The following is a 120,963-nucleotide window of genomic DNA, read 5'->3' as shown; positions in this document are numbered from 1 at the left end:
AAGTCCCCCCCCCCCCCCCATTATGTGTTTCCTAGAACTGGAGGTCTGATAAAAATCATTAACATTATGAAGTACATCTTTGTGATGTCATGTCACTGAGATGTACTTCATAATGTTAATGATTTTTTCCAGACCTCCAGTTCTAGGCAACACAGAATGGGGGGACTTTTTATTATTTCCACACAACAACTTTAAGGTATATTAATGACATTGAACAATGTTTAAAATTAGTGGAATTTCCCCTTAAGACCTGAAGCAGATACCAGTGGTTTCGTCGACTAAATCTAAGACGAAAAATGTCTGTCGACTACCTTTTTCACTGACGAAAACTAAATGGAAACTAAATGAAAACTAAGCTACATGTATGATGACTAAAACTAAGACTAAATATATTGACAATTTCGTCAACAAATAAAAAACTAAAGATCAAATATAAGTCATTTTACACTTGGTTGCATACTGAAAATAGCAGATCTACAACTTGTAGATCTGCTGAATTGCCAAAGAACCGGGGTTACCTTCCGTAAAATAAAAATAAAATTGCGGTGATGCATGACATGATCAAACTGTAATCATGTCTTTTACCATTCATGTAGCTCTACAACAAAGTTACGGCCATGACAGCAATGGTACAAAAACTGGTAAAAAAAAACTATATATAATATTATTCATATTCGGGTATTCGGTTTTCGGCAAAGAATGTCCCATTCGGTGCATGCCTAATCAGAGTCACGCTGAACTGGAACAGAGGAAAGCTGTCACTCTGTGATCCTGATACTAACACACACACACACACACACACACACACACACACACACACACACACACACACACACACACACACACACACACACACACACACACACACACACACACACACACACACACACACACACACACACACACACACACACACACACACACACACACACACACACACACATATAGTTAGACATGATGATGATGAAACTATCAGCAGTATAAAATGTAATATTAATCAATTGATGGCTATTATTAGGCCTACTATAAATTAAAACTAGAAATAATGTTGCGGGGTACTTATGTACGATATATGATACTTTTACTGTTCACTGTACTTTTTCGTTATTGTTTTATTTAGTGTGTAGAGAGGCATATGTACCTTCTCTGTTGAAATTACAGATCTGAATGAAAGACATAATGTATAAGAATGATTTGTAAAATCAAATAAACATGATCTACCACACAACGTCGTTCAGTTGCATCAACATTGACTCCCACGTTTAAAAAAACGTTTAAAAGTTATGACATTTTATATGACGCTGATCACAGGTCAGTATGTTAAATATTACACCCGTTTTATGGAGTGTATTTCTGCCTGAGGTTTCTTCCAGTTAAAGCTGCACTACTATACAGTATGTAACTGTCCTTTTCTACCACAGATTTATTATACTATACAGTATGTAACTGTCCTTTATACCACAGATGTATTATACTATACAGTATGTAACTGTCCTTTATACCACAGATTTATTATACTATACAGTATGTAACTGTCCTTTTCTACCACAGATGTATTATACTATACAGTATGTAACTGTCCTTTTCTACCACAGATTTATTATACTATACAGTATGTAACTGTCCTTTTCTACCACAGATTTATTATACTATACAGTATGTAACTGTCCTTTTACACCACAGATTTATTATACTATACAGTATGTAACTGTATTCAACTGTTTTTATGTTCAATTTATTAATTCATTATTATAACATTATATTATTAGCCACCTAAATGGGTGAGTACATTTACTAAAGTAGGCTACTATAAGTCAAAATGTTATAATGAATCATGAATCAACTTTACTTGAGTGTATAAGTGCAGCCTATACTTTGTACTACGTTGTACTCCTCTACATCTCAGAAGCAGATATTGTACTTTTTACTCCACTTCAGTTATTGACCACTTAAGCCCTATTTTCTTCACCTATTTTGCAGATCAGCGCAATGTGAGCTTGTAGATTAACTGTTCCTTTAAAAAAATATATATATGTTGATTTGTTTTTGTTGTTGAATACTTGGTACTGTAAGACTGTTTCGATGACTGACTGGCTGGCTGGCTGACTGACTGGCTGGCTGGCTGACTGACTGACTGACTGACTGACTGACTGACTGACTGACGGACGGACGGACGGACGGACTGGCTGACTGACTGGCTGGCTGACTGACTGGCTGGCTGACTGACTGGCTGGCTGGCTGGCTGACTGACTGACTGACTGACGGACGGACTGGCTCGCTGGCTGACTGACTGGCTGGCTGACTGACTGGCTCGCTGGCTGACTGGCTGGCTGGCTGGCTGACTGACTGACTGACTGGCTGGCTGGCTGACTGACTGACTGACTGACTGACTGACTGACTGACTGACTGACTGACTGACTGTATAAAACTAAACTAGAAATAATATTGCATTGCAGTTTATTCAAGGTATTGTGGCGCCCCCTGCTGCTTGATGCTGGCAACAACTCCTATCTCATAACTCTAAATAATGTTTGTTTGATTGATTGATTGAATAATTTAATAACAGAGAATAACAGTAGCCTACAGTAAATTACAAGCACAACTCAATACAAAACCGTGTACGGATATATTGATGATCCGGTCCCTTACAAGACACTCACAGACAAGTGTAATACTGTAAATGAATGCTTTACATGGTGTCGTCCACATGCAGTTAACAGTTTTGCATTGAGTTGTGCTTGAAATGTGCTGTAATTCTCCAAACTGTTAATAAATACTTCAATCAATCAATCAATCAATCAATCAATCAATCAATCAATCAATCAATCAATCAATCAATCAATCAATCAATCAATCAATCAATCAATCAAACTCTCTCTCTCTCTCTCTCTCTCTCTCTCTCTCTCTCTATTTAAGTCCTTGAACTGTCGCACCCGCCCCCTAGCCAGTCACACACACACACACACACACACACACACACACACAACAAACAAACAAAAGCTCCGTTTGTTTAGCACTGCAGTAAAATAACACCAAGTCGTAATGTAACATTTCTTGACATGTAGACCTACGTCGAGTAGAGTCGTCAGCAGGCTGGTGAAAAAAGCTTCTAAACAGAAGTTTCATCCTACCACCGAACTCAGGTGAATTTCTTCTGAGCTTAGCTAATTAGCTGCTTAGCAAAAAGGAATTGATGTGGAATTTCACTTTGGTGTTCCTTGGTAAAAGCAGCAACAAGTTGGTCAGGATGAAGCAATATTGTTGTTTTGTGTGATGTGATATATAGTTAACAGTGGTGGAAAATAAATAACTATAAGTGTCTATAAGTATAATTACTCAAGTAGGCTACTATGGTGTATTTGTGCTTTACTTGAGTATTTCCAATTTCCAATACTTTTACTTCTACACAATGCATGATCTCTGAGCCAAAATATTTACTTTTACGCCACTAATTATTTTAAAACTTTAGTTACTAGTTACCTTGAATATTTTAATTTAAATTAGGAAAATATATGTTAACAACTTTAACCCTATACATTTCATCTATTTTCAAAAGATTTTGTACACATTTTGAACTTGTGAAATGGGGCATTCTGAGTACTTTTACTTCCTACATTGAATATGGGACTTGTACTTGTAATGGAGTACATCTACACTGCAGTATTTATACTTTTACTTAAGTTCTATTGGAGTGCTTTTCCCCACCACCCCTGGTTCATTTGATTCATCCCATTTTAACAATGGGATGAATCTAGAGTTAAATCTTCATATGACCACCGCGCTCTGACTATAGGTGCGCCGCCCGTTCAAAACATATCAAAATAAAGGGTAGTAGGGCGCACAGCCGCACACACCAAGACTGACACTGATGAAGGCTGGATAGCCGAAACGTTTGTCCATGTGTTTCAAATATGAAATAAACTATATTTGAACTGCAGTCTTGGTGTGTGTGACCCACTACCCTTTATTATGAATCTAGAGTTGCAATACCCTCTATTGACTCCCCACTCATCCAATTTGCTTTTGTGATCTGCTTGTCTTAAACAACGTTAAACTCACCAACATTGCAGCTCTAGGCCAAGCTTGAATTATCCTCTTTCAATCTGCCAAACCTTTGTTTCATAAAAATCCACCGTAGACATGTATTGAGCTACTTTCTGTCAAGAAATTCTCTGTTCTAAGTGTTTGAGTTTGGAAGCACTCGTTTTTTAACTTTTTATCAACGGGTCGCGCTGCTGCCTCCTGCATTATGTGGGGGACCCCCTCTAAAACGAGATGATACATCTCAAGGGGCTATCCTCTAAAAGGAAATACATTTTCAATATATATTACGTGTAAAAAGCAAGGCTTTTGCACACCTACAGGCGACAGGTGCGTATAGGAGAGGGTACGGTGCCCCAAAAATGAAAAAGGAACAAACACCCGCACTGTGGGCTGTATTTTGAGTGTCTTAAGTACCAGGTCTTATTCCCTAACTTGAGTAAACTAAAGACGTGGAGGCGTGATCAATGCTCTTTGGCCACTCAGAATAGCCAAATGGCATTGATCACGCCTCCAGGTCTTTAATTTACTCAAGTTAGGGAATAAGACCTGGTACATAAGACACGCAAAATACAGCCCACTGTCTTCAAATGCAGCGACCAACTTTTATTTCAGGGATACAGCAACGTTTGGGCCTATGCGGCCTTCGTCAGGCTATGGTCACTGCATTTGAAGACAGTGTGCAGGTCTTTGTTCCTTTTTCAATATGTGAAAATGCGAAACAGGGCCGTTCAGTGACTTATACGACGAGTGCTTCAACACTCGAGCGACCATGCAGGTCTCCGTGAACAGACGCTGGGTAAAGCTGCGTCCTGTGGAGAGTGGAATAACTGGGAGTTGTGTTTATGATCGGTGTGCCTGCAGTTTGTCCAGTGGGAAAAGGTTCTGTGGTGCAAAACCTATATGCGCCGTTAAAACGAGTCAATTATTTTCATTACGTTGTTGTTTCTGTAATTAATCGAAATCAATCACTTAAAGTGATCCATTTTCAAAAGATGTGTATTTGAAAACTTGAAATGGGGCATTCTGCATAATAATAATAATAATAATTAATAAGGTACTTCATACTAAAATTGGTACTTTAGCACATTTTGATACCAATACTCTTGTGCTTTTACTCACATTTTGAATTCTGGAGTTTTACTTGTTTAAAGTATTTCTACATTGCAGTATTGATAATTTATTTATTTCTTTATTTCTCTCTCTCTCTCTCTGTCTCTCTCTCTCTCTCTCTCTCTCTCTCTCTCTCTCTCTCTCTCTCTCTCTCTCTCTCTCTCTCTCTCTGTCTCTCTCTGTCTCTCTCTTTCTCTCTCTCTCTGCTACAGACGGTGAAGCTAGCCAGTTGTCCTCAGGATGGAGTCGATGACGGGAGGCGGGAGCTCAACCCGAGCCGACGCCCCTTAGAGATGGACATCTGGAGGTGAATCCATTCATCTGTGTAGTTAGTTAGTTAGTTACTTCCTTTATTGACACAAATGTATAAAACATTGGGTCCAAACAATAATAAAAAACCCATGAATCAAAAACTTAAAAAAGGTACAATACATTAAAATATACAATACAGAATCCCTTTACAACAGGAGCTTTCTATTGCTCCACAAGTGACAGGCAGGCATGTAGCATTATGCAAAGTCTCTCTGTTAGTGCCCACAAAGAGTGAGCTCAAATCAATACCCTCATGTCCATATTTCACTCTGATATCTTGTGTGAGGGGACAAACGAGTATGTGCTGTTCGTTTTGTATACCAGTCTCACATTGGCAAAACCGCTGTTCAGCTGGTATGCGGCTCCATCTTCCCATTTCCACACGCAGTCTATGAGCGGACAACCGAAACCGTGTAAAGGTTATCCTCAAATAGTCCTCAATGTAAGGTGTACTGCTGGTACTGGTACAGTACTGTCATTGTGGATTTAACTTTTCATGTTACTGTATATAAAAGCAGGGAATCATAGCAAAAACTAGAGGAAGTGCTCTTTGGAGCACAGGTCTCCACCAGGTCAGGTAGGTTATCGTGGCCTCCTGGTGGCGCTATAATAGCTATAATGTGAAAAGTGTGCCATTTCTTCTTATACCTTTGATGGCAATTCGATATTCAAAGTCATGATTTGTGGCATTTTGTTCCAAAAATGTGTTTAGCAAAAGTCCACCTGCTGGTGGCACTAACAGGCCAATGTGAAAAGGTTGGCATTTATTCCTATAGTATAGGAATGTGCGTGCAACATTTCCCTTCCATTGCACTCTGTTTATTATTTGAGGCCTTTTGTTAAAAACGGGCCACTCCTGCTTTGGAAGCCAATGTTGGCCACTTAGGTCTGAAAACACTTGTTTTGCTTATTTCTTTAATACTTGTTTTGTTTATTTTTTAAAGGAAAATGATGCCTGGTGTCCATGTCCATGGAATCCCCCTTTTAGAACCTTTTCAGGGGTAGGGGTGTCCCGCCCAGACGGGATAGTGGGTGTACAGGGTGACCCTGCCTGGGGGAGATGGGCTAGTTGGGCTAACCCTACACCACACTCCCTCAGGCACGCCCGGAGGTCCCCTTCGTGCGTGCGATGCTCGGACTTGGTCGTCCGGTTGTCCACGCGGCCCTTACACCCGCCACCTCGTCTGGAATCCTCCTGGTAGTGCACCGTCCGCCTGCTGTCTCGTCTGGAAGGAAGGAATCCTCAGCGATTTGACTTGTTCCGGTTGCCTGCCGCCCATCTGAAGACGAGGTACCCCTTTTTTATACCCCCTACACTACAGGTTGTGCAATTGACTCGGCCGACGTTGGATCTGCGTGCTGGTGTAGTGTAGTAGACTGCTCCCTGGGATATTGGTTGAATCTCTTGTAGTGATGTGAATTAGTGACACTGTGTGTGTGTGTGTGTGTGTGTGTGTGTGTGTGTGTGTGTGTGTGTGTGTGTGTGTGTGTGTGTGTGTGTGTGTGTGTGTGTGTGTGTGTGTGTGTGTGTGTGTGTGTGTGTGTGTGTGTGGTGTGTGTGTGTGTGTGGTGTCATTTGAAAGGTCCATAAGACCATGGTTACTTGACGCTAATCACATGATGCTGCTAGATTTCAATCGAGACATTATACGAATTTAATTTCTTCAATACAATCTACAAATTTCATTTCTTCAAGACAATCTACGAATTTAATTTCTTCAAGACAATTTACGAATTTAATTTAATTTCTTCGAGACAATCTCCGATTTTCATTTAATTTCTTCGAGACAATCTCCGATTTTCATTTCTTCAAGACAATCTTTCATTTCTTTGAATCATCAATTTCTAACCAATAGAGCAACTATTTTAGATTTCTCGCCCACTTTTGGAATTATGTCATGGCAAGGTAAATGACAACCCTTTATGTGTGTGTGTGTGTGTGTGTGGGGGGGTGTGTGGGGGTGTCATTTGAAAGGTCCATAAGACCATGGTCACTTGACGCTAATCACATGACGCTGCTACATTTCAATCGAGACATTATACGAATTTAATTTCTTCAAGACAATCTACAAATTTCATTTCTTCAAGACAATTTACGAATTTCATTTCTTCAAGACAATTTACGAATTTCATTTAATTTCTTCGAGACAATCTCTTTTTTTCATTTCTTCAAAACAATCTTTCATTTCTTTGAATCATCAATTTCTAACCAATAGAGCAACTATTTTAGATTTCTCGCCCACTTTTGGCATTATGTCATGGCAAGGTAAATGACAACCCTTTATGTGTGTGTGTGTGTGTGTGTGTGTGTGTGTGTGTGTGTGTGTGTGTGTGTGTGTGTGTGTGTGTGTGTGTGTGTGTGTGTGTGTGTGTGTGTGTGTGTGTGTGTGTGTGTGTGTGTGTGTGTGTGTGTGTGTGTGTGTGTGTGTGTGTGCATGTATAGATATTTTTAGGGCTGTCAAACGATAAAAAAATGTAATCGGCTTAAAACATAATGAATCATGATTAATCGGTAATCACCATTCGAACTTTGTCCAAAATATGATATGTTTTATTGTTGTGGAAATGAAAAGATAAGTAACAGAAGGCGATAATTAACATACATATGTATATTCTAACACATCCAGTGTGGTAGGATGGATGGTGTCTCTCACCCCGTTGTCGTGCTATGTGATTTGAGCTGCTGCCTATGTAAATTGTGCAAAAAAAAACAAAAAACAGCTTAACCAGATTACACTATAACCTGAAAATAGTTACATATTACTATAGGCAAACGCATTTGGAATGGGAAATAGAGGGGGGAAATGGAATTGGTATATATATATATTTTTTAACTTTTTAATTTTGATGTTTGATTGATCACGATTGATCACGATTGATCACGATCTACCTTTTGGGCACCCCTGATTCTAGATAGTGCAGCTTTGTCCGTCCCTGGCTGTGTCCCTATGTATGTTTAGGTTACCAACAGGGGGGCGCTGTTGCACCACTCACTTCAGACAGGTCAGATTTTTTTCCAACAAATTAACTCGTAGTTATGTTTGACAGCCCTAATTATTTTAGGAACAATTAATAATGAGCATTTTCTGGTATCTATTTATCTATCTGTGGATCAATCTATCGTTCAGATGAGGAGAAGCCATTCCCCGTACACTTTGGTGAAGAAGAAGAGAAGGCATATCCTCGGATATATTCGTGATGGGGACAGTGGAAGCCAACAGGTGGCCCGACCCCGGATGACGCCGATCTTTAACAGCAAGGCCAACACCAAAGTAGGCACCTCATGTGATCAGTGATGTCAGGTGAGGTGAACTTTGTCCCGTTGGTATTCAGGACAACTTCATGAGAACCTGGACAGGCGCTGTTGTTCTGCCGTGATGTGGGTCATCTTCTCAACAAAAACCTCTCCTTCCTTTGTGCCGCTTTTATTGACTAAAACATGTGCTGCTCCTTTTTGTGGTTGTTGGGGGTGTAATTCAGAATCAACTAGAAAAAGTGCCCTTCTGGGCACAGGTCTCCACCAGGATTCTTCCTCAGCCTAGTGGGAATATGCGTGCACAGTTTCATCGCAATGGGACGCTGCGTTGAGGAGTTGTGGCGATTTGTACAAAGCGGGCTACTCCTGAAAACTGTAGGAGCCAATCGTGGCCAATCAGGATGGAATATGAGAAATCAAACAAACCTGTCTTGATCACATGACTATGGAGATCATGTGTACCGATTTGCGTGAAATTTGGATAGAATCTGAAGGAGTAATAATAGATAATGTGTTTTACATATGTCGGCCTCCTGGTGGCGCTATAAAGAGCAGATGTGAAAAATTCCAGACAAAGGTTTTTCCCTGGCCTCTAGGGAGTTGGCATACAAAGTTATCCACAGATCCGTGCAGTTAGAGGTAAAACACTTTTCGGCCAGTTATAGCGCCACCTTGAGGCTGAGTTGAAATTGTTCATGTGGCATTTCGTCCTCGGCCTAGTGGGAATGTGGGTGCACAATTTCACGGAAATCACGCGATGTGTTCATGATTTGCAGCATTTTGTTTGAAACTGAGCACTCCTGTGAACTTTGGAAGCCAATCTTAACCAATCAGGATGGAGTGTGAGAAATCTGAAAGACCGGTTTCGTTGAATGGCTCTAGAGAGACTGTGTACCAATTTGCGTGATGTTTGGACAAAATCTGTAGGTGTACTGTGCAAAAACTTGTTTTGCACAAAGCGGCCTCCTGGTGGCGCTATAACAGGCCGTTCTGGAAAGTTTGGGGCAGAGGTTCATCGTTGGCATCCAGCGAGTGTGTGTGCAAAATTTGGCATCGACCGGGTTAACGGTGGCCGAGATTAGCTGCTCACGGACACACGGACGGACACAGACAATGTTGGATGGAGACAAACATACTCTCCCCCCTGGACCCCCATGCCTTCGGCCTGGTGGAAACAATAATAAGCAGACTCGGCAACCTGACTGTAGAAAGTAACGGTACAGTAAAGAACTTGGGGGTCATTATTGATTCTGAATTTAAATTTAATTCACATATTAATCAAGTTAATTAATCATATTAATCATGTTTTTTCACCTTAGAAATATTGCACGAATCGGAGCCTATTTGTCATTGGATACAATGTGTATAGGAATATAGATTACCTGATCATATAATTTATAGTCTGTTGATGGATTACCTGATCATAAGAACACAGTTTGAAATGGATTGCATGATTAGATTATTAATTCCGAGATGATTGGCCTCCTGGATTAACATGAAATAATGTATTAACTCCAAATTTCTGACAATGTTGTTGTGTCTGTCTGTCTGTCTGTCTGTCTGTCTGTCTGTCTGTCTGTCTGTCTGTCTGTCTGTCTGTCTGTCTGTCTGTCTGTCTGTCTGTCTGTCTGTCTTCACACACACACACACACACACACACACACACACACACACACACACACACACACACACACACACACACACACACACACACACACACACACACACACACACACCTCAGTGTGTTTCCAGTACACACAGGTATTCAGTGTGGTTAATAGAAAACAGAAGGAGTTCCTATCAGCTCCATTCAAGGTCACACGCACACACACACACACGCAAGCACGCACACACGCACGCACGCACACATACACACACAGACACACACACACACACACACACACACACACACACACACACACACACACACACACAGAAACAAACACGCACACACACAGACACACACAGACACACACACACACACACACACACACACACACACACACACACACACATACACAGACACAGACACACACACGCACAGACACAGACAGACACAGCCAGACACAGCAATGACATTACTCGACACATTGTGAGTTTGTAGATCTACTAATTAACGTTTTTTTCTCTCGAAAATGTCACACAAAATAAGATGATTCATTTTATTTCTCAAAATATTTTGAAAATATTTATAAAAAATTACAAATAAACAGCAGGAAAGATGGAAAAAAACGACAATAATAAAAAATTATTTCCTCATGACCCATACAAACATTGGGAAATGTCCTTCAGAACATGACTGTCCTGCCTGCGGAAGCAAGATGGTAAATGAGGGTGTGTGCGTGTGTGTGTGTGTGTGTGCATGTATACACCCCCAACAACCACAAAAAGGAACAACACAGCACATGTTTTAGTCAATAAAAGCGGCACAAAGGAAGGAGAGGTGTAGTTTTTGTTGTGAAGATGGAATCAAAGTTGGCCCACATCGAGGCAGAACAACAGCACCTGTCCAGGTTCTCATGAAGTTGTCCTGAATACCAACGGGACAAAGTTCACACCTCTCTCTCTCTCTCTCTCTCTCTCTCTCTCTCTCCCCTGTGCATGCAGTGGGACAATAGCAGAGAGAGCAGACATTGTGTGGAGCTGGGTGCTAGGGGTGCTATTAAGACGTTTCATCTTACACACACGCTCGCTCTGTGCCGGACACACACCAACACACACACCTGACTACATTCTAATTTCTACCGTCTGACGGCACGCACCGGGTGAGTTACACGATCCACCAGTGTTGGCGTTGACAGTATAGATTTTGATTTGATTTAGTTTTAGTCTGGTTTTAGCTGACTGAGATTTTATAGTCGACTACATCTACTGTTGAGGCCTTGCTGGCGTCGTAATGTCCGATTCATACTTAGCTGTGTGCCTGAAAATAGTACAACCATAAGCATAACATTACTTGTCTTAGATCTATACTGAATCTCGCCTCCATTTATGTCTAGTTCTCGTGTTGATGAAATTGTCAATATATTTTATAGTCATAGTTTGAGTCACCATAGCTTATAGTTTCTATGTCGGGCGTAAAAAGGTAGCCGACGAACATCTTTCGTCGTGGTTTTAGTACATTTTAGTTATTCAACTCTATTTCGTTTGAAGTTAACTTATTAATTTGCACAAGAAATACACCTGTAAATGTGTTACTAGTGGTGGTGGAAGAAGTACTCAGATTTGGGTTTTGTTATTTAACCACTTAAACCCTGTACTCGGTTGACTGGAGTCCCTCAGGGACCTATACTATACTATAGTGACTTTTCTGTTTTCGCTCTAGAATAGATAACTTGGCTGAAAATAGCCAATCTTCAAGCTCACTTGTAGATCGGCTATTTTCTGTAAACGTTGCCCCTCAGTATACGGATGGTGGGGGGTCTAAATGGTTAACTTAAATGACTGGCATCCAAATGTACCAAACGTAATTGTGCAAAATGTTCCATTCTACAAGTTTTCAAAATGTGTCAATTTTTCGAAGATTGACACAAGCTCGCAGCACATAGTGAGCTTGTTTTGTAGTAATTTTTCAAAGTTTTCAAATAACTTTAGTGGAGTAAAAATGGTTCAACCCCACTTTGATTTAATTGAAAGTTAACACAAGAAATGCACTCGCAGATGCATTACTGTAAAAGAGTGGTTTTCAACTAGTGGTCTGGGGACCACCAGTGGTCCTTGAGCGGGTTCCAGGTGGTCCCCAGCTAAATGACGGAGAGTCGGTAACCAAATGGACCCTTAATATATCTTTAACTCTTGAGAGTTAAATGTTTGTTAAACATCTGCATTACTTAATTTACAAGAAGTCTACACAATAGATTGTATAGAATAATTGTTATTTTGATCAACACAGCACAGAATTGTGGACAAAATCAAACAAAATAACAAAATACTATTTAGTTTTGTGTCTGAGAGGCTATTATTGTCATCGAATGGTGGTCAAAAGCAGAAGAGATAATGGGCCTTGACATGAAAAGGGTTGTGAAAAAACGCTGATCCATTGACAAATATGAGTTTAATGCACTTGAACACAGACGACAACCTTTTGTTGACACAAAACGATAGCAACCCGGTTGCACGCCTGTGAAATGGCACGGATTGGCATTTCCGTAACATACACGCCTAGAAAACCCCCCAATCGGTACATATTCCACTGAAATCCTCCCCATAGACCGTGACAGAGGGGGGTGCCGTCTCTACCCCCCCATAGACTGTGACAGAGGGGGGTGCCGTCTCTACCCCCCCATAGACCGTGACGGAGGGGGGTGCCGTCTCTACCTCCCCATAGACCGTGACAGAGGGGGGTCCGTCTCTACCTCCCCATAGACCGTGACAGAGGGGGGTCCGTCTCTACCTCCCCATAGACCGTGACAGAGGGGGGTTCCGTCTCTACCTCCCCATAGACCGTGACAGAGGGGGGTGCCGTCTCTACCCCCCCATAGACCGTGACGGAGGAGGGTCCGTCTCTACCTCCCCATAGACCGTGACAGAGGGGGGTCCGTCTCTACCTCCCCATAGACCGTGACAGAGGGGGGTGCCGTCTCTACCCCCCCATAGACCGTGACGGAGGAGGGTCCGTCTCTACCTCCCCATAGACCGTGACAGAGGGGGGTCCGTCTCTACCTCCCCATAGACCGTGACAGAGGGGGGTCCGTCTCTACCTCCCCATAGACCGTGACAGAGGGGGGTCCGTCTCTACCTCCCCGTAGACCGTGACAGAGGGGGGTCCGTCTCTACCTCCCCATAGACCGTGACAGAGGGGGGTGCCGTCTCTACCTCCCCATAGACCGTGACAGAGGGGGGTGCCGTCTCTACCTCCCCATAGACTGTGACAGAGGGGGGTGCCGTCTCTACCTCCCCATAGACCATGACGGAGGGGGGTGCCGTCTTTACCTCCCCATAGACCGTGACAGAGGGGGGTCCGTCTCTACCTCCCCATAGACCGTGACAGAGGGGGGTCCGTCTCTACCTCCCCATAGACCGTGACAGAGGGGGGTGCCGTCTCTACCTCCCCATAGACTGTGACAGAGGGGGGTCCGTCTCTACCTCCCCATAGACTGTGACAGAGGGGGGTGCCGTCTTTACCTCCCCATAGACCGTGACAGAGGGGGGTGCCGTCTCTACCCCCCCATAGACCGTGACAGAGGGGGGTCCGTCTCTATCTCCCCATAGACTGTGACAGAGGGGGGTCCGTCTCTCCCCATAGACCGTGACAGAGGGGGGTCCGTCTCCACCTCCCCATAGACCGTGACGGAGGGGGGTCCGCGGGGCTAATGAGTGTCAATGTGGGGGTCCTTGTGTGAGATAACCCACTGGGTTACAGCGTTCAACTCCATCTCCCAGGGTTCCCTGACGTCCGTCCCGAATCGACCATGAAAGGCATGATGGCCAAGAAGGCGGAGGTCCAGCGGCGCATCGTGTCCAAGGACGGCCACAACAACGTGCGCATCGACAACGTGGAGGGCATGGTGAAGCTGTACCTGCACGACATCTGGACCACGGTGGTGGACATGAAGTGGCGCTACAAGCTCACGCTCTTCGCCTCCACCTTCGTCATGACCTGGTTCATCTTCGGCGTCATCTTCTACTTCATCGGCATGGGCAACGGCGACTTCGAGGAGGTATTGTCGGTGGGCGGGCGGGCTCGTCGTCATCTGTGATGTGCGGTTTTTGGGGGCTTTTGGTTCTTGGGTTGTCTGGGGGGGTGCGGTGTGTCTGTAATTGTGAGGGTGCAAAAGTGAATTGAAGTTGATTTACTGATATGAATAAATATAGAAAAATAAATATACATTTTAAAAGTAGAGATGTCCCGAGGCGATATACTGTATCGGTATCGGATAGGCCCTTATTTGTTATATCGGGTCGAATATGCCAGTCTAACCACAGATCCGACACAGGGGTAATAGTTGACACTATGACAGGTAAATAAAATGTCGGGACATGTGAAGTTGCCCCAAACTGCAATGTGCACATTTGAGTGAGGAGTCTGCTATGAACACAACACGAGATATATAGCTATAGGCTATAAACACAACATGAGATCACGACACTGGTATCGGTATCGCCTAACACAGAAATTGAGGTATCGGGACATCCCTAATTCTAAGTAATGCACTCGTCCACTCTCGGGTGAATGTTTTTTGCGTGCCTATAACAGGCGCTGCCGTCCAACCACACGCGCTGCCTGGTCAACGTGGAGACGCTGACCGGCGCCTTCCTCTTCTCGCTGGAGTCGCAGACCACCATCGGCTACGGCTTCCGCTACATCTCCGAGGAGTGCCCGCTGGCCATCTTCACGCTGGTGGCGCAGCTGGTCATCACCGGCCTGGCGGAGATCTTCGTCACGGGGGCCTTCCTGGCCAAGCTGGCGCGGCCCAAGAAGCGCGCGGAGACCATCAAGTTCAGCCACTCGGCGGTGGTGTGCCGCAGCGGGGGAAAGCTGTGTCTGATGGTGCGCGTGGCCAACATGAGGAAGAGCCTGCTGATCCAGTGTCAGCTGGCCGGCAAGCTGCTGCACCCCAACGTGACGGAGGAAGGCAAGGATCCCGCTTTTTAACACTATAATCTATATATCAGATTAGAAAATTCTCGTATAGATCTCGTATATAAAACCATTTAGACCTGATGCCGATTCTGGAAGAAAAAAAATCTTCTAAATCCTAAAAGTTTTCTGAAAATTCCTATGTTTCTGTGTGTGGTTGGTGCTCAACCTTTTTCATGTCAAGTACCCCCAGAATTATATGTATTTTGCCGCGGACCCCCATTTTTCCAGGGACCCGCCCAGAAGCAAAGATTTGAGTTAAAAACATTCACTTTGAAAGAATATATATATAATCAAAGATTTGCACCACATTTTCACGATTGTTCAGAAAGCCATAGTCTGTCTGTCTGTCTGTAAGCCATACAGTCTGTCTGTCTGTCTGTAAGCCATACAGTCTGTCTGTCTGTCTGTCTGTAAGCCATACAGTCTGTCTGTCTTTCTGTAAGCCATACAGTCTGTCTGTCTGTAAGCCATACAGTCTGTCTGTCTGTCTGTCTGTAAGCCATACAGTCTGTCTGTCTTTCTGTAAGCCATACAGTCTGTCTGTCTGTAAGCCATACAGTCTGTCTGTCTTTCTGTAAGCCATACAGTCTGTCTGTCTGTCTGTAAGCCATACAGTCTGTCTGTCTGTCTGTAAGCCATACAGTCTGTCTGTCTGTAAGCCATACAGTCTGTCTGTCTTTCTGTAAGCCATACAGTCTGTCTGTCTGTAAGCCATACAGTCTGTCTGTCTGTCTGTAAGCCATACAGTCTGTCTGTCTGTCTGTCTGTCTGTAAGCCATACTGTCTGTCTGTCTGTCTGTCTGTCTGTAAGCCATACTGTCTGTCTGTCTGTCTGTAAGCCATACTGTCTGTCTGTCTGTCTGTAAGCCATACTGTCTGTCTGTCTGTCTGTCTGTCTGTCTGTAAGCCATACTGTCTGTCTGTCTGTCTGTAAGCCATACTGTCTGTCTGTCTGTAAGCCATACAGTCTGTCTGTCCCTCTAAAGGCGAGAAGACCAGCGTGCACCAGAGCCACGTGGACTTCTACATGGACTCGAGCGGCGAGTGTCCGTTCCTCATCCTGCCGCTCACCTTCTACCACGTGCTGGACGAGAGCAGCCCGCTGGCGGGCCTGACGGCCGACAACCTGCACACGCGTGACTTTGAGCTGCTGGTGACGCTCAACGCCACCATGGAGTCCACGGCCGCCACCTGCCAGGTACTAACTTTGACGATGGAGAGGGCCGTCTTTAGTTCCACACTCACTCCAGAGGGCCGTCTTTAGTTCCACACTCACTCCAGAGGGCCGTCTTTAGTTCCACACTCACTCCAGAGGGCCACTATAGTTCCACACTCACTCTAGAGGGCCACTATAGTTCCACACTCACTCCAGAGGGCCACTATAGTTCCACACTCACTCCAGAGGGCCGTCTTTAGTTCCACACTCACTCCAGAGGGCCGTCTTTAGTTCCACACTCACTCCAGAGGGCCGTCTTTAGTTCCACACTCACTCCAGAGGGATGTCTATAGTTCCACACTCACTCTAGAGGGCCACTATAGTTCCACACTCACTCCAGAGGGCCACTATAGTTCCACACTCACTCCAGAGGGCCACTATAGTTCCACACTCACTCCAGAGGGCCACTATAGTTCCACAAGTTCCACACTCACTCCAGAGGGCCACTATAGTTCCACACTCACTCCAGAGGGCCGTCTTTAGTTCCACACTCACTCCAGAGGGCCGTCTATAGTTCCACACTCACTCCAGAGGGCCACATTGCATATTACTGTCGTAGCAAAAATTGCCTATCTTGTAGATCGGCAATTCTTTGCTATATTTTTTTGTTTCTTGGAAAACAAATCAACGCGATGGTAACTATGCAACAAAAAAAAACTTTCACCTACCTTGTTTTTTTTAGCCTACGTGTAAAACGGTGATGTGTGACAATAAAGCGGCTTGTGATTGTGCCATGCAGAGCCGCACCTCCTACGTGCCACAGGAGATCCTGTGGGGACACGAGTTCCGGCCCGTGCTCTTCAGCACCACCGGGGGGCGCTATGTGGCCGACTTCAACTTCTTCGACAAGGTGCAGGTGTGCAACGACGCCGGCCTCCTCATGGGCAACAACGCCGAGAAGCTGAAGCTGGAGGAGGAGTACAAGAGAGAGTGAGCCCGTTCCGTGCCGTGTGTGTGTAGAGGCCTGATGCTCGGCAGCCATATTGGAAAGAAACTGGGAACTCTTAACCCATTTCGACCTGATCTTTCGATCCCAAAACTATGTTTATATGTCACTGGTGCTCAACCTTTTTCATGTCGTCAAGGAAGGACCCACAGAATTATCTGTGTATATGGTCGCCGACCCCCATCGGAAAATGTGTTGTTCCTGCAGGGAGCCCACCAGAAGCAAAGATTTTTTGTTGAAAATATATATATTCAGATAAGATTAGCGCCACATTTTCACGATTAAAAAAAAATAGCAGATCTACACAAGCTCGTGGCACGGCACTCGGTGCCGCGCTACGAGCTTGTAGATGACTTGTAGAGCTAAAGACTAGTATCGTACGTGCCATATCCCATTCTGAACGGGACCCCGTTTTGGTGTAGGCATCATGTTATGCTTTAGCTATTGAAAAATAGTTTCATTTCATTTCCTGGGCCACTCGTCGTTCTGAAAGGGGGAGGGACTGCGACGCTCTATAAGCTTGGAGCTTGATCGGCTTTTAATTTTCCAATATTCTTTGACACACATACTACATCAGAATACTATACTACGTAGTATGAATAAATAGAAGAATGCAATAAATTGTTTATTTATGTGTTTGTTATGGGGATATTATGTAATATCCGAGCCAAGAAGACTCTTCCTGTTGGTATAGTTGAAGTTGCAATCTTGAACTTATTTTATTGAACAAAATAATGTTTTAAAGTTGTTAGTGATATTGTTGTAAGAAAGTGACATTTTGTTATGTATTTAAAACAAAATGTTTCTTTAGTTTTTGTTAAGTTATTTTCTCTACATTGTGATAGTAATCATTGTTATATAGTGGGAGTGTTTGTTCAGTAACAGGCGTCACCATTTCTCTACAGCTCGTAAATAAACAAAACACACATTTCCAGCCTTCAGGTGGGATATAAATGTCATCCAAGTTGCTCTGACCTTCTAACCCAGACGGAGGACATAAAACCAGTGTTGATTTTGACAGCAAGTTTTCGTCATAGACTTTAGAGTAGTTTTAGTCACATTTTAGCCACCTGGAATGTTGTAGTGTTATAGTCTAGTTTTAGTCGACTAAATCTACAGTTGATTTAGTCGACAAACAATTTTTCGCAGGCCTTGATGCCGTCCTAATGGCTGATTTTACACTTGATGAAAATAGCAGATCTACAAGCTCACAACGCGTCGCAGCGTCACTCATTGTGAGCTTGTAGATATGCTATTTTCAGCATGCAACGAAGGGCTATATCTTCTATTTTAAAATAGTTCAAATAGCTGATCTACAAGCTCACAGCGTGAGCATACTAAATGTGGCCACTTTTTGTTTGCATTTTATTTAATGTTTTTATTCATTATTTTTTATACATAATATGTACGCAACATACTGTATGTCGGAGTACTTAATGTGTTCATGATATTTCTAATGTTTGCTGCTGTTCACTACAATAAAAGAGTTTGCCTGAACGGGAACCCATTTTGGTGTTAGCATCATGTTATGCTTTAGCTATTGAAAAATAGCAGATCTACAAGCTCATAGCGCGCCACCGAGTGGCGCGATACGAGCTTGTAGATCTGCTATTTTTGAAAAATCGAAGAGCGACTGACATTTCTAGAATCTGATCTCAGGTCAGAATGGGTTAATCAGACCAGTGTGTGTCCAGTGGAAACCTCGTATGAATCTGATCTCAGGTCAGAATGGGTTAAGGGAACGAACCAATACTTGAACAAAGAAATATAGATGGATACGGTCATAATGCCTCGCGCTCAGGGCCGTAGGAACCACGGGGGTCCCCGGGGACACGTCCCCGGTGGGCCGCGGAGCGGCCCACGGGGGGCCGCGAACCGTTTTGGGCCGCCGTCCACGGGGAATAAAAAAGCCTCAAATGGGGCCCGGAAATAACGACTTTATAACCGCAAATACCCGATTTTTTTCCCATGCAGTCATCTTTTTTTAGTATGGTAAACAATAAACATTGCAGGCAATGCATTTTGATTTAATTGTAAGAGGCAGCGTATCAACACACAGGTGTAACCACTACATGTTCTGATTGAGCATGGGGAAGCAGCGGACAACAAACACATGATTTCATTATAAACTGTAGGCCTACGTACCGGTAGATTTTCACCCAATGGAAATGTACACTTCACGGATTATAGGCCATTTGGAATTAGAACAATCGGTTGAAGAATGCCCGAGTACAGCACGATTTAAATATCAACTTTTTCGTTGCGCTGAGGACTTGTTGCGCCGAGGTGTTTTATAGTAGGCCTATACTATACTTGTGAGGACCTGGCTGGCGCACGGCGCGCACCGAAAAGGGTTCTTTTTTTTTTTCCTTCTAAGCAAGCAGGAAGTTGTTTATGTTATGCCCAGTGCTGGTTAAAGCCATGTATGTCTCGGGCAGGCTCATCAAAAAGGTAAGATTTGCACTAGGCTATTTCTGCTGTGCAGACCCGTTTTTACCCGAAAATAACGACTTTATAACCGCAAATACCCGATTTTTTCCGCACGGGCGCTTCGCGCCCGTGCATGTGGGCCGCTTCAGATTGGTCCCCCCCATCTGTGAAGTGCTGGATACGGCCATGCTCGCGCTCTCTCTGGCATTGTTGTGGTAACAATGCCTGTGTATCCAGTTACAACACGGCGCGGCAGCACTTTTATTTTGACAAAACACAGCAGAGCTACTTGGCTGCATGCAGCATGCGCTAACACAAACAGCCCTGATATAGGCTCTCTATCTACGCATAGCAGCCAACAGCCATATTGTAAAGACATTGGGCCTTCCTCTTTACTCGTTTCAAAGGCCTTACCAATGTAATGATCGCCATAGTAGTGTAACACTTGTTGCACAGTGTTTCTCAAACATTTAATGTTCGAGGACGCCCTCATAATTCCATACCATTTGTACACTCTCAGATCGATCGAGTTACACACCCACATGGGGCCATTTGGACGCCCTTCAGAGGGTCCCTGGACCACACTTTGAGACCCTCTGCTGTGTCAGTGTTCATTGTCCATCAAATTGCACAATATATCAGCACCCTGATTCTGTCTGACCAGAGAATAACAGAACATATCACTGGTAACACTAATACCAGTTAAGAAAGATAGAAGCCAAATTAATTTGAAATATGGCTGTTGTGCATTGAGCGTACTACAATAAATACAATGTTTAGTATACAGTGCAGTATACAGGCTTTAGGTCCTACTAAAGCAGTTAAAATGCATGTTTAATGCATGAAGACTAGAGCGTCTAGAGCAGCCCAGCCCCCTTCCATGACGACACCAGGCCCAGGAAATGATTCCCAATGCATTTTTTCCCATAGACATTTCAAAAAGTATTTATTTAAAGTTGTGACAACTCATGACAACAGACGCAATATTTTGGACCAAACAAATAATTACAAAGAAGATTTTTTTTTTTTTTTTAAGTTTAAGTCTATGAGAAAAATGAACGGGGGGTCATTTCCTGGGCCCTGGTAGGGGGCGGGACTGCGATGCTCTATAGCACGGAGTTTACAGTGCTGCACATTCATGCATCCATTTTATTTTGTATACAGTCATTCAAAACCTTGAAACTGTGCTTCGGTTGCAACCAGGGGTTACCAACATGTCTGTACACAGACAAATGTGCCTGTGGCCACTTTAACTCTATACATTGAACACATTTTCAATGTAAAAATTGTAAAAGAAAATATTTGCAATATTTTTAAAACATTAACACGAATCTTGTATGGGGGTCCCTGGCACAAAAGATTTTCAGGTGTGCGTCGAGTTTCTGAGTTTCTGATGAAGATTCGTCTGGCAGAAAGAAACGGACTATTCCAAAATTAAGGCTTCACATATTTCTGGAGCGAACATTTGGAGAAAATAGCAGAAACTCCTCTTAAAGTGAACGCTGATGGTGGCATAGCTTAATTTCATTTGTGCTAGCGGCAGAGGAAGAATTAATTAAACAAGATGTTTTGTAAAAAAAATATTTTAGATTTGTATTATCGTGAGAACGATGGCTTCCATTATCGCATCACAACTTTTCAGGAAGCCTGCAGTTTCTATTAGCTTGGATTCCCCATATCACTGGTGGACAGGTAACGGTTTCTTAATTGCCCACAGCCCTCCCATGAGACAGACCGAGTCTAAATAAATTGTGGCATTTTGTCATGAACATTAGTGAGCACCAATTATATGAAGATGGGTTGAAAAGTGGTGAAGAGGTCCTTTAAGATTTGTATTAAGAATGATTGGTTAGATGCATATTGTAGGTTTCTATGTTTATTGGTGGTAATCACTATGGAAAAATACCCTTGTGGTGAACTGTCCCTTTAGCAATATAATAAACTAATTACACACAATTAACTTGATTCCTCTTCTGTAATAGTAAGTAGGTGTTACCCTGTCTGTCCACCAGGTGTCGCCAGTGTGTTGATCAGTGTTCTTTGTATGATGAACCCTTATAACTCTATGGAAAAACCCCACATGCACTTCTATTTGACGCACGCACGCACGCACGCGCGCGCACACACACACACACACACACACACACACACACACACACACACACACACACACACACACACACACACATGTTTATAACTTAACTGAAAATGTACAGTATTGTGTGTCTTACCAAACATAACTAAAACAAAGGTTTTGTTTTGTGATTTTTCTTAACAGTCTTTTTTCTGCTCTACTTGTTGCTAAAAAGAAATAAATGGTTCATTTTACAATGAAGAACTTTTATTAATTCCCAGAGGGGACGTTGTCATTGTCACCGCTTCACAACATGACATCCAAATAGAGACGGAAGAAAGACATTTTTTAAACACATATAAATAATAATTCAAATATAGCAATACGATACAAAAGGCAGAGGAGTCCGCCACCAATACATAACTGTATATATATAGTATACAATATACAACCTCATACGAGGTTTCCACTGGACACACACTGGTCTGATTAACCCATTCTGACCTGAGATCAGATTCTAAAAATGTCAGTCGTTCTTCGATTTTTCAAAAATAGCAGACCTACAAGCTCTATTTTTCAATAGCTAAAGCATAACATGATGCTAACACCAAAATGGGTTAAGACCGTAGGGTATCTCAATGTCTGGCCTGTGTGTGGACCAAATTGGGTCTGTAACTCTGAGAGTGTTCCATTTGTACACTCTCAGAGTGATTGTACGGTGCAGATTAGTGGTCCCAAATATAAATGGGGTCCGTGGTCTCATGCATATTAAACTGGGGGGGTCCTTTAAATTAAAAAAAGGTTGAGAACCACTGAACCATACACAAAAGGTATAATGGTATACAACAGTGCAATATACAGGCTTTACAGTAGGTCCTACTATAGAGCAGTTAAAAGGCATGTTTAATGCATGAAGGCTATAGCAGTGAGTTTACAGTACATTGCATTCTTGCACTGTTTTGTTTTGTGTACACACTAAGTCATTCAAAAGCTTGTGCAAAAACTGTGCAAAAACAAACTGCAAAAAATTATGCACAGGGCGAGGGTGGAGCCGGAAAAGAGACATGAGGCTGTCCACCACCAAAGCTAAGGCTATCCTTGGATAGACCGACTCTGTGCAACTCAAAGAGAAAAGACTCTTTCACCCTTTTTGCAAAAACATATATGTTAATGACGTTTAGAAGCTTTAGAACACTTTCCTGGGGGTCTTTATGTGTGTAATATGTGGTTTTAGATATTTTAGATTGTAGCAGTGAGCCCAGTGTCTCTGATGTCATGGACACTGGGCTCACTTCCTTCCTGGACTACATGTTGTCTTAGTAAGACAGCCCTCCACCTATTCACAAGGAGGAGCAGTGCACCAAAGAATTATGGGAATTGTAGTCCAGGAAGGTAGTGAGACCAGTGTCCATGACATCAGAGACACTGTGCTCACTGCTACAATCTAAAATATCTAAAACCACATATTACACACATAAAGACCCCCAGGAAAGTGTTCTAAAGCTTCTAAACGTCATTAACATATATGTTTTTGCAAAAAGGGTGAAGTGTCCCTTTAACACCTCGACAACCTCCACCGTGGTCCCCGGTTCACAAACCTGCTTTATGTCTATAAACAAACCTTAGTAGGCTATGGTCAAAAGTATATACAGTATATATTATTAAAATAAAACAAAATACAAAAATATATATACATCATCCCAGCAAAAATCCCAGTAAATCAATCATTCTAAAATAGTATAGCGGCACAGCAGCTTACAGTAGGCACACCATCACGCCAGTAAAAATATTTAAAAAAAAGCAGCTTCCAGCATTTTCAATAAAACAACATATGAGAACTTTGAAACAGTAAAAAACTGCTAATAGCTTTGACTGTTTTTCTCCACCCTGACCAATTTCACGTTCCTTCCGAGCTCACGGATTACGACAGACACTCGGAATTAACCCATTCTGACCTGAGATCAGATTCTAAAAATGTCTTCTATGTCAGTCGCTCTTCGATTAAAAAAAAAAAATAGCAGACCTACAAGCTCGTACGCTATGAGCTTGTAGATCTGCTATTTTTAAATAGCTAAAGCATAACGTAATGCTAACACCAAAAGTGGTTCCCGCCCAGAATGGGTTAAAGACAACCATATAGCTGTCCATTCAACATGCTGTCGACATTATGTCACCATCGTGACATTAGCCTATAGTTGATGATTAATTGTCATTAATAATGATTTATTTTTAGCATTGGCATAAAATGTACATTTCTCTTTGCCTTTTAGGCTTGTAAACAGAAAATTGCACAGGGCAGATATATGACAAATAACTTACATTTACAAAGAGATGGCGCTACCAATCAAAATAAATAAATGTACTGTGACCAAAACAGGCCATATACATTGTTTCTTTTTTTGTTTTTGTAATAGTAGCGGACGCCTACAAGATCACGTGTTGCATCTCTGTTTTTGAACACTTATGACTTTAAAAATGAGATGGAAAGACCAATGGGAAAACAAGTCTGACGATCATGCGACATAATTGCGATTATCTTAAATAATTGCAATCAGCAATAACCGTGACAGACCTACTATCGGGTTGCACTGATCTCCGCTCAACGACTCTGCACTTTTTAATGAGTAGGATGCATATTAATGATGATGGGCATACCTATTTACACCCACCTCGACAGTGGGTGCAGGGCCAATAAGGCAATTATGGAAGGAGGTACAGGGCCCGCACTTTCTTTACCAAAAGAATGGTATGCGGGCCCTACCTCCTTCCATAGGATGCATATTAATCACAATGAATTAATAATCATCGTTAACCTCATTTAACAATCCATGGCACTAAACAATAGCTGCCTGCCATAGGACGTGATTGTTTTGTACTAAAAAAACGTATCCCACAAAGACTGCGTGCAAAAAAAGGTACAATGAACGAGAATGATACCCGCTGGGTATCAAAGTGCAGACATCTCTGTCCGTCCCTTATGTGTACGTCTTTAAATGTTCTGATGAATTGAAAATGGAGGACCCTGATGTAAACGAGTCTTTTCCCGGGCCATATATCCTCGCAGTATAGCAGTATTAGCATTGACCTGTACTTTTCCTTTGAACTGTACCCATTCTACCCAAACTGTGAATAAAAATGTTCAATCAATTAATCAATCAATCAATCAATCAATCAATCCCTATTATGGTCAGGGACTCACAGCATGGCCTCGCCTGCATGCCTGATCAGAAAGCGCACCATACAGTACGTCAGGTGGGCCCACTGTACGGCGTGTCATGGTAACGACTGTCGCTATATAGAGGGGTGTGAGGGGAATGAACGCCGCGCGGCTCCATGTCCGCGCCTGGCGGGACTCCATCGCCCGACACGCGACCCCCGTCCAGTCTGAACAGCACTCAGTCCTCTGTGTCCGGCCGCACGCCCAGCATCGTGTGCAGCTCCTGAGCCAACCGGAGAGAGAAACAGGGCTTTGTTGTTGTTGTACTTAGTTAAACAAAAAAACCCAGAAATAAAACCAATGGAATAAAAAAACAAAGTCAAAACAAAGACTAATGATAAAGATCCAAAGCTACAGTCACCTGCGCGGAGACGCCGAGCAGTTTCTGCAGGTCGCAGACGAAGCGGTAGACGTAGCGCTTGCCGGCGGTCTTGTGGATGATGTTCTTGTCGTAGTAGTAGCGAAGACCGCGGCTCAGCTTCTCATAGTTCATCTTCGGCTTGTTCTTCCTCAGGCCCCAGCGCCGAGCCACCTGCACGCACACACACACACACACACACACACACACACACACACACACACACACAGTACAACTTAGTTACTTCCTCAGGCCCCAGCACCGAGCCACCTGCGCACACACACACACACACACACACACACACACACACACAGGTTGCTCTTTATCCAGAGTGACTTCCAGTAAGGAAGATAAACACATACATACTGTACGTTGAAAGAAATCACACCCGTGTGAACTGAGTGTTGCAACTATACAAACTATAGGATGCCAGGTAAACAAAATGAATGTAGCATCTGTCTAAAATGCTATCTGAATTACATTTTAACCTCTGCATAAGACAGCATGGTCGTCGAAGCCTAGGACTTTTAGGTGCTACAACCTAAAACCAATGTACGGGCAGGGCTGACATGGTGATTGGTAGTACAAATCGATTGTCGCGATTGTTTCAAACTTTTGCCTCGATTACTACACTTAAGCACTTAAACCCTCTAGTCTCACTGTCTCAGTGAACCAGACTTGAGTTACTGAACTGAACTCTGACCGCTCTCTTCTGTCTGCAACAAATCCTTTAGCCAAAAATAGCACATCTAACCAGAGCTCAAAATGTGCGCGAATGCGACACGTTTTTGACCCTGTTCCCCCCAGAATATTCAGGCTGGGGTTCAGATGGTTAATGAACGATTGTAAAAAAGAAAAAAAGATTTTGTAAATTAAAACAATCTTTTTATTCTATTACAATGTTATCGTGGGGTGCAGTACTTAGTTCCAACACGCGTTTTGCATTAGACCGACAACCTATACCTCTATCCATAACCTAACTAACCACGAGCACGGGAGCAGCGCTAGTCCGACAGTTCCCACATTTCGAACTAATGCTCCATTCCGTGTCAACTTTTTGTTGATTCAATTAATCTACAATCTATACACGATCAAGTTAGGTTGGGTTATCGGTTCTAAATATCGGTTTCAATATATTTGGTTAATTGCCCAGCCCATAATGCAGATCATAAGAATACTATGACTTCTAATCTCACACACACACGCACACACACGCGCGCACACACACACACACACACACACACACACACACACACACACACACACACACACACACACACACACACACACACACACACACACACACACACACACACACACACACACAGCAATCAGTCAGCTTATATAGTGTAAGTAGGCTAATAATGAAGTATAACTACTTTGGCTTCTCCTAAAGTTCTAAGACATGTTCAAACAAGTTGGATTCCTCCGAAACAAACGTTGGTAAATGTTCATGCATACATGGTGGGGGGTGGGGGGGCACTGTACATGCTATCTGTACAGGCCATAGTTAATTTGTAGGAAAACAATTACACCCGTATGAAGTGAGGGGCGCTCTTGTCATCGTACATCACCAATGATGCAACTGAATTTATGTGATTGGTTAGCCGATTTGTTCGTCTACATCATGGCGTAGATTTCCCTTTCATTGTCAATGGCATTTAACCCATTTTGACCTGAGATCAGATTTAAAAAATGTCTTCTACATCCTGACAGTTTTCTGAAAAAGCTATGTTTCTATGTCAGTCGTTCTTCGAATTTTCAAAAATAGCAGACCTACAAGCTCTATGAGCTTGTAGGTCTGCTATTTTTCAATAGCTAAAGCATAACATAATGCTGGCACTAGGTGTCACATGGATGGACCACATCAGAAATGTGGACCTCTATGGGGACCTACCACGCGTCACGGACAAAGTCAGAGAGAGAAGGATGAGGCTGGCAGGGCACTGCGTCAGGCACCTTGAACTTGAGGCAAGTAAATTGACCCTATGGGAGCGAACCCAGGGCAAAGCCAGGAGGGGAAAGAAGCGTACCACCTAATGTAGACGGAAAGCTGTATGTAGGAGGGGCTGCAGGCGCCCCACAGAAAGAGAAAAACAAAGCTCCAGCATGGTACAGTAAGTACAGTAACGCACCTCGTCGGGGTCCGTGAGTTTGAACTCCCATCCGTCTCCCGTCCAGCTGATCACTGGGTCGCTGCTGTTGTCTGTCAGGAGCTCCAGCAGGAACTGCCACAGCTGGATGGGTCCGTTCCCTAACGACACGACGACACTTATTATAACAATACAATTATACAGCACAGCTGGACGGGTCCGTTCCCTAACGACACGACGACACTTATTATAACAATACAATTATACAGCACAGCTGGACGGGTCCGTTCCCTAACGACACGACGACACTTATTATAACAATACAATTATACAGCACAGCTGGACGGGTCCGTTCCCTAACGACATAACGACACTTATTATAACAATACAATTATACAGCACAGCTGGACGGGTCCGTTCCCTAACGACATAACGACACTTATTATAACAATACAATTATACAGCACAGCTGGACGGGTCCGTTCCCTAACGACATAACGACACTTATTATAACAATACAATTATACAGCACAGCTGGACGTGTCCGTTCCGTGCATGCACAACGACACTTATTATTCCATAGGATTCATTTAACAGCAGCACCACTGTTTCAGAACATCTGTCCTGTAGAGCAATGCCCATGTACTGTATGATGACTTTGGCTACTTAGAAAAGCGTTCGAGTTATTATTATTATATTAACACGGCTGGGTCAAAACCTCTGCCCTTGGCTTGAGCAGGCACTGACGGGAGAAACAAGACTGTCGTAAATGGTAAACGGTGCATTTATATAGTGCCTTTGTTGTCTTTTGTTTTTCGCTTTCAATGAAGTCGTTTCTTTTTTTCTGTGTTTTGTAAAACGACCGAGTACCGAGAAAAGTGGTATATAAACTGGATGTATCATTATTATAAAGCGCTTTACATTCACACACATGGGAGAGAAAACCATGCAAGGCACCAACCTGGCAACCAAGGCACCAAAACCATGCAAGGCACCAACCTGGCAACCAAGGCACCAAAACCATGCAAGGCACCAACCTTTCAACCAAGGCACCAAAACCATCCAAGGCACCAACCTGGCAACCAAGGCACCAAAACCATGCAAGGCACCAACCTGGCAACCAAGGCACCAAAACCATGCAAGGCACCAACCTGCTCAAAGGGAGCAGTTAGGCCTTCAGCGTCTAAACCATGCAAGGCACCAACCTGCTCAAAGGGAGCATTTACGCGTTCAGCGTCTTGCTCAAGGGCACTTTGACAGTGACACAGTAGGGAGGCTCTCTAATAGGGGATTCACACGGAGAGGGACTGAATCCGTTTCATTGGAACCGTTTCCGAATACGGTTGCCTGGTCCCCGATGGCCATGATTCACATTGCCCGAGGTTCAACAGCGCACCCGGGTACACTCGCATAACACACTTTAATCAGATGGCGCTGTGCTTGATGGCTGGCGCGCACGGACACTGACCATCAACTCTGCGACATTGTCTCCAATAAATCCAGACACACTGCATTGCATTACACTACTTCACTGTCAGCCTGCCTGCTATTCACTGTGTCAGTCAGTGTTTGATCAGTTTGCTATGGACGCCATAGTGTGAATGGCCCCTAAGGCAGTGCAACCAAATCCACCCGGTTCCATTAAATGGACCCGGTTCCATTTGTACGCTCTTGAGTTACAGACCCTGTGGACCCCCTGGAACTCCCTCAAGGACCCCTAGGGGCCCCCGGACTCCACTTTGGGAACCACTGCTCTAAGGGCTGCTTGGAAAAAAGCGGTCCAAGTACAGGCGCACCTCGTGTCCGTTTTAACCCATTAAAACCGGGAAAGCATTTCAGAGTTGCGAGCTTATACATCTACTATTTTTGAAAGTGTTTGGGAGTCCTCCTTGGCACCAATACGTTTGAGAACTATTGATTTAGAATTGGCCTCGGGTCTTAATCCATTTAGACCTGGAACACTATACGTTATTATTATATATACCTTTCAACCCGGGAACCCCCTGGAATGCCAAAAATGCTTGCCCCAAAACACATTCGCCCCGGGGAAAATCCGGCGGAATTCACCTGGTATTCCTAAACGTAACCACAGTAAAACTCTGCCTACACCTAAACGTATTCCTAACCTTATCCTCAGTAAAACAAGAATACAAGAACCACTGGTCTGTGTGTAAACAAATGGGGGCGAGTGTGTTTTGGGGAGGCTATCCCGCCTTATCTAACTATAAATGTGCCACGTCTCTGTCTGCGTGTGTGTGTGGGATGGACGTAACTCGAGAACCGTTTGACCCACCGACTTCACATTCCACACACGCATTCCACACCCCCCGCAGGGAGTGCAGTGCCTGGTATCGAGTCGGTCGGACCCACGGTTCTCCAGAACGACCACCAAAGGCTCTGGTCAGGCTCTGCCAGTGGGCCTAATGAGCCAAAGTCCCCTCAATTGTGCAATTTACAGCCAATTGATTGCCATGGCAACCCCATACCTGCAAATTGATTACTTAACCGGTGATTACTTAACCACTCCACCTTTCACAGTTTGCACTCTTCAGACACAGGCAGACTGGCAGATACAGAGATCTCCATGTGGGACACAGACAGATAGTTAAAACGGGTGCTATGACAAGTTGACAACGGGTATTATTAGGTTCCCAAGTTGCATCGCTCTCAAGTAGACCGGTGGCCGACGGGCACGTACAAGTCTAGTAAAAAACCAAGTCCCAGACTCCAGAGTATCTTTGCCTTACCGGTGAAGCCGGCCAGGACAGCAGCCGGTACCACAGGCATGCCCAGCTCCACCAGCTCGCTCCTCTCCAGGACGTAGTCCCTAAAAGTGCGCTTCAGCTTGCCGAGGCCAGGTGGCGCCGCTGTGCCGCTGCAGTCGTCGTCGAAGCCATCGACGGAAGGGACCGTCTGCATGTCCGCCAAGGACGACTGGCTGCCCCAGGAGCGCAGACCCTCAAAGTCCAGGCTTTCTATTGAACTTTGGTCTGGAAGTGAAACTGCAACAAATAAAGCAGTGTTTAGCTTTAAGTTGGTATCCTAAGCCTAGCCGGCTGGGTTACGAGGTTACATTTGAGAGCCAGCCATGTCATCGTTCAAAATGCTGTGTGCCCCCATGTTAATTGGATGGTTTTTCAACACAAAATATACCCATAGTAGAGTTCAGTAGAGCACGCAGCCTTTTTTAGACGATGTTTTTAAATAAATGTTAAAGTTCCTCATTTTATACTTTTATACTTATACTGCAAATAATTATGCCATTATCCTCTCTTAGCAAAACTAAATTGTAAAATGAATTGCTCTTGCCATGTTCACCTTCAATTTCAGAATTTTAATAGATCTGCTATTTCTGAACTCTGAAAAAAAAAAGATATATACACATACAAACAAGAATGTAAAAAACCCAAATGAAAACTAACCTTAAATTGAAAGCCAAAAGTCCATACAAAATTCAAATTAAAAACTGCTTAAAAAATGCAACCCAACAATAAGCTTGACTTACATGCTTTGGGCAGAGCCGTGGTGGTGGGGTAGTGGTGGGCGTCTGGGTTGTGGGCGTGGTCGGGCACTGGGTCTGGGTAGTGGTGGGTGTCTGGGTTGTGGGCGTGGTCGGGCACTGGGTCTGGGTAGTGGTGGGTGTCTGGGTTGTGGGCGTGGTCGGGCACTGGGTCTGGACTCTCAAAGAGCTGTCTGAGCAGACTGCTGCTAGTGTCTGCTACGGACACGTCAGGGATGCTGTCTGTGGACACATGGACGAGGGTTATAGTGTCTGTGCCAAAGATTTAAAATGTATTGAAAAAGGAAAGAGTATAGATAAAAGTGATCAATATATATATTATATATATATATATATATATATATATATATGTATATATATACAAATATACCGAAAAAAGAGAGGAAGGGGAGCATCTGTTTGGCTGGAGCAAACGTTTACATTTTAACCCATTTTGGGGCGGGAACCCCTTTTGGTGTTAGCATGATGGTATGCCTTAGCTATTGAAAAATAGCAGATCTACAAGCTCATATCGACAAGCTCTAAGAACGACTGACATAGAAACATAGCTTTTTCAGAAAACTGTCAGGATGTAGAAGACATTTTTAGAATCTGATCTCAGGTCAAAATGGGTTAAGCATAAGCACCCCCATAATTCTGGGATCTGCATATGGTTCTGTGTGTAGTATGAATGCATATGGTTCTGTGTGTAGTATGAATGCATATGGTTCTGTGTGCAGTATGAATGCATATGGTTCTGTGTGTAGTATGAATGCATATGGTTCTGTGTGCAGTATGAATGCATATGGTTCTGTGTGCAGTATGAATGCATATGGTTCTGTGTGCAGTATGAATGCATATGGTTCTGTGTTTAGTATGAATGCATATGGTTCTGTGTTTAGTATGAATGCTTATGGTTCTGTGTTTAGTATGAATGCATATGGTTCTGTGTTTAGTATGAATGCATATGGTTCTGTGTGCAGTATGAATGCATATGGTTCTGTGTTTAGTATGAATGCATATGGTTCTGTGTGCAGTATGAATGCATATGGTTCTGTGTTTAGTATGAATGCATATGGTTCTGTGTGCAGTATGAATGCATATGGTTCTGTGTGTAGTATGAATGCATATGGTTCTGTGTGCAGTATGAATGCATATGGTTCTGTGTGCAGTATGAATGCATATGGTTCTGTGTGTAGTATGAATGCATATGGTTCTGTGTGCAGTATGAATGCATATGGTTCTGTGTTTAGTATGAATGCTTATGGTTCTGTGTGCAGTATGAATGCATATGGTTCTGTGTGTAGTATGAATGCATATGGTTCTGTGTGCAGTATGAATGCATATGGTTCTGTGTTTAGTATGAATGCATATGGTTCTGTGTGCAGTATGAATGCATATGGTTCTGTGTTTAGTATGAATGCATAGGTTCTGTGTGTAGTATGAATGCATATGGTTCTGTGTGCAGTATGAATGCATATGGTTCTGTGTGCAGTATGAATGCATATGGTTCTGTGTGTAGTATGAATGCATATGGTTCTGTGTGTAGTATGAATGCATATGGTTCTGTGTGCAGTATGAATGCATATGGTTCTGTGTGCAGTATGAATGCATATGGTTCTGTGTTTAGTATGAATGCATATGGTTCTGTGTTTAGTATGAATGCATATGGTTCTGTGTGCAGTATGAATGCATATGGTTCTGTGTGCAGTATGAATGCATATGGTTCTGTGTGCAGTATGAATGCATATGGTTCTGTGTGCAGTATGAATGCATATGGTTCTGTGTGCAGTATGAATGCATATGGTTCTGTGTGCAGTATGAATGCATATGGTTCTGTGTTTAGTATGAATGCATATGGTTCTGTGTTTAGTATGAATGCATATGGTTCTGTGTGCAGTATGAATGCATATGGTTCTGTGTTTAGTATGAATGCATATGGTTCTGTGTGCAGTATGAATGCATATGGTTCTGTGTGCAGTATGAATGCATATGGTTCTGTGTGCAGTATGAATGCATATGGTTCTGTGTGCAGTATGAATGCATATGGTTCTGTGTTTAGTATGAATGCATATGGTTCTGTGTGCAGTATGAATGCATATGGTTCTGTGTTTAGTATGAATGCATAGGTTCTGTGTTTAGTATGAATGCATATGGTTCTGTGTTTAGTATGAATGCATATGGTTCTGTGTGCAGTATGAATGCATATGGTTCTGTGTGCAGTATGAATGCATAGGTTCTGTGTTTAGTATGAATGCATATGGTTCTGTGTGCAGTATGAATGCATATGGTTCTGTGTGTAGTATGAATGCATATGGTTCTGTGTGCAGTATGAATGCATATGGTTCTGTGTGTAGTATGAATGCATATGGTTCTGTGTGCAGTATGAATGCATATGGTTCTGTGTGCAGTATGAATGCATATGGTTCTGTGTGCAGTATGAATGCATATGGTTCTGTGTGCAGTATGAATGCATATGGTTCTGTGTGCAGTATGAATGCATATGGTTCTGTGTGCAGTATGAATGCATATGGTTCTGTGTGCAGTATGAATGCTTATGGTTCTGTGTGCAGTATGAATGCTTATGGTTCTGTGTGCAGTATGAATGCATATGGTTCTGTGTGCAGTATGAATGCATATGGTTCTGTGTGCAGTATGAATGCATATGGTTCTGTGTGCAGTATGAATGCATATGGTTCTGTGTGCAGTATGAATGCATATGGTTCTGTGTGCAGTATGAATGCATATGGTTCTGTGTGCAGTATGAATGCATATGGTTCTGTGTGCAGTATGAATGCATATGGTTCTGTGTGCAGTATGAATGCATATGGTTCTGTGTGCAGTATGAATGCATATGGTTCTGTGTGCAGTATGAATGCATATGGTTCTGTGTGCAGTATGAATGCATATGGTTCTGTGTGCAGTATGAATGCATATGGTTCTGTGTGCAGTATGAATGCATATGGTTCTGTGTGCAGTATGAATGCATATGGTTCTGTGTGCAGTATACATGCATATGGTTCTGTGTGCAGTATGAATGCATATGGTTCTGTGTACAGTATGAATGCATATGGTTCTGTGTGCAGTATGAATGCATATGGTTCTGTGTGCAGTATGAATGCATATGGTTCTGTGTGCAGTATGAATGCATATGGTTCTGTGTGCAGTATGAATGCATATGGTTCTGTGTGCAGTATGAATGCATATGGTTCTGTGTGTAGTATGAATGCATATGGTTCTGTGTGTAGTATGAATGCTTATGGTTCTGTGTGCAGTATGAATGCATATGGTTCTGTGTGCAGTATGAATGCATATGGTTCTGTGTGCAGTATGAATGCATATGGTTCTGTGTGCAGTATGAATGCATATGGTTATGTGTGCAGTATGAATGCATATGGTTCTGTGTGCAGTATGAATGCATATGGTTCTGTGTGCAGTATGAATGCATATGGTTCTGTGTGCAGTATGAATGCATATGGTTCTGTGTGCAGTATGAATGCATATGGTTCTGTGTGCAGTATGAATGCATATGGTTCTGTGTTTAGTATGAATGCATAGGTTCTGTGTGCAGTATGAATGCATAGGTTCTGTGTGCAGTATGAATGCAAATGGTTCTGTGTGCAGTATACATGCATATGGTTCTGTGTTTAGTATGAATGCATAGGTTCTGTGTGCAGTATGAATGCATATGGTTCTGTGTGCAGTATGAATGCATATGGTTCTGTGTGCAGTATGAATGCATATGGTTCTGTGTGCAGTATGAATGCATATGGTTCTGTGTGCAGTATGAATGCATATGGTTCTGTGTGCAGTATGAATGCATATGGTTCTGTGTGCAGTATGAATGCATATGGTTCTGTGTGCAGTATGAATGCATATGGTTCTGTGTGCAGTATGAATGCATATGGTTCTGTGTGCAGTATGAATGCATATGGTTCTGTGTGCAGTATGAATGCATATGGTTCTGTGTGCAGTATGAATGCATATGGTTCTGTGTGCAGTATGAATGCATATGGTTCTGTGTGCAGTATGAATGCATATGGTTCTGTGTGCAGTATGAATGCATATGGTTCTGTGTGCAGTATGAATGCATATGGTTCTGTGTGCAGTATGAATGCATATGGTTCTGTGTGCAGTATGAATGCATATGGTTCTGTGTGCAGTATACATGCATATGGTTCTGTGTGCAGTATACATGCATATGGTTCTGTGTGCAGTATGAATGCATATGGTTCTGTGTGCAGTATGAATGCATATGGTTCTGTGTGCAGTATACATGCATATGGTTCTGTGTGCAGTATGAATGCATATGGTTCTGTGTTTAGTATGAATGCATATGGTTCTGTGTGCAGTATGAATGCATATGGTTCTGTGTGCAGTATGAATGCATATGGTTCTGTGTGCAGTATGAATGCATATGGTTCTGTGTGCAGTATGAATGCATATGGTTCTGTGTGCAGTATGAATGCATATGGTTCTGTGTGCAGTATGAATGCATATGGTTCTGTGTGCAGTATGAATGCATATGGTTCTGTGTGCAGTATGAATGCATATGGTTCTGTGTGCAGTATGAATGCATATGGTTCTGTGTGCAGTATGAATGCATATGGTTCTGTGTGTAGTATGAATGCATATGGTTCTGTGTGTAGTATGAATGCTTATGGTTCTGTGTGTAGTATGAATGCTTATGGTTCTGTGTGCAGTATGAATGCATATGGTTCTGTGTGCAGTATGAATGCATATGGTTCTGTGTGCAGTATGAATGCATATGGTTCTGTGTGTAGTATGAATGCATATGGTTCTGTGTGCAGTATGAATGCATATGGTTCTGTGTGTAGTATGAATGCATATGGTTCTGTGTGTAGTATGAATGCATATGGTTCTGTGTGCAGTATACATGCATATGGTTCTGTGTGCAGTATGAATGCATATGGTTCTGTGTGCAGTATGAATGCATATGGTTCTGTGTGCAGTATGAATGCATATGGTTCTGTGTGCAGTATGAATGCATATGGTTCTGTGTGCAGTATGAATGCATATGGTTCTGTGTGCAGTATGAATGCATATGGTTCTGTGTGTAGTATGAATGCATATGGTTCTGTGTGTAGTATGAATGCATATGGTTCTGTGTGCAGTATACATGCATATGGTTCTGTGTGCAGTATGAATGCATATGGTTCTGTGTGCAGTATGAATGCATATGGTTCTGTGTGCAGTATGAATGCATATGGTTCTGTGTGCAGTATGAATGCATATGGTTCTGTGTGCAGTATGAATGCATATGGTTCTGTGTACAGTATGAATGCATATGGTTCTGTGTGCAGTATGAATGCATATGGTTCTGTGTGCAGTATACATGCATATGGTTCTGTGTGCAGTATGAATGCATATGGTTCTGTGTACAGTATGAATGCATATGGTTCTGTGTGCAGTATACATGCATATGGTTCTGTGTGCAGTATACATGCATATGGTTCTGTGTGCAGTATGAATGCATATGGTTCTGTGTGCAGTATGAATGCATATGGTTCTGTGTGCAGTATGAATGCATATGGTTCTGTGTGCAGTATGAATGCATATGGTTCTGTGTGCAGTATGAATGCATATGGTTCTGTGTGCAGTATGAATGCATATGGTTCTGTGTGCAGTATGAATGCATATGGTTCTGTGTGCAGTATGAATGCATATGGTTCTGTGTGCAGTATGAATGCATATGGTTCTGTGTGCAGTATGAATGCATATGGTTCTGTGTGTAGTATGAATGCATATGGTTCTGTGTGCAGTATGAATGCATATGGTTCTGTGTGCAGTATGAATGCATATGGTTCTGTGTGCAGTATGAATGCATATGGTTCTGTGTGTAGTATGAATGCATATGGTTCTGTGTGCAGTATGAATGCATATGGTTCTGTGTGCAGTATGAATGCATATGGTTCTGTGTGCAGTATGAATGCATATGGTTCTGTGTTTAGTATGAATGCTTATGGTTCTGTGTGCAGTATGAATGCATAGGTTCTGTGTGCAGTATGAATGCATATGGTTCTGTGTGTAGTATGAATGCATATGGTTCTGTGTGCAGTATGAATGCATATGGTTCTGTGTGCAGTATGAATGCATATGGTTCTGTGTGCAGTATGAATGCATATGGTTCTGTGTGCAGTATGAATGCATATGGTTCTGTGTGCAGTATGAATGCATATGGTTCTGTGTGCAGTATGAATGCATATGGTTCTGTGTGCAGTATGAATGCATATGGTTCTGTGTGCAGTATGAATGCATATGGTTCTGTGTGCAGTATGAATGCATATGGTTCTGTGTGCAGTATGAATGCATATGGTTCTGTGTGTAGTATGAATGCATATGGTTCTGTGTGCAGTATGAATGCATATGGTTCTGTGTGCAGTATGAATGCATATGGTTCTGTGTGCAGTATGAATGCATATGGTTCTGTGTGTAGTATGAATGCATATGGTTCTGTGTGCAGTATGAATGCATATGGTTCTGTGTGCAGTATGAATGCATATGGTTCTGTGTGCAGTATGAATGCATATGGTTCTGTGTTTAGTATGAATGCTTATGGTTCTGTGTGCAGTATGAATGCATATGGTTCTGTGTGCAGTATGAATGCTTATGGTTCTGTGTGCAGTATGAATGCTTATGGTTCTGTGTGCAGTATGAATGCATATGGTTCTGTGTGCAGTATGAATGCATATGGTTCTGTGTGCAGTATGAATGCATATGGTTCTGTGTACAGTATGAATGCATATGGTTCTGTGTGCAGTATGAATGCATATGGTTCTGTGTGCAGTATGAATGCATATGGTTCTGTGTGCAGTATGAATGCATATGGTTCTGTGTGCAGTATGAATGCATATGGTTCTGTGTGCAGTATGAATGCATATGGTTCTGTGTGCAGTATGAATGCATATGGTTCTGTGTGTAGTATGAATGCATATGGTTCTGTGTGCAGTATGAATGCATATGGTTCTGTGTGCAGTATGAATGCATATGGTTCTGTGTACAGTATGAATGCATATGGTTCTGTGTGCAGTATGAATGCATATGGTTCTGTGTGCAGTATGAATGCATATGGTTCTGTGTGCAGTATGAATGCATATGGTTCTGTGTGCAGTATGAATGCATATGGTTCTGTGTGCAGTATGAATGCATATGGTTCTGTGTGCAGTATGAATGCTTATGGTTCTGTGTGTAGTATGAATGCATATGGTTCTGTGTGCAGTATGAATGCATATGGTTCTGTGTGCAGTATGAATGCATATGGTTCTGTGTGCAGTATGAATGCATATGGTTCTGTGTGTAGTATGAATGCATATGGTTCTGTGTGCAGTATGAATGCTTATGGTTCTGTGTGCAGTATGAATGCATATGGTTCTGTGTGCAGTATGAATGCATATGGTTCTGTGTGCAGTATGAATGCATATGGTTCTGTGTGCAGTATGAATGCATATGGTTCTGTGTGCAGTATGAATGCATATGGTTCTGTGTGCAGTATGAATGCATATGGTTCTGTGTGCAGTATGAATGCATATGGTTCTGTGTGCAGTATGAATGCATATGGTTCTGTGTGCAGTATGAATGCATATGGTTCTGTGTGCAGTATGAATGCTTATGGTTCTGTGTGCAGTATGAATGCATATGGTTCTGTGTGTAGTATGAATGCATATGGTTCTGTGTGCAGTATGAATGCATATGGTTCTGTGTGCAGTATGAATGCATATGGTTCTGTGTGCAGTATGAATGCATATGGTTCTGTGTGTAGTATGAATGCATATGGTTCTGTGTGCAGTATGAATGCTTATGGTTCTGTGTGCAGTATGAATGCATATGGTTCTGTGTGCAGTATGAATGCATATGGTTCTGTGTGCAGTATGAATGCATATGGTTCTGTGTGCAGTATGAATGCATATGGTTCTGTGTGCAGTATGAATGCATATGGTTCTGTGTGTAGTATGAATGCATATGGTTCTGTGTGCAGTATGAATGCATATGGTTCTGTGTGCAGTATGAATGCATATGGTTCTGTGTGCAGTATGAATGCATATGGTTCTGTGTGCAGTATGAATGCATATGGTTCTGTGTGTAGTATGAATGCTTATGGTTCTGTGTGCAGTATGAATGCATATGGTTCTGTGTGCAGTATGAATGCATATGGTTCTGTGTTTAGTATGAATGCATATGGTTCTGTGTGCAGTATGAATGCATATGGTTCTGTGTGCAGTATGAATGCATATGGTTCTGTGTGCAGTATGAATGCATATGGTTCTGTGTGTAGTATGAATGCATATGGTTCTGTGTGCAGTATGAATGCATATGGTTCTGTGTGTAGTATGAATGCATATGGTTCTGTGTGCAGTATGAATGCATATGGTTCTGTGTGCAGTATGAATGCATATGGTTCTGTGTGCAGTATGAATGCATATGGTTCTGTGTGCAGTATGAATGCATATGGTTCTGTGTGCAGTATGAATGCATATGGTTCTGTGTGCAGTATGAATGCATATGGTTCTGTGTGCAGTATGAATGCATATGGTTCTGTGTGCAGTATGAATGCATATGGTTCTGTGTGCAGTATGAATGCATATGGTTCTGTGTGCAGTATGAATGCATATGGTTCTGTGTGCAGTATGAATGCATATGGTTCTGTGTGCAGTATGAATGCATATGGTTCTGTGTGTATGCAGGTCTCACCACCAGCACAGCTCATCCAGTTCATCACATCAGGAACCACACTGCTGAGAGTATCTGAGTTCACCGCCGTTTCCTGGCAACCTGGAGAAAGATGATTATCACGGTGAACAAACTTTGGTCATTTTCTTGCATAAATGCCAAGAGAGGAAGAGAAAATGTAGGAGGTGGGGGGGGTGGGGGTACTTGTGCATTGTATTCAGCGATTTTAAGAAGACAAAAGAAAAAGATGGGTTTAATTACTTTTCCATTCCGTATAGCTACAATTGGTCCATCGGAAAATGTGTTCATGTCAAGGGGTGGGTTTGTCCATATGTTTTCAAATACAATGTCCATCTATTTGCCAGAGAATCACTGTGGTTACTTATTTATATTCATGTCCATAATAATAAATCTTTCCCTTAAAAAAACTGCACTATCCACAAGTTTCACACGCATTTATTGTATTTGCTAAACAGTTACTGTATCGATTTCAAATCATTGAATCGTATCGTATTGTCACAATGAACCAATATCGTCCATGTATCGTATCGTCAACCATGTATCGCTGTTATCGCTGTTAAAATGTATCTATACACCCCTTGACCCCAGTGTTGGCCCGGGCGACTAGTGTAGCGGTCCAGGCCCCTAGGCTGCTGATCCAGCCTGACAGCGTGTCGCGGGTTCGACTCCCGATCCCGACGACCTTTGTCACCGCCCCATCTCTCCCCGTCAGAGTCACTATTGTTAACTATCAATAAAGGCCAAAAATATATCTTAACCCTCTTATGGCCAGCCTAATTAACAGTGGATTGTGCCTTCTGCCTGCACTATTCATATGTTTAATTTGTCATTTTAATGCCAATAGAAAAATCTGTGATATACACACTCCATCTCATTCTCACACGGCAATCCCATAGTATTGAAGGTGGCGGTAACGCCTACGTCAAAGGCCTGCTCGCCGAAGCGTGTCTGTCTGGTTTGACTGCTGCTGCAGATACTAACTTAATTAAACAATAATCATCCATCACTGAGAGTTTTATTCTCTTTCTAGTTCTGTCTCTCTACCTCTCATCATCTGGTCCAGGTGCTCCCACAGGATGTCGCCCACGTAGTCGGGCGCCAGCTCCAGGAAGCGCTCCTTGCCCAGGTCACACAGCTCCCGTCCGCCCATGTGGAAGCTCGGGTAGTGGACGGCGGCCAGGCTGAACTCCCCCGCGGCCCACCGCAGCCACTGCTGCACGTGCTGCTTGCTCCACCGGCGCGGGTCTGCAGAGAGAGAACCAGAGGTCCTTGTAGTCGTTATTGGCATTCGGCTATTCGCCCATTAGTGTTTGACGGCCGCTAATTGTTTAATCCAGGCTTACTACGACATTCCCGCCTTGTGTTTAATCCGCTGTATTGTAATCCTTAAAAAGAAACTCTGTCTTTTCCACGGAGCTAAAGACGGTACCTTCATGTTTTGATGACGAAACCGGAAATCAACACATGCTGTGGGCTGCTAGGGCTTCTGGGAAATTGAGGCCAATGCAAATGAACGGGGTACAACGCCTCATGGAGGAGGGTCTTGTGGGGGCGGTCTTGCGGCGCACCAAGATGGCGGGTGGTGCGATCGCTCATAACAAACGGAGGAACGTTTTTTCGCCGGATTTTCACGGATCAAAAGCCCAAATAATTCAGCGTATGCTCTAAAGGTAATGAAAACAATCTCGGCAGCGTAGAACATTTGATTAAAATGCGCGTTACGCGTTTTATGGAGTCAAACTGTTAAGACCGGAGGCCGATTCTACAAATGCCTTCCGAGTCCTCGACCGTATTCGTAATTCAGGGTTGTTCAACATCTTCTTCAAGATGTTTTCAAAGGTCAGTGAAAACGCCCCGGGATAGCCGGCAAGGGCAACTATAGATGACGTTTTAACTCTGGCAGTCAATTTAACCCATTTCGACCGAGACCGATTCTACAAAATATCTTCTACATCCTGACAGTTTTCTGAAAAAGCTATGTTTCTATGTCAGTCGTTCTTCGATTTTTCAAAAATAGCAGACCTACAAGCTTGTAGCGCGTGGCGCGCTATGAGCTTGTAGATCTGCTATTTTTCAATAGCTAAAGCATAACATAATGCTAACACCAAAAGGGGTTCACGCCCCAAAATGGGCTAACATAAAGTCTTACCCAACAAAAACAAGTTGTCGCAGTACAGTGGGCTCTTGCTGACATGTGTAACAATGGAGTGTGGTGTGTGTGTGTGTGTGTGCGTGCGTGTGTGTGTGTGTGTGTGTGTGTGTGTGCGCGTGGTGCGCGCGGACTCACTGTCGTTGATGCCGCAGCAGCGCTGGACCTTGTGGAAGCCGGTGAAGCTCTCCTTCAGGGCCTGGCTCATCACTGCCTTGCTGCACGGTGTCAACAGGGGCACGGAGCAGGGGCCCACGTCTACTGTAATATATCACTACTCATTACACACTATAGTACCATTGGAATATATCACTACTCATTACACACTATAGTACCATTGGAATATATCACTACTCATTACACACTATAGTACCATTGGAATATATCACTACTCATTACACACTAGTAGCCTGGGCAGTGGGCACCATTTCATTTCGGGTATATGATCGGCTCGGGAGCGGGTGATATCGTTACGTCATGTTGTAGTATTGTTTTGTAGTCGAAAGGCAGGAACAATCCAGCGGAACTTCCTTTTCCCTCAAACCGATTGTTCTCAATAAAAGCTGCAGGCTACCAGAGCTTTTATTGTTATTCTTCCGGTTTGAGGGAAAAGGAAGTTCCGTTTGATTGTTCCTGCCTGTCGACTAGACTAGACGACTACAAAACAACACTACAACATGACGTAACGATATCATCCGCTCCCCAACGGATCATATACCCGAAATGAAACAGACCAGGCTTTCCTCCGAGGTGGAAAGCCTGGTGAGGCGAGGTTAACACACTAGTACCAGTGGAATATATATCACTACTCATTACACACTAGTACCAGTGGAATATATCACTATTCATTACACACTGACACTAGTACCAGTGAATATATCACTATTCATTACACTCTATAGTACCAGTGGAATATATCCCTATTCATTATTAATACATTAATAAATGTACCCAAAACTAACACGATGTATTTCCTTGCTTACGGTAATGATTTGAAAGTATTCCATATAAGTGTTGCGCTGGCCTGGCCGTCTATACATTTCCGGTCACTGCATCGTCTATTTCTCGCTTCAAAATGTTTTAAAAAACATTCTTGAGAGCAACGTTTAGCTGTAAATGGTCATGGTGTGTGTGTTTACATGGCTGTCATGTTGGATACGACATAAACTCCAAGCAGCGCAGCCAGGTGCTCTGAGGCTTTGATTAGACAGCGGTCTTTTATAGAGCGGAGCGGTTTGTTATCAAGAAATAACACACACGCCCTATGGAATGTATGGAATGCATGTGGTAATAAAAAACTGCGTAACGTCCTATGGATAATATGAGCATCAAAGCAATATTTTAAATACTTTTTCTTAACACATTTTATTAGCACAATCCAAAGGGCTGGAGTTCTGGACCACACATAGGCACATAGGCACATCGACTTGTGGCAGGAGTTTTCTCCATTGAGTGAAAATGAAACTATTGTTATTATGAATTCAGCGATTGACCAATCAGAATCAAGCATTCTACCAAGCCGTGTAATATAAGACAGTGGTTCCCCAAAGTTGTCATGTCAAGGACCCCCAAAATGATACTCATTAGCCTGCGGACCCCCATTTGAAAATATATGCTAAGGACCCCCCATAAGAGAAGGTTTCTATGGCTCTAGCAGTGATTTCCAACCATTTTCATTTCAAGGACCCCCCTGGTTTGACCTGAATTATTTATCTCTTTATAACTCTGAGTTACAGACTCGTAATAATAATAATAAACTGTATTTATATCGCACCTTTCAAAAGCAAGTTTACAAAGTGCTTCACAACACAAATTACAACAAATCACAAAAGCTAAAAAAAAACAAAAAACACATGAGTATAAAAAACAAAGAGGGTCCATTTGGTTCCTAACTATCATTTAGCTGGAATTGCTCTCGTATGATAAGATGATATAACGTTACCCTGCGGTCCACAGTCCAATCCAGACGGGACCTCCTGCAGAGACTGATCGTCGTCCGTAGCAAGGTAGTAGCTCATCAGTGGTGACATCACGGAGTCCTCACACATGTCCAGCGCCAGCTGCCTCTGTCAACAAGAACAACAACACCATCATCATCATGCTGCGAGAGTGAGGTCTAGCCAACACCAACTCGGGATTCCTGGATCGCTGCCCTCCACAAATTCCTATCCAACATCAGGTTCTTGAGCTCTGCAGTGTTGTCAGCCAAGCTGTCGCGCCGCAGCACGTCTACATAGGTGGTACGCTTCTTTCCCCTCCTGGCTTTGCCCTGGGTTGGCTCCCATAGGGTCAATTTACTCAAGTTCTGGGTGCCCATACAGCAGTACTGACTCCACAGTAGCTATGAACAGCCGCCTCTTACAACAACACAACTCAACACAGTAATAAAACATCAGGTATAGAGCGCTGACACTGGTCCTAGCTCTGGAACCACCAACAACACAACTCAACACAGTAATAAAACATCAGGTATAGAGCGCTGACACTGGTCCTAGCTCTGGAACCAACAACAACACAACTCAACACAGTAATAAAACATCAGGTATAGAGCGCTGACACTGGTCCTAGCTCTGGAACCACCAACAACACAACTCAACACAGTAATAAAACATCAGGTATAGAGCGCTGACACTGGTCCTGGCTCTGGAACCAACAACAACACAACTCAACACAGTAATAAAACATCAGGTATAGAGCGCTGACACTGGTCCTGGCTCTGGAACCAACAACAACACAACTCAACACAGTAATAAAACATCAGGTATAGAGCGCTGACACTGGTCCTGGCTCTGGAACCAACAATGGTTCTAACTAGAGAACTGATCCGATCACGTGATCGGAAATCGCCGCCGATCACATGATTTTCAAAAGATCGGAATTTGGGGGGGGGGGGGGGGGGGAATCACTCTGAAGAACCAGTTTCGGTTCCAGTTGTCACCTTTCTTAGTTTCGAAGTGTCCTTGAGCAAGACACTGAACCCCTAATTGCTCCTGATGTGCTGGTTGGTGCCTTGCATGGTTTCCGCCGCCATCGGTGTATGAATGTGTGTGTGAATGGGTGAATGTAACGCACCTTGGATAAAGGCGCCATATAAATGCACCATTTACCATCAGGGACGTGCACACATAGACATCAAAGGGGGCTTCAGCCCCTGCCCTTTTACCCGTCTGTAAGACAACTGCCCTCTCCAGACCACCAATGCAGAATTTACTATGATGAAAGAAATGCAAATGCCCTCCTCTCCTTTCCATGCCATGCCGGAAGGCAGCATTCAGGAGAATTGCTGAACTTGAGCGCAGTCGTAGTCGCAGAACGCAGTCACTGTGCGACGCGTTGTGAGCTTGTAGATCTGCTTTTTTTTTTTTCCAAGAGTGCCCTCTTTTGCGGGATTTCAGCCCCTGCCTCTCTAACACTCTCTGCACGTCCCTGGATCCCAGGCCAGGCCAGCAATGTGTCCATGTGTGTCCAGTCCCTGAGCAAGACTCTTAAGTTATCTCCTATAATTGCTCCCTGAGAGCCGTAGATTAGCGGCTCACTGCTCCTATTGTAGTTATAGGATGGGTAGATAGTGACGAAAAAAAGAAAACACCCCAATGATTGGGGACTCAAGGCTCATACATACTCCAGTTTTTGGTGATAGGTTATCACCGTTTTAGGTGATAGCTTATCACCTAAAACGGTGATAAGAGTTGAGGCCATCATACTCGCGGTGATGTCGGGGGGTGATAGCTCCAGAGTGAAAAGACTTGTCTGGTAGTAAAAACAGAGAGATGGGTCTGTGTCCGCGGTGATAGCTGATCATCACCGCGGCTGACGTAATGGTGTAGTTTTCCAACCCTTTAAAAACTACACCGCGGTGATAAGCTATCACCAAAAACTGGAGCATGTACGAGCCTTTAGTGTTCCGTGGCCAGATGGATGGATGAACCAAACTGTGTACAGTCAGATTCAAACTCCAATACGCCGACGCCGTGACATGGATGCGAAAGATAGTGATCACAATGTAAACAGCAGTGCGTTGTCGAGGGCACTCCTTTTCTGTCGACCGTAGATGGCCTCTTATCTGTCACCATTAGTCAATAAGAAACAGCCCCGTCCGTGGCCTCTGTGTGCCCAGGCATGCTGGGAAGTCGCTGAAGAAAGAGGACCTTATTTGGTGTTTCCTGTTGCATCATGCGCACTCTCTTCAACCTGGCCTTGAGGCAGCATAGTGTGTGTGTGTGTGTGTGTGTGTGTGTGTGTGGGGCAGCGTTTATTATGGAGTTTATTATGGCGTTGGTGCAAAGCACGGTTCAAACATTCTCTTTCAACCGTGCTTTGCACTACGCACAGAAGAATGGTGGTTCTTTAACCCATTCTGACCTGAGATCAGATACTACACACGAAGCAGAATGGTGGTTCTTTAAAAGGCTGTATGGTTCCATGAAAAACCATCACCTACTGTACTAAAGAATAATTTTATTTGGTTTTAATGGTTCTTTGAGACACCTTGAACCCTAGCATCCCAATTTTGGGCATGTCTTAACCCATTCTGACCGGGCACCCATTTTGGTGTTGGCATCATGTTATGCTTTAGCTATTGAAAAATAGCAGATCTACAAGCTCATATCGCGCCACCGAGTGGCGCGATACGAGCTTGTAGGTCTGCTATTTTTGAAAAATCGAAGAGCGACTGACATTTTTAGAATCTGATCTCAGGTCAGAATGGGTTCATCAGACCAGTGTGTGTCCGGCGGAAACCTCGTATGAATCTGATCTCAGGTCAGAATGGGTTAATAGGCAAACATTCGCCAAATAAACTGCAGCATCGAAGTATGGCGCCGTGACACCGGTTGGCGTGTATAGGTCTGAAAGGATACAAATAAAAGGTTCTTCCATCTACGTCTGGGTTTCTCAAAGCAGCAGGGTTGCCATGATGCGAGTCCAGGGGTGCCACGGGATACGTATCTATTATTACAGCTTGAACTGGAATTGGCGACGCACGCAGACCGAAACTTTATTTCTCTTCAGAAGCGCGACGCCGCATAACCCTAGGTATCGAGATTGCAGGTGAGTGAATCGTCCCACTTCTAGTGCGTGGATGAAAAGGTTATCTGAAGCGGTGCCCTGAGACAAAAGAGTTCAACCCCTGATCTATGCCGTCACTCTGGAGAACCAGTTTGGGTTCCAGTTGGCACCTTTTATTTCTCTGTGTGTACTTTGCTGGGTTAGAGAGACATGTTTGTTCGTGCAATCATCTTCTACAGTATCTCAACTGTGACGGGCCGCCCCAGGGCCTATGTCAGGGTTTGTGTGTGCTTTACTAATAGTAATCTGTCTTTCAGTGTGATGAGACCTGGTGGTGGCAATCAAGGATTGGAGGCAGCTGGCCAGTGCCTCCAATCACTATAAAAGAGCTACCTTGCCTGTGGTGCTGTCTCTTCCACCTGGGCCACACCCGGGCATGGCCACACAGGGCATATTGTTTGTTTGACTATCAGTTCTCAGTTTGTGGTGGCAGTTTAGTTTCCCTGCCAGGTTTTTGTTGGAAACATGTGTTCGTTCTACTTTAAACTTAATGATTCTATTTAATAAACTTTGCATTTTTGCATTTATCCCATGCTTGTTTCCCTTCTTTGTTATGGTCTGAGAGCTGGACCTATAACTGCACGTCATCACAATGCAGGAGCAAGCCAAACCACACTGCAATTTACCGTTCTTATGTCTCTGTCGCTATCTGTTCTCTATCTGTCTGTCTGTCTCTCTGTGTGTGTGTGTGTGTGTGTGTGTGTGTGTGTGTGTGTGTGTGTGTGTGTGTGTGTGTGTGACTGTGTGTGTGTGTGAGTGTGTGTGTGTTGCGTAATAATACCACGGAAAAGCAATCGAAAGCAAGTTCCTGCAATCATCTTTTACCATCTACATGTCATCACAATGCCAAACCACACTGCAATGTACCATTGTATCTACTGGTGCTATCTAGCGCTCTCTCTCTCTCTCTCTCTCTGTCTGTCTGTCTGTCTGTCTGTGTCTGTCCCTTCTTCCCTCCCTGTCTCTATGTCTCGTGTGTGTGTGTGTGTGTGTGTGTGTGTGTGTGTGCGCGTGCATGCTTGCTTCGCTTGTACAGTATGTGCCACTGCCACAAAACAAAAGTACACCTGAAATCACGTCCAATATCTAATGCCATAGTCTGTGGGCGTTGGCAACCGCTCTCTCTGAGTCCTATAGTGAGACAGCAGCACAGCTAGTGTCTCCCAGCTGTGTGTACAGCGCTATGACTCAGCTGTCCTAGTCTCTCTGAGTCCTAGTGAGACAGCAGCACAGCTAGTGTCTCCCAGCTGTGTGTACAGCGCTGTGACTCAGCTGTCCTATAGTCTCTCTCTGAGTCCTAGTGAGACAGCAGCACAGCTAGTGTCTCCCAGCTGTGTGTACAGCGCTGTGACTCAGCTGTCCTATAGTCTCTCTCTGAGTCCTATAGTGAGACAGCAGCACAGCTAGTGTCTCCCAGCTGTGTGTACAGCGCTGTGACTCAGCTGTCCTATAGTCTCTCTCTGAGTCCTAGTGAGACAGCAGCACAGCTAGTGTCTCCCAGCTGTGTGTACAGCGCTGTGACTCAGCTGTCCTATAGTCTCTCTCTGTCTCCTAGTGAGACAGCAGCACAGCTAGTGTCTCCCAGCGGTGTGTACAGCGCTGTGACTCAGCTGTCCATGCTCGCGCGTTTCTACCCATCGTTTGGCCACTTCAGTCGCTCAGAAGAGAAAAGATGACCCTGTCGGCCAAACATCCAAGCCTTCGAGGTCTTTAAAGGCCTTTCTGTTATGTTCTTTGTGTATTTACTTGCGCAAGCAGAGCGCGCAAGTCATAGTTTTCGTCCATGTCGCCGTTTGATGCGTATGCGCCGTGCCAGCGTATTGACGTAATGACTACTTGTGCTTGATATGGCAGTGGTGTCAGATTACATACATGTAGACATACATGTATACATAGGGGCATTACCTTTAATCCTCCCGACACTAAAACATATCGTCATTACGTCACCATCGAAAACCAATTACACCCTGGCATTGGGTCCTTTAATCCACATCTTTATTACGTCATCATTGAGAGCTAGTTATACCAGTTATACCCTGACGTCATATGCTGCTACGATACATACGCAGCAAAGTAACCACAGTATACCGCTAATCAACTTACAAATTACATATACATAGAGGCATACTTAACAATACTACCTTTCTACCTCCAAAAACTAGGTATGTAGCAAATAGCTATACACATAATAATTCAATATTTAAAACTTTCACAGAGAAGCTGAGATTTGACAGTTTGTAGCGCTCTGCCATTTATGGCCTACTTGTGTGCAACAACAAGCAAGTAGGCACTTGACAGAGTGCAGTTCTAGTTTTTATTGTTGTATAATGACTGCCAGTGTACCAAAGGCAAATTTGATGGACAATAAAGTGTTACTCTATATCTTATCTTTAATTTGATAAGATGACAACATGAGGATGAATTAATTCCACTATTCTGCCACCATACAGTGGACCGCCCGCCCCTATACCACCATGGCAGCAGTCACACGGTCCTCATTCAAAACCACCATAAGGCATCTGTCTGCAATATATATATATAAAGTTGAAGAAGAAAACACGGCCCCCTCACGCATTAGAAGGACATTATCAGTCACTGGGACCAAGGACGGGTGTTTCCAATTAATCTATATCGTGGTTAAAATGGAGTTTGAAGTTAGAAACATGTTTGAAAGTGAAATATCCCAAGTTTAATCACTTAAACAATATGGGTAACCCTCAGGGCTCAATACTAGTGTATTTTTGGGGGGAAGCTTTGGCTGAAAATAGCCTATTGATGACCACGCCTTTTGTCAATCTGTTATTTTAAGCAGAAACGTTGTCCCCACAATACTCAAGAATGAGTGGGTTATAAGTGGTTAAGTCTTAGCTTGCACCCCCCCCCCCCCATTGTATATGTATTGTACAGTACAGGATGTGTCTTTGAATACATAGACGTACAATGGAAACGAGCCCTCACGGCTTTTTTGTGTTATCCTTTTTAAGTCCTATTCATAATTCATATACTCCAGTTTTAGGGCAGATTCAAACTATTCCCGAATATGATTGCCTGGTCCCCGCTGCCCATGATTCACATTGGCCTTGATTCTTCCGCACCCGAGTACACTTCATTCAACTGTATTCAATGCTTTCACATTGTAGTGATGCGTATCCGAGTACACTTCATTCAACTGTATTCAATGCTTTCACATTGTAGTGATGCGTATCCGAGTACACTTCATTCAACTGTATTCAATGCTTTCACATTGCAGCGATCCGTATCCGAGTACACTTCATTCAACTGTATTCAATGCTTTCACATTGCAGCGATCCGTATCCGAGTACACTTTAAACAACTGTATTCAATGCTTTCACATTGCAGTGATCCGTATCCGAGTACATTTCATTCAACTGTATTCAATGCTTTCACATTGTAGTGATGCGTATCCGAGTACACTTCATTCAACTGTATTCAATGCTTTCACATTGTAGTGATGCGTATCCGAGTACATTTCATTCAACTGTATTCAATGCTTTCACATTGTAGTGATGCGTATCCGAGTACATTTCATTCAACTGTATTCAATGCTTTCACATTGTAGTGATGCGTATCCGAGTACATTTCATTCAACTGTATTCAATGCTTTCACATTGTAGTGATGCGTATCCGAGTACACTTCATTCAACTGTATTCAATGCTTTCACATTGTAGTGATGCGTATCCGAGTACATTTCATTCAACTGTATTCAATGCTTTCACCGAAACGGTGGTTAGTGAAAACAGAGAGGTGTGTCGTGTCGACTCGTGTGAGCGGTGACCACCGTGGCGTGACGTCATGTTGTAGTTTTAACCACCGTGGCGTGACGTCATGTTGTAGTTTTAACCACCATGGCGTGACGTCACGTTGTAGTTTTAACCACATTGGCGTGACGTCACGTTGTAGTTTTAACCACCGTGGCGTGACGTCACGTTGTAGTTTTAACCACCGTGGCGTGACGTCACGTTGTAGTTTTAACCACCGTGGCGTGACGTCACGTTGTAGTTTTAACCACCGTGGCGTGACGTCACGTTGTAGTTTTAACCACTGTGGCGTGACGTCACGTTGTAGTTTTAACCACCGTGGCGTGACGTCACGTTGTAGTTTTAACCACCGTGGCGTGACGTCATGTTGTAGTTTTCGGTGGTCACCTCTTCACGGAAAACTGGACCATGAAGAGGCCTTTATACGAGGTTTCTACCCGACAGTCTGGCTATCTGGTTGCCATGGGTACACGTGGAGTGTCTCTTTGTGTCCCTGCTGACGACCATGAAGGCCTGTCTGGATCAATCACTGCTGGGAGCACAGCGCCGATGTGTCTGCACCAACGTCGGAATAAAATAAAATAAAGTCTTCTAAATCATGACCATTTTCTGAAAAACCTCATGTTTCTATGTCGGTGGTGCTCAATATTTCATGTTAAGGACCCCCAAAAATGATATGCATTTGGCCTCTGACCCCCATCTGAAAATATGATGTTTCCAGGATGCCCCCCCCCCCCCCGCCCCACCCCCTGCCAGAATCAAAGATTTGAGTTAAAACGTTTGCTGTGAAAGAATATAATATATTCAAAGATTTGCACCACATTTACACGATTTTTCAAAAATAGCAGATGCACACGCACGCACACACGTGCGCGCACACACACACACACACACACACGCACGCACGCACGCACGCACGCACGCACGCACGCACACACAATGCTACCTTGATCATGGAGTGAAGGCCAGTAGATCTTGGGGTGATTTGGTCCATTCTGTAGAAGTCACACATGTTGGATTCTGAAAAGGACAAAACCACCATGTTACATCAGCAGGTCTATCTGGGAACCCACAGTTTGAGTTTTCCATACGCAATTTGAACTCTAGTCTTTAAGTCTTTTTGAATAGATTCTAAAACTATACGACCACTTGACATACAGGGCCTATCCATGGGCCATTCTGTTTGGCGCTTAATTTTTTTTTTTGAGGCTTTCGCCTTTTATTTTATATTTTATAGAGAGACAGACAGTAGGCTGACAGGAAATGGGGGAGGGAGATGGGGGAGTGACACACAGTAAAGGCCGTTGGGATCGGGAGTCGAACCCGCGGCACACTGCCAGACTCGGGCTATACCGGCCAAGGTGCCTGGACCGCTGAGCCACGGCCCAGGCCAACACTCAAGCATTTTACTCAGTGTTTTACAGTGTAGAGATTAAAAACTAAATCACACTTGCGATGTATCATCCAGAGAGTGGCGACTATAGCGTTGAGTTCCATTGGAATGCAGAAGTGCTCATTATATCTCAATGGGATAGTTCCAATGTTTGGAACTATATTCCATAGCACCACGCTTTGCGGCGAGATCAAAGCGTGTCGCCACTCTCTTCTTACTATAGATCACTCTGGTATCATCATACTTCACATTCCGTACAGCTGAGCACATTTGGTGCTCATGATACCACGCCCCTCAACAAAAGGTATCAAATCCGAATCCGTCTTGTGTTCTCAAAGTGGGGTCCTGGGACCCCCAGGGGTCCTAGAGTAGTATCTAACCACTTAAACCCTATAGGCTATTGAAAATAGCAGATTTACAATCTCTCAACTCTCAACTCAAAGAATCTTGGGGCAGGTCGATCCCTGGCACATTGTGTTTTCAGAATGGGGTCTGAAGGGGGTCTGAAGGGGGTCTGCATGGGCGCATTGTGCGGCCAAATATATATGAAATTTGGGGGACCTTGACATGAAAACGTTTGAGATGAAACCACATGGTCTAAATTAGACTTCTAATATGAAACCAGGAGTCCTTGAAATGAAATATGTATATAGGCCTACTCAACAGAATATGAAACTGACTGGATTGAATTTAACTTCACTTGTTATTTCACAACATAACCTTTCAACATTATAGGCAGCCTATAGAGCGGCGCAGTCCCTCCCCCTTTCAGAACAACGAACGGCCCAGGAAATGAAAACGCAATGCATTTCCCCATAGGCAGTTTCTATTTGATTTATTTAAAGACCTTTTAAGCGTCATACGAAGCCAACTCTTGTCGTGACAAATCATGACAACACACACAATATTTCGGGCCAAACAAAGAATTAGAAAGTAGAAAGAAACGGCAGGTTACAACACTTTTTTTGTTGTTTTTCTTCTTTGTAATTATTTGTTTGGTCCAAAATATTGTGTGTGTTGTCATGATTTGTCACGACAAGAGTTCGCTTCGTACGACGCTTAAAAGGTCTTTAAATAAATTAAATAAAAACTGCCTATGGGGAAATGCATTGCGTTTTCGTTGTTCTGAAAGGGGGAGGGACTGCGCCGCTCTATAGGCTAATAAGTTCTTATAGCACTTCAGCATAACACTTTTATCATACAGTATAACTTATCAACATTAGCTATAGGCTATAATGAGCTGTCACAGCCTACACACTATAGGGCAGTGGTGCCCAAAGTGGGGTCCGTGGCGTGGACCCCCAGGGGTCCTTGAGGGAATTTTAGGGGGTGGTCCCCAGCTATAAATGATAGTACCGTAATCAAAAAAGTCAACCGAAGAACAATATACCTTTTACAGGATCTCCTCACTCATGGTCAACAAAAACACCTTGAAGACCCTAACAGGAGTCCTCATACAAGGTTTCTTTGACTATGCATGCACCTCTTGGTACCACAGCACCTCAAAGGCCCTTAAAACAAGGCTCCAGACTTCCCAAAACAAACTGGTCAGGCTCCTACTTGGCCTCACCCCCCGAACCCACCTCACCCCTGCCCACTTTGACAGGCTGGAATGGCTTAGGGTCGATGACAGAGTACAGCATCTTGCAATGGGTTTAAATACTTCCTTAATGTTAACGAAGTCCACACCCACAATACCAGAGGGAGTGCAACAAACCATGTGCAACCCAGATTTGGCACAAACAAGGAACTAAATTATTTCCGCTCCTATGCCACCAAAATGTGGAACGCCCTACCAACAGTCATTAAGACATGCGAATCCCTTGACTCCTTCAAAACTGCTCTCAAAGGGCACCACGGCTGCAATTCAAAACTGCCCCCCCCACCCCTTTCCCCCCTCACTGTATATGTTTCTTTTCCCTTTTTTACTTTCTTTATGATGAATTCCTGTTCTGTTCTTTGGCTATGTGTCTTTGTCTCTAAATGTTTTGATGATTTGAACATGGTGGACCCTCACCCCTCACGACGTCCACTAACAGTTAACAGTTTTTGTATTGAGTTGCGCTTGAAATGTACTGTAATTCTGCAAACTGTTAATAAATATTTCAATCAATCAATCAATCAATCAATCAATCAATCAATCACTCAATAGTTTGCAAACAAATGGACCCTTTATGTGTCTGTAACACTGAGAGTGTACAAATGGAACCAAATGATTTGACTATTAGGCCTAGTGCCAATTTGGGGGTCCTTGACACTAAAAAGTTTGGGAACCACTGCATTACGGCACACAAACACCATTCCATTATTACCCAATCAAAGTTACTATAGGCTACAGTACAGCCAGCAGTAACAGTTCCCCGAAATGACTCATTGAGTCATTGCGGTGTGTGTGTGCGTGTGTGTGTGTGTGTGTGTGTGTGTGTGTGTGACTTTGTGTGTGCGTGCGCGCGATACGTTGAAGAACAAATCTCTGAGGCTTAAACAAGTTGTGTGCTGATCAGTCATCGCCTCTACACACCAACAAATAAACAATAACCCGGATATCTTAAACCTTTTATGAATCTATATTAGAGCGTTGTTTAAATCATATAAACTCACCAATAGAGGTAAACTGTAGACTTATACGCGCGGCGGCGCGTTGATAATGCAATAATGCAATACAAAGACTATACAAGACTAAATAATGCACTTACCCTTAATTCCTTCGATCGCCAAACGCTTCAATAGCAGGAATTCAAAGCTTAAATGATTAGTAGGTACAATAGAATCTCGGCGCGGTGAGTGTGTGTGTGTTCTTGTTGGAATGGGGCGGGTCATTGGTAACATCAGTATTTTACATGCGCACTGTGCGCAGTGGAAAATTATCATACACACCCATATGGTACGTCACTGTCAATACATGAGATCATATTACAGGGACGTTTACATGAATACATCCCTAGCGTTCAATTCATTTAACTCCGGGTCTATTTGGTTCCTCACTCTGAGTTATTATTTAATATGATATCAGGGTTTTGATTGCATAGCACTATATGTCAATACATGTTGATGAATTGAGTAGGAGCTAGGACCCTTATGGAAACAAGCCAATACGCTTTATTGGGTTTAAATCCTCTTGTATTAAACAAACTGTACTTTCCTGTGCTTTTTGTTTTGCAAACTGTTAATAAAGTCAATCAATCAATCAAGTCTCCTTTGAGAGGTTTTTTAGATTGTGTCAAAGGTCATGCCTCACCTATAGACACATCAGGATCTGACAACCTGAGGCCGGGTCAAGATTCAATTTATCCTCTGAGCAAGTAAATAAAATAAAAGTCAGGACTTGCGCATGCAGGTAACGGGTTTAAATCAGGGGTCCAAGAGGAAAGTTACACAGTGCACTAGCCTTAAGGCCACTTGATGTCTTATCTTATCATGATGACTGATGGTGATTAAAAAGGAACAGCCTCTGTTGCCACATCCTGGTTGTTAAGTCGTTTAACGTTTACCTGTGATGATCACCTTGATGTCAGCACCTCGTTGAATTAGTCATAAAGTTGGGTGCCATGCAGACGGAATACTTTGATGAAGTTACATAAACCCTCTATACTTAGCAAGACGCTGAGCCATACAGTAGGACAGCGTTACGACAACTCTGTTCACGTCACAGGGCCAGTCCAATGCTGCGGCTCTTCTGTATAGGATTCTATTGGTCGAAGAGCATAGCGAACAGTGTCCAGAGTCCTGGACCGGAAGTAGGCAGAAATGCATTGGACTGAGCGGCAACAGCCCAGCTTTAATGATCTTAAATCCCTTTTATTTTAGATTGTTTGTTAGTAATAGTACAACATAAACATTACACAGACTTTAGTTGTTACTGTACAACACTTGTTTGACAGTTGTCATGTTGCGCACACGTGCCTAAAATTGCTGACATTTGCGGCGCCCTCGTTGAAAACAATGCATTTCAAACTCCAGCTTGTTCCAGTTCAGGCTGCATAGCGTGAACAAGCGCTCGAGTGTTCAGTTTTCTGCCCTCCTCAATGTCGTAACTCTGTCTTACTCTCAGACCCCTTTTCCACCGGTTGGTTCCCAATGGGAACCGGTTCAGTTCTTTTTGATTTTTAGTCCATGAGCCAGAGCTCCAAAATTGGTGGGCAAACTATACCCTATATTAAATTGTTTATAGGATCAATGCAAGTAAATTAATACATGATAACCCTTCCACAGTAGTAGCTTTTTCATATTTAGATTATTTTGCATATTTTCCTACATAATGCCTCATTTGCATATTTAAAAATGTAAAATGTGTAATACAATACAATAAATCATTGTCTTCGTGTAAGTACTCAATTGGGGAAGTTTAATGGTGATAACAATCTAATAAATAGGTATGGTTTTGCCCACTCAATTCATAATTAACGTTTCAATTTTGGAGCTCTGGCTCATGGACTAAAAACCAAAAAGAACTGAACCGGTTCCCATTGGGAACCAACCGGTGGAAAAGGGGCCTATGGCGCTGGCAAGACGGACCACCAAACCACCGTGCCAAAAATAGCCGATGTACAAGCTCAAAACGTGCCACAACATGTTGTGAGGCAAATTATTGTAGTGGAATTTAACAAAGTTCTGTATTAGCCTCTGAGATGTAGTGGAGTAGAATTATATGGTATTGAAATGTATTACTCAAATATACTATAGTATAACCTACGAACTATATCACAATTTTAATCAAATACAGTACTTGGAGTCTGCTGCTGCTTTTCACCCATAGACCATAACAAAATCTCATGATAAGCGAGACTCTGGTGCCATCTACTGGACAATTTGGTACAACTCTGTCAAACTAGAGTTTTTCTTTTGCAGCCCATTAGCTTTATTTTTAATTTCTAGGTTTCCTCAGTGAGTCAGTTGTATGTCACTTTGAACTGACAGTAGGCCAACTGACATCGTTGTAAATTAAGCTTAAATGGAAATGACACCATAGTCAGTCATTGAGATGGGTGAACTACAACATATGATTGGGTTTGTTTGTGTAGTTAATCAGGCGGCAGGCCACATCATTATTGTTGGCATTTGTGGGAAATAGTAGTTCTTCAGTATCTATTCTTCAGTTAGGTCAGGCAACATCAACCTTCACCTTCAGCATTAATTAATAAATGCAAAACTCGTGGAAACTGACTTTGCATGTCCAAAAGCTGTTACCCACTCACCCAGTGTTCCAATGGACTCACTATAGTTATTATTTAGTCACAAGTTATTGTCCCCTTTAAAAAAAAAAGTAAAATACAATGAATCCAAGAAATGTACTTTACTCATTCAACAACATCACACAACAAGTATAGAAAGTATTGGCCTATTTACTGTAGAATCATTAAGTATGAACAATGTAAACTTTCAAATGTACAGGTTGCTTTGAATCTCACTGGACTTGACATACTTGCAGAGGATTTCTGCACTGGGAGATGGATTGAGCTGCAAAAGAGAGAAGGGAAGAGATTAGACACCGTATTTCTTCACGTTTACATCAGATTATTTCCAAATTGCAGAAGCTAATGAAGATAACGAGAGGGGAACAATTTTTGGTTAGTCCTTAAGATCGGGTATTTTTTCCATCGTAAGATTTAATTTAATTAATTCTCCACCTACACATAACGGATGGATAAAGGACGTACTATTATACCTTAAGCTACACATAACGGATGGATAAAGGACGTACTATTCTACCTTAAGCTTGAAAAGATTCTCACTTAATGGTTCCATGATAACTTTCCAGAAATGGACGCCCTTTGTGGACCATGTAAAAAGCCTGACTGTAGTCGCAAAGATGGGCGATATTTGAACTAGGGAATGGTGAACACATAGGCCTATGCATTGTACTAAGGCCTATGCATTGTACTAATGGTGAACGCATAGGCCTATGCATTGTACTAATGGTGAACGCATAGGCCTACCTGCAATAAAACAACCAGCTCAAGTGGAGTTATGAGGTTTTTGTCGAAGCACGTTTTAATTCTCGCATGCATTCCATTGGTTCAATATTTTCTTTTCCATTTTCTGGAAAAAATATTACATTTTGGAGTTAGGTGGTTTCTTCCCGACAGCAGACTTAACCCATTTAGACCTGAGAACTGATTATACAAATGTCGTCTAAATCATGACAGTTTTCAGAAAAACCTCTGTTTCTATGTCAGTGGTGCTCAACCTTTTTCATGTCAATGAAAAAGAAGAATTATCTGTAATTTGGCTGCCGACCCCCATCTGAAAAGATGTTGTTCCAGGGACCCTCCCCAGAAGCAAAGATTTGAGTTAAAAACATTCGCTCTGAAAGAATATATATTCAAACATTTGCGTCACATTTTCTAAGATTTTTCAAAAATAGCAGACCATACATAATCTGCTATTTTTCAACAGCTAAAGCATAACGCAATGCTGGGTTCCCACCCAGAGGATGGGTTTGACCCCTCACCTTGACCACTTTGCTCAGGCTGCTCAGAAGAGGCTTGTAGGTTTCCATGGTGATGGAGTCTGGGGTGATGACATCGGTGTAACACTGGTAGACCACGGCAGGAATGTGATGGATCTGACACTGACTGAGGACTGAATACACACGACACAAACAAGATATGTTTCACTATTCAAGCTCACAACGCGTCGCAGTGCACGTTGTGAGCGTTGTGAGCGTCGGCTATTTTCAGCAAGTGTAAATAACCGTCATTACGACGGCATCAAGGCCCGCCAAAATAAAATTTTGTCGACTGAATCAACTGTAGATTTAGCCCTATATCTTGCGCCACCCTTATCGTATTTCCCATTTTTTACCATTTAAAAACATTTTTAAATAGTACAAATAGCCGATAAATAAGCTAACAACTTGTCGATGTAGATGGCTAGTTGAAGTATTTTTAAATGTTTTAAAATAGTAAAAAAATGGTAAATACGTTTAGGGGTAAGGGGCGGTGCAAGATGGAGCCCCAAGTCTACTAAAATCTTATGATATTTAGTCGACTAAAACTAGACTAACGCTAAGACGTTCCAGGTGACTAAAATGTGACTAAAACGAAATGAAAACTATTCAAGAGACTACGACTAAAACTAAAATAAAAATGTGCTGCCAAAAACAGCAGTGGTTTATGGGGTACACGGGTGTTCACCTGCAGCAGGCAGCCCAGTGATGATGTTGGGCGGCTCCAGGGGCCGGCAGAGCGCCTGGCTTCTGGACGTGCTGGTCCGCAGGCAGCGCAGGAACGGAGCGCTGCTGCTGCCGTACGCCATGTCCGACGTCTTGTAGTCCGACGCGGGACAGTCCGACAACACCGTGACACTCAGCCCTGCCTTGTGAAGACACCCCAACACCTGGACAACAACAACACGACCCGTTTAGCATCGCACGTACTGTAGAGTCGTGACCGTTTCTTTACACGATGCAACGCCCGACATTTGAACCCGGGTCTCCCGGCAATTAGGTTTCTACTCATTCTCGGTTTCGCCCGAGATTTCTCCCTTTGGTCATAAAGAAACACTTATCAACTGTCAATTAACCCGTTTGTGTTTTAAAGCATTATGTTATACTTTAGCTATTGAAAAATAGCAGATCTACAAGCTTATAGCGAGGCACCGAGTGCCCACTAAATGGGTTAATGGATCCCTAGCATCAATGACGTGTCATTACCTTTTCAGTCCACTGGAACAGCTGGTCTTCCGGGACATAGTTTGTGACTTGGCAGATCAGAACCTTCAAGACATTTCAACACGAACATTAGTTGTTTCTTCACCACAAAGTGAGCAAGAGGCTTTCACTACTTAATACTCTTATGTGCCTGGTTCGCTCTCTTTTTCCCCAAACGTCTTTGCCCAAAATCGCTGATCTACAAGCTCACTAAGCCGTCCAATAGTTCATACGTGTTCAATGCGTCGCATTGTGAGCTTGTATATCGGCTATTTTGTGGAATGAATGCAATGCTCCCCCCAGAATGTTAGTGTTGACATGGTCGAATGAACACATTTCTGAATAATAAATAAAAGCTAGTTATTTTGTGTTGTGTGCCTTGAAATTTAAATGTGTTTGTACATGTGTTATAATTTAATCAGCGTCATTATGGATTTTTCCATTACATGCACTAGACTAGAGTCCTAGACCAAGGAAAAAAAGGGGGGGGGAGAACTAAAATAAATCAGAATGGTTAATCCAAACTCTATATCTAATTGATGAGGAGGTGCACTATTGACAATGGACGAATGTCAGCTGTGTGACCCATAAACGAATAAAACACTTTTTCCCCTCTTCTATATAATAGCATTATAAGTGCAGTATGAGGTTTCACACAGCGTAAGATAAGACAGGCTGACACGGACAAGTGTACAGACGTTATTGTAGTGATTTTCAACCAGTGGTCCTTGAGGAGGTTCCAGGTGGTCCCCAGCTAAATGGTGGAGAGCTGGTAAGAGAGATGGACCCTTATAGATCTTTAACTCTTGAGAGCGTAAAATGAAACCAAATGGACCCTTATGGGTCAATTTGGTTTCATTTCATGTAATTCACTCTGGATAAATCTAGGCATTTTAGCCTACAGTAGATTGTAAACTGTACTAAGGAGGAGTCACACAAATTGTAAATTGTAAATTGTAAAATTGTCACTCACCGAAGTGTTGTCCCTGTATCTATGAAACACTGCGGTCTTCCCCTCCTTCCACACCGACGTGTGTCCGGCTTCTTCCCACGCCGTTCTGTTCAAAACGTACGCCGACAGAAAATCTGTTGAGAAAAACAACAACAACCACCACCACCACGACAACATTTATCAGACTCGATTCGCAACACAGGCAAGCGAAAAGCGACGGGACGGCGCGCGAAGGAGAAATGCAAGCCACTCGATCTGTGCCTAGTGCTGCTCGTTTTTAACGTTTTATACATTTTAGGTATTAAAAATGGCGTGCAACTGTATTGTACCAAACTTCAATACTTCTACACGCACAGCTGTTAGTTGGAAAGCCTGCTGTCAAAATGACACCAGCTATCTTCATCATTTTAATAAACTAAGTTTTGTGCCCGGACGGTTAGCTCAACCGTCCAGGCACCTAGGCGATCCCCCCCCCCCCCATCTCTGTCCCCATTTCCTGTCAGTCTACTTTCAACCTATCAATAAAAGGCAGAAAAAGCCAAAAATAAACTAAGCTTTGAAAATGTTTGATAATGTATGAACACCAATATGGAAACAATTATGACGAGTGCCTTTGTGCCTTTATCTTCGGAGACGATCGAGGCTGGGACCGAGGCTAGGGGTGACCGGAGCGCAGTGGCTTTTGCGCCGGTTATGGACGACTGCGTACCCAACGGACTCGACACCGGGCACTGCACAGTGCACACTGCCCTGTGGTGGCGTGGAACGCGTGTGTCAAATTTGAAGTTGGTGGGGCGAACGGTTTCTCGAGTTACGCAGATTACAGACGTACGTACAGAGACTTGGTACTTTTATAGATAGATAATTGCAATCAGGTTATAACAATTTAGGCATTTAGCAGACGCTCTTAATCCAGAGCGAATTACATTAAGCAAGAACAAAAAGCGTGGCAATACATCACATACATAAAAAAGTAGTTATCAGTAAGCTAAGAATGTAAGAGTGGAATATATATATAATGAAACTATGCATGTATACTTTATAGTGCCATGTTTACATAAAATACTATCTACGTTAAATAATACGCATACGCATACGCCTGTAAGGTCGTCGGGGCTAGGGCAAGTGATTATGTAATACTGCTCAGAGGCTTCGTAGTTGTGACATTGCTTCTTGTGTGCGTTGAGGCGCAGTAACAAAGCGGAACCAGTGGCGTTGGGGCGCAGTAACAAAGCAGAACCAGTGGCGTTGGGGCGCAGTAACAAAGCAGAACCAGTGGCGTTGGGGCGCAGTAACAAAGCAGAACCAGTGGCGTTGGGGCGCAGTAACAAAGCAGAACCAGTGGCGTTAGGGCGCAGTAACAAAGCAGAACCAGTGGCGTTGGGGCGCAGTAACAAAGCAGAACCAGTGGCGTTGGGGCGCAGTAACAAAGCAGAACCAGTGGCGTTAGGGCGCAGTAACAAAGCAGAACCAGTGGCGTTGGGGCGCAGTAACAAAGCAGAACCAGTGGCGTTGGGGCGCAGTAACAAAGCAGAACCAGTGGCGTTGGGGCGCAGTAACAAAGCAGAACCAGTGGCGTTGGGGCGCAGTAACAAAGCAGAACCAGTGGCGTTGAGGCGCAGTAACAAAGCAGAACCAGTGGCGTTGAGGCGCAGTAACAAAGCAGAACCAGTGGCGTTGGGGCGCAGTAACAAAGCAGAACCAGTGGCGTTGGGGCGCAGTAACAAAGCAGAACCAGTGGCGTTAGGGCGCAGTAACAAAGCGGAACCAGTGGCGTTAGGGCGCAGTAACAAAGCAGAACCAGTGGCGTTGGGGCGCAGTAACAAAGCAGAACCAGTGGCGTTGGGGCGCAGTAACAAAGCAGAACCAGTGGCGTTGGGGCGCAGTAACAAAGCAGAACCAGTGGCAGTTGGGGCGCAGTAACAAAGCAGAACCAGTGGAGTTGGGGCGCAGTAACAAAGCAGAACCAGTGGCGTTGGGGCGTAGTAACAAAGCAGAACCAGTGGCGTTGGGGCGCAGTAACAAAGCAGAACCAGTGGCGTTGGGGCGCAGTAACAAAGCAGAACCAGTGGCGTTGGGGCGCAGTAACAAAGCAGAACCAGTGGCAGTTGTCGTGTCTGTGACCATGGCATGAACTGGATTGGAGGATGCGAGACGAGTCACTTACTTGTAGCGTTGTGTCCCACTGCTATGATGACATTTGAACAGGGGACAGTCCCACAACCTGAGACCCCCGGACCCCAGTTTAGCTGCACCTCCCTGCTCAAATAATTGCACACACACACACACACACACACACACACACACACACACACACACACACACACACACACACACACACACACACACACACACACACACACACACACACACACACACACACACACACACACACACACAGCCTTATTTTTTTTGTTTTACAATTTTGAAACACTTCTGAAGTTAAATAATTACTTAGGAACTGGGACTTTTCTGTTTCAAGGGGAGCTATAAGGTATTGCAACCTATAGATGGTATTGCAACCTATAGATGGCCTATAGAAGAGGATATTTTAGAGGCGGTCCAATACAAGTAAAATTCATTTTACTTGTATTGGACATACAATTTCTTGCTCACCATCTCCTACCCACGACCACAGCCCCTTAACTCATGTTAAACAAAAAGAATGCTGAAAACAGTATGACCCATCAAAGTTAGAAATAGACGTAAAAGCAAGCAGTATTGAAGGCATCCAATTTGCTTTTTTTATTCTGGCGGCTATTAGTTATCAATATCATTCATATGGCTTAGCTCTTGCAGTTTCTAAGCAAAATGCATGGTGAATTGAAATCAGGTAAAAGGGCGTATACTTGGATTGAGATTCACACAAATCAGTGGAAGAGTTCAGTTGCTGAAGCCTTCAAGCCATAAGAGTTTGACAAACCCAAGTATGACAGAGCAACTTTCATTTCAGTTGAGACTTGACTTGAGTAATATATGTCCATATGCTTTGACTCAATTAGGTTACTGTCTGGAGATGAGTGCTGTGACTGTGACTGGTGACCACTGCATAGAGACAGCCATGTGATAATAAGATCATTATTGATTTGGTCGACTGATCTGACGTTAAAATATGATCACATTAAATTAAAACTATCAATCACTGATGTACATCCCATCATGTGCTAACATGCTAACGTCCCAGACACTACTATAGTGTGTGTTTAGATATGTAACAGACATGCTGCAGTAGCACACCTCTTCTCCTGCAGCTCCTTGTGGATGTGTTCATCTTCTTCATCTTCGTACGCTCCATCGCCATCATCATCGTAGTCTTCATCTTCGTCCAGAGCGCGTGAGGACGCTGTCACCACCTCGCCGAAGAACGTCGCCATATTTTTTTACTACAACAACTCTCCGCCCGGCCCCCGGCTGGCTGATGCTCTCCTCTGAGTGGCTGCCTCCGGTCGCCTGGCAGCGGAGGAGATGCGGTGAAGATAACGGCAACGTCCCATCGCTCGGAGGGTCGACATCCACGCACGCTTTCCGGCAGACTTTGCGGCAGTGGTTTTATAGCTACTGTAACACCAGCCATGCAGTGAAACATGTGCTCCCGTTATTTACATATTTTAGTAGCTTGGTATCCATGGCAACAACGGAAGAAAGGCTCCAACGTCCTGTCATGCGTCGGAGCAAGCGTCTCTCCGGACGATGGGATGTGATGTATGTTTTGCAGTAGAGTTCCCATTCCCCTGCAGACCGTTACTGTATCCACTCTCACATTTTACACCATTAAGAGTTTGCTCACACGTGCAGGTAAGAATGCATTATTATTATTAGTGTAGTTATCATTTATGAAGATTGTTATGGTGGTCTTATAGTAATGCACATTCACACATAGAACCATAACTATAGTAGGCTATAGTATGTGAGCTCACACAGTTATGAACCTACAGTAGGCTATGTTCATGTTGTTGACACACACAGCCTATTCTGTTATATTTTATATAATTATGTTATATTTAACTGTATTATATTTTCCATGTTGCCATTTGTCCCCCGGCCACTGCAGCTGACCTGAACTTTGAACATTGTTGTTGAGTTTGTTTGTCTTGAGGGTAGTTTCTTAGGTTATAAAATGCACTTACATATTGTTTACATTCTTATTTATTTTAATTAGGCCTATCCCACACTTGTTCAGGCTTAGGAGCTTTAGTGGATATTGCATTTGAGTTGACAAAGTATAGCTTACATTTATTTTGCCACATCTGCTTTCAAAACAACACATCAGCATTCTTTCTATATGGTGCCTATAATGCGCACACACACACACACACACACACACACACACACACACACACACACACACACACACACTGATGTGGATTGATTTCCCTGTATAATGCTGAATGCATGCATGTTTTGTGGTGTGCAATGTCTTGTCAATGTACTGATGTGTGCTTGTTATTCGAGTGTGTAAGTCATTAACTTGTCTTATCTGTCATGTAACTGCTATAATTGCATGCCATAATATCTGCAGCATTCCTTTATCATGTCCACTGTCCAGTGGAGGTCAACCGGTCACTTACAGTTATTACATAATTATCTTAAACCTTGAAATGGGACATTATGCATATAGTGAGTAGCCTATACTTTCTGGTATTTTGAAACCAATCATTTCATACTTTTCTTTACTCAAGTATACATTTTGATTTGAATTCCGGGACTTTTACTTTAAAGTCGTAAAGTAACGGAGTACTTCTACATTGCAGTATATTGGTATACTTTTACGTAAAAGTAAAACATTTGAGTCGTTGTTTTTTTTCCCCCACCGCTGTCTATACAACACACATGTGTATCCAGGTGCAGGCCACTAGGGTGTGCTGATGAGGTACTGCAGTACGCGCGGCGGGGTCCGCGGCTTGGACTTCCGCGACGTTCTGTTCTCGGGCTTCGCTCCAGACGGAGGGATGTTCATGCCAGAGAGCGTGCCCACGCTGAGCCCCGACACCCTGCTCTCCTGGAGGGGGCTGACCTACCCCCAGCTGGTGGTGGAGGTGGCCTCGTTGTTCATACCAACGCAGCTGCTGCCCAGAGACCATCTGAGCGGTGAGCCATGAGGCCCGTATTGGGCTTAAGTTAAAAGGATATATCGGTAGTCTGACCTACGTGGCCGGGTTAAGACTGAGGTTAGGGTTAGCGACCTACGTGGCCGGGTTAAGACTGAGGTTAGGGTTAGCGACCTACGTGGCCGGTTAAGACTGAGGTTAGGTTTAGCGACCTACGTGGCCGGTTAAGACTGATGTTAGGGTTAGCGACCTACGTGGCCGGTTAAGACTGAGGTTAGGGTTAGCGACATATGTGGCCGGGTTAAGACTGAGGTTAGGGTTAGCGACCTACGTGGCCGGTTAAGACTGAGGTTAGGTTTAGCGACCTACGTGGCCGGTTAAGACTGATGTTAGGGTTAGCGACCTACGTGGCCGGTTAAGACTGAGGTTAGGGTTAGCGACATATGTGGCCGGTTAAGACTGAGGTTAGGGTTAGCGACCTACGTGGCCGGTTAAGACTGAGGTTAGGTTTAGCGACCTACGTGGCCGGTTAAGACTGAAGTTAGGGTTAGCGACCTACGTGGCCGCTTAAGACTGAGGTTAGGGTTAGCGACATATGTGGCCGGTTAAGACTGATGTTAGGGTTAGCGACCTACGTGGCCGGTTAAGACTGAGGTTAGGGTTAGCGACATATGTGGCCAGTTAAGACTGAGGTTAGGGTTAGCGACCTACGTGGCCGGTTAAGACTGAAGTTAGGGTTAGCGACCTACGTGGCCGCTTAAGACTGAGGTTAGGGTTAGTGTTAGTAATCGGTCGGACTAACGGGAGGTCGTTCCCAGTGCGGAGAATCTGCCGGCTGGGATTGCTAGATAGCAAAAATGACGTTTTATTTGCCTTGGTACCGTATACATCGCTGTCAAGCCTCCGTTTTCCAGGAGCGGTGAGCGTGTCTGCATGTCCTGGAACTGTCCCATCGATGTTAACTCTTTTCCCCTTACAGCTCTGGTAACCGAAGCGCTGTCGGGCTTCAGGGTCCCAGGAGCGGTGAGCGTGCGCAGGCTGAGGGACGGCCTGAATGTCCTGGAACTGTTCCATGGGAGCACCTTCGCCTTCAAAGACCTGGCCATGAGCTGCACCGTGCACTTCCTAAACTACTTCCTCACCCGAGAGAAGCGCACAGCCATCATTGTTGTAGGTAAGAAAGGGTTGGAAGCGGTCTAGTCGTCTAAAACCGGGCTATAGCTCTGGTCTCAAAGTCAACGTTTTTTACCCGTCTAATACATTATGATTATACTTCCCCTCTATAACTACAATTAGAAATGAAAATGAATGTTTTAGAGACAACAGGCAAAATAACAATTCTATACATTCCCTAATTGTGTACACTTCTTATAAGGTTAGTAGTGCAGGTGTTTAACAATAATTTAACTCTTGAGAGGGTAAAATGAAACGCGTTTTTGGTTTCATTTTACACTCTCAAGAGGTAAAGATCTATAAGGGTCCATTAGGTTCCCAACTGTGTGTGTGTGTGTGTGTGTGTGTGTGTGTGTGTGTGTGTGTGTGTGTGTGTGTGTGTGTGTGTGTGTGTGTGTGTGTGTGTGTGTGTGTGTGTGTGTACGTGTGTTTGTGTGTGTGCGCGTGCGTGCAGGTACGTCCGGGGACACCGGCGGCTCAGCCATCCACAGTGTTAAAGGTCTCAGCGGGATGGATGTGGTGGTGGCGTTTCCTCGAGGACGCATCACCGCCGTCCAGGAGAAACAGATGACCACCTGCCTGGACTCCAACGTGCACGTGTTTGCGGGTGAATTACGGCACACATGGCAGCTCACCAAACCAAACAAAAAGACATGAACAACAACACCTTTAGACGCTATACTGTCCCTGTCCTTATATATAGGCAAACATAGTGGTGAAAATAACACATCTACAAGCTCACAATGTGTCATCTGGCAATGCGTTGTGCGCTCGCGATGGCTTGTTCTAGAACCCTTTACAGTAAATTGTTCTTTGAAGTTGAAAGGTTCTTTCTGGAGGCAAACCTTCCGCAACCAAAATGTGTTTATTCTCAAGCAATAGTGTTTCCCAAACCTTTCAAGGTCGAGACCCAAAACAGAGACTAGACCTAAACTATAGTCCACGCAGGGAAGCTGAAAGTACCTTCACTAAAAACGCCGGGACAACGCTCCACACGTCCAAAACTCTTCTCCCTCCTAGCTCCAAAACTATGGAATGCACTTCCCATTGCAATCAGAACTGCAGACTCACTCCCAATCTTCCGTCGTAGTCTAGTGTAAACCCACCTCTTCAGACTCCATCTTAGCTTAACACTTAACGTAGCCTCGACGACCTTACAGGCGTATGCTTAGGATCAACTTATGGAACTTAGATTGCATTTTATGTAGACACAGCACTGTATCTATCTATAGTATACACGCATAGTTTAATTACATAGATATTCCACTGTTATGTTCTTAGCATAGAATGTAAAAAAAAATTGACAAAGTTCTCCGGGTCTGATATGGACGTAAGATGAAGCCTGTCAGTCCTTGAATTGTAAGTCACCATCTTTCTAGATCCGTTTGGGCCCAGCTGGCAATTGGCTGGCCCAGACAACGAGGCGGGACTTCCCCCCTTCTTCTTCGTTGGTGGATCCCGATCATAGACTGTAAAGGTAGCCACGCCCCTCAGAACATACTCGACTCGACTTTATGGTAATCTTTTTAATAAATGGGACCATAATTTTCCAAAAAGAATATTATGACAAGAGAAATGAGACCCATGTTTATTAAGGTAATACAGTCTAGGTGAAGTTGGGCCCAAATACATGGACTTCTATGGAGGGTGTTTTGGGTCCAATGACAGCGCCACAACAGGCCATTATATGAACTGACTTCAGGAAGTCAGGATTTCCTACTGGCTTCAGACACTATTGGCTTCACTGCGCCCCTGGTTCCACCCGTTTCGACTGATATCAATCGACAAGACCGCAGTGATCACTTAGGATCAGTACGATTGTTTTCGACGAGTATGGGCATGCTCTGCCGACTGAACCCCCCCCCCCCCCCCCCCCCCCCCCCCGACAGGATTAAGGTTGGCGAACATGCGTTAATATTAGGACCGTGCTGCGACATGCTTGCGGTTATGTTTAGGGGAGGGTATGAGGAGGCTTGTCGTTTTCAGTAGGCTCAGTAGACCTGACTAGACCGATAAGATCGGTTAACGTGTCATCAACGCCAATCGCAGCCAGTATAGGCTCCAGGCGAGCCGATCGGCTCTTATTACGGCTGGCGTAATAAGTAACCTACTGGGAATTATCGGTTGATTTTCGGTCGAAACGGTTACTGGTAATTTTTTCTTACATATGATTCAAGATGACTATTCTTATGTATTTGATGTTTTTGTTCTTGCTTACTGTAAGTCACTCTGTATTAAGAGTGTCTGCTAAATGCCTAAATTGTAAATTGAAATAGCAGATATTGTTTTTAAATGTAGGAAAAGAAAATTGGGTTTTTACTCGATTCGTGACCCATATAACAATTGGCCCGTGACCCACAAATGGGTCCCGACCGACTGTGTGGGGGAGGGAAAAAAAGTGCTCTAAAGGACCAGTTTGGAATCCTTTACGTCTCCGCTTGCAGCGGATGGCAGCTCCGACGACATTGACGTCCCCATACGGAGGCTGTTTGCCGACCAGGAGCTGGTGAGGAGCCACGGCCTGATGAGTCTGAACTCCGTCAACTGGTCCAGAGTGATGGTCCAACTGGCCCACTTCATCTACGCCTACCTGCACATCGCCCCCGTGGGGGAGCAGCGTGGGGCCCACCAACACAGCCCTGCACTGCCTCCTCTGGAGGTGGTGGTGCCCACGGGAGGGGCCGGGAACATCGCAGGTGAGACGTGATCATCAGGGGTTGCACGCAATGCTGGTCGCGGTGCGGTGTGAGTAGTTCATTAGTACGGCAGTGGTTCCCACACTCCCACACATTCATGTCAAGGACCCCCAAAATTCACACTAATTAGCCCCGCGGACCCCCATTTGAAAAGATATGCCAAGGACCCCCGTGAGAGAAGATTTTTACAGCTCTAGCAGTGATTCTCGACCCGTTTAATTTCAAGGACCCCCAGTTTGACATGCATTAGTCTACGGACCACCATTTAAGCATTTAATTATAATTTTTTATCTCTGGGACCCCAAATTTATATTGTAAAATCAATGTTAATTTAACTCTGAGAGTGTACAAATTATTTAGTCTTAGTTTTAGTCATCATGGCTTAGTTTTCATTTAGTTTCCATTTCGTTTTTGTCAGTGAAAAAAGGTAGTCGACAAACAGTCTTAGTCGTGGAAAACACCAGTGGTGCTGAGTGGTGTGTTGTGTGTCTATACCAGCCGGCCTCATTGTGAAGCAGATGGGCGTGCCGCTGCGTCTGGTCGCCATGGTGAACGCCAACGACATCGTCCATAGGACGGTGCAAAGAGGGGACTTCTCCATGAGCGACACGGTCACACAGACACTGGCCCCCGCCATAGATATCCAGGTACACTGTCAGCGTCACACAGACACTGGGTGACAGTTTGTGATGTAAAACAAACGTTGCCAACACAAACATTAAACGCCATTAACAACAAAGAGACAATATGACGTATATGAGGCACATTATGACGTCAATGTTCCCTTCATTGTCAATGGCGTTTACAAAACAAACATTGAACTAAAGACAATTAACCTGTGTATAGGAGGGGCTAGCGCCACTCAAAAAGGATCCATGCAACATGTCTGTTTTCTATATGTCTCCATATGTTTCCATATACTGTATAGGATCCATACAACATGGAGCGTGTGTTCTGGCTGCTGTCAGGGAGAGATGGAGCCTTAGTGAAGGACTTGATGGAGGACTTTCAACATTCTCACCGAAACACCCTGCCTGAAGCTCTGCACAGACAGGTCCATTTAATACGCTGCAGAAACACCCTGCCTGAAGCTCTGCACAAACAGGTCCATTTAATACGCTGCAGAAACACCCTGCCTGAAGCTCTGCACAAACAGGTCCATTTAATACGCTGCAGAAACACCCTGCCTGAAGCTCTGCACAAACGGGTCCATTTAATACGCTGCAGAAACACCCTGCCTGAAGCTGCCTGTAACGCTGTTGGTGTTTTTATTGCTGTAATCTTTTATTAACCCATTCTGACCTGAGATCAGATTCATACGAGGTTTCCGCCGGACACACACTGGTCTGATGAACCCATTCTGACCTGAGATCAGATTCTAAAAATGTCAGTCGCTCTTCGATTTTTCAAAAATAGCAGACCTACAAGCTCGTATCGCGCCACTCGGTGGCGCGATATGAGCTTGTAGATCTGCTATTTTTAAATAGCTAAAGCATAACATGATGCTGACACCAAAATGGGTGCCCGTTCAGAATGGATTAATGACAATAAGTTCTATTCTATTCTATTCTATTCTATTGACACATAGCCTATCAGCTAAAGTTATAGCTATACTGTATAATCATCTCCATAAGTAATAATACCAGAACTATCAGTGATGGTGAGACCCACTGCATCCCAGATGATCTTTATTCTTTTTCTGATGGCTGTCCGTGTTTACAATGTAAGAATGTATTAAGTACTGTATTAAGATGTGAAGACAATTAATGATTCAATCCGTCAATTCCGTCAAGTGTCGTGCAAGGGTTAACATAGTTACTTTCAATACTTTTTTAGTAAAGCTACAGAGAGGGGCTAAAGAGCCACACGTGGCTCCGCAGGTTGCAGACCCCTGTCCTGGGGCGTTCTCCTTCTCTCCAGGGCCAAATTAGCCATTGGGCTGGTGGGGCCCTCGTGGGGGTTAATCCGTCCCTGCTTGTCTCTGGTGTTGAACGGTCCTGTGGTTGTGCTCTCTCAGTTGTCCCAGGCCATGTGGACGCAAGCGGTGACAGACGAAGGCATCGTGAGCACCATGAGGACATGCTGGGAGGAGAACGGCTACGTGTTGTGTCCCCACACGGCGGTGGCCGTGTGGCATCACTACCACTGTCCCCACGACCCTGACATTCACAGGTGAGAGGTCAGGTGAGACGACCCTGACATTCACAGGTGAGAGGTCAGGTGAGACGGCCTTTCCGCCTCTGGAGCGTACGTGTGCTCAAGGGAGGGCAAAACTTTCCCCGGATTCCTTGCGAAGCACCGCAGAAGCATGAGCGTGCGTCGCAGAGCGCATGTTCGGGTCCGATAAGTCCTGGGAAAAGATGTGCTGTGATTGGCCAGTAACCACTTGAGTGGCAGCCGCGTGACGTAACGTGCCTTCCACACTTCCGGTGTACTTCCTCCCCCAGTGTAAATTCTTCCTCCCCTCCTTCGACACACATCGCTCCAACGAACTGCAGCGGCCAATGAGGTTTTTTAAATATCTATGATCACAACAGGCAAAACAAAACAAAACATAGAGTACCCAAACCCTGCCTGACAGCCATTGCACAATGATTCTTGTCAGGTGGAAATGGCCCTGGCCTAAATGGGGAGTTGCATCATGATCCAAGGAATCCAGGGGAAGCCAATAAATGGATTCTATACAGCCTATAATTCAAGAATTAATAGCCCAAAATGTGAAGCTGCCTATATGTTATACAGTAGCACCACCACAAGGCCGAGAAAAGTATTTAATTGGTTATTAGAGAAAATAACCAATGGAAATGTTTTTATTTTTCTCCAGGTGTTACGTAGCTACAGCCTCTCCCGCCAAGTTCCAGGCGGCAGTGGAGAGGGCGGGGCTGACCTTTGACCCTCCGGAGGCGGTGCAGGCATTGGACGGGATGGCCACCCGCTGCCAAAACCTGGAGAGGAGTGTGGACTGGAAGACTGACTGGGAGAAGCGCCTGAGAGAATGCATCCAGTCTATATACACATCTAGGCAACCCTAATCCCTCAGGACAAGGGGGCGCCCGGGCGGCGGTGGCTCAGGGGTAGAGTGGCCGGATGGGAACCGCAAGGCTAACCAGCTCGAACCAGAGTTTTTATTTTTTAACCCACGATTTTGTAACCCATTTTTCACCCCTGTGTCAATCATCTAATGTGATCCTGGGCTCTACACACCCTCCGCCAACCTGGGGAGAGCAACGGACTTAACTCATGCTTCCTTCATGCTTGAGTGTCCAAGTTGCTCCTTTACACCTGACAGGGGGGAGTTTCCCTGGTTGGACGTAGCGCGTGGAAGGAACACGTTATTCCAACCAGTTCCTTTCCCCTCCATCAGGCGCCCCGGCTGGCCAGGGGGAGGCAGTTTAGAGACCAGGATTACTGCATGTTTTTGTGAGGGTATCTATGCAAACTCCACACAGAAAGGCCCTTTCGCCAACCCCGCCTTCGGGTATGGGCACTGATGACGCGGAGGAGGAAACACGCCGCCAGCACCCACAGCGCCCCGAGCGGGAATCGAACCCAGGACCTTCTAGCTGTGAGGCGACAGCACTACCAACTGTGCCACCGTGCCCCAGAGTTTCTGTCGAAGTGTCCTTGAGCAAGACACTGAACCCCTAATTGCTCCCGATGTGCAGGTTGGTGCCTTGCATGGTTTCTGCCGCCATCGGTGTATGAACGGCTGTAATGCACAATCTATGCAAAGGGCCTTGGACAAAGGCACTGTGCGTGTGTGTGTGCGTGCGTGCGTGCTTTCTTTTTTGACACAAGTTGACCAATGTGCTGCTGCTGCCTGCTGTACAATGAAAACAAGTCAAATCGATTGATTTGTCCTTCTTAAGAAGGACATCAATAACTAAAGATTTAAGAAAATGAATAAATATCTCACATTTCATAAACCAAAGTGATATTTGTGACTCCATGACATGTTATCCTGCATCACCCCCAGGTAGAGTGTGGCAATGCTTTTAGTCTTGTTGCATCCTGCCACACTAATAGCCAGCGCAACACCCCATCCTTTGTCCGCCTTCTCCTACCAAACCACACCGCTTGCACACATCTCACCATGCACAACACCAACAGCATGCCTGTCCAGACATCAACCACTACTTTGCATCCATGCAACATCATATTTACAGTACAATACCCATTTATATGAAATGAAAAGCTGTTGTGCACAAGACATGTGTGGCTGATTGGGCTCACACTCCACTGATGCTGTGGGCCTCAGTAAAGTGAATAATAGGATGGTATCTCATCCACTGATGCTGTGGGCCTCAGTAAAGTGAATAATGTAGTATATTAGATCTTACAATAAACTGAATAATGTTACATACAGTCTTACAATAACGCATCCGTATCACATCCACTTGTGCCACGGGTCAAATTGCCAAAGTCAAAATAACGGTGAAATTGTATGGTTTGCGTTGAAATCCGCAGACTACGTTATTTAAGTTTTCAAATACTTGTAGTGGTGTGGAACGTACAATATTTTGCTTCGTGAGGTGCAGTGGAGTCTGGAAAAAAAACATTTTTCTCAGGTACAGCACTTGTGTAATAGATGCACTTACCGGTATGGTTATACTTTCCACATTGTGCACTCTCTCTCTCTCTTTCTCTCTCTCTCTCACTCTCTCCCTCTCTCTGGTGTAAAACGTGCAAGGTGCAAACGCAGTTATGGTTGGCATGTGATGGAAGGCAGTTTTTAAATCATGATGTACCAAAATACATGGGTCTAAAATATCAGAAACACAGAACAAATCCTACAACTGTTTGCACTTGAAATCTTTCACCTGCCAGGATTGGGCAACATTGGACGTTCAAAGGTGGTTTTGGAGTTGTTTCTCTGATCGGCCTGGTCTGGTCGTCAGAGAAAACTGTTTGATTGACCGCATGCATATACTTTGTTAACAAGTTTGAGAACAGTACAGCAGTATACAGGCATTGCACTCAATTCATTAAAATGCATAGAATACACTACTTTACATAACAACAACCCTGATGTTTATCAGGGGAAACGTGGTGGGGTAGCGTACAACTTCAAAGTGTGAATATACTGTAGACTCAGACCATGTTGAGGCAATCGGGGGAATTAGGCTTTTAACCTATAACTTGAGCTCCCCAAAAAAAGCTAAACTACCGTGGCTATACTGTACTGTACCTTACCTTAGTTAACCTGTGCCTTGAATTCCTTCAGCCAGGCAGCTAGCTGTTTATTGGTTATATCATCGACCCCTCTGCTCAAGGCCAACAGAGAGCCTAATGCACACATTGAGAGTGAAGAGTGAGTGGGAAGTGGGAAGTGCATGATTACACAATAATCACATACGCAGCAGTCCAGTTTAATGTCAAATCTGATATTTGGACATCAATAAGAGGCGTTGGGAATTTATATAAGCAATACAATATTCATTATACACAGTCAAAAACGGGACGACAAGGAACCTGGGTAATGGAAGAAAATATCCGTAAACAGGTTGAGCAACACTGATCAATGGAATGTGCAGTCAACACGCATTATTTTGGCTTTCTGCTGAAAAGTAGAAAAACATGGAATGCACATTTGAAGATTTAAATGACATTATTACATATTCTTCTCATATTCTGCTTTTTGCCACAGAAAGGACATGGCGGCGTTGGCTCAGCGGTAGAGATGGGAACCGCAAGGTTCCCAGTTCCCTCCCCCAGAGTTTGTGTCGAAGTGTCCTTGAGCAAGACACTTGATGTGGTCAAGGGCATCATCGGTGCAGGGCATTAATGCTGGCCTGCAGTATTGGGTTCACTTCTCCAGTAGACACGACAACCATCTTATAGGAACAACTTCACTTTATTAACGTCAGCTTAGCAACACAGCAACAACAAGACAGACATGGGGAAGAACACAGCCTGCCCTTTACAGAAACACTGCACATGCCTGCCCAACAACATAACCCCAAAGCATTCCCATACTTCAATTACACACAGTCTTATTGTCCCACCTGGACAGTACAACATTGCTCTCTGGTTTCTCCACAGCAGCTTCCACGGTGTGTTCAGGGCAAAACTCTGCAGGGAGAGAGATGAGCACATGATTATGATGAGATAAACACATGCATAATGTGGAAAGGGACACATGAATATGAGCGTTTCGAAGTTCGGTATACTCAGCCCCGTCCGAGTTGTAACCCAATATGGACATAATGGTAAATAAGGTCACACCCGAAATCACCCAGCCTCAGTGAAATAGCACTTCCGTACTAGTGAAAGCCATGCCTCCGTCGCGGTCAAAACAGTAGTTGTGTACAGATTCCGGGGTTTCTAGGCATGTCTGTACGGAATTGCAATTCCGTACATATATATCTGATCAATAACCCACACTCTTAACCTTCACTTGAAAAAATAAGACATGGCTAAAATAGCGGATCTATGAGCTCACAATGCATCACATCGTGACCCATTGTGAGCTTGTAGATCGGTTATACTGCTACTTTTACTAATGATGAAGTAGTAGGGCAGTGGTTTTCAACCAGAGGTCCAGAGACCACCAGTGGTCCTTGAGGGGTTTTCAAGGTGGTCCCCGGCTAAATGTCGAAGAGTTAGTAACCAAATGGACCCTGATAGATCTCAAGAGTTACATTATTGTTAAAGGAGCATTCAGTGATTTGGAAACCCCCCGGTCCGCCACGCACTACAGTGGGGGGTGACACGCAACAGGCCAACAGCACTGTACACACCAAGGCCCGCCCCCGCTCGATCATGATTGGATGAAGGCTGGGCCACCTAGCCAAAAACAAAACCTACGTTTTTTTGACCCCCAGGGGTTAACTGGGGACAGGGAGGAACTCCTTATATGGTCAGCACACTCTATAGTAGGGAGGATTATCACAAAAAACAGTGACAGTTCTACATTACTTTTGGGTGTGAGAGGCTAAATCTCATCACATGGTGGTCCGTGGCTCAAATGCCCACTAAATAACGGGCCTTGAAAAGGACATTAATAAAAGTGTTAAAACACCTTGTCTGTGGTCATAGTGGAAGTCTGGCGACAGAGAGAAGTTCATACACCTGGCCTGCTGATGAAACACTTCCAGGTCAGATTGATTCAAGCTCCGCCCCCTCGCTGGAAGAACACACATACACACACACACGCGCGCGCTCGCACACACACACACACACACACACACACACACACACACACACACAAACACACTCGGGTCATCCTATCATGTTATCATCATACATCATCATGCATCGCATTACATCGAATCACCTTTATGTGGTACACACAAACACAAACACAAAAAAAGAAAGAAAAAAGGAAAAACGTATTTGAATTATAACATGGTGGGCACGTTTGGAAATACCGCAACGGAGCGCACTCGCCTATTAGTTTGCATTGCACAGTGCGCTCAGTGCACTATTTCCGAACGAGCCTGGTATGTGAAATCATGTCAATCAAATCAAAGCATGTTTAACTAACACAGATAACTAAAATAAATGGTGCATTAACATTCACCCATTGGCACGCACATTCATACACTGATGGCGGCGGAAACCATGCAAGGCACCAACCAGCACATCAGGAGCATTTAGGGGTTCAGAGTCTTGCTCAAGGACACTCTGGGGGAGCCCGGGTTCGAGCTGGCAACCTTGCGGTTGAGCCTCCCCGATAACTAGCTGCATACCTGTACTTACCTAAGATATACAGAGAGTGAACGGGGGGGTTGTCTGACTTGTCACATCGTTTGGCCGTGGTGATGTTAACAAACAAACAGTCATCACAAGTAGACAGCAAGTTGAACTTGCTCTCAATTATATCACCTGGAGAGGAGAATAACATCCATTTTACTGATGTCACGTGTTGTGTGTTACATCATGATGATGTCATTATGTTGATGTGCAGTGTTGGGTAACGTTTTTCTTCTTTCTTTTTAAGTAATACAGTATGTAAAGTAATAATGTTACTTTAAAAAAGTAACTAGTAATAGGTAATATATTTGTCAGGATCTGCTTTCCATGTGCTGTTTTTGTTGTTCTTGAATCTTATTTTGAAGTAAAGCTATGGGGTTATATTCCTGGATCTTGAAGGGAAGTGTTTCCTCTCTTGCATTGTATTTGTGACCTGCCTTGCCTCGCCTTCCCTGATTTGTGGTTCTTTGTTTCACCTGTGTCTTGTTTTCCCCTCAGCCAATCCATGTGTTGATTGATTTGAGTTCACCTGCAAGTCCTGTTAATCGTGTGCCTATTTAAGCCCTGTGTTTGGTTGTGTTCTCTGTTGGATTATTGTCTTGTAACCTGAGTTCCAAGTCTGTTTATGTTTGCTAGTGTTGCGCTCCTGCAAACCTTTGTTAAATAAAACTACCATTTAAGATTCCCGACGTCCTTGAATTTTTGGGTCCTATACTTGAAAACCATTCTGACAATATTTCCAACAATGCTTACCTCTGACGTCCATGGTGATGTTAGAGATGATTGTCACATTGAACAGATCTACGGTACAGGATCCGTTCCTTTAGACGAGGACACACAGTGACACACTTTGTTATTAACACTATAGGGAGGAACCCATATATCGGCCACATATCGGTGTCGGCCGATATTTGCCATTATTGGACAATATCGGTACCGTATTGGCAAATAAAACAGACATTAACCCATTAGGCCTTTTATTGAAACGAGAGCAAGGTAAGCAAGCAAAATATGTCTAAAAATAATTTCCGGAACGGAAGGGGGGGGGGGGGGGGGGCTTACAGAGTAAAAGAAGCCATATCTTCCCGGCACCCGAGCTTCTATTTTGAAAAAATCCCGGCATTGATTGTGTTAACCGATGGCAGTAACTGAAAACTATCTGTTGTTAATAAGCGTACATTTTGCGTTGGCTATGTTATCTTTATCGGCCGCCTACCAAGCTGTAAATTCTGAACATTTATTTATTGTATTGAAGATGTTTGTTTCTCTATCACAAAAGGGGGAAATAAATTAAAGCGAAATAAACATATATCGGTATCAGTATCGGCTAGATTGTTATTGGAATAGGCCAAGAATTTCCACATCGGCACATCCCTAATTAATGCGTACTTTATCACAAGACACACGCACACACACACGCACACACACACGCACACACACACACACACACACACACACACACACACACACTCACATGCGTTCGTGTGCCACCATGGTGAGCGTTCTGTTGTCCTCGGCAGAAGGCGTAAAGTCAATCCATGAAGACTGAGTCCAGTTCAGAAGATATATAAAGTCAGTATGGTCTGAAAAGCCTTCAATTAAGTTCCAGCGACCTGAAAACTATAGCAGAGGGATAGACAAACACAGATGAACCCATTGTGACCTAAAAGACCAGATTCTACTAAATGCAGGGGTCACCAACATGTCCGTACACGGACAAAGACTTGGTCGTGTCCGTGGCAGATTTTCTGTTTTACACACCATTATAATGTACCTGTTTTTATCATAACACCCACTTTACTGAATGTCAGGTCTCCAGGTTTTCTCCATAATTATTTATTGTGACACTATGGCCTGGCGCATTAGAAGTCCACTAGGTTCTCACATTGTTTTATTTGCAAGGACCCCTGAAACTCTGAGTGTTCAAATGGAACCAAATGGACCCTTATGGACCCGTAGGGGTCCGTTTGGTTCCATTTGAACTCTCAGAGTTACAGACCTGTTATTCAGGGCTATCTATATTTATGTGTTTCTGGTATTATTATTATCCACTCATGTTGTATGTATGTGGCAAAATAAATATGTTGACAAAAATGTCTGCCACAAGCCAACATGGCGATGACCCCTGACAAAATGTCTTCTAAATCCTGATGTTTTTTCTTCTTCAGAAAAACCCTATGTTTATCTGCAGTGGTGCTCAAACTATTCCATTAAGGACCCCCAAAAGTATATGCAATTGGCTGCCGACCCTATCTGTTTCTGTAGTTATATTATTGTATTCATTGCATTCACTGATCTTATGCTGTAGCTTTGTCTCTTGTGGTTACTATGCTGCTCTTTGTAAAGCACGTTGTAATTATTTTAGGAAAAGCACTATACGAAACAAATCAAAATCATTGTCATTATCATTTGAACTGGACCTTGGCAGTGTTGTCCAGACTCAGTGCTGTGATCATGCTCTGGCAGTCCTGTGGTGTTGATGATGATGGTGCTGATGATGAAAAAAATCTACTTTTGATCAACGTTTGCCAAAAGCATGTAATTGTAGACATAATCTTATCCAATGAAAAACAGTTCTACAATGACTTTTGGGTGTGAGAGGCTAAATCTCATCACATGGTGGTCCGTGGCTCAAATGCCCACTAAATAACGGGCCTTGAAAAGGGTTTAAAAACCACTGAATTAGGACATTAATAAAAGTGTTAAAACACCTTGTCTGTGGTCATAGTGGAAGTCTGGCGGCAGAGAGAAGTTCATACACCTGGCCTGCTGATGAAACACTTCCAGGTCAGATTGTTTCAGGCTCCGCCCCCTCGCTGAAAACACACACACACACACACACACACACACACACACACACACACACACACACACACACACACACACACACACACACACACACACACACACACACACACACACACACACACACACACACAACACACACACACACACACACACACACACACACACACGCCAATGGCGGTGGAAACCATGCGAGGCACCAACCAGCACATCAGGAGCAATTAGGGGTTCAATCGAGTCTTGCTCAAGGACGCTTCGACACTAACTCTGGGGGAGCCCGGGTTCGAGCTGGCAACCTTGCGGTTGAGCCCCCCCGATAACTAGCTGCATACCTGTACTTACCTAAGATATACAGAGAGTGATGAATGGGGGGGTTGTCTGACTTGTCACATCGTTTGGCCGTGGTGATGTTAACAGCCAAACAGTCATCACAAGTAGACAGCAAGTTGAACTTGCTCTCAATTATATCACCTGGAGAGGAGAATAACATCCATTTTACTGATGTCACGGGGTTGATGTGTTACATCATGATGATGTCATAATTATGTTGATGTGCAGTGTTGGGTGCTGGGTAACGTTTTTTTTCTTTATTTTTAAGTAACTCGTTACTGTTACTTTTGCGTTGCCGGCGATTACAACCCCTGTGCGAGGAATGAGGTGCGACAAAACCAAACCAGTATGGAAATAGCAGTTAATAATACTGTATCTAATAATGTAATTATTTTGGAGCATCATTAATGATGTCGGGAGACTGCATGAGCTCTCTGCTCACTGAAACGTCACATTGAAACCAGAGGTGACCAAACCACTGTTGATTTCGTCGACTAAAACTAAAACGAAAAATGATCGTTGACTACCTTTTTCCCACTGACGAAAACAAAATGGAAACTAAGTAATAACTAAGCTACAGTATGATGACTAAAACTAAGACAAAAAATACTGACAATTTCGTCAACAAATAAAAAGTAGACTAAAATGTTAGGAAGGGACTAGTGGAGAAGACATCTAGTATAAGTCATTTTACAATTAGTTGCATGCTGAAAATAGCTGATCTACAAGCCATTTGTCATACATTGCTGTGGTGTATTGATGTGAGATTTTGTTCTCCGCATTTAACCCAACTCTTGGAGCGGTGAACAGCATCCGTGTCGCACTGTTGTGGTTGATCTAACCCCCCAATACAACCCTTGATGCTGATCTATAGTGCCAAGCAGGGAGGATATTGTTCCCATTTTTACAGTCTTTGGTTTGGTATGACCCGGCCAGGGATCAATCCTGGACCTCCCAGTTTCAGGGCAGACATTCTAGCTACAAGGCCACTGAGCTTGGTAATGTGACACAGTATTAAGTAATTAGTTACTTTTGGCAGGGAGTAATATGTAAAGTAATAATGTTACTTTAAAAAAGTAACTAGTAATAGGTAATATATTTGTCAGGATCTGCTTTCCATGTGCTGTTTTTGTTGTTCTTGAATCTTATTTTGAAGTAAAGCTATGGGGTTATATTCCTGGATCTTGAAGTGAGGTGTTTCCTCTCTTGCATTGTATTTGTGACCTGCCTTGTCTCGCCTTCCCTGATTGTTGGTTCTTTGTTTCACCTGTGTCTTGTTTTCCCCTCAGCCAATCCATGTGTTGATTGATTTGAGTTCACCTGCAAGTCCTGTTAATCGTTTGCCTATTTAAGCCCTGTGTTTGGTTGTGTTCTCTGTTGGATTATTGTCTTGTAACCAGGGGGGGCAGTCAGACAGATATTTTGTGAAGCCGCTAAGGAAATCTGGATTTCCTGAAAGTTCATATAATGGCCTGTTGTGGCGCTGTCACTGGACCCAAAAAACCCCATAGCCCCATAGAAGTCCATGTATTTGGGCCCAACTTCACCTAGACTGTATTACCTTTTAAACCCCACGGGGGTCCGGGAGGGAAAATCAAAAATATCGGAGTTGGAACCTGAGACCTTGACCAGCCCCATTTACCCGCTGAGAGCTGTTCATGAGGTGGACAGAATCTAGCCCCCACCGCCGGGGGATTGGGGCTCAGGAGGTTTTAATAAACATGGTCATGAATACTTTCTGCTTCCAGTCACTAGTTTAAAGTCTCATTTCTAATGTCATAATATTCTTTTTGGAAAATTATGGTCCCATTTATAAAATAAATTACCATAAAGTCGCGTATGTTCTGAGGGGCGTGGCTACCGTTACAGTCTATGATCGGGAGTCCCCACCCACTCGAGTCAAAATAAAAACCAACGGAGAAGAAGGGGGGAAGTACCGCCTCGTTGTCTGGGCCAGCCAATGGGCCAGCTGGGCCCAAACGGAGCAAGAAAGATGGCGACTTACAGTGCAAGGAATTACTGGCTTCATTTTACGTCCATGTTAGACCCGGGGAACGCTTTGTCCATATTTTTTACAGTCTATGCTTGTAACCTGAGTTCCAAGTCTGTTTATGTTTGCTAGTGTTGCGCTCCTGCAAAACTTTGTTAAATAAAACTACCATTTAAGATTCCCGATTTTGGGGTCCTATACTTGAAAACCATTCTGACAATATTACCGACATTTAGTGACTTTTCCAACAATGCTTACCTCTGACGTCCATGGTGATGTTAGAGATGATTGTCACATTGAACAGATCTACGGTATAGGTTCCGTTCCTTTAGACGAGGACACACAGTGACACACTTTGTTATTAACACTATAGGGAGGAACCCATATATCGGCCACATATCGGTGTCGGCCGATATTTGCCATTATTGGACAATATCGGTACCGTATTGGCAAATAAAACAGACATTTAACCCATTAGGCCTTTTATTGAAACGAGAGCAAGGTAAGCAAGCAAAATATGTCTAAAAAGAATTTCCGGAACGGAAGGGGGGGGGGGGCCTTACAGAGTAAAAGAAGCCATATCTTCCCGGCACCCGAGCTTCTATTTTGAAAAAATCCCGGCATTGATTGTGTTAACCGATGGCAGTAACTGAAAACTATCTGTTGTTAATAAGCGTACATTCTGCGTTGGCTATGTTATCTTTATCGGCCGCCTACCAAGCTGTAAATTCTGAACATTTATTTATTGTATTGAAGATGTTTGTTTCTCTGTCACAAAAGGGGGAAATAAATTAAAGCGAAATAAACATATATCGGTATCAGTATCGGCTAGATTGTTATTGGTATAGGCCAATAATTTCCACATCGGCACATCCCTAATTAATGCGTACTTTATCACAAGACACACGCACACACACACGCACGCACGCACACACACACGCACACACACACACTCACCTGCGTTCGTGTGCCACCATGGTGAGCGTTCTGTTGTCCTCGGCAGAAGGCGTAAAGTCAATCCATGAAGACTGAGTCCAGTTCAGAAGATATATAAAGTCAGTATGGTCTGAAAAGCCTTCAATTAAGTTCCAGCGACCTGAAAGCTATAGCAGAGGGATAGACAAACACAGATGAACCCATTGTGACCTAAAAGACCAGATTCTACTAAATGCAGGGGTCACCAACATGTCCGTACACGGACAAAGACTTGGTCGTGTCCGTGGCAGGTTTTCTGTTTTACACACCATTATAATGTACCTATTTTTATCATAACACCCACTTTACTGAATGTCAGGGCTCCAGGTTTTCTCCATAATTATTTATTGTGACACTATGGCCTGGCGCATTAGAAGTCCACTAGGTTCTCAAATTGTTTTATTTGCAAGGACCCCTGAAACTCTGAGTGTTCAAATGGAACCAAATGGACCCTTATGGACCCGTAAGGGTCCGTTTGGTTCCATTTGAACACTCTCAGAGTTACAGACCTGTTATTCAGGGCTATCTATATTTATGTGTTTCTGGTATTATTATTATCCACTCATGTTGTATGTCTGTGGCAAAATAAATATGTTGACAAAAATGTCTGCCACAAGCCAACATGGCGATGACCCCTGACAAAATGTCTTCTAAATCCGGATGTTTTTTCTTCTTCAGAAAACCCCTATGTTTCTCTGCAGTGGTGCTCAAACTATTCCATTAAGGACCCCCAAAAGTATATGCAATTGGCTGCCGACCCTATCTGTTTCTGTAGTTATATTATTTTATTCATTGCATTCACTGATCTTATGCTGTAGCTTTGTCTCTTGTGGTTACTATGCTGCTCTTTGTAAAGCACTTTGTAATTATTTTAGGAAAAGCACTATACGAAACAAATCAAAATCATTGTCATTATCATTTGAACTGGACCTTGGCAGTGTTGTCCAGACTCAGTGCTGTGATCATGCTCTGGCAGTCCTGTGGTGTTGATGATGATGGTGCTGATGATGAAAAAAATCTACTTTTGATCAACGTTTGCCAAAAGCATGTAATTGTAGACATAATCTTATCCAATGAAAAACAGTTCTACAATGACTTTTTGGTGTGAGAGGCTAAATCTCATCACATGGTGGTCCGTGGCTCAAATGCCCACTAAATAACAGGCCTTGAAAAGGGTTTAAAAACCACTGAATTAGGACATTAATAAAAGTGTTAAAACACCTTGTCTGTGGTCATAGTGGAAGTCTGGCGGCAGAGAGAAGTTCATAAACCTGGCCTGCTGATGAAACACTTCCAGGTCAGATTGTTTCAGGCTCCGCCCCTTCGCTGAAAACACACACACACGCCGATGGCGGTGGAAACCATGCGAGGCACCAACCAGCACATCAGGAGCAATTAGGGGTTCAGTCGAGTCTTGCTCAAGGACGCTTCGACACTAACTCTGGGGGAGCCCGGGTTCGAGCTGGCAACCTTGCGGTTGAGCCTCCCCGATAACTAGCTGCATACCTGTACTTACCTAAGATATACAGAGAGTGATGAACGGGGGGGTTGTCTGACTTGTCACATCGTTTGGCCGTGGTGATGTTAACAACCAAACAGTCATCACAAGTAGACAGCAAGTTGAACTTGCTCTCAATTATATCACCTGGAGAGGAGAATAACATCCATTTTACTGATGTCAAGTCATGTTAATCTTGTGCCTATGGGTGCGTTCGGAAATGCGCCCTGAACGCACTGGTGTGCTCTCTTGTCGTTCGTTTATTCAGCGCACTCGGTGCGTTGTTGTTCGAAAATCCAGTGCGCTGCGCACTGGGTGTGCCGAGTGCCCGCACTGAGCGACCCTACCCTGAAGCTGGGGTTGTCCGGTGTGAATGCGTCACAGCTGTGGTCGTTCGGAAATAAGGCACACTGAACGTCACCGCCCACCACACTCAACAAACTGACCACATTCCCGGTGCGCATTTCCGAACGCACCCTATATTTAATTTAAACCCTGTGTTTGGTTGGATTATTGTATTGTAACCTGAGTTCCAAGTCTGTTTATGTTTGCTAGTGTTGCGCTCCTGCAAACCTTTGTTAAATAAAACTACCATTTAAGATTCCCGACGTCCTTGAATTTTTGGGTCCTATACTTGAAAACCATTCTGACAATATTACCGACATTTAGTGACTTTTCCAACAATGCTTACCTCTGACGTCCATGGTGATGTTAGAGATGATTGTCACATTGAACAGATCTACGGTATAGGTTCCGTTCCTTTAGACGAGGACACACAGTGACACACTTTGTTATTAACACTATAGGGAGGAACCCATATATCGGCCACATATCGGTGTCGGCCGATATTTGCCATTATTGGACAATATCGGTACCGTATTGGCAAATAAAACAGACATTTAACCCATTAGGCCTTTTATTGAAACGAGAGCAAGGTAAGCAAGCAAAATATGTCTAAAAAGAATTTCCGGAACGGAAGGGGGGGGGGGGGCCTTACAGAGTAAAAGAAGCCATATCTTCCCGGCACCCGAGCTTCTATTTTGAAAAAATCCCGGCATTGATTGTGTTAACCAATGGCAGTAACTGAAAACCATCTGTTGTTAATAAGCGTACATTTTGCGTTGGCTATGTTATCTTTATCGGCCGCCTACCAAGCTGTAAATTCTGAACATTTATTTATTGTATTGAAGATGTTTGTTTCTCTGTCACAAAAGGGGGAAATAAATTAAAGCGAAATAAACATATATCGGTATCAGTATCGGCTAAATTGTTATTGGTATAGGCCAAGAATTTCCACATCGGCACATCCCTAATTAATGCGTACTTTATCACAAGACACACGCACACACACACACGCACGCACGCACACACGCACACACACACGCACGCACACACACTCACATGCGTTCGTGTGCCACCATGGTGAGCGTTCTGTTGTCCTCGGCAGAAGGCGTGAAGTCAATCCATGAAGACTGAATCCAGTTCAGAAGATATATAAAGTCAGTATGGTCTGAAAAGCCTTCAATTAAGTTCCAGCGACCTGAAAGCTATAGCAGAGGGATAGACAAACACAGATGAACCCATTGTGACGTAAAAGACCAGATTCTACAAAATGCAGGGGTCACCAACATGTCCGTACACGGACAAAGACTTGGTCGTGTCCGTGGCAGGTTTTCTGTTTTACACACCATTTTAATGTACCTGTTTTTATCATAACACCCACTTTACTGAATGTCAGGTCTCCAGGTTTTCTCCATAATTATTTATTGTGACACTATGGCCTGGCGCATTAGAAGTCCACTAGGTTCTCAAATTGTTTTATTTGCAAGGACCCCTGAAACTCTGAGTGTTCAAATGGAACCAAATGGACCCTTATGGACCCGTAAGGGTCCGTTTGGTTCCATTTGAACACTCTCAGAGTTACAGACCTGTTATTCAGGGCTATCTATATTTATGTGTTTCTGGTATTATTATTATCCACTCATGTTGTATGTCTGTGGCAAAATAAATATGTTGACAAAAATGTCTGCCACAAGCCAACATGGCGATGACCCCTGACAAAATGTCTTCTAAATCCGGATGTTTTTTCTTCTTCAGAAAACCCCTATGTTTCTCTGCAGTGGTGCTCAAACTATTCCATTAAGGACCCCCAAAAGTATATGCAATTGGCTGCCGACCCTATCTGTTTCTGTAGTTATATTATTTTATTCATTGCATTCACTGATCTTATGCTGTAGCTTTGTCTCTTGTGGTTACTATGCTGCTCTTTGTAAAGCACTTTGTAATTATTTTAGGAAAAGCACTATACGAAACAAATCAAAATCATTGTCATTATCATTTGAACTGGACCTTGGCAGTGTTGTCCAGACTCAGTGCTGTGATCATGCTCTGGCAGTCCTGTGGTGTTGATGATGATGGTGCTGATGATGAAAAAAATCTACTTTTGATCAACGTTTGCCAAAAGCATGTAATTGTAGACATAATCTTATCCAATGAAAAACAGTTCTACAATGACTTTTTGGTGTGAGAGGCTAAATCTCATCACATGGTGGTCCGTGGCTCAAATGCCCACTAAATAACAGGCCTTGAAAAGGGTTTAAAAACCACTGAATTAGGACATTAATAAAAGTGTTAAAACACCTTGTCTGTGGTCATAGTGGAAGTCTGGCGGCAGAGAGAAGTTCATACACCTGGCCTGCTGATGAAACACTTCCAGGTCAGATTGTTTCAGGCTCCGCCCCTTCGCTGAAAACACACACACACGCCGATGGCGGTGGAAACCATGCGAGGCACCAACCAGCACATCAGGAGCAATTAGGGGTTCAGTCGAGTCTTGCTCAAGGACGCTTCGACACTAACTCTGGGGGAGCCCGGGTTCGAGCTGGCAACCTTGCGGTTGAGCCTCCCCGATAACTAGCTGCATACCTGTACTTACCTAAGATATACAGAGAGTGATGAACGGGGGGGTTGTCTGACTTGTCACATCGTTTGGCCGTGGTGATGTTAACAACCAAACAGTCATCACAAGTAGACAGCAAGTTGAACTTGCTCTCAATTATATCACCTGGAGAGGAGAATAACATCCATTTTACTGATGTCAAGTCATGTTAATCTTGTGCCTATGGGTGCGTTCGGAAATGCGCCCTGAACGCACTGGTGTGCTCTCTTGTCGTTCGTTTATTCAGCGCACTCGGTGCGTTGTTGTTCGAAAATCCAGTGCGCTGCGCACTGGGTGTGCCGAGTGCCCGCACTGAGCGACCCTACCCTGAAGCTGGGGTTGTCCGGTGTGAATGCGTCACAGCTGTGGTCGTTCGGAAATAAGGCACACTGAACGTCACCGCCCACCAAACTCAACAAACTGACCACATTCCCGGTGCGCATTTCCGAACGCACCCTATATTTAATTTAAACCCTGTGTTTGGTTGGATTATTGTATTGTAACCTGAGTTCCAAGTCTGTTTATGTTTGCTAGTGTTGCGCTCCTGCAAACCTTTGTTAAATAAAACTACCATTTAAGATTCCCGACGTCCTTGAATTTTTGGGTCCTATACTTGAAAACCATTCTGACAATATTACCGACATTTAGTGACTTTTCCAACAATGCTTACCTCTGACGTCCATGGTGATGTTAGAGATGATTGTCACATTGAACAGATCTACGGTATAGGTTCCGTTCCTTTAGACGAGGACACACAGTGACACACTTTGTTATTAACACTATAGGGAGGAACCCATATATCGGCCACATATCGGTGTCGGCCGATATTTGCCATTATTGGACAATATCGGTACCGTATTGGCAAATAAAACAGACATTTAACCCATTAGGCCTTTTATTGAAACGAGAGCAAGGTAAGCAAGCAAAATATGTCTAAAAAGAATTTCCGGAACGGAAGGGGGGGGGGCCTTACAGAGTAAAAGAAGCCATATCTTCCCGGCACCCGAGCGTCTATTTTGAAAAAATCCCGGCATTGATTGTGTTAACCGATGGCAGTAACTGAAAACCATCTGTTGTTAATAAGCGTACATTTTGCGTTGGCTATGTTATCTTTATCGGCCGCCTACCAAGCTGTAAATTCTGAACATTTATTTATTGTATTGAAGATGTTTGTTTCTCTGTCACAAAAGGGGGAAATAAATTAAAGCGAAATAAACATATATCGGTATCAGTATCGGCTAGATTGTTATTGGTATAGGCCAAGAATTTCCACATCGGCACATCCCTAATTAATGCGTACTTTATCACAAGACACACGCACACACACACACGCACGCACGCACACACGCACACACACACGCACGCACACACACTCACATGCGTTCGTGTGCCACCATGGTGAGCGTTCTGTTGTCCTCTGCAGAAGGCGTGAAGTCAATCCATGAAGACTGAATCCAGTTCAGAAGATATATAAAGTCAGTATGGTCTGAAAAGCCTTCAATTAAGTTCCAGCGACCTGAAAGCTATAGCAGAGGGATAGACAAACACAGATGAACCCATTGTGACCTAAAAGACCAGATTCTACAAAATGCAGGGGTCACCAACATGTCCGTACACGGACAAAGACTTGGTCGTGTCCGTGGCAGGTTTTCTGTTTTACACACCATTTTAATGTACCTGTTTTTATCATAACACCCACTTTACTGAATGTCAGGTCTCCAGGTTTTCTCCATAATTATTTATTGTGACACTATGGCCTGGCGCATTAGAAGTCCACTAGGTTCTCAAATTGTTTTATTTGCAAGGACCCCTGAAACTCTGAGTGTTCAAATGGAACCAAATGGACCCTTATGGACCCGTAAGGGTCCGTTTGGTTCCATTTGAACACTCTCAGAGTTACAGACCTGTTATTCAGGGCTATCTATATTTATGTGTTTCTGGTATTATTATTATCCACTCATGTTGTATGTCTGTGGCAAAGGAATATGTTGACAAAAATGTCTGCCACAAGCCAACATGGCGATGACCCCTGACAAAATGTCTTCTAAATCCTGATGTTTTTCTTCTTCAGAAAATGTTTCTCTGCAGTGGTGCTCAAACTATTCCATTAAGGACCCCCAAAAATATATGCAATTGGCTGCCGACCCTATCTGTTTCTGTAGTTATATTATTTTATTCATTGCATTCACTGATCTTATGTTGTAGCTTTGTCTCTTGTGGTTACTATGCTGCTCTTTGTAAAGCACTTTGTAATTATTTTAGGAAAAGCACTATACGAAACAAATCATAATCATTGTCATTATCATTTGAACTGGACCTTGGCAGTGTTGTCCAGACTCAGCGCTGTGATCATGCTCTGGCAGTCCTGTGGTGTTGATGATGATGGTGCTGATGATGAAAAAAAATCTACTTTTGATCAACATTTGCCAAAAGCATGTAATCGTAGACATAATCTTATCCAATGAAAAACAGTTCTACAATGACTTTTGGGTGTGAGAGGCTAAATCTCATCACATGGTGGTCCGTGGCTCAAATGCCCACTAAATAACGGGCCTTGAAAAGGGTTTAAAAACCACTGAATTAGGACATTAATAAAAGTGTTAAAACACCTTGTCTGTGGTCATAGTGGAAGTGTGGCGGCAGAGAGAAGTTCATACACCTGGCCTGCTGATGAAACACTTCCAGGTCAGATTGTTTCAGGCTCCGCCCCCTCGCTGAAAACACACACACACACACACACACACACACACACACACACACACACACACACACACATACACACACACACACACACACACACACACACACACACACACACACACACACACACACACACACACACACACACACGCCGATGGCGGTGGAAACCATGCGAGGCACCAACCAGCACATCAGGAGCAATTAGGGGTTCAGTCGAGTCTTGCTCAAGGACGCTTCGACACTAACTCTGGGGGAGCCCGGGTTCGCGAGCCCCCCTGATAACTAGCTGCATACCTGTACTTACCTAAGATATACAGAGAGTGATGAACGGGGGGGTTGTCTGACTTGTCACATCGTTTGGCCGTGGTGATGTTAACAACCAAACAGTCATCACAAGTAGACAGCAAGTTGAACTTGCTCTCAATTATATCACCTGGAGAGGAGAATAACATCCAATTTACTGATGTGTTACATCATGATGATGTCATATGTTGATGTGCAGTGTTGGGTGTTGGGTAACGTTTTTTTTTCTTTATTTTTAAGTAACTCGTTACTGTTACTTTTGTCACACAACAGGGAAATGCAGAGCTTAAATGCCACTACGTAATGCCATTGTTTTGACAAAAGTATCTAAGTAACCGTAACCGATTGCTCTAATCCAAAACGTAATGCATTACACGCTACTCGAAGACTAATGTGTTTACAGTAGCAGTTAATAATACTGTATCTAATAATGTAATTATTTTGGAGCATCATTAATGATGTCGGGAGACTGCATGAGCTCTCTGCTCACTGAAACGTCACATTGAAACCAGAGGTGACCAAACCACTGTTGATTTCGTCGACTAAAACGAAAACGAAAAATGATCGTCGACTACCTTTTTCCACTGACGAAAACAAAATGGAAACTAAGTAATAACTAAGCTACAGTATGATGACTAAAACTAAGACAAAAAATACTGACAATTTCGTCAACAAATAAAAAGTAGACTAAAATGTTAGGGAGGGACTAGTGGAGAAGAGATCCAGTATAAGTCATTTTACAATTAGTTGCATGCTGAAAATAGCTAATCTACAAGCCATTTGTCATACATTGCTGTGGTGTATTGATGTGAGATTTTGTTCTCCGCATTTAACCCAACTCTTGGAGCGGTGAACAGCATCCGTGTCGCACTGTTGTGGTTGATCTAACCCCCCAATACAAACCCTTGATGCTGATCTAGTGCCAAGCAGGGAGGATATTGGGTCCCATTTTTACAGTCTTTGGTTTGGTATGACCCGGCCAGGGATCAATCCTGGACCTCCCAGTTTCAGGGCAGACATTCTAGCTACAAGGCATTGTATTTGTGACCTGCCTTGTCTCGCCTTCCCTGATTTTTGGTTCTTTGTTTCACCTGTGTCTTAAGGCTCATACATAGTACATGGATTTTCGGTGGTTAGGTGACCACCGAACTACAACATGACGTCACGAGCCGCGGTGAAGAGCAAACCACCGCCACCGCTCCAGCCCTTCTCTCTGTTTTTACTCACCACCGCTCAACGTTATTTCAGCTCCGGTGGTCAGCTCACCACCGGAGCGGTGGTCACCTCACCACCGAAAATCCAGACTATGAATAGGCCTTTAAGGCACACTGAACGTCACCGCCCACCACACTCAACAAACTGACCACATTCCCGGTGCGCATTTCCGAACGCACCCTATATTTAAACCCTGTGTTTGGTTGGATTATTGTATTGTAACCTGAGTTCCAAGTCTGTTTATGTTTGCTAGTGTTGCGCTCCTGCAAACCTTTGTTAAATAAAACTTCCATTTAAGATTCCCGACGTCCTTGCATTTTTGGGTCCTATACTTGAAAACCATTCTGACAATATTACCGACACTTAGTAACTTTTCCAACAATGCTTACCTCTGACGTCCATGGTGATGTTAGAGTTGATTGTCACATTGAACAGATCTACGGTATAGGTTCCGTTCCTTTAGACGAGGACACACAGTGACACACTTTGTTATTAACACTATAGGGAGGAAACCATATATCGGCCACATATTGGTGTCGGCCGATATTTGCCATTATTGGTCAATATTAGTATTGGCAAATAAAATGGACATTTAACCGATGGCAGTAACTGAAAACTATCTGTTGTTAATAAGCGTACATTTTGCGTTGGCTATGTTATCTTTATCGGCCGCCTACCAAGCTGTAAATTCTGAACATTTATTTATTGTATTGAAGATGTTTGTTTCTCTGGCACAAAAGGGGGAAATATAAACAACAAAGCGAAATAAACATATCTGTATCAGTATCGGCTAGATTGTTTTTTGTGACACTATTTTAAACATCGGTATAGGCCAAGAATGTCCATATCGGCACACCCCGCACACACACACACTCACATGCGTTCGTGTGCCACCATGGTGAGCGTTCTGTTGTCCTCGGCAGAAGGCGTGAAGTCAATCCATGAAGACTGAGTCCAGTTCAGAAGATATATAAAGTCAGTATGGTCCGAAAAGCCTTCAATTAAGTTCCAGCGACCTGAAAGCTATAGCAGAGGGATAGACAAACACAGATGAACCCATTGTGACCTAAAAGACCAGATTCTACTAAATGCAGGGGTCACCAACATGTCCGTACACGGACAAAGACTTGGTCGTGTCCGTGGCAGGTTTTCTGTTTTACAGACCATTATAATGTACCTATTTTTATCATAACACCCACTTTTATTATTTCATGTTTGTTTATGTTTTATTGTAGCTTTGTCTCTTGTGGTTATACCATGCACTTTGTAATTATTTTAGGAAAAGCACTATACGTAACAAATCATAATCATTGTCATTATCATTTGAACTGGACCTTGGCAGTGTTGTCCAGACTCAGCGCTGTGATCATGCTCTGGCAGTCCTGTGGTGTTGATGGTGATGGTGCTGCCTTACCAAGACTCAAACCCACCGCCAAAACAAAGACGCTGCGCCACACACCAAACATGGCTGACCCCCCAGATCAGGCTTCTTCACAAATGTTTACTGGAGAATATGCTCCGAAAAGTAGCCACCTGGAATGAAAAATGTTTGGAGAAAAAAAGGCAGGCAGGACGGAAAGCTTTGGCTATATTATCTAGCATCCATGATCCATCCAGTCAAATGATCTTTGGAAAGTTGACTGAAGCCAGCGGCACAGCTGTTTCACAAACTCGAAACTGTGATTCCCTCAAACATTAAAGCTGTTTGCATTTGAACTCTTTCCCCCTGCCGGGATTGGACAACATTGGGCGTTCAAAGGTTCTGTTGTCACAAACTTACTTTGCTTACTTTTTTCGCCCCCACACTGATAGAGCATATAATAATATAGACATGCCTAACAACAGTAGGTCAAGAAATGGGAAACACATCTATTTTTGTGTATTCCTCATAAAAGGACAATCTTAATTACAAACAGAAATGGCATACTGGTAGACAGACTCTTGATTTGATTGATTCCCATAGCTGCACGTTCCTCCAAACACCAATATAAAACAAATGATGATCATCAATGATGATGTCCCACCCTGAATCACATTCAAGTGTGCCACCTACAATCGAAAATGCCATGTAGGTAAATAAAAGTAATATCCGTCTGGTGGACATATTTTATTTTCTAGACAAAAAGTGGATTTTACACAAAAGGTGGGGCTCCGAGACGTTCCCCACTGCTGCTCCACACTCTCAACATGGCTGACCCCCAGATCTTCACAAAGGTTTAATGGAAAAGGTTCCAAAGAGTACGCCTATATGGGAATGAAGAAATGCAAAAGGCAACACAGGGGTATTTTTGTCAAACACACACCCTGATGGCACCTCTACCTATAGCACACCACAACATCGAAAATTACTTTATCAGCTTCCTGCAGATGTTGCAAGAGGCCAGTGTCCATGATGAAATGCAGCCTATACTCTGACAGCATTTCAGTACAGTGACGTTGGAATGGATAGATTCATTTTGAAGGGGCGGAGGAGGAATTCAGGATTTGTGCTATTTCTGGACTTTCTTTGTTAGAAATCAATTAGATTAAAAGAGAGAGAAAATAACTTTATGAATATATGGCAGCCGCTGATAGATTACTTGCCCAGGGATCTATCTACTGTGATTTATAAAGGAAGTGATTCATTGGATTGGAGAGCCCCAGCTGTACTGCCCATGTGTGTTGTGTATGTATATGTGTATATATTTGTATATATATTTTTTTCCCTAATGAATAACTGACTGTATTGTGTATGTGCTGCTCGCCATTTTCTTTTTTGTTTGTTTGTTTTGTTTTGTTTTTGTGCTTTTAGTTTTTCTTGTCTGTTTTATTGTATTGTGCTTTTAATTTATACCTTTCTAGTTTGTACTCACTTTATCTGTATACATTTCATTCATCTTTATGTGAAAACATACAAATTAAATAAAAAATGTTATTTAAAAAAAAAGAAATCAATTAGAAGAGTAATCTTCTTTTTTTTTAAAATCTTTTCACAACATATTATTATTATACAATTAAATTGTGACAAGGCCGAGGCCATCTTATTGCTCTTCCTTTTAGTGTTGCACTAGCCTACTGCCATCTACTGGACTGTGATATGTTATGCTCACCCATCCAGCCTGCATGATAGAGAGTGGAGAAACCTTTATCATCCTATTTCGAGAAAAAAAAGCTGTCCTTCCGGCATACTTACCAATTACCATACATAAACAGATGTTTATGCGTGGTCCCCGAAAGGCCAGTCATGTTGATGTTGATAACGAAACAGTTAATTACTCTTCACTGATGAAGGCTGGACAGCCGAAACGTTGGTCCCTGTTCAAAAATGAAATACATGTTTTGAACTGCAGTCTTGGTGTGCGCGACCCACTATATCGTTATTTTTATTTGATAACGAAACAGTTGACACAACACAAGTAGACAACACATTGACCCACGTTTTAAATTCATATAAAAAAAAAAGATGATCACCAATGATGATGTCCCACCTTGAATCACATTCAAGTGTGCCACCTACAATCCAGATATGTAGGTAAATAAAAATAATATCCGTCTGGTGGACATATTTTATTTTCTAGACAAAAAGTGGATTTTACACAAAAGGTGGGGCTCCGAGACGTTCCCCACTGCTGCTCCACACTCTAAACATGGCTGAGCCCCAGATCTTCACAAAGGTTTAATGGAAAAGGTTCCAAAAAGTACGCCTATATGGGAATGAAGAAATGCAAAAGGCAACACAGGGGTATTTTTGTCAAAGCTTCACAATACTTTCCTCTTCTACCATGGATTTGCAAGTGACTGAAATGTTTACCATTGAGGGGATGAACTGAATCTTGACCATTAGGTCAAAATTTGGTGAGACATGACCTTTGACATGACATGACCTTTGACACAATCTAAATGTCTCAATAGAAGAGCAGGGAGGCCAAATATAACCACCCCAATAATTGTATAAGTTATAATACTCTGTGACTAAAACATGAATCAATTTTTTTTAAATAGATAGAAAGAAACATTCTGAAATAAAATGTGGAATCTTTACAAAAAAAGAACATGAAACTAACTGAAACTGTATTGTGTGTTTACACCAAACTATCTAAATTCATAGAGCAGTGATGACTTTAATCTTAGCCTTTGTGTGCGCCGTGAAGCTTATTGGCAACTTTTTCACAAAATTGCGCGCAAATCTTTGAATATATATTCTTTCCCGGTGAACGCTTTTTACTCTAATCTTTGCTTTTTTAGATTTAGAAGACATTTGTAGCATCACTTCTCAGGTCTAAATGGGTTTTTTAAAGAACAAATTAGAGAATTTGAATTCTACCTTGCACATGTAGAATATTACCTTGCATAGGAGGATCAGCTTTGACTATTGAATAATTATCTAGCTCGGTCACTCGGTCAAATGCTCTTTGAAAAGGTGACTGAAGCCAGAAGTATTTATAAACACACTAACTCCACCTGACCACTCCACGCCGCAAACACTGACGTTGTTTCCAGACATGTTACATTTAGCTATGCCATTAACCATAAAGCATTAACCATAAACCTAACGTTTATTTTCTCCACCAGGCCGAAGGCATGGGGAGAGAGTGTTTTGCACTCCGTCCGTCCGTGTGTGTGTGTGTGTGTGTGTGTGTCCGTCCGTCCTTCCGTCTGTGAACAGCTAAACAGAAATGCCACTTGACAGTTTTCAAATCAGCCTCATGGTGGCGCTACAACAGGTCAGGCTGCGTCACACACACACACAGACACACAGACACACAGACACACACACACACACACACACACACACACACACACACACACACACACACACACACACACACACACACACACACACGTTTATATTGCTCCTAACCATTCTGCCAAACATCACACACACACTCCTATCCTCCTGGTGGAGACCTGTGACCAGAAGGGCACTTTTTCTAGTATTTATGCTTAGGTTTAGAGTTCAGGTTAGGTTTAGGGTTAGCTATGGTTATATTTTTGTGACGTTAAGTTAGGTCAAGGAGCTAACTGACTCGTCACACGCAACGTTTTTGGGGCTTAAAAATAGAATGAGGACAAGGTTTGCGACAACAGAACCTTTGAACGTCCAATGTTGTCCAATCCTGGTTGCAGGTGGGGAGAGAGTTCAAGTACTGTAATGTTTGTAGCCTATATGTGACCAGCTGATTACGTGTCATAAATACTGCTGGCTTCAGTCAACTTTTCAAAGAGCATTTGACTGAGTGACTGAGCTACATACTAATTAAATAAAAAGCTTTTTGTCCTGTCTGCCTTAAAAACAATGTGGGTTACAGCAGATCGTAGAGCCCATCCTCCTCTCACTAATCAGTGGGCTGATTGCCTGCACTATTTAAGCAGCTCACTGTCTGCCTGTGTTAGTTGACCCCTCAGTTTGGTGTGCGTGTCTCCAGAGACCTGCGGTCTCACAAACAGAGCTGGCCCGTTGGGCTTCAGCTATGCCACACTTGTCCACTGTGTGTGCGTCATGTCCTGTCCTTACTGACCAGGTTCCTTGGACAAAGCTGGCCCGTTTGGGTTTCAGTTTTGTGTGTCCAGTGTCCACTATGCGTCAGCGCAGGTATGTGTCCCTTTGTTTAGCGAGTGGTCCAGTGAATATCATGCCATGGTCACAACTTATGGTTGTTTCCTCTTGTTTAGACTAGTCCCTGTGTGCAACTGTACGTCTCTCCACGAGAGTACTTCTTTACGGGCCCCCTGTGAGTCTGTGAGACTGGACCGCTCAAAGTGTGTCCATGGGCACTAACTGTGCATTTTGCACTGGAATGAGTGGTAGGTTACTGTCTGTTTTCTGGTTCTTGTATCTGGTTAATTATTATATTATAAATGGTAGGCTAACACAGCTCCTTGTATTCCAGACTAGGAAGAGGAACCATGCTGCTGTCTTGCCTTTGCTTGGATATGACCTTACTACTAGTACTGACCAACAGCCTTGGGTTTTCCAGACTAATTATCAAACCAAACAAACTTATGTTGCCTTGTTGCGTGAAACCCCCGGTCACCTATAGCCTGATCCAAAGAACTTCACTAATTAGTGTGGTTGCCCGAATGGGCAACCAGACTCTTGTAACTGTGACACTTTATTATTGTGGGCTCGCCTCAGCGAGCACACAATTGTTACTGCCAGTTTATATTTATTTATTTATTTATACTTCTTTATTCCAATTTCCGCCACTTTTTTTGTCACGTAACTACTTCCACATACTTTATGCTAGAAATGTAGTTCAAACTTCAAACTGTTCAGCTCTTTGCAGTTATTTATGCTTGTTTTTTTTTTTTTACAAAGTTTTATACTTTTTATACTTTTTATACTTTTTAACTTTTTTTTACATTCTTTATAGTGAGAGTTGATGGAAAAAAGGTCCCATTTTTCACAGTTAACTTTTTTGAGCTGTTATTACTCCGTCATACTTTCACTTTGAAACTTCATTCAAACTTTATAATGTTCATCTATCTTTGAACTTTAATTGGTGAAAAAGTTGTTTTGAAAAAGTTTATACTTTTTAAAATATTTAACTTTATTTATAGTTTTTTCCTCCCATTGACAATGTATGGGATTTATCTCTAAATCAACCTCACTTTTGCAGCCTCATTACTCTGGCATACTTTGTCGTAGAAACGTGATTTAAACTTTAGAAAGCTCACACGACTCTGGACTTTTTCGTGGTTCAAACCGTATTCGAATACGTTAAACGGTTTTTCCGAAATCGCAGTTCAATCGCAGGCCGTTTCGCCTAATTAGTGTCAAGTTAGAGTGCAGGGCTTCTTTCACTAGAGTGTGTGAACAGAAAATCTTTCCTTGAAAATCTACCAAACAAATTGCCGTCCCGGCCAAAATATTCACTTTACACGCATGTCCTTTGGTCATTTTGTAGCCACACATGTCCTCTTTCACACAATGTGACCACCAAAACACAGAGACATACAGAATGTGAACTACGGCCTTTTAAGTGACACAAATACAGTCAATCTGCTCATTGACCTCAATTGTAAAATCCTTACGAGGAAATTATCGCGATGACAATTCTTAACTCGCTCTTATAACCACATTTTCGATCGTACCAACACCACAATCGCACATGGTGTACCTCAATATCTCAGGCCACTCACAGCGAAAAAATTATTTGCATTCGACTTTTACTTTTTGCGATAGAGCAATTTGTTCGGGCATAGTTTCCCCCCATTCAGAACCATTGTAAAATAAGAGATCAAGTTGCGCGCCACTTGTTTGTCTTTTACACTTCCACAGCTGAGACATATAAGGGCTTAATTACAGGGCTGAAATTAAAGTTACAAGATCTCAATGAGTTGCTCTGCGATACCTTGTGGGCTTGTAGGTCTGCTATTTGTGCAATTGGATGGCCTTTACACAGCTTTACACATGCACGCACGCACACACACACCCTGTCTTCCTATTGGCTGGCCTTTACACAGCTCTCGCAAGTGCACGCACGCACGCACGCACGCACGCACGCACGCACGCACGCACGCACGCACGCACACACACACACACACGTTTATAAAAAAATATTTTCAAAAAAAATTAAAAAAAATAAAAAAAATAAAAAAAAATAAAAAAATTAAAAAAAAATTAAAAAAATTAAAAAAAATTAAAAAAAATTAAAAAAATTAAAAAAATTAAAAAAAATTGAAAAAAATGAAAAAAATGAAAAAAAATGAAAAAAATGAAAAAAATGAAAAAAAATGAAAACTTAAAAATATTTATTTTTTCTTTTTTACTTAAAAAGAAAAAACTTCAATTTTTTAGATTTTTTTTTTTTTTTTTACATTTAAAGAAAAACTTTAAAAACACTTCTACAACTTCCACATACTTTATTCTGCTTAAACTATAGTTTTTACACATTTTCATACTTTTTTTAACTTTTACTTCAGCTTTAATGCATTTTCTACTTTTCTTTACAATATGCTACAGTCCCGAAATTTTGATTATAGATTTAGAACACCAATGGTAACACCATTACTCCGGTCCCCGAGTTTCAAACTTGACACGGCAATAACTTTATACAAAGCATTTTACGCGAGCCCACGCAGTTTCTACAGGAACTGCTTTCTAGTTGTGGGCTCGCCACAGCGAGCACACAATAGATATTGCCAGCCTATATTTATTTATTCTTTATTCCACCCTTTTTTTTGGCACCTAACTACTTCCGCATACTTTATACTAGAAATTTAGTTCAAAGTTCAAACTGTTCAGCTCTTTGCAGTGATGGTTGCTTGTATTTTTATTTTTACAAAGTTTTATACTTTTTATACTTTTTAACTTTTTAACTTTTTTTTACATTCTTTATAGTGAGAGTCGATGGAAGAAAGGTCCCATTTTTCACAGTTAACTTTTTTGAGCTCTTATTACTCCGTCATACTTTCACTTTGAAACTTCATTCAAACTTTATAATGTTCATCTATCTTTGAACTTTAATTGGTGAAAAAGTTGTTTTGAAAAAGTTTATACTTTTTAAAATATTTAACTTTATTTATAGTTTTTTCCTCCCATTGACAATGTATGGGATTTATCTCTAAATCAACCTCACTTTTGCAGCCTCATTACTCTGGCATACTTTGTCGTAGAAACGTGATTTAAACTTTAGAAAGCTCACACGACTCTGGACTTTTTCGTGGTTCAAACCGTATTCGAATACGTTAAACGGTTTTTCCGAAATCTCAGTTCAATCGCAGGCCGTTTCGCCTAATTAGTGCCAACTTAGAGTGCAGGGCTTCTTTCACTAGAGTGTACAAACAGAAAATCTTTCCTTGAAAATTTACCAAACAAATTGCCGTCCCGGCCAAAATATTCACTTTACACGCATGTCCTTTGGTCATTTTGTAGCCACACATGTCCTCTTTCACACAATGTGACCACCAAAACACAGAGACATACAGAATGTGAACTACGGCCTTTTAAGTGACACAAATACAGTCAATCTGCTCATTGACCTCAATTGTAAAATCCTTACGAGGAAATTATCGCGATGACAATTCTTAACTCGCTCTTATAACCACATTTTCGATCGTACCAACACCACAATCGCACATGGTGTACCTCAATATCTCAGGCCACTCACAGCGAAAAAATTATTTGCATTCGACTTTTACTTTTTGCGATAGAGCAATTTGTTCGGGCATAGTTTCCCCCCATTCAGAACCATTGTAAAATAAGAGATCAAGTTGCGCGCCACTTGTTTGTCTTTTACACTTCCACAGCTGAGACATATAAGGGCTTAATTACAGGGCTGAAATTAAAGTTACAAGATCTCAATGAGTTGCTCTGCGATACCTTGTGGGCTTGTAGGTCTGCTATTTGTGCAATTGGATGGCCTTTACACAGCTTTACACATGCACGCACGCACACACACACCCTGTCTTCCTATTGGCTGGCCTTTACACAGCTCTCGCAAGTGCACGCACGCACGCACGCACGCACGCACGCACACACACACACACACGTTTATAAAAAAATATTTTCAAAAAAATTTAAAAAAAATTAAAAAATTAAAAAAAATTAAAAAAAATAAAAAAAAATAAAAAAAAATAAAAAAAATTAAAAAAAAATTAAAAAATTAAAAAAATTAAAAAAAATTAAAAAAAATGAAAAAAATTAAAAAAATTAAAAAAATTAAAAAAATGAAAACTTAAAAATATTTTTTTTCTTTTTTACTTAAAAAGAAAAAACTTCAATTTTTTAGATTTTTTTTTTTTTTTTTACATTTAAAGAAAAACTTTAAAAACACTTCTACAACTTCCACATACTTTATTCTGCTTAAACTATAGTTTTTACACATTTTCATACTTTTTTTAACTTTTACTTCAGCTTTAATGCATTTTCTACTTTTCTTTACAATATGCTACAGTCCCGAAATTTTGATTATAGATTTAGAACACCAATGGTAACACCATTACTCCGGTCCCCGAGTTTCAAACTTGACACGGCAATAACTTTATACAAAGCATTTTACGCGAGCCCACGCAGTTTCTACAGGAACTGCTTTCTAGTTATTATTATTATTTTTTTTTCACTGGAGTAGTCTTTATTTTGACGCTTTATACCTCCCACACTGTACGCTGTACGCACTTGAGCCATATGTCAAATTGACCGGAAAAATCGGGAATCGTGTGCTTGTATTTTGTTAAGAGAAATGTTGTATAGTTTAATTGATATGAATTTATTAGTGAATTAAATGTCCCCATTGACATGAATGGGAAAAGGCAAAAATTCACATAAAAGTATTTGTTCGTCGGAGACTGTAATCACTATAGTTACAAAACTTTTAGGGATAATTCAACATTATCCCTAAAATTATTTAACCCTAAAATTTTATCGGTCGGCCTCATGGTGGCGCTATAACAGCCCACTTTACCTTTTGGCTTATAACTCTTGAACCGTAGGTCGTAAAATCAAAATTATTTTTTCCCTGGATTCCTTGGGTCATGACGCATCTCCCCATATAGGCCACGCCCATTTCCGCCATGATAGATTTTCCGCCATTTTGAATTTTGTCCAAAACACACTTTTTGCTTTTCCTCCTACAGATTTTGTCCAAATCTCACAGAAATCGGCACACGTGATCTCTGGACCCATCCAATTAAAACTGAGCCGCAGAATTTTGAAAGTGCGTATCGTTCGGCCGTAATCGTCTTCCGAAGTTAGTAGGAGGGGCCTATATCACAAAAAATGCCATAAATCACGAACGGAATGTCCAATCCATCCCACATTTCAATCACATGTCCGGGGTGGTTCAATCAACCAAGTTCTAAAAGCAATTCCATTTTCATCCATAGGGGGCGCCGCAAATGCGAGAAATGTAACCGTGTGTCGCAAAAACATGAATTTCGGGGGTTAAATCCCCTCCGAATTACTTACGCATGATCTAAGGCGTGACTTGAAATTGTAATTGGCTGGCAATACTAGTGGGAGGGGCATATGTAAGCCACTGCGGCAACCACACTCTGCAATTTTTTTAAATTGCGAATTTTCTAGTTCAGTGTGTTCTCCCTGTTTAGTATATCCAAGGCGAGAGGGGATGGTACAAAAATGGTTCATCTCCACAACCCCAGAGTGCAAATACTAGGATATTCTGTGAGAATGCTAGCTAGTCAGGGAATATTATCAGAATAATGTCAGCACATTTGGTGGCTATATGGCCGAATTTAGCCCAAGCATTTTTTGTGCAAACCTAATGCTTGGAATGGAATGGATTCAGAATCATAAAAAACCCTAGTTTGACACGACACAGGCTACTTAAAGTATGATGAAATGTAGAACATTTTGCCATATTGGTTGTCTATGGTGTGTATAGAAAAATGGCCATAACTGTTTTTCAGCGATTGTTTCCGGCAGAGCAGGCCTCTTATTCTGTGGACCTTAATGACAAAATTAATAAACACAAATAAAAAGTATGGCATGACATCACATGGGTCGTCTCAAATTTTGGGTGACTGGCTCCCGACTACTAGGACTGTGGTTCCCAAACTGTGGTGCGTGCACCCCTTGTGGTGTGCGAGCGCCTTCTAGGGGGTGCGCGGCATGAGAAGGCTAATTGTGGTGATACAGCATGGTTTTATTTTGAATATATTAACATATTATGCCAATTAGCGGAATATAGCCTATACGCTATGCTGCATGCATGTTAATGCCATATTCAGGTTCATATATGTGGATATAATAGGAAATATGTCTCTATAGCTTATGCAATTTATATTTCCGTGTGATTGATTTCAATCGATCATTGACATTACCCCAGGTGAAGGAGTTTGAGTATCTTGAGGTCTTGTTCATGAGTGAGGGGAGGACAGAGCAGGAGATCAGCCGGAGAATCGGAGAGCGGGCCGTGGCAGGGGTGGTATTGCAGTCGCTGTACCGCACTGTTGTTGTACTGCTGGTAAAAAGGGAAAAGAAACATATACAGTAAGGCAGGCTATATATGTTGTATATGTTTCTTTTCCCTTTTTACCTCCTTACATGATTACCCTGTTTTTTATATAGAAGTGTATATTTGTACTGTACGTCTCTAAATGTTTGAATTGAAAATGGTGGAGTTGTGCTTTCATGTGAAATATAACCATTCTGCAAACTCTGTCTCTGTCAAGCTCACTGTCTACCGAGCAATATCTTCGTTCCTACTCTCACCTATATGGTCATGACGTGAAGTGTGCGTCGCATGACCAAAAGAATAAGGTCGCGAATGACGAAGACGGGTGGCTGGCATCTCCCTTAGAGATAGGGTGAGTGTGTGTGTGTGTGTGTGTGTGTATGTGTGTGTGTGTGTATATATATATATATATATATATATATATATATATATATATATATATATATATATATATATATATATACTCAAAAACCTAAAGATAGGCTTCTTCCGACAGCAACACTTATTATGTTTAACATAACATTCAAGTACTGTTTTTTGTTTGTCTGAACCGAAGCCCTATATTCTGATAATCATTGCTATATGTACTGTATAATGCTTTTTCAGTAACAGGGGTCCCCATCTCCCCTACTCATTAATAAACATTCAGGTGGGGAATTCATATATCATATAGTTCCAGTTACCAATGTTTTCCTTCCTGATTCTTCACTTCTATGCAATATCCTGCAGGAGGTCTGTCTTGGATGAAATTGGATATCCTGAAATTAAAGTGTATTTTTGAGGGGCGCAAGCCCCTCTGCCCCCTCCTATATCCAGCTTTTTGTGTCTGTCCGCAAACTTTGTCCTACACAAACATTACATTCCCATTGACAATGAATGGATAATTTCACATAGTGTCTGAGCAAATAGTGTCTATGTTACGTCATGATGATGTACGATGATAAGAGCGCTCCTCACTTCACACGGATGTGACTTTTCTGTTTACTAAAGAGCTGGACAAAACGGAGATCCCTGCTCATGAACAAACACGCAATATTTGTCTGTGATATAGTGTTGGAATATGGAGCTATAAGACAAAGCACTTACAACCTATTTAAATACGCCAGTGCAGTTTACAGTGCAGTTTAGTTTATTTCTGGTTGCAACTCTGTATGTGAATGTGGAAAGTTTTTGGGGTAGGCCTACGTTGCTTGTCCCTTTGTTAACCCATTCTGAACGGGCACCCATTTTGGTGTTGGCATCATGTTATGCTTTAGCTATTGAAAAATAGCAGATCTACAAGCTCATATCGCGCCACCGAGTGGCGCGATACGAGCTTGTAGGTCTGCTATTTTTTGAAAAATCGAAGAACGACTGACATTTTTAGAATCTGATCTCAGGTCAGAATGGGTTCATCGGACCAGTGTGTGTCCGGCGGAAACCTCGTATGAATCTGATCTCAGGTCAGAATGGGTTCATCGACAGGTGAGAATTTTGTGTGTAACCCATTGCTGAATGGATGGACCAACCAATTTGCATGTATTCCTTTCAGTAATGTGACATGTAGTGAACGGCCCCAACAGTATTGAGTGAATGGTGTGGAACATGCAGATATAGGATTGGGAATAAATCACATTAACCCATTCTGACCTGAGATCAGATTCATACAAGGTTTCCACTGGACACACGCTGGTCTGACGAACCCATTCTGACCTGAGATCAGATTCTAAAAATGTCAGTCGTTCTTCGATTTTTTTCAAAAATAGCAGACCTACAAGCTCGTATCGCGCCACTCGGTGGCGCGATATGAGCTTGTAGATCTGCTATTTTTCAATAGCTAAAGCACGACATGATGCCAACACCAAAATGGGTGCCCGGTCAGAATGGGTTAAAATGATTTAGACTGGAAAATACTTATTTAGCCTCCTATAACAACAGAAAGGCTACAAGGTAGTTTTCATCACTACATTTCATGGCCTTTGCATATGTAGTGAGTTGAGCTTTCCTAGACCTGTGATGTGACTCCCCAATCACACATATTCAGGACAGATGTCCTGACAGCTGCTGGACAGCTGCTGACTGAATAAAAGGGAGCCACACCCGGGCCTTCAGAGTAGCTGGCTGGCTTGTTGTGGTTGCCTATGGTGGTGTGTTGGGTTTAGGTGCAAGAGACTCATTGATGGACAGTCATTGACAGTGGGAATTTAAGGAGGCGCTCTCTGTCTCTGCTGTTTTTTGCCCCTATTATTTCGGTTATTTGTCTTATTTATTTTGGTTGTGCAAACCAGCTGTTTAGTGATTTAATGGTAGTTCCTCAGAACCGTGTACATTTGGCCCCAGCTGTGCCAGTATAGCAGGTGGTTCAGATAGTAGTCCGACAGGTGGGTTGTAGGCTGTGTTTGGTTTAGTATAGTCTGCATGCTTATTCCCAGTTATATTGTGAGTGTTTAAAGCCTCATACATAGTCTGGATTTTCGGTGGTTAGGTGACCACCGAACTACAACATGACGTCACAAGCTGTGGTAAAGAGCACGGCCACGGCCACCGCTCCAGCCCTTCTCTCTGTTTTTACTCACCACCGCTCAACGTTATTTCAGCTCCGGTGGTCGGCTCACCACCGGAGCGGTGGTCACCTCACCACTGAAAATCCAGACTATGAATAGGCCTTAACAGCATTTGTTTTGTCTTGCAGTGATTGAAGAGTGAAGTGTGCCTTGCAGTGTGTGGGCACTTTGGTGGCGGTTAGACATTTCCCTTCTCTCCCCTCACTGACACATCAGGACGTTTAAAACCCCTGATACCTGGTATAGTATAGCATATAGGCCCCTAACTGTCATATTCATAATCCCTTTTCATATTCATTGGTTTAGTAATGAAGTCATTTTAATTAAATAACCTTTTGTAGCTGATAAATAAATGTGTATAGGCTATTCTAACCTGATCTTTATTCTGCCTTGAGTTATGAATAAAACAAAACTATATATTTTCTATAACTGGAAGTTTGGAAACGCACCTCTCTGCTCCCCTTTATTTCAACCCTGTGGGTATTCAATGTGTATCAATGTGTTTTCATATATTATCTGGGGGAAACTCCCAGGGTGGCGTAGTCTGGTGTTCTGTGTCCGGGCCTTAGTGCCCAGGTCACACATAGTTAAAAATGAACATGAGCACTGTATAGATTGCAAATAGCAATGTATTGTATATACATTATGTCGTTATATTATTAGGGCCAAAAAGCCATTCCACACATCGGGCGGCGGTGGCTCAGGGGTAGAGTGGCAGAATGGTAGAATGGTACACCTTGTGTAAAATTGTCTATATCCTTATTGAAAAGTTGCTTTGAACAAAGAAAGACGTTTGACACTTTAAAGACACAGAAACAATCAGATGTATTAATCGACTTTGGTTTCCTTTGTTTGTGCATATGTAACTGTTTTTAGCCGCCGACCTGAAGTGAACACACCCAAGTTAATTGGTCTGAAATCACACTATAGTTATTTTATAAATAATGTCAAGTTTTGTAAAGCTTATTGCTAAGCCGTGCCGCTAAGCAGTGATTATGACTTAACAAGTTATGTAAAGTTTTGAAAATGTAACTATTTTTAAAACTAAACTGGAGCATTCACACATCCCAGAATGAATTGCCTGTGAATGGGTGGGAGACTGGTATATGACAGTTATCCAAATTCAGTTGAGTGTCCCACCACTCTGTTGTTGAATGGCCTAGGTGTTTCTTTGTCCTCACCATTTTGTCATCAACCTGCCTTATTCAAATGAACCATGACCCCCCCCCCCCCCCCCCGACCAATTGGCAGTCCAGATCTTCATTTAAGAGAGAAACCCCATTGCAGTCTCAACAGAACATTGTGTCTGGCTGCTGGCAAACACATCTGTATAGTCTCTTAATCCTTGGATATTCAAAAGCACATTTACGGTAAGGTAACTTAATGTGGCATTGCATTTGGTGTTATTTAGCTTGGGCGCCATATCATAATATTCAGAGCATGCATGCATTGGGCTTTTAGATAAATTAGCGCAATAACACCATTCTCTCTAGCCTTTTTTTTAATCTTAAAGCTCTTACTATTTGTCTATTGTGTGTGTAAAATGTGCCATAGGGGACAATACAGATGTTGGAATGTTTCCTGTTGGAATATAGGCTAGTTATTTAATTTTACCCAATGAATGTACCATCAACCCAAATATTACCTGAGGTAATTTTAATTTAAACCACAATAGTCCTAGCATTGCTTTTTTGGGGTACAAATTCTTAAACAATCAAGTATAAATGATGTCTAAGCACCAACCACCATTTATGTGTTACAGATTGTGGGAGACATGGAATCCTATGGTAGCTTTGCCAGAGTTGCAGAGCACACATGTTTTTGGCAAGACACCGATTTTGACCAAAACAGTGTATCTTCAAATCAGGACACAAGTTCTTTTGACGGTGAGATTGTTAGGAATCCTAATGAAGAGTCGGAGTCACAGGCCGTTCACAGTGAAAGTGACCAAGAATCAGATTTTGAGATTGCTTACTATGACTCCAATGAAGAAAACGATGACCAGGCTGAATCGGAGTTTGCTGTTGAAGTATTGGATCCCTGTAGTGAGACTAAATCAAAATTGACCGATTGGTCGGCAGGTCACAATATTTCTCAGAGGGCCTTGTCCGAACTGTTGCATGTTTTAGTGCAGTGTGGCCTGGACGCACCCAAAGATACACAGAGGGACAGAGTGAGCCACCCGTATGCGAGCAGTCCCAGTGGCCCTCGATGCATGTGTGAAACAAGGCTCAACATAATTCTAGGTCTCCTGGAGAAGAATGGCGAAACCCTGCGACTGCAAGGTGTAATGTTAAACCGGCTGCTGAAGCAGCAGCGAGGGGCTCAGAAACCGGATGGGCCGTTGCTGGAGCCACCCGTAGGTGCGGTCTTCCCGCTGAACACGAGCGACGATGTCCATTCCATGAATGAGAAGCTGCGTGACTCGGTGTTCATGTCTGCAGTTGTAAGTTTGAATCTGTTATTCACATTGGAAAATGAGCTTGTATTGTATTATATGTGGGGGGAAATGGAGCTAGTGCAGGTGTAGTACCCTGTAAAAGGGGAGATCTCAGTAAGAAAGCTGGACACAGTGTTTCCTCTCTGTCAGCAGTATGAGAATGGTTTATTCACTTTTAGTTCAGAAATATTAACATAGTCACAATGTTTCATTGCAATATCAACTTTTCTCTATGCAGGTAAATACCATTTTTAGCATAATAACATGTCTCTTTTCTCACAATAACATAAACACAAAATCGTTTTCTCTTACTTCTCTTGCCTGCATGAATGCATGCAAGTTACCCACACACACACACACACACACACACACATTAGCAACGTTGTACACTGCATGTAGCATGGCCACGTTGTGTTGCATTGTGCACTGAATCCACATACTGTATGATCCAAACTCTCAAAATAATACTTCCAAAACACTTTATATTTGGTCACAAAGTTACTCAAGATATACACAACACATCATAACAACACTGTAATCAGTCATGAACAGAAATACTCATTTTATACCTGTAAAAGGGGAGATCTCAGTAAGAAAGCTGGACACAGTGTTTCCTCTCTGTCAGCAGTATGAGAATGAAACAACAAGCCCGCGCTCTCTCACTTGCTCCCTCTACAGACAAGACCAATCGATTACCAACACCAAGTGTGAAGTAGTAGATTACAGATGCACTGATCTATTCTGACTCTGTTCTCCTTTTAACTATTAAATCTGAATCACAGAACATATTATTTGCTAAATGAATTGTCCAACTAGATCACTGCCATGGATCCCATCTATATCACTCTATCACACACTCCCCTGCAACATTAGATGTCGTCCCGACATCACATTTAGGAACCAAAGGTTCTCAACCTGGTATCAGTTTCTCATATTCAGTCCAAACCCTATTTTATGTCTAGTATCCCTGCAGAAAGAAGGGTTGGTAAACCTGGAATGGGTTCGGCCATATTGGCATGGGTTGCATTTCTCTATATTGGGGCTGATACTGATAAAACACTCCATTGGCATGTGCTGCACTATAGCATGATGGGGTGCCTAGTTGGTCATAAGTAAAGGTTTTAGGGGCGTGTCTTTCCCTACTCGGCCTGCCATGCACTCGTTCTCCCTCATCTTCGCTTGAACTTGGACATGGGGATATGGGGTTTCCATACTGGGCTTCTTCCACTGGTTGTACATAGTCATCCTGTATCTCAGACTCTTCCGTGTTCGTTACAGGCCTTTCTTCAACTATTGGGTCGTCAGCACTCCCAACAGGTGTTTCTTGTTCACTGTCCTCTTGTGAGTCAATGTCATCACGCTCAATAGCCCTTTCTGCATTGGGTACTTGACGCTGCACCACCGGCTCATAATAAAAACCCCATTCATCATTGTCACATTCCTCTTCCTGGCTCGTGTTTTCTGAGACTGTTCTTGTCCTTCTTTCCTTTTCCATAGGTGCTGCTTTTGGCTGGATTTCCAACGGTAAGTGGTCACATGGTAGCAACAAGTTGCGGTGCAAGACTCTCAATCTTCCTTGTCCATGCTCAGGCTTAACTTCGTAGACCGGGATGTCTTTTCCAACCTGGCGGACCACCACATAGATGTGGTCTTCCCAATGATTGCGAAGCTTTCCAGTGCCTCCTCTTGGTGTCAGATTTCTGACCAGGACACGATCACCAGGATGCAACAATGAGCTCCTCACTTTTTCATCATAGTGTCGTTTACTTCTGTCTGTTGACGTCTTTGCATTCTCTTGCACTATTTCATATGCTTCCTGCATTTCTCTCTTCCATTTCTCCATGTATGCACGGTGGTCTGCTTTTCCTTTTTCAGAGGTAAGACCAAACAGAAGGTCAATGGGTAACCTTGGGGACCTTCCAAATAGAAGGTAAAAAGGGGAGAAACCTGTAACATCGCATCGTGTGCAGTTATATGCATAGATCAACTTGTTCAGGGATTCTTTCCAGTTGGTTTTCTGCTTATCGGTAAGTGTCTTTAGCATTTGCAGCAATGTCCGGTTAAAGCGTTCGACTTGCCCGTTTCCCTGCGGGTGATAGGGTGTCGTTCGCGATCCTGCTACGCCACAGTTCCTTTTCAGTTGTGCGAAAAGCTGATTCTCAAATTCGCCTCCTTGATCATGGTGGATCCGTGCTGGCATGCCGAACTTCAGGGCATAATCGTTGAATATTCGCTCAGCAACTGTTTTGGCAGACTTGTTGGTGGTGGCATAAGCCTGTGCAAAACGAGTAAAGTGATCAACGATCACCAATATATATTCGTAGCCGCCTTTACATTTGTCCAAGTGGAGGAAATCGATCGACACAAGTTCAAATGGCTGCGTGGTGACAATATTGGTAAGAGGTGCCCGTGTTTCTCTGCATGGCCTCTTTTGCTTCAGGCATGAACAAGTTCTAGCCACATAATGTTCAATTTCCTTTTGCATGTAGGGCCAAAAGAATCTGTCCCTGATCAGTGATGTTGTTCGATCAATGCCTTGATGGCCCATGTCATCATGCAACTCCTTCAGTACAGTGGCCTTATACCTCTCAGGTAGTACAAGCTGCGTTTTGTTTGATGTTTTCCTGCGGAGAATGCCATGTTCATCAATATGAAGTCTTTCCCATTCACGCAGTAGACACTTGCTTGGCTTACTGAGGGCATTAATTACATGTCCTGGGGGCTTGCTGTCCCTCAATTTGCACTGCATTATTAGACCAATACTTTCATCATCTTGTTGTGCTTGCTGAATCTTTTTAATCGAGAGCGGTCTGTGTGTATCTTCACTCAATGCCGTACATTGAAGATCGGTAAGTATCGAGCAGACCCACGGCGAGCTGGAGTCTTGCATTTCAACAGCTTGCTTTGTTGCTGCCACACAATCTGATGCCAACTCTTCTGTACACTGTTCCATCACCTTCTCAATATTCACAGGCATTCTCGACAGGCTGTCGGCATCCACATTTTCTTTCCCTGGACGATATCGGATGGTGAAATGAAAGTCAGCGAGCTCCGCTACCCATCTATATCCAGTTGCATTGAGCTTGGCACTTGACAGGACATAAGTGAGTGGATTATTATCCGTGAACACAGTGAAAGTCGGTGCATAATACAGGTAATCCCTAAATTTTTCTGTGATTGCCCACTTCAAGGCTAGGAATTCCAACTTTCCTGAGTGTAAATGATAATTTCGTTCAGCTGTGTTCAGTGTCCGGGAACCGTAGGCTATCACTCTGAGTTTACCTTCTTGTTGTTGGTATAGAACTGCCCCGAGACCTTGATTTGACGCATCAGTATGGAGGACAAATGGCTGCGAGAAGTCTGGGAATGCGAGGATTGGTGGCTCAACCAGACAATCTATTAGCCGCTCCAATATGGCTTGATGTTTTTCAATCCAGACAATTGGTTTATTTGACGGCACTCCTTTACTCTTCCTCGTCACCCGCCTGGTGTTTGTCTTAAGTTGTGGCACATTGTTGTCTTCCGTTGCTTTCAGCAAGTCATAAAGTGGCCCAGCGATACGGGAAAAGTCCTTTATGTATTGTCTGTAGTAGCTTAATAGTCCCATGACAGTTCGTAGCTCTCCTACGTTGCTCGGTCTCTTATCTTTCAAGGCTCGCACAGCAATAGTGTCAGCTGGATCGACTTTACTACCTTCGGACGAAACGACTCTTCCCAGATAGCGCACCTCTCGTTTAAACAACTCACACTTGCGCGGTTTTAGTTTGATCCCATATTTCCTCAACAGCCGAAGCACTCTCCTGACATGATTTACATGATCCTCAAATGACTGACTGTACACAAGTGTGTCATCCAAATATGGAATGCAAATGTTGTCTCGTACGTCTTCCAAACACTCCTCCATACAGCGCTGGAAGACTGCGGGCGCATTCATCAACCCGAATGGGATCCTTACCCATTCATACAGACCCCATGGAGTCACAAATGCAGTCAACTGTCTACTGTCTTCATCCACAAAGCCCTGATGGTAGGCCTTTCCTTGGTCTAGTAATGAAAACCACGAGTTGCCACCAAGACTGTCAAGGATGTCCTGCACTCGTGGAATGGGTTGTCTATCAGGGTGGGTCTTTTTGTTTAGTTCCCTGTAGTCTATGCAAAGGCGTAGGCTGCCATCCTTTTTTCTTACGCAGACAACCGGTGAGGCATAAGGTGAGTTGGATTTCTTCACCCACCCTTGTGCAATCAGATTGTGCAGGTAGTCTTTCATCTCTTTATATAATGGCTTCGGCACCGACAGGTAAGTACGCGCTACAGGCTCCATATCTTTCAATGATATGCTCAACTTCAATTTCTCGACACATCCAATGTCATTGTCTGATTCAGAGAAAGATGAACGTTCTTCATGAAGCATATTCTTTACTATTTCTCGTTCGGGCTCATCCAAGTGGCTGAGGTCAATTGGTGGACTCCATTGAGTGTCAGTAACCAGCTCACCCTCTGCATTCACTTGACTCACTAACACTGGGGGTCGGTGTTTGGGCTTCTCTAAAACAGTAGCTGGATACACAGCCTGCACCTGCTGTAAGGTGCCCACAACAGTTCTCCCTGACAACTCAATATCATGATCAGTGGGGTTTTGGACATCAAGGACAATGTAAGGTGGGGCCCCACTTCTGAGGGTTACCAAAGTCTCACAAAACTCTAGGCCTTCAGCCCACTGAGGATTTATGTCAGGCTCAAATACTAGTGTGGTAGCCTTCTTCAATGGCCATGTCTGTGCTTTACAGTCAATCTGAACAGAGGTGTGTTTTGGGACAGTTACTTTTTCTTTTGTTGTCCTCACAACATAGTCACATGACTGTTCTGCAGTAACCAGATCAATGAATGCCGTGACATTCTCTCTCTCAAGACTTGGGAACGCTGTTCTCAATGTCTCATGCAAGTGTTCTCTCTTCATAGTATCAAGTTGTTCTGTAGTGCTGGTTTTGACAATTTCCTCAATGACATTAAAGCCTAGGATGGGCTGTGAAAGACATCCGCCTTCCATCACTAGCATGGGGACAACAAGTTTCGTAGGGTCAGTTCCCTCTGCAGCTAATCCAAAAGTGACCTCAATGAAACCCTTATATGGCATTCTCCCTCCATTAGCGGCTGTGATCTTCAAATCCCCAGGGGCATCCAGTAGTTCAGACACATCTCTTAACTGTGCCTGTGGCAAATTTGTGTTTTTCCACTCTTCATCAACAATACAAACTTGGGAGCCTGTATCCCATAATGCTCTGGTTTTAAGACCTTGTATGTAGCATTCAACTATACAGCGTTTTCCGACCAGCCCAACAAGACGAGGACGGCTGTCCTCTTTTTCTGTGTAGACAGCTTTTACTTTTGGGTGAGAGTACTGGTTGCACCGTTTTCTATGTCTTGGCCAATGCTCCACTTGACATGTTTTTGAACAGTAAGTGTCATTTTTACATGTTGCACATCTCATAAGCCTTTGGTCTCTCCCAGGGGCACCACAGTTTGAGCAATGTGGTTGGGACATTATACTGTTGCTGGTTACTCCCAGTCCCGTGGGGGCAACCCTCACCCGTTTAAAGGACCCTCTTTGTCTTGTCTGGTTCCTCTCACTCTGCAGCCTGCGATGAAATGTTCGCTACTACCGCATCTGTAACAGTGGGTGCAATATTCATTTCCACTTTGCTGGCAGCCAACACATCTGTTCTGACGAGCACGATTCTGGGTCGGGTATTGCTGTGGTGAGAACCCTTGCTGATACTGTGCTCTCTCTTCTCTTCGTCCTGGGGAAGGCCAGTAGTGTTGTGGGGGATACTGGAACTGGGGAGGGGGGATGCATTCCTGCGCTACTGGGGAGGCAAAATACTGTGTTTGTGCTGAGTTAGGCTGGCGGATTGACTCTTTGATTTGTGCAACCTCAGCGCCTATGTTTTTTAATAATGCCATGTCGGAACGCATTTCTTTTAGTTGACTTAGTACATCAGGATGAGTTTTGTTGGTGGATTCTAAGTTTGAGGGTTTATTTTTTTTATCTGTGTCATCAGACTGGACTGTGTGCACAGAGGTTGGCCGCTGGTGGGTAAGTAGTTTCTTTTTATCCTGTCTTTCTGTTTCGTTTGCACATGCAATGTTTAGTTTTTCAAGGAGTAGCTCATCACTAGTTGTTGTTTGTTGCAGATAAGGCTGAAGGTCGCTTCTAATGCTATCATTTTGCAGACCTGTGAGAACGGTATGGAGAAACATGCTCTGTACAAGGACAGGATCATATTTTAGACCAGACTCTGCTTCCTGTGAAGCGAATAGTATTTTTTGTCTTAAATCTAGGGCCCGGATAAGAAAGTTTTGTGGCGTTTCCTTACTACTTTGGGCCTCTGACGTGAGCTGTTTATACAGTTCTGTTGCTCCCTTTTCTTGGTAATGGGACCTGAGAATTCTCCTCAAAGTAGGTAGTGTGAGGTTGCTTTTTCCCTCCAGGTAACTACGTAATTGTAAGCCTGGTGCAATTGCCCTGATCACTGCATCAACTATTTCAATCTCAGGAAATCCCTTGTTGATCCCTTGCTCAATTTGGTGGGCTAGACTGGAGAATGTGAGTTTATCTTTTTGCCCCGGTTCGCCAATTTGGCCTGATATTTTGTATTCTCTATTCCACTGTAATGAAACATGCGGTTGGGGGACAGAGGCAAGGTCCTTACCAACATTATCCTCCCCCCCACTGATTTTGTTGGCTCTCTGGTTCGATTTCTCGTGTAGTGCTAATGATAATGTTAATTTTAACATCTCAAGCTCCTTTTGCAACCTCTCAGTTTCTGAGGGTTGAACAACCTGTTGCCCCAAGCCCGTCTCTTTTGCACCAGGGGACACCTGTTTTTCTTTTTCCATTTGTTCACCCCGTTTTAACTCAGTAATTTTATCTTTCAGGCAAAGTAACTCTGCCATACCCAGGTCCTCAAGTTCAAGTAAACCTTCCCTCTCCAAATGTCCTGTGACATGGGCAATGAGAGCAGGGCGACCTTTCCCCTTTACATTTTCACGCTTTGAACCAGCAATTGACAGAAAATCACAAATTTCAATCAAGGCATCCCTTCTCAATGTATATAGAGCACCACCAATTTCTAATTTCAACTCCTCTAGTGCTGAGGAACCCATGTCAGCGTCTGAATCAGACATCTCAGTCGCTGGCCTGTGGGAAATGTCAGTGCGATAAAATACCTTTTCTTTGTAGAATAGACCACACTGTTCTCTGACCCGTGGATGTCAGTGTGATCCAAAACCCTCTCTCCACCGAACAGGCAACACAGTCCTTTGGCCCGTCGATTCTTTTGTGTAGAATTTCTTCCCCCACAGAATAGGCAACACAGTTCTTTGGCCCGTTGATTCTGTGGTGTAGAATTATTTTCTTCACAGAATAGGCAACACAGTTCTTTGGCCCGTTGATTCTGCGGTGTAGAATTTTTTTCTCCACAGAATAGGCAACACAGTTCTTTGGCCCGTTGATTCTGTGGTGTAGAATTATTTTCTTCACAGAATAGGCAACACAGTTCTTTGGCCCGTTGATTCTGCGGTGTAGAATTTTCTTGCAGGGACGGCAACGGTTATTTGACACGTGGATGTTGGCGTGGTGTGGGACCTCCTTGCAGAGTCGACAACACAACTTGTGAACCTGTGGACATCAGTGTGGTGGCGACTCTCTTTGCAGAGTAAACGCAGCTTTCCTGGCACCAGTGGTTAACCTCAGATTGCATACAAGTCTCTCTACGCAGTTGTTGAACCACCACACACTATCTTCCACCCTGGTTGGTTGTAGATGAAAAATGGTTGAATGTTGATCGGGGACGTCTATCTTAGACAGCTGGCCCTCGTTGCATTCATCCCGGCTCGAGCCCCCAAAATGTAGTACCCTGTAAAAGGGGAGATCTCAGTAAGAAAGCTGGACACAGTGTTTCCTCTCTGTCAGCAGTATGAGAATGGTTTATTCACTTTTAGTTCAGAAATATTAACATAGTCACAATGTTTCATTGCAATATCAACTTTTCTCTATGCAGGTAAATACCATTTTTAGCATAATAACATGTCTCTTTTCTCACAATAACATAAACACAAAATCGTTTTCTCTTACTTCTCTTGCCTGCATGAATGCATGCAAGTTACCCACACACACACACACACACACACACACACACATTAGCAACGTTGTACACTGCATGTAGCATGGCCACGTTGTGTTGCATTGTGCACTGAATCCACATACTGTATGATCCAAACTCTCAAAATAATACTTCCAAAACACTTTATATTTGGTCACAAAGTTACTCAAGATATACACAACACATCATAACAACACTGTAATCAGTCATGAACAGAAATACTCATTTTATACCTGTAAAAGGGGAGATCTCAGTAAGAAAGCTGGACACAGTGTTTCCTCTCTGTCAGCAGTATGAGAATGAAACAACAAGCCCGCGCTCTCTCACTTGCTCCCTCTACAGACAAGACCAATCGATTACCAACACCAAGTGTGAAGTAGTAGATTACAGATGCACTGATCTATTCTGACTCTGTTCTCCTTTTAACTATTAAATCTGAATCACAGAACATATTATTTGCTAAATGAATTGTCCAACTAGATCACTGCCATGGATCCCATCTATATCACTCTATCACACAGGCAGCGACAAGACTGGACTTCTGGTGCTGTGGTATTACTGGGTGAAAGTGACACAGGGCTGAAGTGGCATTTGGAGGAGGGTGGTCTTGGGAAAGCATGGCAGGGTAAACCAATTGATTCAAATGCCGTAGAACAGAGTTATAGAATACTGTAGGTGCAAAAGTGGGTTAACGATAGAATGACAACTCTGCATTGATATCTTGGCTGTTTCACTTAATGTGGCTTTTCCTTCCTGTAACTTTTACCATACACACACCCAGGTTGCCATGGTTGGAGACAAAGGAGGTAGTTCACTGGATGATGCTACCGGACGAATGATGGCGTTTCTCCTCTCACAGGAATTGGCACACCAGTACAACCTTTTTGGACATCAAGGCAAGAGGAAGTTCCGAGACCTGCGTCTTTTTGATGTTGTATACGGTAAATATGAGTTTTACATTGCTCAATGCAACTTTTCCTTTAACTGACTTAAGATAAGGTATAGTATAATGTTAGTATAAATGTTGCGGTTTGAAAGCTGAAAGCCTTTGAGTCAAAAGGCCAAATTGACACACTAAAATCCTCTACGGCTTCAGTTCAGGTGGGTGGTGCTTAATGTCTGAACTGGTGGGTGTGGCCACATAGAAACATCATTTTAACACTTTCTGTAGGCCTACACTTTTCTGGAAAAAAAAATCTTCCTCCTAGTATAATCACAATACCTGATTATCATGTTTTAGGGGTGGGTGGATGACTGCATGCATTACATCTTTAATTGGCAAAACATTTGATATACACATGTAGCCCAGGGCATGCTCTAATGATTTAGCTATAGAGCGTCGCAGTCCAGCCCTGGCCTTCCAGGGCCCAGGAAATGATTCTCCGTTCATTTTCCTCATTTCAAAAAGTATTAAAGACCTTTTAAGCCTCGTACAAAGTCAACTCTTGTCGTGACAAATCATGACAACAAGCACAATGTTTTGGGCAGAACAAATAATTATAAAGAAGAAAAGAAACAGAAGGTTACAACACTTTTGTTGTTGTTTTTCTTCATTGCAATTATTTGTTTGGTCCAAAATATTGTGTTTGTTGTCATGAGTTGTCACAACTCCAGTTGGCTTTGTCCGCGGCGTAACCATCTTTAAATAAATACTTTTTGAAATGTCTATGGGAAAAATTCATTGGGAATTATTTCCTGGGCCTGGCGTCGTCATGAAAAGGGATGACGCCATCTTGGGGACTGCGACACTATATGGCCACCATTGACAACCTATAGGCCTATAAGGCAACATTTTCTAAATGTAATTATGCCGTAGTCTGAAAACCCACCTTTTCAGACGCCACCATGGCCCATAGCACTTGCCCTAGGCCTTTAGATAGCACTTTATGTAGACTTAGATAGCATTTTAAACAGACTTATAGCATGTTACGTAGACAGCACTAGAATTACAGTCTACGTAACATGTAGACTGCAACCCGGAATGTCTACCCCGGCGACCCCGAAGGTCGCCCACTCGGGAGTCATATCATCCTAATCATAATAATTAGAGCGTGTCCTGGGCTACGCGTTTAGACAAATTAGCGCAATATCACCATTCTCTCTCCTATGCTCCCCTACTACTAGATTTACCCAAGCTTCATGTCATTTCTTTTAGGGGCACTAAAGAACAATGCCGACACTCAAGGCATCAACGAGAAGGATGTAGAGCAGGCTCTCTCCAAGTGGTTCAGGGGAGCTCGCGATAGAGGTCTGCCAGGCTCTGTCACCGCCGGGGATTACAATGGAAAGGCTGAAGAGACACACAATAGTTATACAGGGTTCATTTTTTTTATTCTTTTAAATTTTATTTTATTTTACATCTTGTTATCTGTAGTGGACAAGTGATCGACGTTTTATGTAGCCTATAGGCTACGGCATAATGTATGCGTGCACGCTTACTGATAAATAAAAGGTGTGCCTTCTGTTCTTGCACATTTGGTGCACACTGCTGCTAAATAGATTACCGGTTTATTCTTATACATATTTTTTACATTTACCTGGATAATGTACAAGCGATTATTGATGTGCGGGATATAGTACTGCTGCATATTTGCTGATAAAGTATCTTCTGCTCTAGCACATTTGACACTTTGCTGTTCATACATTTCCTTTCTTAAGAGGTATATCATACCTGCAGTCCCAAGTTTCTTTATTTATTTATTTTCCTTTAAGATATTTTTGGGGCTTTTTTGCGTTTATTGATAGATCACAGTAGGTAGACAGGAACCGGGGAGAGAGATGGTGGAACGGGACTCGAACCTGCGACACACTATCATGCGGGATTACCAGCCACGGTGCCTAGACCGCTAAACCGGCCCAGGCCCTTTATTTCTATTTTGGTATCTATTATTTTTGTAGTTTTTTAACGTTTTTATTATGTTGTTTTTTATACAACTTGTTTTGTTCTGTGAACACATCCCACCAACATTCCACTTGACTGTAGCTTTCCAATCAAATATTTCTTATTATTAAACCTTATTGTCTACTATTGTATTTGTATTACCTCTGTAAAACTTACACTTACACATGCAAAACTGTATTTTCATTTAGATGATTGTTGTACAAGAGTTAAACACTGTGGTCTAATATCTAGGCCTATATGAATTTCTCCACTCATAATCAAACCGCAGGCACCTCTGTATTGGGTCACATTCCCACCTAATACTTCGGTAGACTCGATGCGAATGGGCGGAGAAGTTGGAATTCTTCCATATTTAATTTGCTGCGGTTTGCCTTCACACTGGCTGTGTCAAGCACAGCAAGGAAACGCAGGGACCTCATAAATTTGTTCAATTCATAAACTATAGCCTACACAGTGAAATCTATGGTGTTAAAATTATAACGTCACACGTGCATGTGTCGTGCCGTCGGGGACTGGACCTCTCTCTCTCTCTCTCTCACACACTAGTGTACGCACGCAGCCAAGCACTGTTCTTTTGAGCATGGAGGCACAGCGCTGAGCGCATTGAGAACAGACAGCAGCACAAAATGTTTATCGAGATGAAAGTCCCTACTCCCCAGTCCCCACACAGTGACAGCACGTACTCCATGTTTACAGACAGACTGAGACAGACAGAATATTCTGTAGGCTACACTGCAGTGTTTTTATGTGTTTCCTTAAGCAATTGATAAATGTGCTCGTCCTCATTTCGACCAGGGCTTCAGTCTCCTCATTC

General features: G+C 43.1%; 4 protein-coding genes across 7 annotated transcripts; 2 read left to right on the top strand and 2 right to left on the bottom strand.

Annotated features, from left to right (window-relative positions):
- Positions 1-14,129: 14,129 nt before the first annotated feature.
- kcnj15 (potassium inwardly rectifying channel subfamily J member 15) lies at positions 14,130-17,524 on the top strand. Its single transcript, XM_083784335.1, has 4 exons — positions 14,130-14,382; positions 14,919-15,297; positions 16,292-16,503; positions 17,261-17,524. Exons 1-4 carry the CDS (start codon positions 14,134-14,136, stop codon positions 17,453-17,455), a joined length of 1,035 nt encoding a protein of 344 aa, XP_083640461.1. The 5' UTR covers positions 14,130-14,133; the 3' UTR covers positions 17,456-17,524.
- A 5,808-nt stretch (positions 17,525-23,332) lies between these two features.
- On the bottom strand, positions 23,333-55,046 carry ets2 (v-ets avian erythroblastosis virus E26 oncogene homolog 2). Of its 3 annotated transcripts, XR_014569128.1 has the most exons (13): positions 54,933-55,046; positions 51,790-51,863; positions 43,939-44,062; positions 42,135-42,257; positions 40,892-41,092; positions 39,848-39,928; positions 31,280-31,381; positions 31,145-31,183; positions 30,387-30,641; positions 27,682-27,800; positions 25,550-25,720; positions 24,105-25,411; positions 23,333-23,921 (listed from the first exon to the last, which is right to left on the bottom strand). XR_014569128.1 is itself a non-coding variant. In XM_083762907.1 (12 exons), exons 2-12 carry the CDS (start codon positions 51,853-51,855, stop codon positions 25,367-25,369), a joined length of 1,326 nt encoding a protein of 441 aa, XP_083619033.1. In that variant the 5' UTR covers positions 51,856-51,863; positions 54,933-55,046; the 3' UTR covers positions 24,100-25,366. The 3 variants fall into 3 exon arrangements, 2 of the variants coding, with proteins under 2 accessions (XP_083619033.1, XP_083619034.1); XM_083762907.1 differs by lacking the exon at positions 23,333-23,921 and having other exon boundaries at positions 24,100-25,411; XM_083762908.1 differs by lacking the exon at positions 23,333-23,921 and having other exon boundaries at positions 24,100-25,411; positions 42,135-42,254.
- Positions 55,047-57,514: 2,468 nt separating this feature from the next.
- Positions 57,515-64,241, bottom strand: psmg1 (proteasome (prosome, macropain) assembly chaperone 1). Its single transcript, XM_083772250.1, has 7 exons — positions 64,077-64,241; positions 63,007-63,098; positions 60,861-60,973; positions 59,891-59,953; positions 59,373-59,574; positions 58,688-58,818; positions 57,515-57,693 (listed from the first exon to the last, which is right to left on the bottom strand). Exons 1-7 carry the CDS (start codon positions 64,211-64,213, stop codon positions 57,616-57,618), a joined length of 816 nt encoding a protein of 271 aa, XP_083628376.1. The 5' UTR covers positions 64,214-64,241; the 3' UTR covers positions 57,515-57,615.
- A 312-nt stretch (positions 64,242-64,553) lies between these two features.
- Positions 64,554-74,747, top strand: thnsl2 (threonine synthase-like 2). Of its 2 annotated transcripts, none has more exons than XM_083767302.1 (10): positions 64,554-64,634; positions 65,682-65,927; positions 66,867-67,061; positions 67,515-67,667; positions 69,505-69,756; positions 70,255-70,403; positions 70,685-70,810; positions 71,774-71,928; positions 72,581-73,804; positions 74,482-74,747. In XM_083767302.1, the coding sequence occupies exons 2-9, from the start codon at positions 65,705-65,707 to the stop codon at positions 72,786-72,788; spliced, it is 1,461 nt and encodes a 486-aa protein (XP_083623428.1). In that variant the 5' UTR covers positions 64,554-64,634; positions 65,682-65,704; the 3' UTR covers positions 72,789-73,804; positions 74,482-74,747. The 2 variants fall into 2 exon arrangements, with proteins under 2 accessions (XP_083623428.1, XP_083623429.1); XM_083767303.1 differs by having other exon boundaries at positions 64,594-64,634; positions 65,696-65,927.
- Positions 74,748-120,963: the final 46,216 nt, after the last annotated feature.

Source organism: Protomyctophum parallelum (assembly GCF_964188405.1).
Source record: "Protomyctophum parallelum genome assembly, chromosome: 1".
Lineage (NCBI taxonomy): Eukaryota > Metazoa > Chordata > Actinopteri > Myctophiformes > Myctophidae > Protomyctophum > Protomyctophum parallelum.
Note: the sequence above shows the minus strand (reverse complement) of the source record. Positions and strands in the feature narration are given on the sequence as shown.

What these genes read in the sequence shown, in the direction of transcription:
- psmg1 (XM_083772250.1), bottom strand. Translation starts at nt 64,213, where the DNA reads ATGGCGACGTTCTTCGGCGAGGTGGTGACAGCGTCCTCACGCGCTCTG. An exon ending in GATACAGGGACAACACTTCG is followed by an intron (nt 59,954 to 60,860) that starts GTGAGTGACAAT and finishes AATGTCTTGAAG; the next exon opens with GTTCTGATCTGCCAAGTCAC. An exon ending in CACTGGGCTGCCTGCTGCAG is followed by an intron (nt 58,819 to 59,372) that starts GTGAACACCCGT and finishes GTGTGTATTCAG; the next exon opens with TCCTCAGTCAGTGTCAGATC.
- kcnj15 (XM_083784335.1), top strand. Translation starts at nt 14,134, where the DNA reads ATGAAAGGCATGATGGCCAAGAAGGCGGAGGTCCAGCGGCGCATCGTG. An exon ending in GCAACGGCGACTTCGAGGAG is followed by an intron (nt 14,383 to 14,918) that starts GTATTGTCGGTG and finishes TGCCTATAACAG; the next exon opens with GCGCTGCCGTCCAACCACAC. An exon ending in CCACGGCCGCCACCTGCCAG is followed by an intron (nt 16,504 to 17,260) that starts GTACTAACTTTG and finishes TGTGCCATGCAG; the next exon opens with AGCCGCACCTCCTACGTGCC.
- ets2 (XM_083762907.1), bottom strand. Translation starts at nt 51,855, where the DNA reads ATGTGTGACTTCTACAGAATGGACCAAATCACCCCAAGATCTACTGGC. An exon ending in CCACGCCCACAACCCAGACA is followed by an intron (nt 31,184 to 31,279) that starts CCCACCACTACC and finishes ACAACCCAGACG; the next exon opens with CCCACCACTACCCCACCACC. An exon ending in TGCTCGGCGTCTCCGCGCAG is followed by an intron (nt 25,412 to 25,549) that starts GTGACTGTAGCT and finishes CGGTTGGCTCAG; the next exon opens with GAGCTGCACACGATGCTGGG.
- thnsl2 (XM_083767302.1), top strand. Translation starts at nt 65,705, where the DNA reads ATGAGGTACTGCAGTACGCGCGGCGGGGTCCGCGGCTTGGACTTCCGC. An exon ending in GCCCAGAGACCATCTGAGCG is followed by an intron (nt 65,928 to 66,866) that starts GTGAGCCATGAG and finishes TTCCCCTTACAG; the next exon opens with CTCTGGTAACCGAAGCGCTG. An exon ending in CAACGTGCACGTGTTTGCGG is followed by an intron (nt 67,668 to 69,504) that starts GTGAATTACGGC and finishes CTCCGCTTGCAG; the next exon opens with CGGATGGCAGCTCCGACGAC.